Source organism: Anopheles gambiae, chromosome 2 (genome assembly GCF_943734735.2).
Source record: "Anopheles gambiae chromosome 2, idAnoGambNW_F1_1, whole genome shotgun sequence".
Lineage (NCBI taxonomy): Eukaryota > Metazoa > Arthropoda > Insecta > Diptera > Culicidae > Anopheles > Anopheles gambiae.
In genome coordinates, this window is record NC_064601.1 from 23,679,268 (window position 1) to 23,801,839 (window position 122,572).

At 49.2% G+C, this 122,572-nt stretch overlaps 1 protein-coding gene across 4 annotated transcripts; it reads left to right on the forward strand.

Moving 5' to 3' along the window:
* Positions 1 to 45,760: 45,760 nt before the first annotated feature.
* On the forward strand, positions 45,761 to 112,097 carry LOC1273357 (B-cell lymphoma/leukemia 11B). Of its 4 annotated transcripts, none has more exons than XM_061643034.1 (5): positions 45,761 to 47,616; positions 94,922 to 95,074; positions 95,297 to 95,533; positions 96,616 to 96,864; positions 107,249 to 112,097. In XM_061643034.1, exons 1-5 carry the CDS (start codon positions 47,580 to 47,582, stop codon positions 110,296 to 110,298), a joined length of 3,726 nt encoding a protein of 1,241 aa, XP_061499018.1. In that variant the 5' UTR covers positions 45,761 to 47,579; the 3' UTR covers positions 110,299 to 112,097. The 4 variants fall into 4 exon arrangements, with proteins under 4 accessions (XP_061499018.1, XP_061499020.1, XP_061499019.1 ...); XM_061643033.1 differs by lacking the exon at positions 45,761 to 47,616 and adding an exon at positions 85,233 to 86,099; XM_061643036.1 differs by lacking the exons at positions 94,922 to 95,074; positions 95,297 to 95,533 and having other exon boundaries at positions 45,762 to 47,616.
* Positions 112,098 to 122,572: the final 10,475 nt, after the last annotated feature.

The following is a 122,572-nucleotide window of genomic DNA, read 5'->3' on the forward strand; positions in this document are numbered from 1 at the left end:
GAAACGAATCGGGAAAGTCGGAATGCAAATGCCCAACGTGACGCGAGGGCCTGAGCGGTAACCAGGGACGGTGTTTTGTGTCGCCGGTGGTCGATGCTCGCCACCCTTCCGGGACCATTCGACCGTTGAAATGGAAATCGATTGCAATTCGATGGCAATTTCGTTCGATCGGACGCGTGTCCGAGGGTGAGCTGGTCAGTGGCCTTTGCTGCTGCGGTGGTCTCTAGAGGGAAAAAGAGGTTTTTACGATATTAGTAACCTAAGCCAGAATATAAAAAAAATAAACGAAACATAAGTAAAATTGTTAAAATATTAATTAGATTTCTAGGCTCATCAAGCAAACATCCCAACGAATTCCAAAAAAAAATTGCTAAAAATATTACACTGACACACAAAAAGAATGGATTTTTGGCCATGAAAATGACAAGCGATCATGTACTGATCGCACGCAAAGCCTGGCACAGGCAAAAAGGTCCATTTCGCAAGCTCTGTACACGCTGAAAAATAAACAAAAGTAAACAAAAGAGCTTAGCATTATCCCTTGATCGTTTTTATTCACTGCTTGTTTTTTTACCCTGCTCTGTATTCTTTCTCATTTCTTTCTCAAGACAACGTTCCAGTGATGATTTTTTTCTTCTCCTGTGTCATTGTAAAATGGGTCACCCTCAGGGTGCGGAATACAGAAGCGATCAGGGATGACAGACGCGGGATTTAAAATAAAAAAGGAGTTTATAAAAAAACACACATATACGCAAGCACACCGGTTTTTTTTTTTGTGGACAATGCTTAGACGCAGATAGAAGAAAGAAAATAAATTGCCCAACTCCAACCCCTTAGGCCGTTGAGAAGGGCGATCGTACGGCCTTGCGCTGTCCAGAGCTTTGCTCACGATCCTGGACCTACGCTGGATGCACCCCGAGGCGCTGTGCATCTGCAACAACTTGAGCCTCCGTTCATGCATGGAATGAAAATGGTTCAATGGCTGCACTCATGGGTGGAGTTTGAAGAACGTCCCTTAAAAAAATAGCGTTCGATTGAAAGGACAGCGAAGGACATTCACTTGAATTGAATGTCCTGAGAAATAAACTTTTTACAAGAAGATATGCAATATAGGTCTAGCATCTAGTTTAATGGCCTTTTTTCTCTTAGATTACAATCATCGTTCTTGGTGGATGCTTTACATTCCAATCATTTTAATTCTTCTACCAGAGAAAAGCACGCAAGTCCTTCCCGTTCGCGATGATCAGCGATCAAGGATCTAATTAAAAGCAGAGCCTTTTGTGTTGAAGTGAATTTGAGCGCGCTTTGTTGAATGAAATCTCGGGCTGCTGGCTTTGTGCGGCAATAATGGAGACACTCGAGAGCCTTTCCCGAGAGTGGTTCTTGCGGCCACCGAGCGGATACTCGCCTCATTCAAACAATCTCATCGCGTCTGCTAACCTACATTGGAAACCACATGTTTTAACGCACACACAAAGCAAAAAGCACGCACAGCGCATCAACCCACAACCCGAAAAAATGGTCCGTTATTAGAAAGAAGAAGGTCGAAATGCACACACACACACACCAAAATAGAGGGAAAAAATAAAACACATTTATACCGTTGTACCATGTAGTGCTGGATGGACGCCGTAGCGTGGGACACAGAACGGAAGATCCTTTTTCGCTTGCTTTGTTTTGGTGGAAGCTACCTGATAGCTGCTTCGGAGGAGGCATTGGATCGCCGACATTTCGGGAGCAAATTCCGTGCCCCGGGAGCTAAAACGCGTATAAACTTCATTCGCCGTCCGCCCCCGGGGAATGACCCAAAGGGGGAGGACCCGAAGGGAGGGCCCGGAGATCCTTTGCCAGCAGGTTCATCCTGTTGATGGACGCGCTTTGCCCCTCAGGTTTTTTCTGTCTTTCTCTCTCTCTCTCTGTCTCTTTTCTTTCGTTCCAGATTTCAATCCAGATGGGTTCGCCAGGTTTTGATGATGATTTCTGGACCGTCGATCCAACCCACAACAGTTTTCATTCGTGTTTGTGTGGTTTTTTCTCCTCTCCTTTGGCTAGCAAGCGCACTGATGGGAAAACGCAAACGGATGCGCGAAGGATTCGCTACGGTGCGTCGGAATGAGGTTTTGGTCCGTATTTTTTTTTCGTTGGTGTTGCTGTTGTTGATCGAACCGCACCGGTTGTACCGTTAGTTTTGGGGCGAGATTGGGATTGAATTTCATGACGAATGAAATGTGTGCATTCGCTCAGGTGTTTTTTGTTTGATATTATTTTGGAATCGAACGAAACGGAAAAAAAACGGACGGACAATTTGTTCGATTTTGGAAAAGGAAATGCAGTGGAGAGAGGATGAGCAGTAAATGATTGCAATAAAAGGTGGGCAGTGCACGGTCCGGGTAAAGCCGGCATGAGGGCTTAGCTACGGAACGGATGCAGAAGGTGAGAGAGCGAAATTAAAACCTCTTTTCCGATTAAACCGAACCAGCGCCGCTCCAGATGGTATTCGATTAGAAGGAGGTAGGCGAGAACGTGAGCTCAGGGCCCACAGCTTCCGTGTGAGTGAGCGTTGGGAGTTGATAATTATCCTTTAGGGATGTCGGAGCAGCGCTTCTGAAACGGCTCTTCCTACTGCTGTATTAGATAGATTGTTTTAAAATCCCATGCCAGGCGCTTCCCGTACCAGCTGCTTCGGAAGTGTCCAAAGATGTGATTTGTTCCGGCCTTCATGGACAGCGCGGTACGCAATGTTGCGTGAGATTTTATTTGTCGTTTCCCTCCGACAAGACACGTATGGGTATCATCATCACGGCCTTTTTTTGCTGGCTGGCTGGCTGTCACTCCCGGTAGTGTGTGTCCTATTGCTGCGTTGCTCTCATTTTGGTCTAGGCTTTAGGGTCATGTCATAGGCACTCAAAACCCATCGGGAAGATGCATCGCTATGCGTAATCGAAATTCCCTTGGAGCGAGATAAAAAAACGCACACACCGGACCCCTCCCGTTTTTGCGCTTTCGGTAAAGAAGATCCGTGGTGGAAATCTTCGTGCCGAGGAAAGCAAACGGTGTGTGTGTGTGTGTGTGTGTGTGTTTGAAAAACGATTTTTTCACCGTTTCTCACGCGACTCAGTGGAGTGATTTTTTTGATAGGGGAATAAAGCATCACCAACAAAAAAAGAAAGGAAGAACTAGTTTGTACTGATTTTTTTCCCAACTTCTTTCGCGAGGGACTCTTACGCAACCCAAGGAGGGGTACGCTTTTTTGTACGCTGCTCGTCCTTTGCACCGCGTGCTGCCCGCAAAAGGAACGGTTCCGTTTCCGTTCCCGTCCATCCGGGAGCGCATCTTTTGCAGCCGGTCCGTGCAGCGTCCCATGCACGAACGCATCTGATGGGATGGTAATTTTTTTTGTTCCTTCTTTTTGTTCATTTGTCCCCTTCTGTTGGACTGCAGTTTTCCTTGCAGCAGCGAAAGGTGTTGGGATTGGGCTGGGTGAAGAAAATTGATGACAAAAAACGAGCGGGCACAAGGGAGGGTTTTTTTATTCTACGGGAAGATACCGGACAAAGGCAAGAAGGTTTGATTTGCAAATCAGTTCGGTGGTGCTGCGTAAGGATGCACTGGGGAGGAGGGCATCTTTTGGGTTCGAAGAAATGGCGTGTTTTGTCGATTGAAAATTAGCAAAGAAATCATCTCACCCGGATAAACGACTCACCTTTTGCAGCTGGATGCTCCCGGACTGGCCGGGATGGGTTGTGTGCGTAATGCCACTGGACCGTGGGAACGGACAAATCGGGTGGGTCGTTGCTAATGCTGCAAATATTTTGTACAGTGCAGTAAAACGCTTGATATGGATTTTTTTAGGATTTTTTAAATACGTTTTTTTGATAGTTTTGAGTATTTGTGATTGATAATTTTCACAGTCAATAACATCGTCAAATGATTTTTTTAAGATTTTAAATTAATTTTACTCTACTCAACATAAAGTTCTTAAATTATTTAATAATTCGTTTTAAGCTGCCTTCTTAGGAGTTATATAAATTATAGAAATAAATTTGCGGTTTTCAATAAGCAATCACTTTAAAACGTAAATATCTACTGTTTAAGTATGTTCAGCTTCTTCGGGATGTAGTTGAACCGTGATTTATAGAATAGCTCTCCTTTCTGAAATATTACTTTTATTTTCATTCCTTAACCAAACCTTTTTTGTTTCGTTCGTGTCCGAGTTAAATGGAAATAAATAGCATTCTTCCGCTCAAAAGGAGCATCAAACCTGACAACGTACACCACAACCACTCCGAAACGACTATCCCATTTTTTTTCAAGCCACCGTTAATTGATTAGTGTAAAAAAACCCGTCTCATAAAAGTGCATCTTGTTGGGGTAGGCAAAGGAGTTATACAATCTCTGAAAGCAAAAAAAACCTCCCTACATGCACATGCACCCTTCCGAAAAGAAAAAAAAGCCTAATCTCAGCACATTAACGGTCTTCCCGTGCTGCCCGTGGGCTGATGGGTTCATGGGTGTTCATTTCATTGGGCCGTGCAGCTCGTTTGTTTCCCAAAACGTTTTAATTTTCCAACGAGATGGGGGCTCCGCTTTCCCAAATGGGCGTACCGGGGCGATGGAAATGCATGTTTCGTATCTAGTTGTTTGCTTGGCTCGCGTTGTTGGTCACCAGGATTGGAATGGGTTTCCTTGTGCGTTGTAATGCCGATAGAAGAGTTTCCATTTTTCCCTCCCCTGTGCGTGGCAGTGACATTGGGAAGGGTATCTTTCAATCATCGCTGATGAAGGGACCGCAGAGTGGAGGGCAAGGTACAATGCCGTGCAGCGCATCTTCGCACTTTGTTGTAATAGAATAGCGAGAAGAAGGAATAAAAAAAAACCGTCCCAACAGCCAGCATAAAAAAGCTGGGCAATCTGAGCGCGAGGATATTAATATGTTTAGAGGAAGTTACGCACTAACACACACACACAAGCACACAGCGCTCGTAAGGGTCACACACTTTATGGAAAAAACACGAAGACAAAGGAAAAAACGCCACTAAGACCCATCACTAACCACCGGGTGAGTTTTTTTTTCCCTTCGGAGCTCGTAATCATTTTTCACAGATTGAACGTTTTTATTTTATTTTTCGGAAGCTTTAAAACGGCCTCACTTATTCCCTCCACTAACGTGTGTGTTGTCTTTCCCTGTTTTTTTTTTTTTGGTTACCCCGTTTTTTATCCTCACTCACGGGCTGTCAGGGGTCCCGGGATACGCACATTACCCACAGCTTCCAGGCGGCCATCGGAGGACACACCCGGGACACACATTCGCCGGATACATCTACATCTGCTTTACATAATGAATCATTCGGAAATCACGGATCATTTTCGCTCGCTAATGCCGGTGCCCTGCCCAGCACCATCCGGTGCCATGGTCACGGTGCGTGACAGTCTGTAGTTGCGATGTTTCCTTTTTTTTGTAAATTAAATTTCCATCCCAAAGCTTCTGATAGGGCAACGGACCAAAACCTAAAAAACGAAGGGGTAAGACCGATGGTCCGTATGCATACATACGGTTACATTTCGCTATTCGTTATGGAAAATCAATAATTCTTGTCGGACGGGTCGATTGGTTTGGTGCGGATGCTGGAAACGGGTTGTTTTATTTTCGGGCAGAGAGCCATCGGTGTGACCTCGGGAAATGTGAGGAGTCTACGTGTGGTCCCTGCTAATGGAAAGGGTCTTTGCATAAAGCAACGCATAGTGCTTATGCAAACGTTGAACTCTGTTGTAGCTTCTGTTTGAAAAGGGTTTAGCAAGGGATTTTTATATGTGTATGTGTTAAAATATCAATTTGATAACGTTTATGGATTAATATTCTCCAGGAAAGAGATGAAGGATGATATTAACGGTTTAAGATCATCCAACTTGCCAGACAGCACAGCATCTACAGCATTTTACTAAGAATGCTTTTCTTACAAATACTTTTGTAACTTTGCTATTACTTGATTACCAGCTTTTTTTAAATTATTGTTACATCCAACTCATCTAGACATCTTCTAGGACGTCATCCAATGCCTTTTAACAATTCCAAATGTCAACCTTTATGTTGATGATTTGCCCTTTATGATCAACCACGTGTCTTTAAAGCGTATGTGAAAGTAACTTAACCACACGCGTCATTATCAGTAACCACCCGTAAACACAAACAATAGTTGCTTTTAATTATATTTAAATATAAACATGCTGCAAACTTGAAACTTTTGTCCACCGCGTCGCACTGTAAACTTTGACATTGGTCGTGCGGTAACACTCGCTGCCAGCGTTTTGTCGCCTTCTGCTAGAAGCACAACCCAGAAGCTGATTTGAAATCGACGGCCAAAATGCTGCGGGTCGGACAGTACGTGGCGCGTGAACGCGCGTTTTTTTTTTCCATAGCGCCATTCCAGCCTCCACCCCCTTGCCTTTCCCGCGAAACGATCGCCATGATCAACTCGCAGGGCCCGTCTCACAGGCATTGATCCAATTGCATACAAATTAACCTACCATCATAAATTATCGCCAAACGCTGTACCGAACGAAGAAGGGTATGACACGGTTTTTTTATAACATTTTTAAAACCAACCCCCATGCCACACAGCCATCGAAACCGTTGGCCAAACGCCGCCCGAAGGCCTCGGCCAAGAACCCGGGGCCGCCTCGTCAGCTCACCGTATTCCGGACGTCGTTTTCGCAAGCCCCGACTGGCGACTGATTCATCCCTTTCGGTGATCGTTAGCAGCCGTGTCGTTTGGTAATTTGCAGCTCGAAGGGATTTGCTACACCGTCCCCTTCGATTGGGTCGGAAAGGGGGACACACACACAAAGCAAAGCAGTCTGTGTCTGAGGTGTGGCCAAATTGTCACCCCAGCATCGCTCATAAGCTACGCGCGACGGCGACGACGACGACGAGATGAATGAATAATTTATCCTCCACGATCGATGTACGTTACCACAGCGCGCGTTACCACCGGGCAACCGGACGAGGGATCGTCCTCCGTGCGAACAGGGGTGCGAACCCGATCGGCCACAAGTTTCGCGGGCGTCACGCACGCCTTCGCAGAAAGACGAAAACGAGGAGAAAAAAAAAACTACACGACGCTTTGTGTGCAATTGTTTTGTGTGCAACGAGCGCCCGCCTGGTACGAACCGGATGGGAGTGTTCCGAAACGATCGGAACGTCCCTCCCGGGCGAAAGCGCACCACTTTCCCTTTTTCGTCAGCCCTAGCCCACCCTTCTGCGAGCCCTCGAGAATGAAGGGAGCATCAGTGGAGATCCATTGTGCAAAAAAAAGAACAACAACACGCTCGCAGACTAACGATGATCGTCGATCATTTATCCTGCAGTGCGCGAGGGTTGACGATTAATTAAGTTCCGTCGTCCACACTGGTGCATCTTCTGACCCCGGTACGATCGGTTGCCCCATGGGTGTGCTCACCCCCGCACTGTGCTGTCGGAATTGAGTCCTTACCGGGCCTGCCCTTTCGCAGTACGCTCTACGCGAAGGGTACGGAGGCGAAACATCGGAGGACGGAAGAAACAATTATTACAGTTAATCACATCACCACGCCGGGCCACGGATTGGAGCGTCGTTGTTGGCGAAGCTGTAATTAAGGATTTGATAAAGCGTCTGAAATGTAAAGCGAGCGGACGGTGTGTACGGTCGAGACAATGGGGCGTGTAGCAGCACATAGACATCGTCCGATCCACCCAGAGCGCCACCACACGCGGTGGTTAGTTCTGGAGCGTACCTTAGACCCTGGACCTGGAGCTGCATTGCCTCGCAGGCTTTAAACTGATATTTTCCCCATTTTGTGCACCATTGCAGCGACACTCCACAGCAATCGTTAAGAAAAACGGCTTCAGCATGACTGCACCATAACGCTTAAGTGCAGCATCATTTTCCATATCCTCGGCGTGGCTCGTGTGGGAGTGCAGCCCCGTCGACCGGGCGACGTTAATAAGGACGGAAAGCTTTTTCTCTGGACTTATTACTGGACGAGATGGATTGAGTTGTCCCAGCGCTTGTCCGGCGATCGTTAGCGGAACCGGCGGGAAGGAAAGGGAACATGAACATGACTTCCAGCGGGCCTTCAGTTTCAAGCCCAACCTCCCCGGTCGACAAACGAGCTGTGTGTGTAGTCGAGACGAGACATGAATCATAAACAAGCGAGTAACTTCAATGTTATTGAAGGAAGGAACGAAAACAAAAAACCAACATGAAGCAACACACACTGGTGGAGGGGGCTGTGCCTCTATTTAGCCCACGAAAGAACATGGGCCCAAAATAGTGCATTACATAATTAGTGAACGGGTGGACATCGGGTTTTCCAGTTCGTTGATCGGCCCACCCATTTCTCCGGGTAAGAGCATCCAAAGAGCTTCTGTGCGGCGTGGATCTAAAATTGGAGCGAAACGTTCGCCTAGCGACATGAGCCGAACATGTCAAATTGGCTGTGTGCGCCGTGGACACGACTTGTTTCGGCGAACAACTGACACCCGCTCCCAGTGGGTCTTAATGACATGTTTTCGGGCTGTTTAGAACCTTCAGCAGCATCCGGAGTTGCCATGCATCGTAACTGTCTATGGCGTGTTCCAGGTGTGTTACAGCGCGTTGCACTTCTGGAAGCATAGACCGTCCGGGAGACGGTAAACTCCCAGCGGCTTCAGGTCCGACCGTTCGCTGTCCAGCACACCAGACAGACAGCGACAGACCCTTGGAGAGAGAGAGAGAAAGAGGGCTAGGGCAGTGCACGACCGTTTGCACCGTTGCGAGATGCTCTTTTGTTCCAGTGGCGGGAACCACCGGTGGCAGCGCAAGTTCACGCAAGGTTCCGGTGTGCAGGTTTGCTGACCTTTTGACTGGAAACACGCTCGGGCTGTGTGTTGGCAGCTTTACAATGTTGCAGCACTCACGGAAGCAAACACACACACACCTCTGGGAAGTGAAATTCTAACCTTAATTCCAATGCAACGGTATGTTGCATGCCAGCATTCGTGTGGAAGTGCATGTGGAACACATCGGACGACTGAGTTATGGTTCCGTTTACTTTAGCGCTTAACATCGTTATTACGGCCGTCGCCACTTGCCCTTCCTCCACGCAGTCAATCGTCTCGGTTAAATCAAACCAGCTAATGAGAATTGGACCAGCAAATCCTTTCCCTTCTGGGTGTTCTTGGGCGGCGAGCGGCAACGACAGGTGCGGTGCCGATGGGGCTGGTAAGTTGCAGAACCGAAAGTCAAATGTAAGTGCATTGTCGTGACGCGTGATTAGTGTCCGTCTGCGGCGGTAATTAGTGTTTGCCTTCACTTTCGCATCGCAATCCTGGCTGCGGAACGTGGCTTACTTGGCCCACCAAAGCCTGTTAGTGGTTGTAATGGGTGAACGTCGAATATCTCAATTGGGCGTCTTTATGGTTCCAATGTTGTGCTTAAGAATGGTTCTGTAGCTTTAAAAATGCTGTAAAAAAGCATCTTTGAATCCTCATCAACACAAGCTGAACCAGAAATGATGCTTCCTGGACCGATCCGCTTGTCCTCTCAGCGCGGGAGTGGCCACCCTTTAACGTGTGCCATCTTCAGATGGCCGCCACCCCCAAACCCTGTGGTCGCCGGTCGGAAAAAGGGCAGAGAATTTAAATCAAATCACGAAGTTAATGTTTTTCGCTGCACCGAGGGCAGCCGGGATGGTGCAATCCAGCCAGCCAGCTAAGCTCCCTGCTCCGTACAGACGAGATGAGTTGCCTCAAACAAACGAACGAACGTATGCGAAATGCCTGGGAAAACGGCACTTCCAAAAGGCGAGCTGCTGCTCCAAATTCAAACCTAGATCGGTTGGCCCCGTCCCTTGGTGCCGTCCCGATCGAGTGTGCCAGGTCGAGAGGAAGGGCAACGCGAAGCGAATGGACCAATTCTGCAATACCCGGCTGCAATAGCCCCGTACGAAGGTCTCGTGATCTTTCCATTCTGTGAAGTGGAGGCTTGAAAGCGAAGGCGTTCAATAGAGTTTCGCCCTCAGTCGCCTTGAAGTCGTTACGATCACGTTCAACGCCGAAATGGTTTGAGAAGATCCTTTTGCTTTTAATTGATGTTCGAGAAAAGATCCTCCAAAGAATGGTTTTATGAACAATGAATATGAAATTAGAGTAATACTAGAAGAAATTAGCTCTAATTGCAGTTTAAGATCCCTTTAACCTCACTAGCCTTTTTTGGTATACTTTAGACACCCCTTAAAACCTGGGCCTCTTCGTATCAAACGATCGATTTGCTCCGGCAGAAGACAAATGTCTAATATATAATTGCCCTTCCACCCACGATTGTATTGTATTTCCTTTCCCGTGCGCTCCAACAGCTCCTACCCCGCCATCCCATAAGATGATCTCAATCATTCCGTAAAACAAACCGACGGGACGACCTCCATCATCTCATCCGTTCCCATCACACAGCCGCTCAAACGTGCAAAAAGGGCGGAAAAGGGTGAAATTGCAGAAGCGCTGCAAAGACACAGAACACGATTTAGTTTTTATTTTATTTTAACAAGTTTGCACCCGTTTTGGAATCGAGCCTCTGTGTGTGTTTGTGTGGCGAGGAAAGCTGTCAGCGGGGCGTTCGGCAACGGTGAAAACGGTAACAACATAATAAAATTGTTTTACCATTTCGGAAAGCAGCGACACGAGAATTCATCTTCGCCAAGCGTCGGGGGCGTAACTCCCCAGTGCTGGGTGCGGGAAACGGCTCCAACAACAGTGCCACAACATAAAGGCCGTACACAACTCCTCGTCTCCGGCAAAACGGTTCGCAAAGAACAAAAGCATAAGCACGCGCAGTGCAAAAGCGCGGACGAGATCGGTGTTTAATTTGCATAAACACCGTTTCCCAGTGCCGGCCGATATAGGTGGTAGCGGTTTGTGCGGATTTTTGTGTTACTGCTATGCTGCTGCACCGTTGTGTTGGTGAACGCTCACATGTTTCCGGCCATGGTGGTGGTGGGAAAGCAGCGACTCCACGCGGTAAAGCCCTGGATGTGGCAGGGCGATCCAGGGATCCGGCGGAACACGTGCATGGACATCGCTCCTTACATGTCGCGCGCAGGATCGATGACTCTTCCGTCGCCACCGTTCACATCGGCTCGACGAAAATGTTAACAGATCGTGTACGGCTGGAAAATGTTAACAGATTAGAAAGATGCCACCGAATTGTGGCGTTGAGGTGAGCAGGAGAAAACAGCACGTAGGTGGTCGGTACCAGCATTGTTGACCAGCGGGTTCGAGATCGTCTCCGGTGCCTTAATTGGGTTATGCTAGACTATTTGCTGTTTGTTGTTTGTTCAATTACAACAATTGCTGCGGAAAAGATGTAGATACACACCAAAAAGAGTGAAGGTTGTTCAATTCTTTCTAGGAAATGGTGTTGCTTTGCTTACTTTGTCAAGGTTCACTAAGAGAGATTCATTACATTGACCAGCTATTTACTTGTCAACGATATAGTACAGTAAATAAAACATATTTTTCCATTTATTGAATAAACCCGTTCAAGCAAACCCAAACAATCGAGGACCAATCAAAAGCGCTATTCACTTATTAACCAATTTCCCGCCATGATTAATTTCATTTCAACATCGAAAACACTTAACACAACAATACATCTCGCGATCACAATCGAAACATCCATTTCCCATTCCCGATCGATCTACGGGCGGGCTTCATCTCAGCGGCAGCAGCAGCAGCCGTAAAACTGTATTGATCGGCACGATTATCACCATAAGCTACCGCAAAATCCCTATCCCTCTCACCATCCCTTCCTCCCTTCCAACCCTTTTTGATTTCCAATGCCCAGCAGGATGCCACACAAATGGGACAGCAATTGTCGTTGAATATTTATTGCCCACCTTCCGATCGATCGCGCAGCAGCGAGCAACCGATCGCGCGAGAGCTTTTTCGCGTGAACGCAAGAAATAACAAATCGTTTAACACCTTGCCTTACGCTGATCGCTATGGATCAGGGGGTCGGTGGCACGGTGAGCCCAGGGACGCGCGATGTTTCGTACAGCGTCCCACGAATCATTCAACCGTTTGACCCTTGGCCGCGCACGGCTGGTCGGCTCGTTACGTTTCGCGTGTTGCGTGCCGTCGTTGGTTGTCGAAGCGATGTTGAGTGTTTTTTCGCTTCTTCTCCCTCTGTTGTCTTGTATGCGCCCTTTCTGCCCGACGTACAGGCGGAACGATTTCATTCAAGAATCGCTTGTACTTACCATTTATGTGTACACCCATTTTTCGCGAACGAAGAGGTGTCCAGAGCATGAGAACACGACAGCCTCCGTTGGCCCGTTCCGGCGTGACGCTTTTTTTTTTCGCACACGACATTTACTACGCGTTATAGTGCTTCGTGGGGCGATGATAGCTAGATGGCGGCACGCAGGGAGAGACGCATTCAAAAAAGGTTCGATTTTTTTTCAGTGTGCTTCTTCTGCCAACCGCGTGATGCTCCCATCCCTAACAAGGGCGCAACGCGAGTTTCGGGGGTGCGCGCGCGCGCGTAACTCGTGAATAACTCAATTTTCCAAAGAGCCCGAGGAATGTGTGGCTCTGCGAAAGCTTCCCATCGCTCCCATTTGCCCCCCCGAAAAGCTCGCACAAGGGATTGGTTCGAGGACGGAGCATAGCGGCCGGAATGTCGGACCCATCCTTGTCTCAGCCGCGAAGAGGTGCGGGTGTCACACGGTGACATTCTCCGAGCCGTGCCTTTCGGTACAGTTCCCCGCCGAAGAATGCATCCATCACGGCACTTCGTTCGGGCACATCGTTTTGGGGGGGGTGTGAAGACGTTTTGCGGCATACCCTTTGCATCGGTGACCGGACCGGTGAAGCGATCTCTTTCCAAACCGTTCCTGTGGGGCGGACATGATTAATTGTCCCGTACCCCCCCGGTTGGTGCTGAAAAGTCGCTTCAATTGTGAGTGATTGCACACGGACCCGGCACGGCACGTCATTAGCGCTTGGTCGCGTGGGGGAGGGGAGAGAGATGGAAATTTATTTGTCAATGCGACGGGTTGCATCTGCCTCGCGTGGACAAATCACCGACCCCGGGATGGGGATGGGGTTGAAGCAAATGCACAGTCACCGAAGACGTTCGTTCTTTCACCGTTTCGTCCGGCGAAGCCCACCTAATGGGCAGTTCGTGCCATCGCCGGACTCGTGCAGATTTCAATTAATTTGACACCGCCAGCGCAAAAACTTACAAACAGAGCTCGCACACAGATACACTCTCACACGCAGACACGTGCAGCATCATGACCAAGAGACCCAGATTCATGCATGTTTAGTCCAAATTATCATAACAAATTCAGTCCCAATCCCACGAGCTCAATCCTTGCGGCTCTTCTTCTGACGCCCGGGAAAGCCAACCTGGCAGCGGGTGCGGGTGTGTTTGGGTGGATCTGGCTGGCAGAGGCCCACGCCGTGGTCCAACGACGAGGTGATTGTGACGTGAGAATGAAAAAAAAACCCTCAGCTCGGCAGAAGCGGTGAACAAACAGTTAGATAGCGGTGGTGTCGGAATAGTGCCCTATTAGAATTGGATGCACTGTCACTATGGGATGTGGCTGTACACTTATCATTGTTTGTATATTTAAGTTCCCTAATAAGGTGAGCTCAAGTTTCTGAGAGCTTTTAGGAATCTCGTAGAGCTTCTTTTAAGATCTTTTCTCACAGAGCTAGAATTTTTGTGTAAAACTTAAGAAGTTGATGGCAACAGCTTCAAAAAAATACAACAATTTGGCCACCACCTGTAGACACTCCACTCCCATAGTGTGGCCGGTCGGTGCCTTACCGTTACTCGCTGATTTCTGCACGAATTTCATGACTCGAGCTTTGCCGGTACCGAAGATCTGTCACACTCCGTCCGTCCCAACAGCCAACCTGGCACTGGAAAGTGAAAAGGAAGCGTCTTCTTGCATCAGCAGCAGCCACGTTTCGCGTGGACCTCCTGAAGTCAGCCCTAGCTGCTTGGACGAGCGCTCGCACGAGCGCCAACGTAAAGAAGGTGTGCATCTTCCGCTCGTGGTCGGTTGAAAATCGTGCCAATTCAATATTTATACCGTATGTGTGTATGTGGGGAGGTATATATGATCATCACCGTTCGTAGCAATAATAATGAACGAATTTTCCACCCCACATGTGTATACACACACACACACATACACACTCACATGTCTCATTTGAGTTACGTGGGCGTTTGAGGATGATTGTTTGGGAATGGGAAACCATCGATTAGATACCATCATGACCGGAGTGCGTTCTGCCGTTGCAGCGAACGGGGCGAACATAACGAAACGATACAAAAGACTTCAACGAGCGATCGTACGGGGAAAGGTTGCAAAATAACAGAGTCGTAGAGAGGATCGGATCCATTCCACCTACTCGAACGAGATGCAACGCGTGCGCGTGCGAGCCCAAAGAACGATGATCAATGCAATCGAGTATTCCTTGTGCTTGTGCGATATCTTCTGCGGAATGGGGAACTTCCACGAGGAAGTGTAGTCAAAGCAAGCGCATTCACCGAAAAGGGAGGATGCTCGTACCAGCTGTTAATTGAGGTCAAATAATAAGAGATGGGGTTGAGTAGGATATTAAAGTAATTTACATGGCCCAATAAGGTTTTCAGTTGACTAAAATGTTGTCCACTGTTCTTAACATTTTCCTCAAGACCAAATATACTTTCAAATGTGTCTTTCATGAGCAATTTCTATGAAGCACATAAGGGTCAAACTTGGACAGAGTAAACTTCTTACTTCGCTCTACTGAACTTTAATTAAATTCATCACAAAGAATGATGTGTGAGAGCGATACAGCGAAACTTCGTCTCTAATGTTTGACTCATTTCAACCAACCAACCATCTGGACGTGACAAAAACTGTCCCTCCAGTATCTTTCTAAGAAAGAATAAACAAATAAGAACCTCAAGAAGCTGCTTTCATAACTTTACGAGCCCACGAAACTCTTTCCAAAACTGCGGAGAGATCAAAAAGCCACCGTAGAATGTCCCTCCCTACCTGCTAGCACGGCTGGAACGTATCCTTATCAAAGAACCGATCGGCCAAACCTCAACTCTACCGTAAACCGCTTTTCCGTTTTTTAAATAACTACTAAGTACCCTCATGATTCGGCTGAATTGTCTTGAATTTGCACCTTATAGAGGGGGAGCGAAAAAAAAGGGTAGCAAAATTAGTGCCGTTCTTTTGCGGATGAGTTTTGCAGCGGCAGTTTGGTGTGGAATTGTTCAAGCAGCCGCGAGTCATTTTTCTTTTGAAACCACTCCACAAGACGGGTGGTCGATTCTCGCGCCAAAGTGCCGGGAGTGTACCTGAAGCGCCAGCCAACACCAACAGTCTAGCAGAATCGTTCAACTTTTGCTCCGTATCGCTGGAGCCAAATAAATTTCGGAACCTGTTCGCACACTGGTTCCAACCGGGTACCACTGGCGGGGGGCCACCGGGGTGCACGATAAGCGGCGATGCAAATGCACGATAACCATACGCGAACGCGCCCGCGCGCCGTTTGATGCGCCGTGCTTTGGTCTCGTTTTAACCCCCGGCTGTCGGCATTGCCTGCCCTTGCCGTACGGATCATTAATCTTGCGAGTGTTTTGCTGGGCGCAAGTGAAAGGAATCCCGTCGAACGGGCGGCACGGTGCAATACTCGCCAAAGTTTGCTGAACAAACACACAAACACACACACACACACACACACACACTCATCGGTGGCTGTGACCGTTCCCAGACCGTGTGTCTCGGTTGGTCTCGATGATGTGGCGGGCATCCGTCGTTGCACCAGTCAACACCCGACCCGTGACTCGCGGCCGGGTGGGTGTCGGTGATTGCGAGTGGGCAGCTGCATAACGTGACGCCGTGGGATGTGACACCCGCTCGGTGACACCCTTCGGTACGAGGAGGGATGCCGTATCAGCAGCCACTGAAGAAGACGTACCGTACACACGAAAGTGGCCCAAGTTCTGCAAACCGTTCATCCAACTGCGGTAGCTTTAATTGGAGAGCGAGTGTTGTGAGCTCTAAACCCTCAGCTAAACGAGGTGGTAGCGGAAGGGTGCCAGTTAATGGGGCAAAACGATATGGCGCGGAAGCTGGCGCAATAATTGCTGGCCCGATGATCGATGATAGAACCGGTGGAAATGCGACAGTGGAAATGGATAAATCGAAGATGATCCCGTGACGAGTGGGATCCGTTTCTGAAGTGCCGTAGAAAATTGTGACACTATTCGCTGATGATGATGATGCTATCGCTGAGTGTCATTGAAGAAGGGTTGATCCTAGGCAAGATGAGCATTGAGTCATAAAGATGAAAGGATTTTCGAAGTGGAATTAATGCAACAAGTTAAACTGCAATCGGATTTAAATGTTTTATAATGACTTCTTGCAACGATATTGCAGGTATCATAAGAGTGGTACAGTAAGAAGGTGAAAATTCCAAGTAGTCTTAGCAGCAGCTCTGTTCAATCAATATAAACCAACGACCATTATTAATACAAGAAATGTTTCTGTCTTTCACTCCTAATGTTTCAATCAGTCACTCCAATCAAACAATTAGATTCAAACCTCATTGTTAACTCCTTCTAGCCTCTGCTCAATCGTCATTAAGAGTCCCAGAGGAGCTCATTCACTCGTAGTGCCATTCTGTCGAACCATTTTTCTAGTATTCCTTCCGCCTTACAAATCCTAGCGAAAACAAAAAAAAAACTCTCCCACGCCTCCGTAAAGCCCAAAGTCATGACCTTTCATTCAGTTCGCCGTATCCGAGTCCACGGTCCCGCCATCTCATTATGTCCGGTCCAATTAAGAGCGGACAAACAAGACGGAAAAAAGCTCCAAACCACCACACGGGACACCCTAGACATCGCGCCAGGGACTCGGGAAAAACCTGAGACTCAATCGAAATGCCGAATGAATCATTCGCAAAAGGAAGGAGGAGTACGGTTCGAGTGACTTGAACCCGTGGAACCATTCCCCAAAATCACGGATTAGCCAAACCGAAACCCCAACCACCGTAGACGCCATCGATTGGCAATTGTTTCGACAGGCACCGGTGGCCACCACAAAGGGATTCTTCCACCCAATGGCCCACTTCTTGCGCTTCTGTACGGTACGGGCGGCTGGAACGGGGTTTGCTCTACTACAACTCAGGGAGCATTACTTTTGATTTCGAAAAAAAAACCCGCTTCCAAACTAACGCGAACTTACGGTGCCATTTGTGCGGTTCGAAGCTTTTATGCTCGTGAGTCTAATTCCAAACCTTCTCTGCTTCTTACCCAGTACCCGTAACAGCTTGGTTAAGTGTAAGTCGAGCTGACACATTGTTTAGGTACTGTGTGCTTATCAAAAGTCAATATCTTCCCCCAACTGCTGCTGCTGCTGCTGTTGCTCGGTAAATGAAAGCGAACGAAAACTCCCCCCTTCGACCCCATGAACGGGTGTATTCTCACCCGCAATGGGAGCGGAAAGCGATGCAAGCACCACGGAAAGCATTAGCCCGAGAGGTGAAAAAATCGTGACGCAGTATGAAATTTAAGCTAATAATAAAAGTAAACACAAAAATTCAATGCAGACCCATGCCCGGCGTGAGAAATTTGTTCACCCGCTGAAGACGACGATTGGGGAGGGCAAATTTCGCACGAGCGTCGCTGGACAGACGCTGCTGCAGTGACGGTGATGCCCTTTTGCCGTGGCGATCCCGAAGCAGAAGCAGCTGTCCAGTCCGGTGGTAATAATCAGGCGTCATTCGCATTCCCTGCCATGCCGTGGGTACCTTACCGGGGCAGTGAAGCCCCTGAAAGCGCACGCGAAAGTGTAGAGCTGCTTCCAGCTTTGGCCCGGGAAAAGTTCAACACGAGCACGAACTCCAGGCACTGTCCGGAAAAAGTGCATGAAGGTATGCCCACAACAAAAAACAGCGACATGTTGGGTGGTGTGATGGTGCATCGAACCGGTGCCCTGCTGCAGGTGATTACATATGCAGGGGCAGTATACATACACACTGTCGGCTGTATCTGTGGCTAATTTTATTTACTCTTTTGGAGCCACCAAATGGGCCCGGCACGATCCCGGTGTGTTGGTTTGCCTTAGGGCCGGTCTTTCGGAAACGTGGTGACGACTCTCGATGGCTTTTGAGTGACGGTTGTGTCCGACAGTAGGGTTGTAAGAACACAGAAGACGGCACGTGTTTTCTGTCAGGTTCACGTGTCATCAGCAGGGGTTATCTACCTTTGAAAGCACAGATTTTTGTGTAAAATTCCCTGTTTATCTATTAGGCAAGTGATCGCGACAAAATGTTGAAACGGTAGGTCGTTTTGCCAATCCTTGACTAGCAATAGCAACTATAATGGAATTACATCAGCAGATTGGCCAATATTGGCTTGGTGCTACGACATTTTTGTTAAGGAGTCCAGACAATCCCACTTTCGAAGGACCTTATAAAATTCTTACCTTTCGTAATTTATAGTTCCTTTTCCTACTTTGTTTAACATATCTTCCCTTTTTTCTTGCAGGAAAATAACTAGAAAGCATCCTCTCCGATATGGTAAGATTGTATTCCGATGACTGCACAACGTACTCTTAATGTTTTTAAAACCTCAATCTCTTCATCAGGAGAAAAGGTCTAAATTGAAACATGCGCTTCCGTACAGGGGCTCTAATATTGAACCAATAAATTCATCACCCCAAGAAGGCTTTCCCTATCAATTATCGACCAATGATTATCAATTTCATGCACTATTACACGCTTCAGTTTAACATTAACATCGCCAGAAGCAACGTATTTCACATAAAATTAATTTATGCTCATGCTCAAAGCAGTCTGGAGCTCACTGCACAATCAAGTTGTTACACATTTTCCTAGTGATTTATTACATTTTAAGCATTTTAAGCTTCTTACTGATTAAATTAAACCTCCTAATAATGCGCACTTTTTTCTGTTACTGCAACGCCACAGCAAAGAATGCCTCGATCATAACTGTTGTGTTCTCGATACCGTTGCTTCTAATTTTATGCCCAGCACCTTCCGCCCTGTGCTGCCGTCATCCGCTGACCAGCATAATCGTCGCACGGCATGCTCCTCCGGTCAGGTGCTTGGCGCAGGCCCCATTGTGCACCACACACTTTAGTGCAACAAAAACGATCAAGTAGCGAGTGGTGCCGAGACACCAACCGAACGCCCCCAAGCATTGGCGCTGCAAATTGATAAACTTCACCGATCTGGCCAGCCGGGCGGGAACAAAGTAGCGAACCGGTAACCGCCGGCTACAGTAATCCGGGCGCTTTGAATTCCGTCGCTCCCACAGTGCATGCTCTGGATGCATTTTCAATAACTCCAACACAGGTCCTGTGCTGTGGTTGCACGGGGGAGGAGGAGAGGAAGTGCCAGCTGAATTATGGTAGATTTTTATCGCAAGTGTTAAATATTGCACACCTTCACAGCTGGGCCCCGTCCCGGCAAGCCCATCATTATCACATTAAATTTATAGCTCACCTCGCACCTCGGTCTTTCGGTGCTTTCCCCGTGTCCCGTTTCGCTGCAAAAGCGCTCCATTCAGCCGAGGATCATACCGAACCATAATTGACGCCCGGATGGCTAGTACGAAACAACACGGGACAACACGGGGCACCAGAAGCGAGCTTCTTCTTACCAGCGCAACCCGGCAGCGTTCGTTCCGGACAACCACACCAATCCGATCGCTCGAAATAGCGTGACCGCAGCAGCGCGCCAGTGCAGCAAACGGTTGGTGGAAAGATAATCGAATTGATTGTCCCGACCTCTGGTCCCCCGTCCTTCTTCCTCCTCGCGGTCAGTGTCTGTGTGTGAAGTTGAAGCTGGGTGCATTCAACGTCAGTGTGCGATCCAACCGGGGGAAGCTTCGTCATCATCCCGTCGGTGCCAGTGCGTGTCGTCTGCGCGGCGGTCGATCAAATCCTCGATCCCGCTTAGCGCTTAAAGTGTTCGCCCGCGTACTTTAGGCACGAGCAGCACCATCTTGAGCTGCCATTTTGAGAAGCGCTCTCGTTACTATTATTATTATTATTATTATTATTATTCGCGATATAGGCTAACGGTTTCACTAATTTTAACGGTCGTGGTGTGCACCTTGAATGAAGGTGATTTACTGGACGCTCATTCCGTTCTGTGAGCGGCCCCCTGAGCTGCCTTTTCGGATCGAGCGTTTTGCTTCATTCTAATGGCAGGTGGACTTTTCCTGGGATGGAGCTAGAAGTGAATAAGGTGAAGAATGGGATGCAGATAAGGGAGCTGATCAAAATCGTAGTTATTGATAGAAAGTGCACGGAAGTCGACATCTGAAAAATGCTTGAAGAATTAAGTAAAATAATGCAAGTCAGTTATAAATGTTTAGAATATTATCTTTCTTCCTGTATAGAATTTGATTCTAAAGAACATGAGGAACGCGATAAAGAAAACAGTTTCAGGACACTAACCTCTCATGTTAACGAGCTTATTTGTTGTAACAGAGTATCCCTTTTTCCAAACAGTTAACAATGTTTTCGACACTTTGTGACATGCTGATGCAGTACGTCGTCACCAAAATCAGGTCATAGACAAGTAGAAAACACCGTAGAGGTCAAAAAAATTGAACAGCTTTATTGGATACAGTGAAGGCCGTGGCGAGTATCCGAAGATTGGTACAACTTCATACAATTTCTTGACATAATATGTCCTCATTTAGTTGTCTCCAAAAACAGCCATTTTTTCCGCACAACAACATCCATCAGCGGCAAATCGGACCAAACCCTCTCAGGCACTGCACGATCCCAAAACGCGAAACAAGCAATTGCGTGTTGTAAAACACACGGTCGAGCAAAACGAGCAAAAGACGCGCCGTGGCCGCAGTACCAGCGATGGGAAACGGGTTGGATGAAAGTGGCAATCATTGTTTGACGCGTGGCCTCGTCGCACTGGTCGCAGGCTCGGAGGGATGAAGAAAGAGAAAGAGAGAGAGAGAGAGGAGTACGGTCCATCCAATTTCATTCATATCCATCCATAGCCGGTTCCACACCTCCACCCAGTATTTTCTCGACAAAAGAGCGAAAAAAAAACTACAATTCCAACGCAACGCTGCCAGCAAACCGGGGAGAGAGCTCCAGCGAACAGCAACTAAAAAAAAATCAAAGACAACATGTACGCATACATGAAAGGTAATAATAACAAGTCCCGGTTGCGACCCGCGGGACCAACCAGCGGAAAGAGCTGCAATGGACGAGTGGCGAGAAAAATAGACGCTTTTATAGGAAATGACACAATGAAGTCAGATGTCCATTGTATGTAAAATAATGTGATTAAAGAGCTGGGCAAACCAGGGGTCCCAAAGGGATGATGGTGGGCGGATGGAAAGACGGCTGAGGAAGTGTTGGAGGCTGTCGCGCTGTTGAGTCCGCTCCGCTTTTGACAACGTCTACGGCAACGACGCCGATGATGATGGTGAAGATGATGAGGACGGTGATCGGTCCCCTGAGTGTGTGTGTATGTGTGTGTATGTGTGTGTGTATGTGCGTCCCAACCAGCGATTGAAAGGAGTGGACCGACGGTCGTGCTGCAACTCCACCTTGTTGCAGAACATTGTCTTGGGGTCGGGTCCGGAGCCAATCCATATCGTACACCGATCGTCATCCAATGGTCCGCCGTCCGTTCGGGAAAGGCAGCCGGAACACAACATAATCGACGACGGCGACGAGCCAGGCCCAACCCCGTTCCTCTTTACGGTGGGTGGGCATAGCAAACGCGGCGGAGGTCAGAGGGCACCGAGTGGAAACAAAAGCATCGATCGGTTAGAACTTTCGTAAGCGCGTAGGCGTTCAATGGGCTTTGGAGATCGTTTGGAAGAAGAGCATGAGTGGGGGGAGGTTGGGGGAGGCAGCGTCCCAGAATAATGTACCACCGGTTGGGGCAGACAAAATGGAAAGGAAGAGACGTCCGAGGTCCAACAGGATCGAGAACAAGACATCGGAACATCGTGTCCGTCCCAGTAGGGTAGACAACCCAAGATGAATGGGGCACTTCACTTGACTTCAATGGGTGTGTTCGACGCCATTTGGATACACTTTGTTTGGCTTTCTTTCGTGCAGTAAGGTTTTTTTTGTCGAATGTCGCCTCGGAAGATGCACAGGAAGTTGAGTGCTGCAATTGGATCTTCATGAATGAAGGATGCTCGCGCAGGAACCTTATCTCCTACTCTTATTGCCCTAAACACTGCCGAGCTAATGACATCTCACGTTTCTCACGTGGACTACGCGTTGATAGTGATCGGAACTGTCTGTGAAGGCTCCCGACCCGGCAGGATTAGATTATTCTGCCAAACAATGGTCAAAATGGGTCCCTTCTATCAGCTCATCTCTGTCACAGATCACCGAACGGTTGTTTGCAAACATTGGGAACCGAGTTGGATCACAACACAGTCTCCAAGTAGAGCAAACTCATCCCCTTATCAGCTTGGGAACGATCGAAGCGATGTTGCAATGCCAAACGTTCGCCTGCACGGGCTTGCACCGGGATAAAAAGACCCGATCGAGTGGTCCCGTCCGAGGCTTTCCAGAAACGCAATCCTGCGATCCATCATCACCATCATCGACTGTCACTAAACTCATTGAACTGTTTCTGTCCATCTTCATCCATCCGTCAGATGCTGGTTGAAGAGGAGTTTCCGCCTTTTTGCAACGTTCACATTTACATTTTCCGCCCATTGCACTCGATGCAGTCCGTGCCCGTCCGTCCCGTGCACTGTCCCCGGGTGTGCACAATGGCACAGGTAAGCGCTGCACCGCACCGCACGGTGTTCCATTGTAGGAGGTTTGTGTTGCAATAGAAAAGCGAGAGATTTTTGTTGTTGTTGTTGTTGTTCTTGTTGTTCTTGTTGCCGTCGTTGTTGTCGCTCCTTCTCCGGCCACATTCCTTTGTTGGGTTGCGTTCGGCGGCCACGTCGAGTGCCACTTTTCTCAACTAATAAGCGTAATTTTGCTTCTTCAGTCCCCGGTGCTGCGTCCTCTGCCCGTCTGACCCGCACCGCCGGCCGTTGCAAACGCGCTGGAGGACCTTTTCGGTAAGGACCTCTCGCAACTGATGCTTATCGATCTTCGGGCACGCTGTGTGCGTTTGCGTGTGTGGGAGATGTAGTTTTTTTTTCTCGCATGGCATTAGTGGATTATTTCCCGCCTTGCCTCAGAATAACCCTCCACGTACCTCTCCGGGTCTTTGGACAATTGAGGCGACAAAGGAACGCATTTCTTTTCTCCGATTTCACATTCAGCATGCTAAGGCTAAGGCAAAAAAAGCCGGGGACAATTATTTACTCCTTAGATGGATATGTACAGCGAGCAATCCCATCATCGACATACACACACGTAGAGGATCACACGAGCTGCAAGCGAACGTTTGTTTTCACAGCAGAGTGTCATTATGCCGGCTAATAAGGACAACGATAATAAGGATTATCCTCTCCCGGGGTAAGACGATACGGCGATACAACGTGACAAGGTGAAAGCATTTTGGGCAACGTTGCGCAGGACCTTCAAAAATAATGAAGCGTTTTGTGTGTGTGTGTGGGTTGATGACTGGCCGGTGGTCTGGCCAAGCACACCAGCGTGACATATTCCGATGGACGGTGGACGATGATTGAGCAGTTGAATTGCACGTTTCAGTGTTTAAACGCGTTATGCTTTTTCCGATTCCACACTCTACCCAAGGTATCATCAATCATGGGAATTATTGTTTCATTCGTACCATCGCTCGACAGTGGTACACGCTGACCAGGGGATGCTCTGCCAAACGCAATTGTCGTTCGGACAACAAAGGCAAAGTCGTACCAAACACCGGGCCAAAACGGGCCCTCACTCCGGTGCGCTGTGCTCCAACAAATCTCGCCACGATGACGTGGTGAAATTTCTGTTCAATTCTTTTCACCCACCGTTTCCTCTAACCGACTGGAACTAACGGAAATTAATGGAAAAAAAAGTCCGCTCTCACCTTGCCGAATGAGTTCGAAAGGCCACGGAACGATCAGGCGATTGCCGACCGGCGGGATTTACCAGTATCCTTAACGAGCGAATTTCGGCAAGACATGCAAGGATATGCCAAGGAGGTCCTTTGGCCGGCCAGTTATTCGATCGGCCCGATGACTTGCTACAATTTCTCCGTTCAGGATCCAATTTCACCCGGCGTTCCTTTGCCTTCCCGTGCTCGGCTCGAACTAGCCGATCTTGATCATCAAGCCGGAGGTCAGAAAGGTTGGAAAATAGAATCTGTATCTGTGATACCGGTAGAAAAAAGCGAATGCGATACACATCCGCATCGGTTGAGTGAAAATATTTATTCAACCAACCGGCTTTGACGCAATCGCCGCCAAACCCCGAACCAACCACTTTCATTAATCAAAAGCGCCCGAAACGGACGGGCAAAACACAAACCCCTGACCACCGTCCTCATCCAGGCCCTGGCTGGGATCGATTTCCCGTGTCCCGGCACGGTACACACGCGGGAGTTGCTGCGGGAAACATTGATCGCCGGCCGCTGGTTTGCCGCTTACCATCGCAACCCAGCGCACGGATCAATTGCCTATCATCAACCACCGTCCGCGCGGTATGGAAACGGCTTTATCGCTTTCGGTAAGCGTTTGGTGCTTGCGGCTGCTTCACGCTTCACTAGCCATCAACCGGAGCTGGCTTGAGGATGCGTTGCTTCTGTGGCTTTCCGATGCTCGGCATCCGCTTTTGCTTTGCCGTGCCGGACTCGCGGGCAGCCCAGTAATGAGTTATTATGCTAAATTGAACACCACCGGTGGTTTCTGCTGTTCGACACCCCAGGTGCTTCGGGGTGCTTACCATAATTCTGCCGGTGTAAATCGTCGTCCCCCCAGTCGGACTCGGTCGGATGGTGAAAGAATCGATGCTGCCGTTTTGGCATCCATTTGGCCCGGTTTGGCCGCACGGTGATGATGGTTCCAGGAGAAATGGTAAATAAATCAACCAAACTATAAACTATCGATGTTATGGAAGGCCGGTGGCAGTTTGTGGCCTGCCATTTGCGAGCTGTTCCGTGCGACTGTTGTCTGCGACTGACCGCGTTTAAGCGAAAAGCTGGGATAATAGATTTACTGCCACCTCTTACCGCACCGGTTCAATTGGCGGAGTGGAGCATCATAAAAGAGTGAGGAGGATGAGCTGGTTGGAGTGCGGCATGATTTAAATATGATTGTGCAAAATAGCATGTCCGTTGGGTGGGATGTTGGAATGAATGAATACTTGAAGCAATTTGTGGCTGTGGTCACTTGAGACAGCTGAATTGGTTGAATTGGTTAAATGTTTTATAAAAGTATACAGAGGGACATGCTGTGGTTTTGTCAAATAATTATGAGTACTGAGTATTTCATTGAGGAACAATTCCTTCTTCAAGATATCGCTCAGCAAAAAGAATCATAATTTAAAAAAGTGGATCAATGGCAGATGTTCTTAACACCTTCCAGCAGTTCAACAGCTACCGAACTATTGTGCAAGACTGCGTTTATTGATCCAATTTGTCACGTTCTGTCAAAGCGTTCAGCCCAGACAAAGGTGTCTATGCATCGGCACAGTTACCAGCAACGGCAAGACGTATTATCATTATCTGCAACCGTCCGATCTGTGCAACGCGACCTGTCAAAACTGTCCCGCCAATGTATGCTGTCCCGGACAGCAGCATGTATCGAATAACGAAGATCAATCGTAACCTTGGCCGTTCGATTTTATCAACATTCTACTCTACACTCAGCTACCTTACGAGCGATCTCCTTTCAAATCGTAACCCCTCGGAACTAGCAACGCAAACTCATCTTCCAGACCTCGTGTTGAGTGACAGCAATGCCGCACAAAAGAGCAACCCTGCAGTTCTACTGCTGTTGCAGTTGTACCGTCTGCCAGTCTGTGTGTGTGTATGCCATCAGGGTGGAATGTCGACGACGGTGTGACTGCATACCGTTGCAAATTCCTCACCCAAAACGCACAATGCCTTTCACGCGAGCGAACACAGACAAGAAAGAAAAAAAAACACGGCTGCATATGCGTGGTCGTGCATTTGAATGCATCAAACGACGCATGTTCTTGCGCACGAGTTGACACGCGATTATCACGACCGATCGGCTGGCCTAACAAAAACACACACACACACATCGTGAACGAAATCCACCTCTCGGTCAAAAACTTTGCCAGCCCTTCTGTCACCTTCACTCGCTCGTGCGCGATCGATGCGCGCCTTGAAGTCATGCTCGTGAAGATGCGCGCACCTTCGACGAAAGGCGACCTTTTGTGCCAAAACGCGACCGAGAGGGAGAGGGCAAATGAACCGCAGGAAAATCGCAACACGTAACGCAGCATCGCGGGTTTGGTTTTGTTTCAGACCGCACGATCGTTCACGCCGTACGCGATCAGCGTCAATTTGTAGTCGCGAAAGTATCCCACTCCCCGCGGCACGCCGTTTGTCGAAATATGCGGTGCAAGGGGGAACGGTGAGCTTTTTGCTCGAAAATCGTCGATGTTCGCGCCTGATGGCACCAACTCGCGTGTCGCTGTCAGCGTCGTGGTGCGATCGGTTGAAACGATGACGTTCACGATGACAACGCGGTGGCACTAGCTCTGATGATGTAACGGATGGGACGGGTGATGTGCTGTAGGTCGAAGTCGAGAACTTTCGTCTAGCTTGAAAGCTGGAGAAAAAAAGGGGAAACCGGGAGAAGGATTGACCCTCCTTGACACCACGTCGCGAAGAGACCTCGCTGGTTGTGATACACGTATCGCAAGCAGATGGCTAGGAGAAGGTTTGAAATGGCCCACAGGGTTTGCACCTTGCACTGATTGCCATTTCTACATTTGGGCTTGTTCGAGATCCTCCATTCCGTCCGTTCCAGGCGCCCTGCACGTTCCTCCCGTACTCCTCCTAGTACCGCTCGGAAAGGGCATAGTTCCCTCTGCAGCTACCCTTTCTAATCTCCAGCACATCCCTCGCAGCAGACCCAGAGGTGACACATCGGCTATCAGCGGTTTCCCTTTTACACATGATCTCGCAGACAAGAAATAGATTGTTTGCAGAGCAGAGTTTGCGTTGCATCCCGAGGACACAGAACGCAAACGCAATGTCATAACCAATTGTATTGCGATACCGATGGCACTGCTTCGTTGGTTCGCGTCTGCTGTTTGCGACACGTCGATTTCAATTCCTATATAAATGTCGCGGCGTTTGGGACGAGCTGCTCGTGGGCTTGTTCGGAATGTCGTGCCCATTTGCCCGTTCGCCATCATTCGGCGCGGGCTGGAACGATCCCAGCCACGCTCCGGCCCTTCCAAAAGTCAAAGGGAAAAGGTCACTCTCGAAAGCAAAGGTAGAGTAGGGGACTCAATTTCAGGCTTCAGTACACAGGGTCGTGGTTTTGGGCTGGAGATCTTCTTCCTTCCCGCAGGTTCAATTATCTGCACTACTTTAGGCCCGTGCGCACGCTAGCTGCTGAGCTTTATTTGTTTCAGATTTGCCTACTTTGTCCGCTTGGGATGTTGAATGTCTCATCAGCGGACGATCAATGTTGGGGGGGAAGGGGGAAGTCGACAAGCGGGAAGACGGTAGCGCACCGGAACGCGATCCGTATTGTCATCATAATTATGTCCGTCACCGCAAAGACTCTTTTTTGCTTGCGCTTTTGTGGTGCGCCTGTTCGCGCTTCAGATAAAACCACTCACTATGAACGGGGCCCGGATGGAACAAGAAATAGAAAACTATGTCTATGTGTCCACGGCTCTGTAAGTCGCCAAGTTTAGCGGTAGAAAAACGCTATCGTCCCTCCACATCGCCCGGAGACGCACTCCCGGGGGCCTCTGGACTCCCGGACTCCGATGACAATCGGTCGTCGGCGTGTCGGTAAAGCGTGCTCATACACACACACACACACACACACACACACACACACACACACACACATACACAGACACACCCTCTGCGGTGCGCTATGGTCGGGCACACTTAGCGTGACCACAAGCCCGGAACACGGAGCCCGATTATGATGAGGAACGGAAAGCTGGAAAGACCCCGGCGCTCTCTGTAAGACGCCCGGATGGGGTCTGGCTTCGGCCCTGGCTGGACTGGACAAATTGCACTTGTCTCAATGGGACGATGGTGCTTTGTAAACGATGGTGTCCAGCTAGATGGGTCGAAGCACCATCTGCCGTGGACAGTGGAAGCACATCTCCATCAGGAACGGACAAGATTGACAGAATACTAATATCAAGGCTTTAAAGGGACAGCTATGGCGTCAAAGCAACAAGCAAAGAGTCATCCAACCGATCGAACAGTTGATGCGTAAAATAGTAGCAGCTAAAAACAACAGTTAGGATCTTGTTTACCTTACCTGCGTCTTCCGCGCGGGATGCTTCCCATTCGTCGTAATTCTGGCCATCGTTCCCATCCCATAGCGGGTACATCGCGCGTTCATGGCCTATAGTTCCGTTGCTTTTCCGTCGGCACTTTGGGAAATTAAGTGGAAAATAACCGCACGACAACTGTCACTTTGTCCCACACGGCCAGGTTCCATCTGGTTTTCCCTGTCTGAGGCGAGTACGGCAATCTTGAACCGTGCGCTTGCTTGCCGGGCCGAGGTCAGTCAGGTGCGAACGGGTTGAACCATCGCCTGGCCGCTGGTGCAAGAGCGCGGGAAATGAGCCGTCAGCCGTTGCGGACCCCAAACAAACCCTTAGAAACAAGAAATAACAGAATGTCATATCGGTGTGCGTGTGTGTGTGTATGTGCAAGTGTGCGCGCGTGCTCGCGCAGCGCAACCAAACACCTTGGCGAGGAAAAGGCGCGAGCACCTGAGCAATTCAATCGCTGTAATTACCAATGATTGGAGTTTGCTGTCCTCGCCGGGCTTTGCGCGGGCATCTATCTTTGGACTCTCTCGTTCTCGCTCTCTCCCTTCTTCGCATGATGATACGATGATGACGGCTTCTGCTTGGCTCCTCCAGGGGTGATGCACGATGATGATTGCCCGCGCACGAGATGCCGTTGGGTTTAAGCGATTTAGTTCCCTTCCCAAATGAAACCGCCTATCTGCTCCAGTCTTTACAGCCTAGAGCACACCCAAACTGACAGCTCGTTGACAGGTGACACAAGTAGGCGGCGCAGCATAGCAAAAAAAAACACCAAAATCTCCGAAAAACAAACAAACCGGCACATTGGCAGATTCATCGCTAACGCATTAGGCATTAGAGTTGGTTCAGTTGGAAAAACCACCCAAAAGGAACACGCCTAGACGCAAGCACTAATCGCACCTCATTTCTGGACGAACAGATTTTGAGGCCTCCGGGTGCAGCCAAGGTGAGCGCGCCAAGGGTCTTTGAGATTTGGGGTGAGTTTTTCGGAGCTTTCGGGGACCGATTTTCCGGTCAATTTCCCGACGGCACCTGGGGGCTTGGGGTTGGTTTTGCGGCAAAGGTCCCGCTAGCCCACGGTAGGTGCACTATGGAACCGTGCAGCAACTTGAGCAGCGACATCAGCAGCACACCATCATCATCAGCTCGCAGGCGTCGCAGCCCATGACGTGTCGGGTGAGTCATTGTCCCGGCGGCAGCCCACGGCTGCCGAACGGCTTTTAATTGACCACGCAAATTGTAGGCAGTTTGTGTGCCGGGTAATGATCTAGCACGTGAAATAGTGTACCCATCTCCACCAGTGGCTCAACGGTGGCTACGCTGTGGTATGCTTGCGGATTGGAGATGTGCGTTGCTCGTGCGTTCCTCCCGTCACGCTGCCCGCCATTTAACGGTAGGCTTGGCCGTGGACGAGTGCCCGTAAACCGTTGACAGCATTCTGCGAGGCGTACCTTGGTCGGAGGATAGAATCCCTCGATTGAGACCATCAATAATAACCTTTCCGTTTCCATACACACCAGGAAAATATCAAACGATCAGATACGGGATTGGGGCGGGAGTTTCGAAGGGCCCATCAAGACGGTGGGAAGCAGTCACGAGCAATTCTTCTTCGCCTGTGCCTGCCCTGTGTGTGTGTGTTCTGCAATCCTCCCGCGCAATCGATCGCGAAATACAGTGTCGCGTCTAGTTAGACTGAGGGTATCATCAGAAGGTTTGTTTTTTTTCTTAACATCATCGTTGCAATGTTTGTCTCTGCCTTTAATGCTGCTCGCCAACTCACCGATCACGACGTTCCGTCCATAAGCGGCCCCACGATCCCTGCCGTCGCAATGAGGCTCCTGGTGGGCTTCCTCTGGCGACACTTTCGAATGCTAACCCGAGGGGGGGAGGAATAGGGGAGGTCATCAATTGCGAGAATTGAAGCCATACCAGCCACGCAGCGCTACTCATAACGAGGGCAGTTCAACTATCCAGCTTAGGAGCATCACCGCTATGGTTAATCCGCGAGCGCGAACCCGAACTTCCAATTTTCTCCAGCTGTCATGGTAACGCTCACAACATTTAGCAAACGTTCTCTCGTTCGTTTGGCGCAGATTTTACCTCGTGGCCCATCTAATCGCACCACAAATCTTGAACGATGAAGTGATGATAAATGAATCGCACCCGCAATCGGTACCCAGAGGCGGGCGGTCGGGCGCACGGGATGGTTTTGTTTATCCAATTGCAACAATCGATTAATAGTGTGCGCGCCTTCCTTCCTTGCTGCTGCTGCTGCTGCTGGCGAAGCATTCCGATGGCGTAAGCACGCGCAAACTGTGGCTGCAAATGATGGTTTATGAAAGGAATTTGTGTCGATTGCTTAATTTGCTTCCCGAAATGGTTAGATGAAGGAGATCTATGGTGGCTCATCTTGGGAAGATATTGAAACAAACACTAGAAGCTTTTTTTCTGGCAAAGTGTAGTCGTGCTAGGGTTTTTTTAACTTTTTTAACAAACTAAGATAACAGTTATTTCGTACAGAGAAAATGTTAACAACGAATCACATTTAAGATGATCTCGGAGAGCATTTCCTCATGGAAAGTAACGCATTGTGATAATAAAATGAAAATTGTAACATCAACCACTTCCCATGATTCATTTAGGTACTACGATTACTTAAAAACGACAGCCTGGTTGTTTCGCACTGACTCAAGCATATCGTTGACACATCAAAATTCCAATTTCTGTAAACGTTTTTTGCCATTTCCTCAAATCAAAACCAAATCATCCTCTTCATTGATCCCTGTTGCGTTCATTCATACACCATCGATCGATATCAGCATATTTCATTCACTAAAGATAGACCTCCGAATGAGGCAGAAGGCAGTGGGCTGTTTGGCGCAGTGAAACCGCATCTGACCTAAGCAAACCATGGTCGGCTTGTAAACACATACACACAAAAAAAAAAGAAACAAAACACAAAAATCTCACAAATCGCCCTCGATTCCGGGACGGAGGGGGCGGCTGAGGCCGATTAATTTACGCCATCGTCATAAATTTCTAAATAATAACGATCATCAAGCCGATCCATGATCATAGCCGCCCGGTCTCGCCGCACTAAATGATCATTACCGGAACGGGACTCGTGCGTCGTGCGTCGTCTTGTTCGCCGTCCGTCCCATCCAGCCGTTTGGGCTAAGTGAATCCCATGTGTGCCCGTCCCATCCTCACTCCTTTCGATGCGCTTACATGCACATACTCACCCTACCCTCATCTTACTCAGCGCAGCGCAACTCCTTACTGTTACTGTTTCTTCAGTTTTTCAAACGTAATGCCGTGGTTTGGCACTGCAGAGGGTTTTTTTTAGTTATTTTGCTCCGTTAGCGAAACTCTCACACACCCCCAGCATACGGTGTTGGTGTGTGTGTGTTTGTGTGTGTGTGTGTGTGTGTGTGTGTGTGGTTGTGTGTTGGTGGTAATGATTATTGCTAATGGTATCCCCTTCAGAGACCGCAGGAGCGGCCGCTCATACGCGGAGGGGGTCTACACATACGCCCGGTGCCTGGCTGCGAGTTGCGAAACGGCTAAAGATTCTACTCCGCATGTTTGCTAGCCATATATCACTTCGCGCACGGTGAAGCTCCGGTCTGGGGCGTCAAATGTACCGCCGCACTCGCTGTACACTTCACTTCACACAGTCGCTGGCTGAGGTTGATCGTTGGATTTGCACGGTTTTTTTGTTTTCCCTTCTTGCCCAACTGCTGCCACAGTGCAATTGCACTCCACGGACAATCGAGTGAGGGAGAAAAAAAGAGAGAGAGGGTGTGGGGATCAAATTTTTAGATGGAAAAAAGACGAGACATCGCAAGATCATCCCACTGGATTGGGTTGGGACGACCCCTTACCGAGTCCGAACGGGGAGTGAAATGGAAATCGTACCTTATGAATTGGCGGTGGATCATTGCAACAAAAAAAAGAGCAAACAAAACCTAAACACAGCCAACGCAACTCATTACATGGGTCCCACAGTATCTTTCGTTGGAGTCCAAAGAAGGGCAACTTGGAAGTAGATTAAGTTAGTGGAGTTAAGCTTATTTTTGTAGCTCCTATGTTCATGCTTATTTGAATAAGTATTTCAATCCGATCCCGTTGTAGAGTCGTTAACTCACAAGACTTAACAATATGTCCGTCATGGGTTCAAGCCCCGTATGGATACCACCGATACGTGGAACTTGACTATCTTGCTACAGAACATCTATGAGAATCATTGATAGGCAAGCCTGTAATTGGTACAAGCAGGCCTTGACCAGCAACGGTTGTTGCGCTAAAGAAAAATAATAAGCATTTCAGTGTGACAATTCAGAATTACAAAGCTTTTAAACATTGGTTTATGATATTGAAAGGTTACTTAGTTGCTAAACAAATATGTCAGCTCTTTCTTTGCTTAATGAGTAAAAGATCTACTGCTAGTTCTGTGCGCTTTGTATCCTTTGGTTTATTGGGCAATGTTTCTGTAAAGATTCAACTATTGAAAATTCCAGTACTTCTTTACACTCTTGTGGCAACTTTTTGTATGAAAAAAGAGCTTTTGAAAAGAGACTGAAAAAAGGTAAAATGAATGCATATTTGTACCCTCTTTTAACATTCAATTTACATTAAAGTATTTTTATTACAATTCTTATAGACTTGTTTTTATAGTTTTATTTTATTGAATGTTTGAATGTTTGATTTTAACTATTTACTTTAAATAACAATTTTGAAGCATTCTGCGTTTCATTAAACCATCTATAATAATTATTTTAAAAAAAAAATGTTTTTGTTTATCAAAAGATTTATATGTCTTACTTTTTTGTATGTCAGCAATATTGTATCCAAACATTAGAATTTCATAGTTTTTAACACTACAAAATAGTACTTAACATATCTTGCATTAAATCAATCGCAATTCTACAAACTTTGTAATACAATACTTAGGCTTCTTTTTTCTTTCATACTTGTTTTGCTCTGTTCTGCTCTATCGAAAGCTTAAGCAACCCGTATCACGTACCTTCAACGCTACACCCAGCCCACGCTTAACGCACAACGCACACAGGCACTACGAAACGTGTCCGAGAAAAAAAGGGAGAAACTCCCCCATGCTCTCTAACTAAACGAAGAAGAAAAAGAAGGCAAAACTCCTTGCATCATTTAATCATGAGACGATATGGACCAAATGTGGACATCATTCAATGTTAATGTGCCTCCTCCTACACGCTGACAAGCCTATCGAGGGTGCACGAGCCGTCGTCCTGGCCGTTTGTGCATCCTCTTGCACAACCAGCAGCAGCAGCAACAGCAGCAGCTTCCTGTCCCGAGCTGAAGGACGAACAATTTTAAAGGACAGAAAAGAAAATGTAGAAAAGAGCGGAAAGTACAGCAGCCAGAAGGTGCTCTGGTTCAGGCTTTTCCATCACGGTTTCCCACTTTCCCATTCCACTGAAACACCGACCGCACTTGTACGCTGTCCAGTGGATGCATCCCGCAATGTGTGTGTGTGTGTATGTGTGCGAGAGTGCAGGCTGGGTGTGAGTGAGTGCATCGATGCACTTACTGCACCGGTGCATTACTCGTGCGTTGCTTGTGGCTTCTTGGCTGCCTGGGACGAGGGATAAGATGTAAAAATATCTATACCCACGGCGAAGGCCCCCCGACCAACCCGACAGCCCCGAACGGTACTGGGTTTTCTTTCATTTTCCTTCTGTTTCCACACACACACACACATTTGTACTAGAATGTCACTAGGGGTGGAGAGGGTGAAGTTGGTGCAAGGGTGGTGCATTTGGCCTGTTGGCCCCCGGCATTGCCCGCCGCAGTACGATGGGAGATGTGTTTTTGTTGATTTTCCCATTCGGTTGTTACCATTTTTAAACCATAATGAAGCTTGGTCCACACGGCCACGTCCGTTTAACATGCACACACAGACACACTCATACGCGCACACACACACACGCATACACATAAATACTGTCATCGAAAACAAAACAAATGCATGCTTGCGGGAGGAACCGGTGCCGGGACGCCGAAGGAAAAGTCCCTCCGACCGGGACCGGTGACGTTGTTGGTAGCGCAAGGTTTGGATGGAAAGGAGGAAAAGAAGAAGAAAAAAGTCAACCCCTCCTAAAGAACTCGTCTTCCCGTGTCTAGCGGGACGCAGCAGCGGCGACAGAGAGAGATGGGTAGTCTGAAGGAAAAATGCACCGACCGATGTGGACTACCTTGTTGGCTCGGGATGGCTTGCTCACTGTCGTCCATTCTCCGGTCTCGAAAGTCCTTCGAAGTCCCCAAACTGCGGTGGGCCACGGTGGGGCACGGGCGGGAGACGAGATACGCAAATGCAACCGTCGCACACGCGAACCATGCGGAGTGCACATGTGCATTTCATCGCTTCACTGGTCGCCAGCAGTAGCAGCAGCAGCCCTCGCCTCAAGCCGGACAAGACGGTTGCGATGGGAACGCACCGATCGACTGCATTGCACCCTCGAGATGGGCCCTGATGTGGGGGAGGGGTGGGGAGGGGGTGAAGAAGGTGCCAAAAGGAAGGAAGTGTCATCAGAACGGAAAAGATGCGATCCGGGAGCCGAGTTTTCCCGCCTGCGAGCACATTTCCCTGTTTCTAGTTGGCTATCGGTTACGGAGAGACGGACGGCAGTACCGTTCGAGAGAGAGAGTTTTCTTTTCGGGACCGGGTGTAATCGGAGACGTTCCCATTGTCCTTCTGCGTTCGTTTCGTGGCCGCATCCCCGACGTCGCTGCGTGTCGTTGTCTCCGTGTGTTTCGTGCGACTTGGAATGCAGGAGGAGAGCGTCTTCACGGGAGCGGATCTATTCTTGAACGTTTCGGCCGTGTGAATCACGGGCCTCCAATCGTTTCGTGACCGCTCCGTGAACGAACGGTGGAATGTGCACGACAATACCCGGTGAATGGAATGTTCGATCGCGGTCGTTGATTGTTCGGTTGAGTGAGTCACCGAAATTCCACTCCCGGTTGGTGCTGGATATTTTAATTAAATATGACAGCATACACGCACACTCGCACGTCAGGTGTTTTTGAATGTCAATACATGTATGAGGGAAATTAATTATTAAGAGTACAAAGAAAATTATTGAATGGGTAGATGTTATTGTTCGCACAAATTAGAATGATTAGAGATGAAAAAATCAGCAGTTGTTCGTACCACGACTAACAGTATCTGTTGTCAACTGATGCATTTTATCCATCTGTTGTTGCCGAGTCAGTGAAGTATCATTCGAGTTGTCCTTCATGTTGTTGGAACGTATTTTACGGATTTTGGTACATGAAATCAGTGTTGAACTGCTAGAGTACCTGTATATTTTTGAATAATTTTATTGAATAACAATAATAACTGCTAATTATGAAACGAGGTAATCTTATTCGCTTAACTATTGAACGTATATTAAACTGTCTGCCAAGGTTGGCAAGCACTGTCGCCTAGACTTGTAAAATGAGCTAGATGAAGAGTTTTAAATGAGCTATTGAAGCGATTATAATCAAACTACACGTAAGATAGCTCCATTTTTTCGTTAAACTTCTTATTTTTTCCATCAACCGTAACCTTTGACAGTTGACACTCCACCATCACAATGCGTTTATGTGCACTTTCGATGCACCGCCGGTTTTAGTGCAGCATTTGTTTCTTCCATAGCGCGCACACACACACATACCAAAGTCAAGGTGAAAAAAATCGCAAGAAAACCTCCAACAACGCACAACATGGCGGTCTATTTTGCCGTGACAATAAAATAACAACAAAAAACCCAACAGCCCATGCACCGAACGGGAAAAGGGGTCGCACACGATGGCTTTATAATGTGCTGATTCGCTTTGGCGGAAGATTGGCGTGTGTGCATGTGCGTGTGTGCTGGTACATTTCCGGCGGCTCTTACATCTGGACCCGGCGGTCGTCGAAATTGGCCGGCGACTTCAGACGCCCCTACTGCCTACTGCGGGGCTTGCGCGGTAAATCACTTCAAAAGCGGGATAATCCGTTGAAATCTTAGCGGGCTGTTTATGGTGCCGCCACATGTCGAACCGTGTGAGATGCCGTGCGGTGTTCCCCATATGCGAAAGGGGTCCAAACCGGTGCAGTGCGCGGCTGAGAGCGACAATTAACGAACGCCGAAAGTCGATCACTAAGCAACGCGAACGCAGCGCAACACGAGAAAAAGGGGTGTCCGATTCGTGGCGGCCGATGCTCTAAAATTAGGACCCCTTCGATCCTGCGATCGGTGCCGCTGTGCGTGGCTGCAAGCCGTCACACGTTTTTGGGTGCGCACACCCCTACGATCGTGCCCCTTCGTTCGCTTCTTCTGATCGCATGCTACGCGCTACGGCACTGTCGTCAAGGTTTTCGGTCCGCGGTTTTCAGGATGCACGCACGCCGTCGGCCCAAAAATAGAGTCAAATCCATAATTTCGAGTGCAAGGGCAATGCGTAACGAAAGCGAACACCCGAAGCGCGGGCGAAGAAGCAACGCAGCCGCTATCTAGGTCCCAGGTTGCAGGCACACCGACCCAGTGTAAGTTAGAAGCGTGGAAAACAGTGTCTGAGGCCAGTTTTTCGGGGTCGGTGTGTGTGTTGCGATGGTAACTGGACCGTTACGATCGTTGAAAAGTGTTCAAACGATTTGAATGAAATAAGTGATTTAAAGCAATATTTTGTAAAGTATTAGCAAACTGCTATCTACTGGTGCATCAGCCCAGCCTGCAACGCTTCAGTCAGCGAATCGGCTTAAAAACTGCATTTTTTTTCACACACCCCACACTCACACAACCATCTCATAATGCACCGATCGGATCCGTACGCAGCTGAGCGTTGCATCAGAGTGACAAAGGGATGGCGTGTTAATTGACAACGGATGAAGACTCCTTAAAAGCATTTCAAGTGATGGCATCCGTGATTATGACGGTTCGTTTGCTTCCCCCTCGTTGCGTTGGTTTGGTGCCCTGTCCCGGATTCTTAGGGGGGAGTGGACAAGCTTATCCCAAATAAAAAACGGGGAAATCTTGAAGCATAAAACGGTCTAGATCGGCTCAAAATGTAAGAGCGGAGAAGAAAGAAAAGACACCTTCCACAATGTACGCAGCCGTGGCTTAGCTTACCATGGTTGCGGTTAGTTTGGCAGGGGTTCTTTCATTCGGTTTACAATACTTTGCCTTATGAACGGGTATCTAAAGGCAAATTCAAAATTAAATTAAAAACTCACGTCTATGAACTCTTTTTTAATGTTCAAATTCCAAATGACACACTTTTCCAAACACTCTCACTTTCATACACATTCTCCGGCAAACCCTGCAAGATCGCTGCACCAACCGCCATCTGCATTCTGCACCGCCACTCCCGCCCACATTCTGACGACACAGCACGCATAAAAACAACGACAACGGGTCGCATCTTTTCATTCCGACTCCCTGAGGCTGTCCCTGGCATACACTCGGCCAGCCAGGATACACGCTTCCCTCAAGTGCAGCCAAGGGTACACCCGGTAGCGAAGAAGACGACGCTCCCGGAACGCACGGGTGCGGTGGAAAAAAAGTGACCGCTTGAATAATGGGAAACACATGTTGGGCTGCATGCACACACACCAGCCCGGGCGATAAATTATCTTCAGATCAACCACACCACCACCCCGGGCACCGCGGGCTACGAGTGACGATCAGCGATGGAAAACCATTCGGCAGAAGAAACTATCGAGATCGACCAGCGCTAGGCATCACCTTGCTCTGCGGTCTAGAGAGGTGGGATGGGGTGTCGTTGCTTCGCGTGGAAAACCCCTAGAATGGACGGATTTTCTGACTCCACAGTGTTGATGTCGGAGATTTACCAGAATCGGGTGCAACTGGGATCGCACTGTACCGCAGTGTGTGTGAGTGCTGGCAGTTGACATTGAATTCTTCGTTTTGGACTAATTTTGGTGACCGCGAAAGAGCAAGAGAGAGACACATAGCGAGACTCGTCGAGAGGCAATGAGAACACGAAAGAAACAGGAAAAAAGAAACATTGTATGAGTGAGACGCTGATGCTGTGGTTGCTGCTTTCGGTGCCAGATTGGATTTGGAATCTGGATCGGTCGTAAGACAGGCGAAAAAATTAACCACAAACATAAAACAAACCCCAGAACCAAGTGCCCGGAAGGGGAAGGTGCCCGGGTGACGTTCGCGTTTTTGTGTGACCTGTACTTAAGCCACACACATGTGGTCCATATGTGTCGTGTCTGGCACGGATGGGGGCATTCCTCGACAGCGTCGGCTCCAATGACGGCGTACGGAACGCAGACAAAAGAAATTGAGAATGTGTCCGTCGAACTGGACCACAGATGCGACGGTTGCGATCTGAGACTGGCGAAGTGCATTTTTTAGCTGTAAATAGATCGTGAAATACTTAAAAGCAACGTTCCACTGTAGCAAAATATCTCAAAACTACCACCGAAATATGGCAGACGCGTTAGGTCATCTCAGGCTTTTGCTTCAACATTCAGTTTCAAACGGGCTTGTATCTTCAAAAGAAGCAATTTCCCGAACAAAGATCCTAACAGCGTGTACCAAGCTGTATCCTCCCAGAAAACCTTGACCAACAAAACCCATCTCAAAGACCCACACCCGTCTACATCCTTTGCTACAATAACTGTTAAAGTTCATCCTCTACCTGTGTGTGTGTCCAGCTACATCCAATCCACCGTTCCTCGTATGGAAAAAAAAACCAATCCCCATTGTATTGCCAAGTCCCTCGTCAATCAAAACCCCCAAAAAGAATGTTTCTCATTTGACCCTTTTTTTCTAATCACTTTCAATGCTGACCTCCCGGTCTACGGGAGGCCTTACCCTTACGCGATTGAAGATTTCACAGTTGTCGGGGGTTTCGATACTCAATTTGGGATGGTCAGCTTGGTGGATGAGATTCGAGGCAGTAATCCGACGATCATCCTCCAGAGGACCTAGGAGGACGACCCCCGCGGTGCTGGCACGTTAATCGATTCCTAGCGATCGAAGGGGCTAAGCCTTTGGTGCTGGTGTTGTTTCGCAATATCCAATAACAAGAGCGGATACAGCCCAGCAGCAGAGCAAAGAAGAAAAAACGGAAACTTTATGCCTTATGGATGCACCCAAAAGCAATCAGATCTTGGCTCCAAAACGGGGTCCCTAGCCGATCGTAAGACAAGAAGCATATGGTTGAGTGCGCGATCGTAACGGAGCCTTCCTGGAAGATCTGGCTCACCCTTCGTCAACAGCATTTCCGGCCGCGTCCGGGCGAGTAAGAACAACGCCCCCAAGTGTGAGAGAAAAAGAGAGAGCAAAAAGGAGGAGAAAAGAAACCTCCCCAAAGAGTATGAAACGATCAATCAGATCAACGTCCCGCGAGATGTCCGGATCACCTTCGCCCGACTGCTGGGACATAATTGAATTAGTGGGCACTAGAGCCTCTCGTCCGCCCCTTCCACCCAGTGAAAGCCCAAACTTGGCGTCCACTCATCAGGCGCGTTATCAAATAATGTTTCAATTATATCTGACCGGGTCCGAAACACGAATGCAAAGAAGCACGAAGCATGAATGAAGCAAGCGCAACGATCGAGAAGCATGAATGAATGGAAAGCCCGTCCGACCGCCTCCTGCCGGGTGCGAGGGAGGCAAGAGCGTAAGCTCGTTTTATTTTCTAAAATCTCCAAACAACAACAACCAAAACCTGTCCTGTCTGAGGGCCGCTCCCAGTGCTGGGTGTGTTATGGTACACCGTCTCGGTGTCTTGCGTGTCTTGCGCGAAGGTGTTACCGCGCACGGCATCTCCCCGAGCGCGCGCGCGCGCACACACAAACGCAGCACAATGAATCATGGAGGCAATTAATCATCTCGTTATTGAATAATGATATTTCTGCAGGCGTGTAATAATGACAAACGAAAGAACAGGCGCGGATACGGGCGGAGGAAGCACTGGTAAGCCTGTCCGAACACGCGCTGTCCCGCTGCGGTCCGGACGCGAACGCGCGCGCGCGTTCGCGCTCGGAAGGTCGCCCATCTCCCGAGGGAGCATCGCGACGTCCCACTGACCGGTTCCGCTGTGTGCTGGCTTCACTCGAGCAAAAACAGGAGTGTCCCTGGCATTGGAAAATCATCGAAACGCTCCAATCAACGGCGATAAAGCCGCTTACCAGGGGGAGTGGGTACCGTGCGCAAGGCGGATCATGCTGGAAGGTTTACTCTTCGCTCCATCCCTCCCCAAAACGAAAGACCATCGAAAAATAATTACACATCTTTCATCTGTAACTCTCCATTCCAAAGCTACCACCGGGGGACGTATGCCAGGGCCACACACTGGCTGTGAAAGGGTGGAGAAGTTTGGACCATGTCCGATGAGTCTGGGGCAAGATTCGAATTAAGAGATTAAGACACAGTAGGGAGAGAGAGAGAGCCACGAAACTTCGCAAAGCCGGTATGGCACGGCGCAAAAACGAAGTAAAGGAGAAACAAGAACCAAGACTTGGCGGATATTGACGCTCGTCCAGATTTGACCAACTTCAACTTACCCCCGCGGGACATCTGGACGTACGGACAGATCGGAGCAAGGGAAGGGCAGTACTGGTAACGAACATAATTTGAATATCAGCCCACGAGGATCAGCGCACACTGCGGAGTGTCTCGGCGCAGCGTGTCTGGACGGTGGGTCGAGGTCTTTCGGGACGTCGACGTCCACTGATCAATCGGTCTCACTACACTCCCCCCCCCCCCCAATAGCGAGCACGCGTCTACGTCTGGGTTCGGTAGAGGGAGAGGCAGCAGTTGGAGCTGGGTGGTAGCCATCAGCAATCGATCAGCTGTAATTTGGACGTTTAATTCGCGGACGCGAGTCGTTGCAGGATCGGATTAAGGTCCAACGTCCGTATCGTGTTATTCCGTCTTACCTGGGCGAAGCAAACTGATCGAGATGCTTTCTGCACACACAGACCGTACCGGTCACGCGAGTGAAGTGTAAGAGAGACGAAGAGAAAGCGAGAGAGAGATGGACAGAGAGTTGGCTAGTTGGGAAAGGTCATTGGGAAATTTGATTTGGGACATCTTTGGAAGTGTGGAAGGGATTTCTTTTTATCGTTGTGCCGTGCCGTTGCTCAACTGATTGAGGCTGCCGGCTCCTCTCTTAGGAGTTTGGCCTAATTCTTCTTCGCTCCAAAACTGCCCATCTTGTACCCGCTACCTCGCGCTGTCCAGTTCGGAGTGCAATTTTATTGTTCTTCAACCTCAACCTCGGTGCAAAAATAAAAGCAAAAAGAGTCATACACCCGCAAAGCTCCACATGCCCGTCAACTTGGCGAAGATCGCCAACCCGTGATAAACCCTTCTGTGTGTATGTGTGGGGGTGGCGGATCGCAAACGTGAGCAAAAACGGCAAAGCTCGCGGGGCCACCGATTTCCTCTTCGCGCGGTAGTGGACCACATCCAAAGCGCACTCACGAACTGGCCGATCTAAACGCGCGATCGCAACCGGCGTGAAGATGTTCCCCCCGAAGCGTGATCGTGCGCGGCGACGCTGTTTGAGACATGCCTTTCTAATGCCCCTTCCCCCCCCCCCCCTCTCCCCAAAGCCTGTACCGTATGGCGCTTTTACTCTGTTTGCCACATCGCGGACCGAAACATGGAGCGACTAAGATTTGGCGGTATTTATGCGGGGCTTAGCGGAAAGGTTAGGCCCCGCACCAAAGTTCTGAATGTTGTAAAAGTAATTTCAGGGAAAAATTGCACATTTTCATGTATAAATATGGGGCAAAGTATTACCGGAAATATTTATCAGCTTCAACAAGTCCAAGCGCTTGTCTTCAACCCGGTTGCGAAACAAACGTACCCGAGTTTCTCATAACAATCACATAAAGCATGATTCTTCATTCTTCCCTAAAGCATCTTTCCCCCCCGTACGCTTGGCTGAGTCAGCAAGGCATTCAACAATACGTTCAAGACCCCCAACACACCCCCACAAGACCCAATCAACAAGCGAAAGCATTTTTAATATCACATCGCGTCGCTCTTTTGCAAACAAATCCTGTAAAACGTGATAAACGTGAAGTTTAGTGTTTTATTGCATCGCTCTATTACTCGGCTGCAAATGCATTCACATTCGCTGCTGCTGCTGCTGCTGCTGCCGTTTGATGATGATGCAAACAGCCAAGCATATGAGCCGCCCGTACCGAGGCTCGGTGTGGGTGCGTTTGTTCTTCGCGCGAAAGCTTTTCTTTCGGTTTGCCGTTGCAAAACAGAAAGTCGGGAGAAAATCCTTCCCCCCCTGTACGCATGAATGAGCAGCCGTGGAACGCTGCTGGAACGGTATCTCGCACACACTGTGGAGTGTATTACGTTTGCCTGTGTGATTGAAATTCTTCCCAGCGCGTACACGCGCGTTTATTGGCGCTCCTGGACGACGAATCATGAGTTCTAGAATTCGAAAAAAAAAATCCTTTTGACATAATTATATTGTACCAGTTGGCAGCAAAAGAATTAAGGCCAACATAAGCAAACTCATTTCCTGTGCCAAACCGTTGCCTTTCACGCTCACCAACCGCCCAAAACCATCAACGCTGCAAGCGCGGCGAGCGGGCTTTGGCAACACATCGGAATTGCATCGGCACGACTTTCCAATCAAGAGTGCAACCCACTCAAACACACTCTCTTTGCCGATTGCCTTTCGAAGGCAAGTGGGGTTTATGGGATCATGGATTGTTGTTGTTGTTGTGGATCTTTTCTGGGGGGACAATTGCGACGGAAAGGAAGTTGAGATGAGTTCAGTGCTAAGGTGTTTTAACCAATGATTTCATGCTATATTTTGAGTTACTTTACACACAATTAGTCGTTGAACTAACCTCGTGCTGATACAGCTGTTAAATGCGTGGTTTATCGTTCTGACCGTGTTTGTTTTCAAATTTGGTGCCCTAAATCATTGACGCATTATTTTAAGTATAATACTCCCATCACCATCAACTAACTCACCTTCAAATGATCCTCCAACGTTGTACTGCCGTTTGCTCATAAAAATTACGTTCACTGCCACCCACAAAATGTTTGCTCTCGGACGGAGAAAGAAATTAAAGCTCTCCCCTCGCCGACCGGGTACCGACCGTCGAGGAGGCTCACTGTAAATAAAAAGTTTCACCAATAAAACTGACCTTACTGAACGTCGGATTTGGTAGCGAAGGAAAGCGCTCGCCGAACCGGCTCCAGGAACGGGAAGTATAACAGTTCGGGGAAAGAAAAAGTCCTCACAAAAAAACAACACCAAGTAACCCGCGACCGACCGACCACGAACAAGACAGGCCAACACAAACTAACGAACGGGAGGAAAAAAAAAACGGTCCAAAAATGAATGCCGCTGGTGTAAAATGGCCCCCCCACAACAGTGTCAGAAGGAGTCCGTCGCGGTAGTGAAGTCGAAAAAAAAAACACGCAAAAAAAGATCGTTAAACGCTGTTAACGATTAAAAGAAATTACGAAAGAAAATCAAGAAGCCCGCGTGTCTGCGACGAACAGGCACGGCCCAGTCCCGCATGCTTTCTTTCCCCCCCCGCACGGCGAAGACAAAAAGGACGATAAGTCTGTGATAAACTCCTCGTCCCTCGCGTCTTCGCCTCGCGTGACGGCGCTTTTCCACCTCCCCCAAGCGATGAGCAAGTGTAGTACTACAGGCACGGTGACACAACCCAAGAGCGGGTAAAGGGTAGCGTGGTACGGTAAGCGCTGATATCAACAAAACTCCTCCGACGTTTCATTCAAACTTCGCGCCACGGTGGGTGAGATGGCAACGATTTTTCCCCTCCCGCAGGTAGCAACCATGCAAAGAGAGCTTTTCTGCAAGAGAACGAGAGAGCCTTTACGAAAAAAAGCCCCCATTCCAGCGCACCGGGTACGGTGGGTCCGCCTGCGCATGTGCGCACCCTCGAAAAGGGGTGAGTTCATCCCCTCCACACAGCAAACTGCCGCGGTGTACGCGGTGGGCTCCACTCTCCGGGTCCGGTGCGGGGTTTTCGCGCGGTGTTGAAGCTAGAGAGCCCTAACTCCCCTACCTTATGCTGACCACCACCACCGAAGGCTGGTCCGAGGAACCCTTTGCTGAGTTACCGCGGGCGCGCAACATCGCGTAGGCTGTGTTGCGTGGCGCTCTGTTATGTTGCGAACGGGACCTTCTGCGAAACGGAAGGGTGAAAATCAAAAACAAAAACAGGGATAAGCAAAACGGATTTTCATTCGATTGTATGAAGGGGTACAATACAAGCCGAAAATGGTTAATGGTAGGCACTGGATGGATGTGGTATGAAAGCTGAAATAGAGGGGTTGACGTCCACCACAGCGCGGTACGGCTCTAGGGTCCCTTTTTGGCTTTCGGATTTTAATGTGTTTGAAGGAAAAGGATAGCGGAAAAACGGCTGGACATTCGCGTACGGCAGCGTACACGCATGTGTGCTGTACACACTCATATTTCCTCCTCAGAAATGGTAGAAAAAAGGGGAAAAGAAAACACTGTGAAGCGTGTGTGAACGGGAAAGCCTTCGCAAGTAGAAGGAAGGAGGGAAAATCGGGGCCCGCCGTTTTCCACTCACTTTTCAACAGCAAGCGCAACACATTCGAACTCGGGATGCTGCGCTCGAGTCCCACACACATACAAACTCGCACCCGTGTTCGCTCTTTCTCTCTCTCTCTCTCTCTCTCTCTCTCTCTCTCTCTCTCTCTCTCTCTCTCTCTCTCTCGCTCTGTCGCGGGCACTCACTCTCATTTGCATCGCGGGCTGGCGGAGTTTCTCCTTCGCCGCCGCACTGTAGTAAAAACAACCAGCAGAGATGCTGGAAAGCCCACACGGGCAAAGAGACAACGGACGCACACACTAAACACACATCGCCACCACCCGCGTCTCCTTGGTCCACCGCGGCAACCCTCGCGCCCTTTGCGCAATGGGCGCGAGCGGGAACACAAGCAGTGCTCGCGCGCGCGAGAGAAAAAGACACTCGACACATACACATACAAACACAGCGAGCAAAACAGGACAGGCCTGGGGTTGAGTGTGGCCGGCCGTTGTTTTTCCGTCCCACCACCCTCGGCTGTATGTGTGTGTGTGTGTGTGCTTCGGCGTCTTCAGCGTTGTCGCGGTCGCCCTTGCGTCGCCGGCCCTCTTCCGCTGCTGCGCTCGCAACAACAACCCCCTCGCACAGGCAGGGCAGGGGTTGGCTTGGTCGGCTGGCCTGGTCGGTCGGTCGCAGTGCAGTGAGTCGGTGCGGCGGACGGTCTGTACTAAAAGGCAAGGGCGGTGATATAACGACCGTACGCTGCCAGACATTAGATGCAAACGGACTGTCGCGAAGTGAGGATGTCCAACCGTCGGTCGTCGATGCGTCTAAGCAGCACCGCAACCAGCAGCAGCAGCAGCAGCATTAGCAGCATTAGCAGCTACACCAGCACGGCACAATAAATTCTCGTCGCTTTACGGTCGCGGTGTGGTGTGTGGTGTGTATGCGCGCGCGCGTATATGTTACTTCTTCGCACGCCGTTTTGGGGGAAGCGCAACACACGCACAGCTCGCGCGTCGCGCTGCCCTTGTCGTAGGCTGGGCCGTAGAGAGTGGCCGGCCGGAGTGAGCAGTCAGTCTGTCAGCCAGTTTCCTGCGGGCCGGTTCGTTACGTGTACGCGCGCACGGTCGCGGGTGTTGTTGCATGAGCTTGCCTGACCAAAGAGTCCAGCGCAGCGCGAAAGGATACATACGCTCTGTGTTTGTGAAGTGAAGATGCAAAGGAAGAAGCTGCAAGAAGGCAAAGCAAACTGTTGAACAGTGAACACAAGAAAAAAAAGAAGAAAGTTGCAGAAAAGAGGAACAAGAAATACAAAACAAAAAACATGTAAACAATAATTGTGCAAGTGAAGCAAGTAAACAGTAGAGGAAAACACCTGACAAAGGAAGAACGAATAAATAGAGCGGAATAGCAGCGGTGAAACACAACAAATCAAAACACCACCCGGGAATGTTTGCAATAAACAACTAAATCAAAATTATTTAGAATCTTATTTTGTAAGAAGCTGTGTATCGTAAAAAAATTAAGTGCATAAAGTGTACAAGTGTTTAATAGACTGTCGAAAAAGATAAGAAAAAATTGTCTGATTTTAAATATTTTTTGTGTGAACTGTTTGAAATGTGTGACCGTGAGTGAAGTCAAAACAAACCAGCAGTACAGCAGTGTCGGTGTGCTGCTTCTTTAAACGACCGCGAAAACATTATGATAATGTTGTGAATCAGCCGGTGAAAGCACCGGGCCAAACAGAACGAGGATAACAAGGAAGCAGTTTTGGTGAATGGACCAGTCGTCAGCCACCGGTACGCGCCACCTCGTTTATTCTCGCGGGCGCGCGCTTTGTACTTTACAGGCGTATTTTACACTCGCGCCGTGCTTTCTGCCGCAAACCGCTGCGCCAGTGACAGCGAGACAGACACCGTTCAACAGGGAAGGCGACGATAAAAAGGAGGAGAAAAAAAGGATCCACAACAAACTCGCGCCCTTTCTTGTCCTTTCCTCCGTTGAAGGATCGGTGTTTGATGGTGTTTTCTAAAAAAAAAAGAAATTGGTGAATTACTTTGTTTGTCTTCCTGCGTGCAATTCGTTTGCGAAGGAAAAGGAGTATGCTAATTAATGAATGAGTGCGAACTGAGAATAATCCAATTCGTTCGTTCGTCAAAGACAAAAACAGGTGCAACAAGGAATCATTCGCTGTTGGAGTGTACGTTTTAAAACAACAGGAAACGTGTGGAAAAAAGCAAAAACAAAACAGTACTGAATGTGTGCAAGTGAGTGTACGTGTGCAAAGTGGAAAGCTACATGAAAGTTAAAAGGGCAATTTTTGAATTCCCTCCAAAAAAGCTCTGCTAGATGAGTGCAAAATAGTAATAATAATAAAGAAAAGTTTGTTCATGATTTACGGTGAAGAAACTGAGCGTACAAACAACAGCAGTGCATCTCGAAAGTGTATCAGTGTTTGGTGTAACACGATTAACAGTGCGTCAAAACGGGCCTGCCGGCCTTTGCTGGAATCGACCGCCCAACACCCGACATCACGATCTCCAAAATGAGAATCAAAATGCCAGCAGTTCGAATCGCACAAGGTATTTATCGATGGTTCACTCATGCTTAGTTCCACTCGGTTAAAGGGATTGTTGGGCTTGGGACAGGCCACGAGTGGGCGACGAATTTTTAAACAACTAACCGTACCGTCAGTGTGTTCCCTGTTCCTTGGGACTGGACGAACGTATCGAAGCCTCGGCCTGGGGATATTCGGTGGTGCTGCTGCTGCCTGGGCAGCACTAGCTGGGCATGTGTGAGATTACACGAGCCGGATTATAGTGCTGAAGTTTGAGTGATAGGGTAATTAATATGGCCCTGGGGCGGAAGTGGTTAGAAGGTTCGGGAAGGTTGAAAGGAGCACATAGTTGGAGAAGTTTCTCGCAGATATCGCTTCAAATGGGGTCGAGTGAGATGAGTTTGGTGAAGATGTGTCAATGCGTGATGTATGTGCGTGAGTGTAATGTGTAGGATTTTTCAGAAGCTTTCTCTTGCACATGTCATTTGAAGACATAAAATTTTATTTAAATCAGATAATATTGTAAAAAAATTGGAAGAAAAGTTGAAGCCCTTTCATCGTCCAATTCTGTTTTGTTGCGCACAACAGAAGAAATAAAACACAGGTTCAATCAACCAAATAAAGCCATTATTAGCTTTGTGCAGGCTCGATGATGCGTAACCCTAAGGGGTCACTTCTAGCCACAATATCCGTTAATTCGTGGCACGCGAGCAGAGCGAGTGCTTACACACACACACAAAAAAACCTGCCCGGATCAAACCCCGGAATAAAGGGTTTATGTACATTTTCTTACCCTTTCCAATCGCCTTCTTCATTGCTGCCCTTTCGCATACTTTGCAGTATCCGAAGGTATCCGACCGGAAATGACCGTCGGTCAGTCGGCACCCCATTCTGGTGAAACCCTACCCATGCTGTTGTAAGCTGCTTGTGCATAATGTTCTCAACTCAAGACACACTCTTCTGAAGACACTTCCCGTTTGTGGCGTTACGCTGCTGCACCTTGATAGGAGCAATTTATGAAAATTTGAATAGGCACACCTTGTTTATGATGGACATGCAGTGGCAACTGGGGCAATGGTTGTACAAAGTCAATCCCCTTTTGTAAGCGTAACCACAATGAAAGGTCCTGTCCAATGACCCATAACCCCTTTCGCTTTGAAAAGGGGATTTGTTCTTTTTGGCCAGATGGTTACCGGGTTTTGTGGTTCGCGGGATATCTTGACCATTCAAAGCAAATGTCTTCATACGCAGTGGTCAACACACTGTCAAGAGATGGCGTTTCTTTTGTATAATAAACACATCACACAGCATTTAAATCCCTTGTGCATAGCCTTGTGCAATAGTGTATTGTTTAGGTTCTTTACAAATTCTTAAAAAAGAGCTTTAATTTGGACCGTGTATGGCTGGTATAGTTCTGGAACGAACACAACGTTTCTGGAACCGAAACGAAGCCACAGTGTCAGTTCGATGCATCTGCGTAATGTGTTGTTGTTTTTGCAGTTGGAGCAGCAGCGGGATTTTTATCGCCCCCCCCCCCCCCCCCCCCCAGTGCGCACGTACATGTGAGTCTAGAATCCTTGATGCTGTATCAACAAGACCACTGTGTTTGGGCGTCATGTAGTTGGCAAACAGCTCCCAATTGACGTAAATCACAGTTTGTTCAGGCCCCAAAGCAGGAGACGACACGAGCCTTTCCCAAGCCACAGCCTACTGCAACACGTTTCTAAGCAAATAACGCATCATCTCGATGTTTTGTGTCTTCGATTATTCCTTCTTTTTTCCCCTCTTCTTCTGTTGCTGTTTGACGATGGAGATCCCCGTTCCCTAGCAGCGTCCAAGTTTTCGTGCCCATGGGATTGAAAGTTTTCCACGCGCGACTTTCTGTGAGTGTGTGTGTGCTGTTTGCACAAGTTGCGCTATCATTTGCGTACTGCGCGTTCTTAATATAACCGTGGAATTGCTACTGGACTGTCCAAACAGGGTACGGACTTTGTTTTCTGTGCGTCACCGTCCGGATCCGTAACCGACCCTGAAGGTGTTACACATTGGGCATCTTGGGCTTTGTTGGAGCGCGCGTGTTGGACACACAGCCACCGAATAGAGCTGTTGACACAAATGAACAATTCAATTCTTTCCGTTTGAAGGTTTTTGTTTCCAGTTTTTGGGACAGCTTCCAAATCGGAAGCTTCTGTTAACACGTTTTGTTACACGGCAAGCTGATAGTAACGGTCGAGATAACGCAGGCTTCCCCGAGGGACCACCCAGAAACGGTGTAAAAACTATCCTTGCAGATCGTTCACCTTTCTGTGGTTGGTTGGTTGGTTGCTTGACTCCTGATAAGAAGGTCCTGGAAGATGTTGGACCACCCGTGAAAGGTGCTTGAACCCAGTCGAAAACAGGTTCTAGCGCTCACAAAAGGCGCATTGTGTGGTCCCGAGAATCATTTTTGCTCACTCAGAACACAGTCTTTACACACGCATACACACACATACACTTTAAGCTTCAAAGTGCGCCGTTGCACGTGTACCGCGGTTTGCGTATGTGGTGCGCACAACTGTTTCCCATTTTTTTTTGTATCCCTTCATTGCACCCACCCCACCGAACTCTCTCCCGCTCTCGACGCGCCAAAAAGGCTCTGTTTTCTGCAGTCAGCCGTTTTCCCGGTTGTTTTACGATCGCCGCAGCGTCATTGGCGCCTGCGGAAAATGTTTGCTGCCCCCGCCAGAAAAGGAGTCGCTTCTGTCGTTGTCGTTGGCTGTTTTTTTTTATTGTTATTATTTGCTTCGATCGATTCCCAAGATTCGTGACCCGACCCGACGTGCAAAACCCGTGCTCAGGTCAATCGCTTGGGGCACACGCCATCTTCGGGTCGAAGCGTCCTTCTTTATTTTCTTGCTTCGTTCCCCAACCCAAACAACTCTGCCAACCGCACTGGCGTGTACGGGTTTTTGCAGTTGGACAGCGTGCAGGGAGCAAATTGGTCAGAACGAGTCAGTTTCTCACTCCCCACGCTGTAGCTCCTCTGCGCTGGGGCAAAGTTTGATCGATTCTTGTAATACAATTTATCCGATCAGGACACAACTGGGGAAGGGGGTGCTCGTCTCCTGACGAGCGGTGTGTTACGGTCACGTACCCGCTGCCCGTGTGGACATCGCCATGGCAGTAGCGCCCCCCACACCACCACGTCCCCCAATGTGTGAGCCAATTTGTGTGTCCGTCCAATCAAGGACTTTGGCACAACCAAGGGGTGCCACGCCACAGTCCAAACCACACAGAGGACATCGCCGGAGGGGGGGGGGGGGGGGGGGTCGGGAGGAGAGCATATACTGTGCCAACATGTACATGTATCGGGCAAAACTTTTCCGACCACCACACGGACGGCCTGATTGGACTTTGGATTGCCAAGATTACCCCCAACATACACACACATACATACGTTCACCTTTTGGCTGAAATGGCCGAACAGGAGAGACAGAAAGAAGGCTTGAGATGAAGATGAAAAAGAAGAAGTGTGTGTGTTCGTGTTAGTGTTGGTGTTTTTTTTTCTGATCCTTTACCGGTGCTCCATGTCCATGGCGGTGGCCATCCATTGAAGTGTGTGCGCGTCGTCCGAGTGCGCGCAGTTGTTTGCGTCCCGTCCCGTGTCGCTCTTCTGTCACGGACCTGCTGGTGATGGCCACCCGAGCGCACCTCCACAACCCTACACAAATTGGGGAGGGGTTGGGAGCACATGGAAGGACTTCGTCTACTGCAGACCCGGTCATCGTTCCCCTTTTTTTGTTGCTGGTTTCGGTCTCACTGGCTGTCCCACTCGCACTCCACCATCCCATAGCCCCGTCTGCTGTCCTGTTGGATGTGCTTCATGTGGTTTGATTGGCCGGAGGCGGGGACCTGCGGGTTGTTGGGGGGTTGGAGAACTGTGTTGTGTGTTGTTTGTTTGGTTGCTGGTATCGATTAAATAGAAAGAAAGCAAATGCGAGGGAGCAGGTCCAGCTGGATGCGAACCAAGCCCCAAACCAAGCAGGCAGCGATCAACAAACCAACGAACCATTGCGGGCGTCGCCGAGTGACGTGTCCTTCCGTGTCGTCGGCGTCGTCCACTAAAATGGTCCTAGCCGATTGTTTATTCCCTTCCGCTTGGCTTGGCAACCTGAAGAAGGAGGACAGTTTGTTGGTTGTTTTTACCCTCCCCTAACCCCCAATGATCCCAATGAAAATTCCCAACGAAAGAATCTTGTGCCTGGGTACTTCTAGCACACTAACTGATAACATCTCATCACATTCCGTGCCGATTCCGTGCCTGCCCGTGGAGTTGTGTTCGGAATTTGATTCCCACGCTTTGAGGGCAAACACTGCCGGAGTGCGCACACATTCCTCGCATTCCGCGCCGCACCGGAAGTCCCACATTCATTCAATCAATTTCTTCAAATCACACTCCAGCAAACAAGCAGCATGCTCGAGACACGCACTCCGCGGCGGTGCTTCGAGTTCCGGTGGTCAGCAGTGGTCGTCCTGCAACCGTGCGCTTAACCAACCAAATTGACCACTTGATGTGCCTTCCTCTTCTTTGCTCGAACCCCCTCCCGTGATCGGCAAGGAGCTGCGCTTGCATCTGCTCTGATTGTGTGGCAGCAGCGCTAAACAAAAGCCCCATACCCACACACTTCCTTTGTTGTTTGGCGATTCGTGTCCTTTTCTTCCTAGAACGAACGGGGGGAAATCCGCAAACGGCCAATCGTTCGTGGGAGCCTCAATTATTGTGGAAATGGCTCACGCTAATTGTGCTATTAAAATGGGGGAAATTATGCTGCGATGTTTGTTGTTTTTTTGTTCCCTCATCATCGTCATACAATTCATACGCAGGGAGGCATTCATACAAAGCGCAAAGTTTTAATCGCCATCGATCATCGGCCGTGCCGTGCCTTGCGTTGGTCCAGTTTGATCGTTAATCCTTCCTGCACAGCTCCCGCTGCCGCGGTACATTCATCATTGTTCCTTCGTTCCGTTTCGAGGCAGCGGGCCCAGCAGCACAAAGGCCCGAAGGATGGATCGGAGGGCCAGCAGAACGTTAAGCGCAACGATTAAGCACAGCACAGAACGCACGGCAATAAAACACCAAGTCAAGCTGACCAAAATCCCGTCAAACCGTTCCGCGCACGAAAGCGAACCAGCGCAACAAACCAAAAGGGAGGGATGATGAAATAATTATACATACACATGCCCCTTTCGAAGATCGAGACAATCGGGTCCTGAACCGGGCCGGCCCGGCCCGGCCAGCCCGACCGGAAGAGTGCATGTGAATATGAATGAAGTGATTTTTGTGTCAGCCCGAAAGGCGACCTTTGCTTAATTTGAGGTCAAGATTTACCTCGCCCGTGTCGTGTGTTTTCGTTGTTCGCATTGCTTTACATTGACTTTTTCCCCCTTTGTCCCCTTGTCCGCGTGTATGTCCCGGCGGGCCCGGCCGGTGAAGACGATGAGCGTCTTGTAGTGCGCGACCCTTCAGGAAAAAGGAAGGGCCGGTGCCGGTTTTTTTTTTCGTTTGTGGATTTTTCGATTCCCTTTTGATACCCGATTTTTCCACGTCCCGTCGCCCGTTGCATTGGACGCGGTCCGCAGGTCCAATGCGGTCCCTTTTGCTGCGCCGTGATATAATTCGCGGTGTAATTCAATCTGTTTGCGTACCGCGCGGACAATGGACAGAAACGGTCCAAACGGCACAACGGCGGGTTCGCGGATGTTTTGATCGCGCCAGATCGCTGTTTCGCGGGTTTTTGTTCATGCTCCCGGGATGTTTGTATTGCTGGGATGGTGGTGACTTTTTGACCGCACTGTCGACCCTCGTAGTTTCTGGGCGTTTTGGGGCGGATAATGATGAGCCGTACTGGACGCTCGCGAAGGATCAAACCCTCATCGTTCAAACGCTGCCAACTATAGCGCTCCAGCAAGTACGGTCGCCCTTCACCGACCGAAAAGATGCGTCATCCGCAAGCCGCACATGCATGCAAATTGCAGCACCGATGCAAGTGATACATTCTCATGCACCCGGTGCACCAGAAAACACCGTCAACGGCAGCATGAACTGCACTCATCGATTGATTCGCTGGTTGATTGATGAAATCATTCAGAGTAATTAAACGCACCGATCGGGGTTGGGTAAGCACCGCCAAAGGCTAATAACGATAATTAAGTCGCCGAGCATACGGAAGGGGGGGGAGGGGTCTTTGTCGGGCCGGCTGGGAAGTCGGGAGTTAGTCGGCCCAGAGCGCCCGCGGATACCACGCGTAAATCCCTTTCCCGAGCCCGGTCGGCCCAGGGTCAGGGTGCAAAAGGTAGCGTTCTGCAAGGGGTTCTAGCTGTATGACGCGCTGCAATGTTTGGGTGCAATTTTGGACCGAAATTATCTCCTCCGCGGGGCAGGGACAGTGATGACGGTGTTTGTGTACGTCCAAGCGCCAGCAAGGGGAAGGGCGATGATTACTCATTGATGAAGATACGGTTGAGAGTTAAGTGCCGGAGTTACTCATGACTTGTCGCAAACAATCGCGATCGCGCGCTTGATTGGAAGCTGGTTCCCTTTGCAGTGCGACTTGTTACTGTTTTGCGTTCCAGAGTACGTACACGTACAGACAAGAAGCGACGTTCTAACCAGTTGTGATTGACTCACAGTTTCTAGTTTTGTTGCTGACATCGCGCAAATCGAAGTCAATATGCTAGATGATAGCAAAAGTCCCTTTGCCCTCGTCAGTATCGCGCTGGGCGCGCTGACTCAGCCCCGGGGAGATTGGTTCCGATGTCACCGTAATCCAGTGTGTATGCGATTGTGTGTATGTGTGTGTGCGTTTGTTGAATGCTCACCCCTTCTGGGTAGGTCCTCCGGTATCTATCGGCACTGTGCAACACCATCAACAGTCGTGCAAAAATCGTTAGGCAAAAAAACAAGAATCTGTGACCTACTTTAGTTTGTACTTTAAGAGCGTGCGGGCGTCTATGTGTGTGTGTGTGTTTCCGTTTGTGTGCTCTGTACACGGGGCTTTGGAGTACAGGGCAACGTGAATGTGCTTTTGTCATAATCGTCTTCACCCGTCACCTGGCTGACCTCGTTGTTGTCAGCAATTGGTTGTGCTCGTTTGTTCCCCTTCCTCCAGGCTCGTAGTGTGCCTCTTGGTGTGCCGGAGTTTGTCACCGTTTTTCGGGACAACATTTTCGGTGAACCCTTCTGCACACTACTCCACAAACTAGCTCGATGCTGAAGTTGTGCTTACAAATGTTGCTACGATAAAGTCCGGTAATAATTTGACCAACTGCTTTGTGTCGCTCGGAGTGTACGCCACTTGCGTCATCGCCATCGTGCACGCGCATTAGCCAAGCTGTCAAAACACGTGGACCAGCAGAGGCTCACATCGAGAACTCGGAAGAGCTAGAACAAGCGCAGCGCAGTTGACGGACAACGCCGCCCGTTCTTGTTGCGGGTCAGGTTCTTTTTTTTGGGGGGCCTCGCGCAAGTCCAAGCCCGGGGCGCAGGTAATGAGCAAATATTGGTTTAATTACAAAACAAACGAAACACGCCGACGCGTTGACGTGGTGCGCCCTGTGTGTGTTGCGTGTTGTCCAAAACGAACGACCGACCGAAAAGAAAAATGGTCCAACGCACCACCACCACCACCACCACCAACAGCAAGGGAGAAAATAAGCACGAATTGGCCTCGTTCCCCGTCGTGCGAGGGATGGTTGGGTGCAACGAAAGGAAGAGGTTCTCCTCTCTTCCGGCCTCACTTTATGACCACTTGCCAACGGTGTTCGATGTCTTGGCGGCCTTGTTTTTTTCTTCTGTTCATGCTCCTTTCCTTCATGCGCGGTCCCTCAGGCCGTTGCGCTTATCGCTAAACTGTTGGCGCTCCCATATTGCCCCGGAACGGAACCCGCCCGGTATGCACGGTGTGTTCTCATTTTCTGAACCCTGCCCAGCCTGGTGTGCCAAACCGGTGGGGTCGATTCTTTGTTGCTTTTATTTTTGTGTTTTGTTTTATCGTACGCGGCTCTTGTCGCGCTTAGTCCGCGAGTTGTCGCGGTTTGTTTAATTTCATTCGCGCGCAATCGCGCAATACAACGGGCGGCATTCTTCAGCAACACGACGCTCACACACACAGTGGGGCCCGATTATTATTTCTCCCTCGCCACGGCCAGGCCGTTTATCGTTTTGTTTTGTTTTTTTTTTTCTCCGGTTGGGGAACGGTTCTTCAATTTCAAGCATTTTTGCTGAGCATTTTATATTTTTTTCCTTTTTCGGTACGGCACCCCCCCCGGCCCGAGGAGTGGTCTCGTCGTCGACCAGAAAGGGAAGATTGAAACGCCATTGGATGGGATCATCATTATTGGTATTGTTTGGGGTTTTGATGCGAAACGATCCAGCGCCCACACGACGCAACTCCAAACGATCACCTACGAGTGGGGCAATCTAATTGCACACCTTGGGTCAAACGGGACGCGGGGATGGGGGGAGGGGGAGGCTTCGGATGGGTCATAAATTTTTCACAAACAAAGCTGGGCCACAGATGGACCTCCAGCGGGGTAAAGGGCGCGTGCGTTTAAGCTTCAAATCTGCGCGATCGTAAACTGTCGGCGGGATTGACTAGCAAGACGATGCCCGATACTTCCGCCCGGTGTTGGTGGCACTCAAAACAATGGAAGGAAAGATGCGGGACGGAAAGTGTCAGCAGAAGCAGAAAACCAAGGGATCCAAAGGGGGAACGCACGGCACGGCTGAAGTAGTACACATCGTTCCATTCTTTGACGTGCTCTATTTATTCTACCGGTCATTCGCTTGGCCAGTGCCAAATCAAGCGTGAAGAGCGGAATTAAACAAAAAACTATAACCAAGAAGGGACTGCCCTGTTTTTGTTTTCCAATACGAATATTGAATCAACATAAGGTAGCACGCACTTAAGACAGAATAATGTTAAAGTTTTTAAATAACTTGAATTTTGCAAACAACCTTTTCATCACAATTTTGAAAGAAACACTCTCTTTCTCTCTCAACCGCCTTCCCAAAACACATTTGAAACCAAACCTGACCGAACCGGGTGGAACTTTAGCGCCTCACTTCTGCATCAGGTCTTGGTTGACAGGCCCAAGCGGTGTCCAAAAAAAAAAAGGGGGGCCAAAACGATATCGACCAAGCGGACCTCGGGTCCACTACCCGGTTACTTTGCCAACCTCTCCGCCAGCTGCCCACACCACTCCCCCCCTTACGGACCGTTTCGTATCCTTCACCTGCCTGCCCGTTCCTTTCCGCACTGTGGAACGATGGTTTGTTTTTCTCTGCTTTATTCACGTGACCGTGGCCGGAACGTTCGATTTACAGCGTCGCCGTGGCCGCCCCGTTGTCCCGTTGGCATGGTGCGCGACGCTGTTCACGCTTCGGCTACTTCCGGACGGTGCAGGCGGGCCCGCACTCACAGGCGCAAACCGCAGCCGGAGAAACGGCACTTCGGCGGCGGCGGTGGCCAGGTGCGACTTACGCTCGCGTCCCATAATAACTGTGAATATTTTCCGCTTCATTAGGAATATCGTCCGTTGCCGTTGTGTGTGTGTGTGTGTGTTTGTGTGATGTACTGGTGTACTGACCTCCAGAAAGGTTTCGATTCGCTGTGCTGCCAGTTTCCAAGGGAAGCTTGAGGCGAACACCACCGAGGTCGAGAGGTAGACACAATACAAGCATGAAGCATGGAAGTAGTGCCAACGATAGTGCTACCGAGTGGTTGAGAAAACAGGCAATATTTTAGTAGATTAATATTCCAATACTCTGCTTCTGAAGCTTGTGTTCGCTTCAGCATTTTAATCAAATCTAGCAATTATAAGAACACACCGATTCGATACCACTTCTTGCCTTCGCATCCGGACGTGAACCTCAATCACACGATACAACGCATCACAGTTTGCCAGCGCGTTGCACCGTTCTGGAGGAACGCAGCCCAACTCTCCCGACCACAGACAACTAGAAAGATGAAGACGCGCTTCCGCCGGCACGCAATTGCGACGCGTGGAAATGGGTTTAATTTTATGTAAATTCAGCTCAGCTTCTCTCGGTCACCGTCGAAGCACCTCTAAGGCACAAAATGGTACGGGCATCACCACGACGCAGTCTTTCGTTGTGCGCATTTTTGCGGGGCTTCCGATGCACCGTCGCAAGTTATTAGTTCAATCCGTGAACAGCGGTCGTACACAGCGCTCTCGGTCATTTCTCGGTCGCCAAGCGGCTGCAGGCCAACGCGTTGTTCTCGAACCCCTCCAAAAGGGAAGGTTACCGGAGTTCATCCCCGCTGCAGTTATGAGAAATTGGAACACATTGAAAGAAGGCAAGCCGGCGTGGATGCGTGGAAGGAGCATCGCTAACCTATAATCATAAACCTATGGGGAGAGAGCTGGGAAATTGCGCTCTACTCCAGTTACCTTCGAGTGAGTTTGGTCGACGTCAAATCCTTTCAAGTTTTCGCGGAAGAGGGAGATGCGATGGCAAATTTTCCCGAAACTGTCCCGGTTGTCTTTTTGATGTTGCTGCACAATATCCCGTGATGTGGTCGCGAATTTGACGGCATCATGTCCTTTTCTCCGCTGCTGGCGGGTAAGCGCCCGGAACTAATAATTGCCCGATCGGTTGCTAAAGATTTTCTAACCTCGGACGTGTACGCGAACGTTCTTTTGGCTTTTATGAGTCCTTTGCTGCGGGGTGAAGGAGTATAGAAGGACGTGATTTTGGTAGCAAAATATTTCAATAAAACGAGAACAACCCTTTCGAGCAGGAGGATATTCTAATATTGGACTTTTAATCGACCGAACAGCTCTCGCCTCCGGTACAGTTCTTATCATCTTACCGTCTCTATATGGCTTTTGTCCCCTTTACGGTGCAGTCGCTGATAAGTCCCACGGACGGACGGTGATATTGGACACCTTGCCTCTGATTGGATGTAATGGACTCATGTGTGTAATGTCGCACCGCATTGTAACGCGCGTACAAAATGTCCGATCAAAAGAGGGCAGCCCAATTAATTCCTCCGGGTCACACCTTCAAAACCGTTGCGACATGCGGGACCGTTTTTGCCCGTGGTTCGCCTCGTCCAACGTCTCGCCGGAGCTGTTTATTGTTTGACGCCTTGTTAGCGTTAGACTGGAGTCATGTATTTACATAAAATTGCACGAGCACACACACAGGCACACACATTTTCAAAGGCGCGAATTAAACTGTGTTCACCCCTTCTAATTTTGTGCCCGTGTGCCCGTCGTTGGACTTCGAGGTCCTTCAGTGCGGGTTTTTGCTCGGTTCTTCACACACACACACACACATGCCACCGGACACCGGGCGTTAACAATGGGCGTCTGGGAAGTCGGCGAGTTGACGACGAAGCGCGCAGTTTGCTGACTAATTTGAATACTCGCTTTATGATTTGGTGGGTTGTGGTGTTTGGTGGCCACGACTGCCCGCGAAGCAGAAGGAAATCAACGCCTGGATCTTAGGTCTCGCTTGGTGCTGCTGATGGTGGCTGTCTCTCTCTCTCTTTTTTGTTCTCTCTCTCTCTCTCTTCTTTGCACACCGTAAATGCGTGTAGATACGCGCAATGTGTCGCGCAAGGCTTTGCGCCACTGCGTCGATGTTCCACGGGTGGCCGAAAAAAAAGCGAAAGAAACAAACGCGCGCAACACCACCCCGCGAGCTAGTTCGGTCGGGGCCGACTGCGTGTGTACGTGTTTGTGTGTGCGTGTGTGTGTGTGCGAGTAAAACGTGCGCAAGCTTTTGATTGGCTCGCTGCGTAAAGAAATGGTGTACCGGTCGCGATTGGGTCCGGGGGCCGCTCTCTACACAGTGATTGATGGCTTGGGCCGCTCGATTCGGGCAGCCAAACCTCTGCGTCCCCGCACAGCTAGCCCAATACGAATATCTTACGTTTCTTATGGGGAAGGCGCTTACTATTTGATTATTCGCGGCGCCAAGTTTGGGCCTCACTTCATGCGAAAGCAGGTTTTGTCTGGTGGTGACCAGGAATCCACCGCGTAATGATCGACGCAAGGACTCCCGACGACCAGTAGTAATCGATATGGCACCTGCCGGGGGCACATGCGGCGACTATCTATGTGCGCGTGCCACTTTCGAGAAGGTTACGCAAAAGCCTCCATGTCCGTGGAAATTGGAGTAGCGCATCTTAGACCCGGTGGCCCGGCTCTGTGTGCGCAAAACCGCAGCAGAGTCCGCCTTGGTGACCCTGTTGCCGCTGGCCGGGACGGGGAGGCGCAAAAACAAACCACCACCGCACGGGCACCAGGTTGCGTAATGTTGCTAAGGGGCAGATCGTAGTAGCCGGTTTTTTTGTTTGCATCGAAACTCCGATCAATTACACCGCAATTGGCCAACTCGGCGGGTTGAGTTGCGTTACATTGCAAAAAGACGCTTATGCGGTAGCATTGGCTTGTTGAAACATTTCAATTTTTTAATTTTGTAATATTTCTAAAATGCTTTTCCGTTTTCTTTCCTCACAGGTAAGCCTCTAACTGCCAATCAATGCTGTAACAACGGAACGGCCTTTGTAAGTCTTATTAAAAAAATGTTAGCTTAATTAAAGGAAAAAAAACGTTTGCGAAAATCAGACCACTCAATTCATGATCCAGGCTGAAGGTTTCCACGAACCAAACACATGCTGCCATCGTTAAAACTCTACCAACATTCGCATTCGTGTCTGCCCATGAAATCAGTGAGCATATCGGTGCGTTTTTTTCTTTCGTCCCATTGCGGCACTGATGCTCATTTGCGCGACGTACTGCCGAGTTAAAACTTATTGGCAATCCAACAACAACAAACAAACAAAATAAACCCGTCGATGCGCGCCTATGCACATTTGCTAGCCCTCTGCGACTTCCCTCTTCCCCAACAATACCCTTTCGAACCGAACCGGAGTACGCCAAACCAACATTATCCCATTATCTCCGCAGAGTGAACCGAAAATTCGCGACAAACACAATGCAGCTGCTACCATGGCTACCGCGCGGAGCGGGAGGCGAGGGCAAGCGGATGTTCGGAATGATGATGCCGATTGATAAGCTGCTCGGAGTGTCCTTCCAATGCGAAACGCCAAAAATGTTAACCAACCGATGTGTACCAGCGCCGAAAAGCAGCTCGCCCGCTTTCCAATTGTCCTAGCGCGACACTGGTGAACTGGTGACTATTTTCCACGGGCTTTCCGTGCGCTCCCTGCCGTGCGGTCTCTGTCACATTGGTTTTGCGGTTGTATGAAAATTGACAAAAATAGAGCAGCGCTTCAGCGCGAATCGGTGCGGAACGCTTGTCAACCAACGGTGTGTGTGTGTGTGTGTGTCCAAACGAGCCCATCCAGCAAGGGGGTAGGTCAATGGAAGCAGCAACAGCACACACAAAAAAAAACTGCCCTTAATGAAAACTCTCGTCCTGCACACGGAACACGTTTTCACGGAAGGACACCGCGGTCGGTTTTGTCGCATTTGGCGTGGACTGCTTTTTTTGCGTGTGTGTGTGTGTGTGTGTGTGTGTGTGTGTGTGTGTGTGTGTGTGTGTGTGTGTGTGTGTAACTAACACAAAAAACTCATGATTGAACGACAAGTTTGAGGTCGAGCGGGATTCGCGTGTTCCGTACGGTGGGTTTTCGTTGTTGTTCACACACAAATAGACCATCACATCTGACCAGCGGGTTGATGCAGCGGGTGGTATGAGTCGTCACTCGTCAACTCTCAGTGAACCGTGTAAAACGCAACGATCTGCCCATCACTGCGGATAATCATCTCAACAACCTTGCCGCCCCAGAAGGGTTGCGGAAGCCACTCGAGAGGGTTTTTTTCGTGTGTGCCAATTGAGAAAGTGTGATCTGATCAATCCTTTGTCACTTGACCGGTCAATGTGATGGGGTTTTTGTGTGTGTGTGTGTGCGGTTACCACAACCGAGAACGATGCGTGCAAGGGCCTTTGCCGTTGCTTTTTGACCTGAGGGCACCCTCTCGGAACTTTGCTGCCAGAAAATTGCATCCGAGTCTAACCGCTGAACACCCAAAAAAAAAGGGACGCTTTCAACGTGAGTGCATCGTGCATGCACTTGAAAAAAGGGATTTTTAATTAAAAGTAAGCGCTTAGATGCTTCCCAAAGCGGTGTAATAGCGGTGTTTAGGGTGGTGGAAAATCTATTGGACAGGAAAAGCCGCAACAAAAAAAAATGGTGGCTCGTAAAGAGCGGTTTGAACAAAACAGGCATATAAGTAGCGTCCCACTGGAAGAAAGCTGTGCACTATCACTTGTCAGCTTGCGTTCGCTTACCTTCGCGTGAGCATAACTGTCAAAATTTCCATTACAAAAAAAAAGTGGCACCCATGCCACGATTCATAATCCAAAGCCCTCTAAGCCCTCCTCCCTGTTTTCCCACAACACACACACTGCGTGCACACGAACGTGCGAGCACAACCATTCGGTTTGAGCAACCTCACAATCGAACCCACTTGCAACAGATTCATCACAACTTTCAAGCCCGTCTCCCGTCTCCTCTACTGCATTTTGCAAACGCTGGCACATTGCTCACGAGCGCAGCGAAACCGAAAGAGATTAAGATAATTATTAAAAGTGCACTTCATCAATTCCCGATTTGGGCTCGAAAGAGAAAAGGAAACTGGAGCAACGAACCAGGGGGAGAATGCTTTCTGTTGCACAGGTGCGCTCGTAGGTGTGTGTGTCCTTAGGAAGAGGGAATGAGAGGGAAAGAGAGAGAGAGACACTCACATGCCATCATCCCCAGCAAGCGTCGCTTGTCGCTCGCTGCACACATGTGGGAAATAAACGAATTCCATCTCACGCATTTCTGCGCGAACCGCCCCCATCGGACCTAGGGACCTTGGTTCACAAGACATCGACCATGCAGACCATGCTTTCGCTTCCGTTAGGTGTGTGTGCACCGTTAGAATGCACTTTTCTCCACCCCCCCTTCCGTGCGCGAGCAATGTGCATAGATCGGTTTAATTAGATTAGACAGATGTTCCTCTTTTACGCATCCCCCGACCCCGACGTGAAAGGTTGTGGGAAGAAGGCCTTCCCCTCCCCTTCCGGCTCGGGGGCAGAATTGGCACGCAAGCGAAGAACAAGAAGAAGCGGCCAGGTTGCTGAGGTTAGCAATTAATAAGCTCCAAAGTCACGAAAGCATCGCACACACACACAAACATGCTGGATGGATGGATGGAAGAGTGATTTGCAAAGGTCATGCGTGGCCCCATGTACGCGGGGGTACGGGTGAACGGAAAATGGGCACGGTTGGGCAGTTGGGGGCTGCAGATGCGCTCACATGTGGCACATTGTTTGCATACGGAATGAGATGTCGTAATTTCGTTTCCCACACCCGTGTCTTGATACGGGTAAGATCCTGCACGTACGGGCTTTATGACTGCCGCCACGCTGGGAAAGCAGCAGCAGCCCACTGGCGACGAAGACGCTTGGTGATGGTGAGAGATCGTGCCTTCCACCCATCCACCCCAGCCAGTGCCACAGAGGGGCCTGCGCTGAAGCGCGCCTCCTGTCGCTCCATAAATTGACAATCGGGCAAGCCGAGATGCGGAGGAAATGAAGTCTTTTCGCGGGTTTCGGTTCCCACCAGAAGCGCCCATCGGCAGAATTCGAAACGCTGCCGCCCAAATGCGGTGGGCGCACTGACCAGGGCCAGGGGTGCGGCACGTTTTCATCGAGCCCTTCAATCGTCGTCGTCGTCGTTCTAGCCGTCGTACACAGTGGCCGGGATTATCATGTAAAATTGAGATGAATGTGACGTTCCGTGGTCAATTAGAGAAATAAACTGCCATTGCAAGTTCGTCCACACATGCCGCCCCGCCTTGGCTTGTCCGATACGGTCGCCCGTCGTCGCTGTCGTAGTCGCCGCCGGCGCCGCCCCGTTTGAAATGTAGATGAATGTGACAGTGCTTCAGAGCGGGGACGGAAAATTTATGTCTTACTTGCTGAGCTGCCACTGCAATCGGTGGGCATGCAATGTGCAGCAATTTTTCGCGCACTACTTACTACTACTACACGGCCGATTTGCCGCCGCCGGCAGCGGAAAGGGTCGCGAGTCACCCGAGGAGGCGACTTTTGGAGATGGATAAAGATAGATTAAGATAATTAAGTTCCAAAGCCTTCAGCGAGGCAGGCTGCCGCCGCTCGCGAAGGTCAAGATCATTGGCCTGCCAGTAGCGGGGAGGCCCGTCGCTCTACTCTCAACAGTCACCCGGGAGGGACCCGGTTTTGGTCCGAAAATATGAAAATTGATAGAAAAAGGAAGAGTTGTGCCAGTGGCCGGTGCCAGTGCAATGGTTGCTCGTTGCTGTTTGCATTGGCATTACTGCTCAATTTGCATCTCAGCACCGATCTTCAGCGCAAACAACCCTTTCCCGATCGAGCCAGTACATTTTTTTGTATTGCCTCGGATTTTTTGTGCTCGGATTTTTACTCCCGGTTGATATTTCTGCGTTCGCGTCCCTTAGAGGAGCGCAAGATGCTTATCATTCCCTCTGTGGACAGTGGATAGCGCGGTGAGGACAGCGCAACAGCAAAAAAAAACCCTTCGAGCAATGGAAGATAAATTCGCGATCCTTTAATGCTCGCTCTGCCAAACTGATCGTCCAATCGGGAGTGGGGCAAAAAGTGGCCTTAAAGGTCTTTAGCTTCCGAGATGGGATTGAGAGGGGGAAGCATTTTTCCTTCACCTAGCGATCTTGGGATGTATTTTTTTCTTTCTTGCTAGAGTCACTCTGCTGCGCTCGATTTGAATATTTTAAACTGCATAATTTCCACGGCTTCGTCTTCGCCGGCCAGTCACAATGCTTAATGCGCGTACCGCAACAGTGCAGTGGGCCCTGCTACAAATGCCTTGAGGCCGTTGCTACCGCTGCCGGCTAATCAAAACCGGCGCACCATCGGCCATCGGCACGGGATCAGGTGGAATCGATTTGGAGTTCAATTTTTTTCCTCCCCCCAGTCGTACTTTTCCAAGATGTCATGTTCTGGGGGGCTAAGGATTGCTGTTCGTTGGAAAGCGGTTCTGGGAAAAATGCCCCCAAGCGAAGGGATCTTTAGCACAAAAGGGCACACACACACACAAAAAACCATTGCACAAAACCATTCGGCCAATCGATTTGTGCGATTACGATCGATGGTAACGTGAAGTTAACATTCACCGCGCTTACATTTGGAACGGGAGGAGATCGGTTATCTTCGCTGCGGTTGCTGGTCTTCTGGTCAAGGTGCTCCGAGCGTTTGCGATGCATTTGCGTCCTCGAGCATTCAGAGCGAACGTTGACCCTTCTCCAGTAGTAGTTTCATGTTTTGTTTGAAAAATGGTATTTTTGCAATAATTCTATGTATTATTTTGAAGTTTTAATCCACCACATTGGGAAAGGATTCTTCTATCTTGCTCGCTAATGATAAGCCCCCACTGTTCTATTCCCACGAGCCATTCCCGCAAAGCGAAACATTCATCACCCGGTAATGTCCTCCCGGCTGCACTCAACCAAATGCCAAGATTTATGATCTCCCCAGTGAGTCTCTCTCTCTGTATGTCTGTGTGTCGCGGCCAATTCTCGGGTGCAATTTATGTTTGCTTTCCTTCAAAATCAAGCTCCTTTTGTGATCGACCCGATCCCGATCCGGTCCCGTCTCCATCTTCCTACTGATAACGGTGCGGTGCACAACAATCTTCCGCTGCGAATCGTCTGGGTGTACAGTACAAAAAAAAAAAAAACGGGCGAGTAGTAAATTGATTTTGTACCTTAGCCGGTGCAGAAGAATAGGAAAAAGCCACTATCCTTCCTTCGCAACAACTAGATCTAGATCTCTCCCTGTATGTGTGCGGAGTGAGGTACGGATACAGCGGAATGGATTGCAAAACTCCGATTGCGATTCGATACAACGGAGCTACTATAATTCGAATCCGATCCGGGCTGCTGCTACTGCTGCTGCTGCTGCCGCCATCATCGTCCATCTTTTTGCTCTAACCAGTCGAGCGCCGATCGTTATCGAACACCGTGGATCGGAAAACGTTCAAGGAGACAGTGGAGGGGAGAAGCAGACGGTTGAGAGCATCCGAGCTTCCGATGCGGTGCAATTGAATTTAATTTAAATTTATGTTCCTCCGCCTGTATTCGCCTGCGGTTCCGAGACCGCAAGGCTACGGCGGCGTATCGGGAAGGAAGCATCTTGCGCGGCACAGTACATCAGGGGATGCATCCCGCGCAGCGGCGGTGGGTTTTGCGAAGACGGGCGAAGATGGTGTAAGCGGAGAGGGAAAACGAATGGCGATCTGGTGAAATTAATCGTGAGAATGTTTGCCCACAAACGCACAGAGGAGCCCCGCACACATAGACCGCGGGTGGATCGAGCGTCGGTTCTTAATCGGTCTTCTAGCCGTACTCTATTTATTGCTCCGAATCGATAGAACCGAAACCAAACAAGTGAGCAGGATGTTTGGAACCCGTTTTGCCGTTGCCGTTGCGGATCAAACGCGCGCGTCTGTGCGGTTGTAAACAACGGTTGTTGCAAAATTAACTTCAAAAGAAAGTGCATTTCCGTACCTCGCTTGGGAAACTTGAAGCCGGATCGGGTGCAACAGTTGATGATGGGAAAGTGTTCTACACTTTCACTTTATTTCACCGCACTGACGCGCTCTGTTCCTGCCAGGACAAAGAAAAATATCAAACACACACTTACATACACACAAGAGAAGTCTAACTCAACTGGTGAAAAGCAAAAGTGAAGCGACGAACTTCAACGCCCGGGAACACTTTAAAACTGACGTCGGAAAAATTCCAAACGCATCGTTCCGACACCATCTGGCGGCTGGTGAAAAAGTGCATAAACGTGCTCACCGAGAGGCACCCCATTGCACGAGGCTGCCCCGAGGAGACGGGGTGCTAAAGAGGAGACAAAAATTAAATTTACAACATTTCGCGCGAAACTTGCCACGTGCGCGATCCGCCAAGGAAAGCAACACACAAGTTTAAAGAAGAAAAAAAAAGACGAGCACAAGACGAGCGCGCCAACCCGCGAATTCACTCGCGAGCGGAATACATAAACTGTTCGCCGCTTCTTTTCTTTTCCCCAAATGTTTACGTTTTTTTGTTGCCCTCTTTGAATAAGGAACAACGAACACAGCAAAAGGTACTCACAGTCACAGTGCCCACCGAAGGATACTCACCAGCGGAGGGGAGAGGGTTTTGGGACTTCAAAACGATTATTTTTATATTCTTCCCTGTTCGCGTGGAAAGTAAAACTTTGTGCCCCGCGACGCGACTGCCTGAAACATCATCATCATGATGATGATGATGATGATGATTCCGCGAACAGAAAAGTTCGCGCGCGCGGAAAAATTTGCACTCACGAAAAGCTGCCGCTTTGTTTCTGTGTGCGCGCGGTGGTGGTGTTGCGTTCCGCGTCACGCCGGCAACAACGCAACAGAGCGGTGGTGGTGCCTGTGAGTGAGCAATGCTAATGGGATGGGGCACGTCTTGTGTCTTCGCGCGTTGAGGCTGAAAAATCGATGATTTTAAAGCGCTTCATACTGAAAGGGGCTGTTTAAAGCTGTTTTTTTTTTTTTAGTTTAGTAACGCAAAACACAAAGCCAATTGCAAGCTAACGAAACAACAGTGCTGGCTTTGGCTTCGTTTGTTATTTCCATCCTTCAACCTGTGGTCTGCAGCAAAGGGGGAGTTGAACGATCTGCAAGCGGCGAACAAACTGGTCAAAACGATAACCTTACCTTACCGCGGGAGAAACGATGCGGGGTGTTCCGAGCGGTGTGTTCCCTTCCAACCGTCAACCGGAAACCTGTTTGCCTGTTAAGCGGGGCAACGATGTTAAACAATTTTATCGGCCACGGCGTCGAACCGTAAATGAACTGATAAACCTGCGCACCCTTATCGTGATGGTTTGTTGTACCGCGGGGTCGAATGGGGAAGGTGCTAAGGGAAGGTGCGGTCATACGTGCATGTAGGACAGCGTGTTCATATAGCTGATAGGCTGGCCAAGCATTGTTCTTCGGTCCATGCTCGTTCCCCCCGCCCTGAACGTTCGATTCCACTTTGCTGATGCTGAGATGCTAATGTTACGCTGATAACGCTCAAAACGAATCGTAGCGCGGCTGCATTTGCATTCCGATCGGTTGTTCGGACCGCTTTATCGAGCCATCACGTCGCGAGACAAGGGTGAAAGTGCTGCTGTGGAAGCACTTCGATTGCGTATCGCATTACAGATGCTTGCAATTGTTCAGATAGTGCTGATGCAGCAAAACAGACAAGACTGCAAGCTCCAATGTAAGTTAGTTAATTTGTTACAGCAGAGGGAATGTTCTCAAGGTCTGAAATGCGACTTAAATGATCACAAACTTGTTGTCACATTTGTCTTTTATTTTATTGGTTTATTCTTAATCGAAAGACTAAGCGTTATAAATAAGTTAAGTTCAAAAAAATTACACCTAAAATTCCATGTTCCTTGGAGTTGCACTTGATTGATATGTAATTTCACACTACATCAATTAAAGCGGCTCATCCGTGCAAGCTCACAACGCTGCTAATGGTATTGCACCGAAACGTGTCATCCGCTGCCTTTGCGTCTTCCCATACGCTCCGAGTTTGAATCAAGAAATCACTCCTTCTCTTCATTGTCCACTAGACGCGCCACTATAAATCAAAATACAACCAACAAACCCCGAAAGCTCCTAAAATTCCCATGCACCCAATAATGCACTGCAGGTTCGAAAGGATGTCCCTACAAACTGAAAACCGAAATAAATGAAGCCAACTGATGTTGGTCCCTTTTCGTTGTCCCGTACCATTCCACGGGTGGCCAGGCTGCTAAATCATCTCCACAAGCCGCTGCCGAAGGGGCAGCGAAAGGATAAAAATTTGTCACTCCCAATATTAACTCCTTCCTGCGTTCTCGTATGTGTGTGCCTTGCTTGCACCGCACCGGTCGTCATGACTTCTTAAGCGGCGGTCACGACTAGACTCCCTGTTCGTACAAAACAAACACACACACACACACTCAAAACGCCAAAAGAGTAAGTGCGGCTCGGTAGGCTTTCAATTTTGCCCACAATAAATCAACTTTTATAATAGTAAATATTATTTATCGTTTCACCCTCGCCGCGGTCAACCGTGACCGGGGAGTTGCTGGTCGGCGAAGAAGCGCTCCATTTAAACGCGGCCGAGTCGAGTCGTTGTCTCCGTTGAATGGGCCCGAGCGCGCGAGAACGTTCGTAGGGGTCCAGAGCCCAACATTCTCACCGTGCCCACCGTTCCAGCAGCTTCCCGTTCAGCTTCACCCCACCCGGTAATGGTCAAAACCCCCGGGCGAAAGGTGTAGAAAGAACGATCATCGTCTCCTTGCAAGTGACAAAAGCGAGACCCGGCAAAAGAACGAAAGCCGTCCAAAAACACCCCGTTCCGGCGAAGACAAAACACCACCCTTTCCATTCCAGTTTCTTTTCTTTGTCCAAATCGGGGTAAGGGTTGGGTTCCGGGGTGGGGTGCGCCTCACCGTATGCATAAAGCGCAAAGCGCTTACCTTTCGCGGGTGTTTCGCCCTGCGCGAGCGTCCCGAAAATCCTGGACAATTCGAAGCCAACAGCAACGAGAGAGAGAGACGGACAACACACACACACACACATACACACAAAAGGAGGAATGGGTATGGGCATGTCGGGCCACAAAGACACGGTGGAAGGAGTAGGAGACCAATCCGCCGTGTGCATATAATTTCTCACGCTCGATCGGCGAGCAACGGGCGATGGCCGTTTAGGTCGTTTCGCAGCATCCGAAAGGGAAGTGGCGGTGCTGCCGCTGCTGCTGTGTTGTGATCGAATTCAATAAACCCATTGAAAGACCATCTCTGTCGCCTGCTTCTCTGCTGCCACCTTCCGCCACAACGGCAGCAAAAGGGCGAACGAGCGAGTTACGACGATGACAAAAGATCCACCCTGGAGCAGGCAAGCAGGAGCAGCAATGCTCTAAAGCAAAAGAGAACGTTGCTTGGAAGCAGCCCTACCAACCCAAAGCAAAACAGAAAAAAAACAGAAACGCAAACGACACAACCTGCTCCCACCGAATGGAACACTTTTCCCGGTCCCGGTGTTGGGTTAGGTCACGGACAGAAACACCGGGTCGGGTTTTTGGATGCTGTGTTGCTACACTCGCGGCAACACGCGTAACTGTTGGCGACAAATATGAAATAACTTTGTCTTTCCGATGCCTTTCCTACATGCCAAATCGGAGCCTCGCGTACTGCGCGTCCACCTTCGCCTTCGCGGTCCGTTCAGGTCGGTGTTTGCGGCCGGAATGGCACAATGCGTCGTGCGCGACACGCGCGACCAGTTCCGCAAAGTGCATAGTTAATTAGGCATCGGGGACGGGTTTGTAGCTGAGGTTGCGTGCTTTTTGGGGGCATGAGAGCGGGCACGGGGGGTGCATTAATTGAATTCGCAAGCCCTTTTCGGGTGCGGGCGCGAGCACTGTGCTTAACTCACACACCACCGTACTGCTACACTGGCAGGGATCATCGATACAAACGCAGCGACGGAATGGAAATTAAGTTCAAATTAAAACCATACTCCGCTGTCCATACGGCCAGCGTACCTCTAGCTACCAACAAGGAAAGCTAGTTAGTGAAGGAATTTTGATTAAATGTCGACCTGGCGGTGGTGAAAGTATTTGTTTGGTGCAGTGTTGCAGCAAAACGGCAAAATCGATTTGCAATTGGAGTGTGTGTTTGAACGGCTAATTTAAATACTGACGTGTGGCAATTAGAAGCCACGGGTACATGATGTTTCTATGTTAAATATAGCGTCGTGTGTAAATATATAAACCGAAAGCTTCTACTGTCTCGTGGGATCAAAGGTTTATCCTACTTTTTATGGTTGTGTTTATGGTTGTGGCAGAAAAGTTTTGTAGCAACTTGTAACAACAAATGTGTCGAAGGAAGATTCGATCGCACGCCCTGTAGATCGTGTGTCAAGCGTTCTATCCCTTCGGCCATTAAGCTCAATCGAATGATACACACTGAATCTCAACTACTCTCATACACTCGATCATTGTACTTACAGTTTAAACATTTTCTTCCAAGCTTAATTAAATTCTCAACCTTTTCTGCAACATCATCATCGCAATATGATTTTCTTTTCCGTCCCATCATCCAGCTGACCGTGAAAAATCAAAACTTCTGCTAACAGTTTTCAATCTATCATACCTTCGCACCTGTGCATCTTCCTGTGCGAATGCATTTGCTCAAACACAAACAAACGTTACAACCACCAGTACCGCAACACCCAATAACCCTTCCTATATTTCCCCTCCGGTCGATCGACTGCGATCGCGTTCTATACGACTGCGAGCCCAACACAAAACGCCGTGGGAACTATTGGCGAACGCCGTCCACCGAAGCTCCGCTTGCTGACCGAATGCTCAGTCCTCTGTCCACGACCACGTAGGACCATCATAAATCATGCCCTTGTAGCGGGGTAAACGTTATGGCTTCCACACCCCGTGGATTGTACACGGCACAGCAAAAAAAGTTCTGTCCGGACATCGGCCGCTCGATTAGCAGGGGCACGGGATGAAAGGATTTAACAAGGCGACCATGTAAGACAACTGTTTTCTCCGACCGAGCCGGCCACGGTGCCAGCTCCGTGACTCCCACTGCAAGACGGCCAACTGCCTTCCCCTTTTTTCTTGTTTTGCTCTGCTCTACCGCTTTCTTCTTCGCTCCTTTCCTCCCCCCCTCGCAGATGCAGTCTTCGGGGTTGGTTCGTGGCGGTTTTGGTTTTGCGGTGATTAGAAGCGGTCACGGAAGCGACCATATATTCCCATACATACTTCCGACCCTGGCGCGCCGCTCTGCGGCACAACACGACACGAGCGCTGAGCGGAGTGAACGGATCGTGGGAGCTGTTTGGGTAACCACCGCCGCCACGGCCGTTGGCGGAAGTTGCGCGGAAGTTCATTAGTCTCGGGGCCCCGAAGATGCACCCGGGTTGGCCGATCTTATCAGTTAGACTGTGTTTGCCCCGACCGTGTTCCCTTCCCGTTCGCTTGTGCCGTGGGTGTAAAGATGCGTGCCAGGTGTGTCAGGGCGGTGGGTGGTGATGGTCGCATCATGCATCATTGCCACGTACCATCGGGCGGGTCGGTACTTTTAACGGGAAAACCGGGCAAGGTTTTCCCGAGCGCACCTTTAGATCCCGTTCCCGGGGTGTTGAAACGATGTCACGAAAGTGACTTTGCCCTTTATTTTCGCACTGTGCATGCTGGGAGGGGGTGTGCTGAAATGCTGCAAACAGCTGCACCCATTCCGTGTGCAACGGGACCAACCACTGTCCCGGACGTTCGCCACCGCGCACACAATTGTGAGCGCCTAACGCTAATTTTTAATTGCCGACGACCACCACCTACCCACACTGGGACTGTGATTTGACCCTTTAGGGGGAGGGAGAGGGCTTAAGTAGACAATCGCGCAAGACAAAGGGAAGGCGATTTGGTGGCGTGTTTGGCTGGAGAAGCTGGAGGAACATGGTCTGCATGATTAGTACGCGGGCGTGTGAGTCGCTGCTCAAAATCATAACCATCATAAAGCAGCCAGCTGTCATGGGAGGTACGGTTCCCCGAGATTCTCCCCCAGCTCCCGCGTCTCTTGTGTGGGTGAAAGTGCAATCGGCGTGCATTGCAGCACGCACCATTCACCCACACGGGCACCAACACACGTAAACGAACCAAGCGATTCGTTCCACGGTTCGCGTTGGACCGCGCGGTTTCTACGCATTCAAGTGTCAACACAGACGCACCAAAAGCACGCTCTCGCTCGCGTCCTCATCAGCTGTTGTTGTCACCCACAGAGGTCACCGCTTGTTAGGACACTTTCGTACTCTTGTTCGCTCCCTCCTTGCTCCACGAGCGACCGAAATGCGTACGGGAGGCAAACAAACACAGCAAGAAAAGTGAGCAAAATTCGGACCTACCTTAAAGTTGTAGCGCACAGGCGCTCGGAAACGAAGATTAATCACCACCAACCAACCAACCGAACGTCTCATCTCAGTTCGAGGCTCAGTACTCACCGGCCGCACACTTCGCGCTTTGTTTTGCGTTTCGCGAGCTTTTCATCGCCTCGGCGTCGCGGCAGAGGATTATCCGCGTTTGTTGCCCTTTTGCAGCTGATGCTGCTGCTGCTGCCGCCAACGCGGCCGGCACACGCGGGTCGGTGCAATTTCGCGTAGCATAATTTTTGCCACCCTTCTCTCCCGACCCTCCCCGGTTCAACCATCCGCGGGTTCTGGTTGACTTGTCTCGTTAATTTTTCCAAACCCAGCCCCAGCCCACCGCGTACGCGAACTGTGGCAAACGTGGCGACGTGTGGCGACGAGAGGGGAAAGTCGCGCGGTCGAAAAGCTCACGACGAAGCGTGGGAGTTTTCCCTTCCCCGAGGGCATCCTGAGGGTTGTGTTTTTTTTGGTTTCGCATTTTTTGTACGTTGCTCTCATCTCTCTTGGACTGCCGCGTGCCGCAGCTGAGGCAAATTGCACGCGGGTTTTATTTGCGTTTTTATTTCTCGCTCTTTTGCGTTCGCCTTCGCGTGCACGGCGCGTCTAAGAAGTGTGCATTTGTAGATGAAAGGGATTGGGGGTGACAGCAAGAAAAAGAGAAAAAGAGAAGGTTGCTTGTGTTAGTGTGTGTGAGTGTGTGTGGTGGCTGTTTGGCGCGTGATTTTCGCGCGCACTTTCTCGCGCTTTCATTGATAAACAGAATTGTGTTTTGGGTGGAAAACGTAACTTCAGTACCATATGGTTTGAAGAAGGCAAGATATTTGAGCTGAATGGATAAGAATTTCATTAGATTATCAAAGTAAATGAGAGTTTTTAAGTTCCTTCTTTTTTGATTAGGATTATTTTTTCCCATATATTTCTATTCATTAATTACACAACGCATCAGGACTAATGGAAATCATGTTTTTGTAATAAAACCAACTTTTAGACAATTTTAAAGCCTTTCACAAGTTAAGATACACGCAGAAGCATACACTCGACCTGTTACGCTTCTCACACCCCGAAACCGATTATGCTCATCGGCAATTACATGGTGACTGTGCTGATACTAAGCGACAAATCGCTTACAATCACATGATAGCCCTGCCCCCATCGGTCTGTCATCAAAGGGAAAACCCCGGCGCAACGATTGCTGCTAATGATAATTTCTTCTTTTTCGCAACAAAGTGCCCCGGCACACACACACACACACACACACACACAAACACACACCTGACCATGACCGCATCACACAGCCACAAATGACCAGCCCAGATGTGTCGGTGGATGTGAGCGTTAGACACCAAAATGATGCCTTAAATTACTACCAAACTGCCCTTTCATCTGTACACGCGATTTAACTCCCATTTTCCGCACCCGACCACGGCCGCACCGTTAGGCATAAATTACATGTTTCACTTATGATCTTTTAGCACACCGACATCGAGCATCGCGCCTAGTGATCGCCAGGGCACTCGAGCCCCGGCACAGACAGGTTGTGGTCGTCGTTTGCTTCCTTCCTGGTTAACCTTTTGCGCGCAATCTTTCACCGGTTTCGTTGTGTGCTCGGGTTTTTTTTTGTTTCTTTAGTTACTTCTTCGTTTCGCTCTCCCGCTTGCTGCTGCGCCGGTGCACCGCCGATGCCCTTCTGGGCGAGAGAGAGATTTCCGCCGAACGATTACAGTGCACACGGGGTGTATGCAAGCGCAGGCACGGTAAATTATGAAAATGGACACTTCAAATTGAATACAATCGTGTGAATCTTCTCATTACAATTAATTTACCGTCCATGGCTTAGGGAGGGGGGGGGGGGGAGAACGGTTTTTGGCGGGGAGGCGTTGATGGAATGGAGGCCACACATCTGGCGGCGCTACTGTGGCAATGAGTATGGGGAAGTGGCAGCGTTTTGAAGCGCAAGAAAGTGCATTCCGACACATATGATGCTACCCCCGATTGTGGTGGTATAGGTCAGGAATGGTCTGCACTGGAAACCGAATCGCAACAAACAAACGGGATCCACCGTTTCGCCTACGTGGGAGACACTTGCGCTTGCATGTGTGTGTGTGTTTGTGTGTGAATGGGTATTGGCTTGAGAAATTCAAACGGGACCTCCTCAACGGTGGGTCAGCCCTTGGGTAGCACAAAGGGAAGAATGAAGTGGAAATACTAATATTTATTTGAAGCATTCAAAACCAAACCGCTGCTGCTTTCTCTAATCGCCGCTTCCGCAAAACAGTCCGCTATTGTCCCGTCTCCCCGTGCACGTTCAACATTCGGAGACACATCTAGAGCTCGGACCAGCGCCGTTTGGCTCGTGATCGCAGGGCCCTGTGACCACCGCCTTTGACCTTCCAATTTCCGATTGGCGAACTGTGATTGCGCTAACCGTGCCGACCGCCACAAAGCGATTCGAAATCGTGAATTTCTGACTGACCTCCTGGAGGGGGCGGTCGACCTACGTCTTACCCACCGACTATGTGTGTGTGTCTGTTTGTCAAATTGTGTCCACTGTGCAGTTGCCGGCGGGCTGTTACTATTTATAATCGCTTTTCTACAACCGGAGGATGGTTCGCTCCATCCTGACCCCCTGAACGAGCGGGTCCAGGCTCCAGCCCACCGTACACGGAACTCTTGTTAGAGCGCTTCCATCCAGCGCTGCGTGATGAAATTGTTGCATTTAATGGCGACCCATGTGCGCATAAATCACCGCGGATATGAGTAGCGCCAACCGGTTGTGGATGTGGCAAATGTGTCGTCGCTCCCAACAAAGCCCCCACGGTTCGGACGACGCTGCTGGGGGGGTTTTTGGAGGCGACTGTGCCTAGCTGCAGCACGGTTCGAGAACCGCTTGTTGTCTCCAACTGTCTCCCCCACACCAAGCGGGACACAGACAACAGCAGTGCAGAAAAAACGGAGGTCGACACAGTCGCGATCTGCCCGCGACGACTTTTGTCGGTGTGCTTGAGGTTCTATGATTTATTGACCTCCTACACGGTGCAGGGTGCACGACCGATGGTGGTGGGAATGTTTCATTTCTTTCTGGTTTTGTGTCGAGAATAGAACACTGAACAGTGGTGTGTGGTGTAAGGCGAACTGAGTAGTAGAATCTGTGGATCTCTGGAGCTGTATAAACCAAAATAACCCTAATAAACAACTTGAGGTCTTTCTTCAGCAGTGGTCAAATCCTTTGGATCTGCATCGACTTCGTTGCGAATTAATTATGACAAAACGTCCAGATGTTGCGCTGCGACCAGGCCAACCGCAAACCACATGCTGACCATTCCAACAGTCGCTCTCATTGATCCCATGCGCACTCTCCTGGGACCTGTTCACCAAAGACGATAAGTCTCACTCGTCACCCGAGATTCTTCGTGAGAAAAGATGCAAGAACAGAATACAACACACACACAAAACACGCAACCATATGTAGGTCCTACAGCACCCTTAAACCATGACACCACAAGACACCCTTAAACCTTCCAACACCAACCGAAAAGCAAACCCAAAAAAATAAGAAGCGTCATTAAATTGTTCGCTTCTTTCCTTTCTGGTCCAGCTTCTCAACTGACCAACTGATCAGCGAAAGAGATTTAGACCCAAAGTGAAAAGGAATCAGTTTGCGGCCAAAACTGTTCGCAACAACGTTCCCGTTAGTTATTGGACCTTTTCTCTATCACTTTCTCACACACACACACAATCCTCGAGAGCACCACAACTTGACACCACCGATCTCCTGGGAAGGATTGTTCCCCGAAGTCTAGCTCGCGTGAACGATAAGGCCGTGGCCGATGATGAACATGACAAACTTAATTTGTTATGTGGTCGAAGGAGACATTCTTGGGATTTTTTTTTTTGCCTCCCTGCTACTAGGGACCTCTTCGAGGAAGCTTCCAATTTCAGTGCTGTGTGTCCTTTGCCTTTGACGCGTCGCCCAAACTACTTGACTTGCTGGTGGGACGCGTCGGGTTCGGTTACCGGAGGGGTATTTGCATCTTGAGCACATATTTCATAACGTCGTCGTCGAACCTGTTTGCATTTAGATCCCACGTTTTTAGGTCCAGCCTGGTCCAGCTCAAATGCCACCGAGGCGTCTGTGACAGGGAGCAGAACAAAAAAAACAAAAAACGAGGAAAGCCAACGATGAATTGAGCATGTTAGATGGAAAACGGTCGATGTTGTCTTTTTTTTTTTTTTGCTGCTTCGGTCTGTATGTTTTTTCAAGTGGTCAGCTATCGGTTTTGCCTGCTACTCCTACAGTAACAGGCAGCACCAGAAGTATGATCGTGACTTTGTACACTCTTCCACCATGCGCTCCACTGCAACCAGCAACCCCGCCGCCCATCTGCGAAAAGCGATCTGATTCCATGCTCTTTTTCCCCCCTCCCGCTTATCCCAACCATGGGATGCCGACCTTAACGGCATCGGCACACGGATTATGTCATTATGGTTCTGCGGTGGTTCTGCTGCATCCATTCCATCAACGCACGGGATACGGATGGGATGGGGACTACCGCGCCCTGCCTGGTCTTGTCCATATTGTTTGTTCTTTCCCGGTCACTGCCGTTAGTGAAGCAAACGAAAGTGACATGCCGCCTCAATGTCCAGCTCGTTTTTTGGCTTCGGTCGGGGCTCGCTCGTCGCAACAGATGGTGCCAGATTTTCTCGGCAAATCGCTAAATAAAGAAACGCGGTAGGCAAATCGATTTTTTCTTTGTTTAGGATTTTTTTTTTTCAAATGTTGTTTTGATATCAAATTAAGCAAAATATAGCGACGTATGTTGGGTAAACAATGAGCTGTTTTTATGTTCATTTTTTATCATAACATGAAGCCTTAGGTGTGTGTGGTTACCGTTAGGGTTTAGAATGTGTAGCTTGTTTCAGTGTCACAAGGAAAATAGCTTACCTCCCAGCGATGATCCTAGCAGCCGTTTTCGACCTGTACCTTGCTCTGATTGCTGTTAAGAATTGCTCCATGAGGTACAAAAAAAAGACAAGTTCTTTAATAGTTTAGCAGAATGAGAGTTTACCATCAATTGCAACCGATTGGCTCATGCGTCCTGGCAGCACCATATAAACACATCGCAGGCAAACAAACAAACACATTACAACAATCCCATCTTGCCTCATCCCGCACAAAACAGACAATCAAGACACGGCAACAAAGGACAAAAAAAGGGAACACAAAACACATCCACAAAACAAAGGCAGTGTTACAAAAACCCACTTACCGATTAAATTTACGAGCTGTTTACAACATTTCCAAACTGAATGCACGGGCCAACCAAATAATAAAAAATACAAACGCAAACGGACCACAGCACTGTCCAGCTCCATCCACGATACCACATTCACATAAACTTTTTCTCTGCTTTTTGTCGAACCGGCGAGAAAGACACAGCAAACGAACTGTTAATCATTCCGGCAGCGGTCAGAGGCAAGAGAGCAGAGGAGAAAAAATACAGACCAACCATCTTTACATTCTACAAACATTGGTAACTCGTGAAAAAACAATGCTCAATGCATTGAGCAAGAGAGAGAGAGAAAGACCTTTCACCGCTTGGCAAGGCTCGCGACAGAGGACACGAGAACACTTTTATCGCTTTATTGAACCCTGCATTGAAAGAAAGCTACACCAAAAAATGGGAAAAAAGGGACACCTTCTACCGAGCCGGTTGCTTGTTGTTAACCAATTCTGGGCAGCACTTGTTGACCCTGTGCTACCGGCAGATCAATAGCCCGAACATGCAGCAAAGGACCAACACAACTGGAGGTGTTTACCTGCAAACGGTCACGGGACGATACGGGTGCCATTTCTTTGTTTCAATAATTAGCCTACATTCAAAACAAACCATAAAACGATAAAGCACGCCCACTGGCCCACTTGCCAGGATGGGTGAAAAAGAAGCAGCAGCAGCAGATCCTGCCAACGCCCCGGCGACACTTTATGGGTTTATGGGTGTTGAGCTGTGTTGCCGGATTTTTTTTTTTTTGGTTCTTTACTTTAATTGTACTTTTTTGCTTCGATTTATAGGTGGGCACCCACGATTAAGAAGGGGCGTGCGGACGTGGATAGCAGTTTAGAGACGGGGTAGAATGTTTAAGCAAGATTCGGATTCACATTTTTTTACCTTCGCCAATTGTTGGCGAAGGGCGTTGCTCTACACCGGACCGGAGCGGCCAAGGGGGAGGATTGTTTATGCTAGAAATAATATGTAAATCATATCTGGACACAACCAAACGCTTTCGCTTTTCTCCGCCAATCTGATAACCGAAGGCCACCAGGGGTAGGTAGTGCAAATCTTTGCCTTACCAAGAGGGTAAAAAAAGCTTCTTACTGAAACGGTTCAATGTTCCAAAAACTGAAATGATTGACAATATTCCTCTCTGTAGCGTTGGTTCGGAAAAATATATCCCACCCATAACACTACAGTTGGAAAGAACAGCCAAAAAATAATAATTGGAATAATCACACGCATCGAAATTCCCTTCGATCATCGTTTCGAGAAGGAAAGCCACCTGCCTTTTCGCCCCTCGACCGATCGGACAACACTTTCCCACGCACGAATCAATCAAAACGGGCTACGGACATCGAATAAATGTTTTCTACCCAATTTTGTGCCCTTTCCCGTCCCATTCCAATCGGATGGTCATCATCGCTTTGCTTCTATTCGTGCGTGTTTTTTGTGTGTTTGTGTGCTTTCCCTTTCCCAGAGAAAGTTTATCCTTTAATCGGTCAAACGGTTCATACGGAGGACTTCCAATAATTCGGCTTCACCCCCGCTCAAAGCTGGACACAAAGACCACAATGCGATAATTGTAGCTTGCAAAAGGCTGAATAGAGAGGCAGGCTCAGCCGGAATCTGTGCAAACCCTCCATCAACACGGAATGTACGGGAACGACCGAGGAGAGCGAGGGGAAGAATGGAGTGTTTGATGTTTGATTTTGGTCGATTTCTTTCCATTCTATTCCCTTGTTTCTTCTGCGATCCTTCAGTAGCTAATCCCTGAGCTGTGGTTTGGATCGATTCCTTTTACAGGACAGTCCGTTACAAGTGATTTCTTATATGAGTTATGTTTGACGTTCGTTTATCGGACTAGAAAAGACTAGAGCAGTAGGGACCAGTCGGTGGGAATGGAATCGCTCGCTTTCCTCTTCTTCAACTGTTTATACCGATCAGAACCGATCGTTGCAAAATCATCGATTAGCATGCATGGGTTCGTGGAAATGCATACATCCCCACAAGCCCTCAAATACCACATTATCATTTGCAAATCTCGCACACACCAACACGGCTCCCCCAGCTCCAGCAGCTCCACCAAGTCCACTGCCTGCCTCTGGCGCATGATACTGCCCTCTCAAACTCATTCGACATTATTCCCGCCGACGTCCCCTCAACCGCAACCGTAGGCTCACGGGGTTACTCACGTTTTCCACCTTCGCGACCACACCACATTGGCAACCGCGGGCGCACCAAACCGGGGTGTGCCAATGGTTGCTGCCAGCGATCGCCAGCCTTACACACCGGGATGATGCAATACATGATGCCCTGCGCGGGGCACGCAGAGAAAGGGAGCTGGAGAAAATAGGAGCAAAAGATCGAACCGAGCAGGCCTTTGTACGGCGAGAGCGTGTGCATTATGATGTGCAGGCCTGTCTTGCCCAGCCACCTGACCCCTTGGCGATGACCTCTTGAGCAAAAGACGTGACAGTGGATTAGTCGCAAGCTCGGGGAAATCAAATGTTGCCCACGGTGGTATGGGGAGCGATTTCAATAACTTTGCAACGAACTGTCAACCGTCGGCGGTTGGGTCGATTCGTTTGCTCTTTCCATTCGTTTAAATGTCCATACTAATTGAATGTCTTTTTTTGTTTGTTTGTCTCTCATTCACAGGTAAGCCACTCCACCATCACCATTTTGCCACACCGTCTTTACATTCAACCCACAAAACTCACAGTAGGTACCATCTCTGTAAGTAGATTCTTTAGGCTTTGTTTTTTGTTGTGTGTCGTTGATTTGATGTTCAAAAACGAATTAGAGAGAGCGAGCGAGAGTCCGCTTTCCAGGTTTCGAAAAAATGGCACGATTCTTTCACTCAGTAAATTGTTCGTTTGCTTTTCCCTCCTGCTGCAATGCTTTCGGGGAGGGAGTCTCATTTTTAGTTTGCTTTGCATGACAGTGAGAGATCGAAAATTATGTTTCCTTTAAGTTGCATTAATTACGATATAAGATCTGCCCAATACATGTCCTCAATTTCAAGTCCTTTCCCATATCCATTCCTTCTTCCGATCAGTTTAGTCCTCCCAATATAGCTTTAGTTCGTTTCCAGCCGTTAGACAAAATTAAAGAACAAATTGATTGCAAATATTCCCTCACTTGTAACATCTGCTCCGTCTCGGTGTCTTAGCTACTACCCCATTTGAGGAGAGAAAAAAAACCGACAGCCCAATGCTTCCGATTCTCACGGTCCACATCAACGTCCACAGTCAGCGTCAGAGTCTCACGCATCACGTCACGCTATCCGCTTCTTCGCACTGAGACAAGACAATCAACTCCTGCCGCACTGTCCAAATCGGGCAGGAATGGGTGCATCCTTTTTTTTAAAACACCCCTCTCTTGCCGAATGTCCTTTGCTGTGGATGCACCATAGCTAAAGAATGGGAAAAGTTTTCGCCAATAATCAACCCTGGCGTCTGTGTCTGCTTTTTTTTATTAATATACCCAAACGTATCTAATAGTACAGGCGAATATTGCATACGCTCACTCAGGGCATTGGGTATTGATTTGAGGGACACACAGAAAGGACCCAAGAATTAGAAACAAAATCTCAGCCCCTCATGACGATGCAGGGACACGCATTTGCAGTGCGCAGTACCTTCTCGGGCCGGCCAGCGACAGCGGCGTTGGAAAGCGCGAAGACATTTACGCACTTTTTCGTCCCTTTTCTTACTCCGGGAAGAGAAGAAAAAGAAGGGAGAGGGACCAAAAAAAACTCCTCAGGGGTAAGACCGTCCGTACGGCGTAAAGCGATCGTTTGGCAGTGATCGGAGTCCGCAGATCGGAAAGGGACGGTGTGTGCCGTAGCGTGCGCATAAATTGTTTTTTAACGCTTACCCCTCCGAGACCGCATCGCTTTTTAAGACGAAGGTACGGTCTCGGTGGCTCCTGTATGGGTCTTACCCCCGGGAGAATGTGTGTTTTTTTTTCTTCACCGTCATCGCACAGGGAAAGCAAATCCGTGGAATTGAGTTTTTGATGCATGATCATCTTACGCGACGGGGTTTGATAATCAAAGGTAGAAAAAACGGTCCGTTCCTTGGCGTTACTTTGCTCTTACACTCTCTCACACACACACACACATGTGTATGGGCTCGTACGCAATATTCTAATGCCCGCCGAGAGTGGCCAAGGGAGTGAAGGTCCTTTCATTCTTAGAGACCTCTGTTTTAGTCTTGTTTTTCGAACGCATACGCATAAACTACAACTAAAGAAAAAGCCAACAAAAACTCAAACAAGGATTCATGCGTGCTTTATCGTTGTGGCGTCCTGTTTTTACACGGGGATGAGGAATACAGAAAAAACCCACTACCCCTCGGTAAGTAACGGTATTTCTTGCCGAGGGCCAAATCGAAGAAGACTCGGCGTTTTTTTTCCTGTTTGGGAATGAGTTTTTTTTCTTTCTTTTTTTTTCATTCCTTCAAACGCTATGTTTCTAACGCTTTTTTTGCCCTTGCGGTTCTCATTTTCCGTTGTTTTTTTCTTCACTCCTCTTTCCTCTTTTCACCCGACATGGTCGTCGTCTTCGTCGTCACGGAAATGGTTTTGTTATTAATATAAATCAAAGATATAATTAAGCATTCATTCGCCGTTCGCCGTCGTTCGATTGTTCGTGAGGGGGAAAGGAAAAGGTGAAAACCCCGGGGCCGAGTGCCGACTGCGATGGACGGAAGTCGAAATCGACGACGGCCAAAAGGACGACGGATGTGTGGTGAATTTGATCCTGTCCTGTGAAGGAACGCTAACCTGCGCTAAACCAACACAAAAAAACGGCGCATTTTCTTCACAGAGGTTCCGCGCGCTTCCTCTCCCCAGAGGTCCGTTAGATGCGTGTCGGGAGTGGGTTTTTTTGTGTCTGTTTGGTTCCCTTTAAGAAAAAAAGAGCACGGGAAACTCCGTGCGCTCGTATGTCATTTGTAGTTCCGAAGCAGCCTGCTGGAGAGGATCACTTCCTTTCGTTTGCGTGTTTTTTTATTTAAAACAAAATAAAAGCCAAAAAAACTTCAAAACCTCGCTTTCACTATCTCTCGCACGCATCCTTGTGTAATGCCACGAAAAGAGCGTGCGTGAATGCTTCCGAGCATTCTTGTTACCACTTTTGTGGTGTCTCACAAGTGAACAGTGAATCACAGTGAATCGTGGTCATGTGAAATGAAAAAAAAAGTAAATACTTTTGATTAATTTTCAAACGTCTTCCCAGCTCTACCTAACGGAAGCTCTGCACCGGAAAGCGCTTTTCTTGGGCGAATTGAATCGTTTGCACCGCGCACAATACAATACCGGCCCACCGGATATAAGCCAATCGAGGTCCGCTCGGGAAGCCGCGAAGGAAGCGGGATTTGTGTCGAAAGGATGCGTCGATGCACGCCCCGCCGGGAAGCGATGACGAGTTTCTTTACACTCCCAACCCCGGACCTTTCGTTAATCGATTGCCAGCTGTGGTGTGCGGGATCGAGCAGAGCTGAGCCTGAACATCACGCCGAGCACTGATCGAACGTGTAGCGAAAGGATCATTTTGGACGGAAATGGATTTCTTGTAGAAGGTGTGCTGCTTTTGTTGCCAGAAGCATCCTTTATAATGGAATATCCTTTCTTATTGTGCAAGCGGGTGAGTTGAAAGCAGAGCAAAGGGCTAAGCTGTACTAGAAATCTATTCATAAACTCTGTGAGCTTCCGTTTTTTATGGTTTTACTGCGTATCAAATGCAGTTTTGCAGATGTAATCCAATGCAATCAAAGGCAGCAGAATAAAAACGGTAAGCAGCAGCATGGAGCACATGAAAATATTTTTTTATGCCAATATAATGTTATCATCCTTTCAAAAAAACAAAAAAAAACAAAATCCCTTCTCAGTGAAGTAAAACAACGGGACCGTTTAGCGCATGTGAAGGACACCGGACACGGACACTAATCGCACCAGTGTGTGTGTGTGTGTGTGTTTGAGTATGTTTGCCGAACCGAAACCCACTCCCCCCCAGTAGCATAGAGGCCCTCCACAACATCCCGGGGAGATTGCTTATCACACACGCGCATCGATAGCATTAGATATGTCCTTACCACATATCGTACTGCCATCCATCAGGTCATCCTGCTCACTCACGCTGCACGCTTGGCGCCCCCACTCCCCACACCGCATGAGCTGTCCACCGCTATCCTTTGGTCACCCGTAAGCCACCCTCGGGCTACTCGGGATGGACGAAGGCTACTTGCCAATGGCCAATCGTCGAGGCCGAGGAAAATGCGCTCACCCTTTTCCCAGGGAACCTTTTCCACACACCCACACACGCTCGATGGCGATATATGTTCGGCTGTGGTATGTGCTTGTTTCGCTTCGACACAGCCAAAAAGGTCGGTGCTCGGTGTCTAGCGTTTCAAAATTGTGGTGAATTCGGGCTTTTCCATCCACTAACCTCTGCACGCATCTTTTCACCACCCTTCCCATTTGTGTGTATAAAAAAAACGACCGGCAAGCGAGCTTTCGAACGCTCTATCCCGCTCTCTCTCTCTCTCATCAGCACTCCTTCTCTCGCGCGCTGTCGCTGAGATCCTGCCGTTAGGGGTGAGTGAGCGCACCATGAGAGTAGCACGTTGGGAGAGTTACCGGGTGTGTTTTTTTGTATATTTCTCGTTTCTTCTCCTTTTCTTGCTTCATATATACGCACACACACAAAGACAGTCGAGTCCAGGAGTTGTTTTTTTGTTCGCTACGACCGTTGTTTAGGGTCACCCAGAGGGATATACACAGTGCGCCCTTGCTCTACCGTAAGCACTCACCTCGAAGGAGCGAACGAAACGGAGCACACACAAGCGAGAGCGAGCGCCGTGCTGTGTGTGTATTATGAGGGTTGAGGTTTTTTTCCTCGCACCGTAGTCACACTCGCTCTCTCTCTCTCTCTCTCGCTCACTCGTTCTTTCACTCTGAAGTTCAGGCAGGGGAACCGAAAAAAACGTGAGCACTCACTCACACAAGGGTGCTCTCCGTCCGTTGGTCCTTTTTTTGTTGTTGTGTGCTGCGTAGGGATGCGAGAAGGGAGCCGGGCTAGCGATGGGCTGACCCACACCCCTGGATTGTGAGTGTGTGTGTGTGTGTGTGTGTGTCTGTGTGTGAGTAGTACGCATGCTTTCCACACTGCGCGAGCGAGCGAGAGAGCATACGGTGCGGTGCGTGGTGGTCCGTTCGGTGGACAAAACGTCTTCCACAGCACACAGCTCACCCCACCCCGTTTCTTGCGCGACGGTACGGGCTCGAGCGCGCCTGCGTCTGTGTTGGTGTGCCGTGTCGGCGACCGTGGCGAGGACAAACCGAGCGCAGAACACCATCCACCGCACACGCCGGAACATCGTCGCCGCGAACGGACCGATTCCGTCCGGAGCTTCAAACCAGAAAAATCGTAACCGCCGTCGCCGCGTGACGAAGATCAGTGGGGGGAGGACAGTCAGTGACCAGAAGAGCGACCCGTGCTTCTTGAAGAAAGGGGGGAGGGTGCTGTGTGTTCTCCAAATTAACAGTTCTGCGTGGGTCAGTGGTTGGAGCAAAAGTGTACGACCAAAAAGCCAAGAAAGAACATGACGAACCGCGCCAAAAGTGTCGCTCGGTGACAAACGGAGCGCTCTCGATGTGTGTGGAAAAGTGTATTGTTCTGGTGAAGAAAGGCCGCTGTGCATATAACCGTTTCCGACCAATGTTAAAGCCAACATTCAGGGGTTCGCACTTTAAGAACAAATTGGCCCCATTCCCTTCGTTTTGGTTTTTCGTTTCGGTTTTGGTTACGTTTGTGTTCTTCCCTTTGTGAATGAATGGTTTCGATGCGTCGTTTTGTTGATAGCAAAGCTTCTCCAGTGTAGGCTGGAAAAACAGCAGTGATAACACATAACAGAAGGCAGAAGCGTGAAGAGTGAAAATACGCGCGACTTGTTGAGGAAGCATAAAAAGTGGCAAGAATACGTAAAAAGGGTTGTGATTTTCGCCCCAGAACAACTGTGCTTGTGATACAAAGCTGTGCTGCTGTGCCGAGTGTGTTGTTGTTGTTTAGCCGTTCGTCGCTATTGTTTGCGCGACGTACACCACCCGCCCCACCAAGATGCTGTCCACCAGCGAAGATGCCGGATTCTACTCGCACAACCGTGATCGTGAGTTTCGTCCTTTGGCAGAACCTAACCCAAAACTCCCCTTTTCCCAACCATTTCCCATACTTCCTCCTCGAAGGCCTCGACGTAAGGAGGCAGTGCCAGTGCCTCCGCAGGATTTTCTGACTGACTGGACTATAATTAACGGGGCTTATGGCTTACAGCTGGGACACAAGGGTGAAGGAACTTGCCCCTACACGCCTTCCGGCAGGCGTCACATTACAGTCCTGCTCAAAGGTTGCAGCTAAACGAGCTGTGCGGTGTATAATTTTCAATCCTGCTAACGCCTTGCCCTTCTGCGCGCTTTTTAAAAGGACGTTTCGCTGGAAACTGTTGAAACACTCTTGTTTAAATCCCAACGGTCGCAATTTCCATCCCCGTTTCGGACGGCGGAAGACTGGGGCCAAGGAGTTCAATCTCCCGATAGCTGATAAGGGTTGCGCGCAGGCCACGGGAAAGCCAGCCAACGTTCATCATTTATCGATCGCGAATAAAGCTGCTCCCGCAACCACACCTTCCTGCTTCACCCCAATTCATGCAGGACAGATGCAGCTGCAACCCCTGCTGCTCTGCCCCCTCCCCCCACTTGTGTTTGCCACTTGATAAGGGCCAACGGTTGTCGAACGCGCGTCGCATGTTGATTTGATATCTTTCAGGCCGGGGGGAGGAGGGCGGAACAAACCCCTTCATTCCCCCTTCCCTATCAGTGGTGCGTGGGTGTTTCAACCCTCCTCTGGTGGGCACCCTGGTGCTTTTTTTTTAGATGGACAGCTTTAACCTGCCATCACACGGGTGCTCAGGGTGACAACGCCCCAGCGGATGACGGATACGCAGCGTTATCTGGGAGTGGTTTGCATCCCCAACAGCCAACGAACTTGCGGTGTGGAGCCAGTGGACTCCAACCAAACACTTTCTAGTTAACTCAGACGTGTGGAACAGGTGGGTTAATTTGGGGGGAGGTTATAACAAGGAAAGAGGCTGAAGGTGCAATAAAAATTTAGAAATAAGACGGTTATTTTATAAAATAGGTGGACATGTAGGGGCTCATTTCTTTGTGTTTAAAAATAGAGAAAGAGAGTGAGATAGTTAGAGAAAGGGAGAGATAAAAGGTGAAAGAATAAGGGAGAAAGATCAGCAAATAAAACACACGCGGGGCAACAATGTGTCGGTTTGTCTGTTGCCCCGGAAGTCACCCACTATGAGCGCGTCCACCTTCGCACACCGCAAACAACTGATAAGACCAGTGCATGTGCGTGTGTGTGTGTGTGGGTGAGGTACGTTGGTCCGGTTTTTCTTACGAACCGGGTGTCGGATGTCTGTGATCCTCCTGTGGGTTGCGGGGTACGGCGTTTTTTTTTTGGGCAAATATTGAACGTTTCTGCCTTTGCCTCCCGCCGATAAGCGTCACGGACACCTACCACGATCGTGTAGGGCGAGGTGGGGTTTAGGCGGGCTCGTCAACCTCAAACCCGCAACAAAGCGGGTTGTGATAAGGCGCGCACACACACACACACAACTATATGGGCTTCGGTCTGGTTCTGGTGGCCTCAACCGATTATTGCTCCAATGACCAGAAGGTTGTACACCGCGCGACCGTCCCGGTAAGCTGCGGGTCCCCTATCATCTGCCCTCCCTACTTCCCTGCCGGAGTGCAACCAGTAAACCACCACCCACGCGACAATGCAAATATGTTTGTACAAGGTTTGCTTTTCGTATTTTTTTCTCTTCTCCTTCTCTTCCCTTACCGCTCGCCCCGTTCTTTCGTGTCGTTACACTTCAGTAACTTCACTATCACCTTGTGGCGTTCGGTACACGCGCTTAGGCCCGCTGCCACTATCTCGGTGGTGTGTGGAGGTGTTGGTGTGTGTTTTTATTTTAGTTTTTTTTTTAGCCTTTGGAACGACCGTTACTCATCCCGGTCCTGGCGTGGACAACCATTGACCGGAGCGGGTGTGGAATCTTTCCCATTCCGCCTGCACCGGAGAGCCGTCCAATAAAACGGGCAACGTTTGTACAATGATTATTAAAATCCAACCCTCCCCCACGGTCTGGACGCACGGTAAAGAAAGACTTGGCTCTTAAAGACAAGCTCCGTTTATCTCCTGGAATGTCTTAAAGCCACTTTCTCCCGCGCGTTACCGATGTCGCACATGTGAGAGCCGGTCGGCTTTAATCGCGTTACGTTCCCGAGGAGCCTCCGCGCGTAATCGCGAATCAAACAATCAACCCCTAGACATTCACCGGCAACTTCATGCCCGCAGGTCACGTGCGTGTGTGTCTATGTGTGGTGTCCCAGATCGCACCCAATCCGACTGTGGTCTACTTTGCTTGTACAGGTTTTTTTTTTCGTTGTGCCATTGCTGTCTCTCCCGGCTCTTTTGTTTTCGTACGCCTAACCACGGTGACATCGAATCAATAATTTGACATTCACCCCAAAGCGGTACGCCAAATTGGACATATTTTCATGCAAAAAAAAAGAAAAACGAGTACGGTCGCGGTTTCCCTGTCCGTCTGCCCGTAATCATCGGAAATAGCCCCGAGGCGTGTTTTGTTTTTCGGGAGCAACCGCTCGTCCTATATCCTTCGGTGGCCTCACAACAATAGAACAGGGAAGGAAGGAAGCATTGGAAAAAAACATCCCCTCTGTGGGTGAGATCTTGCCACCTCCACCACCTCCGAAACGCTGCAATATCATTTACAACTTCCTAATCGAATTTGTGTCCGTCTCGCGCCGATTCGGCTGGCCTGGTGCGTCCGGTACGCATTTTCCGTGGTTTCGCATACAGAGGCAGGACGCACGGACACACACACACACACACACAAACACCCTCCAAAATACCGGGTTCGGTTTCAATCAAAATCGATATGAATAAATAAATAAAAATATTGCTCCTGCCCTTTTTTTTGGGCAATTTTGTCATCAGGGTCGCACAGTTTTTCCGGACAATTCTTCTCCTGGCCCAAAAACCGGGCGCCGATGGTCGCCAATAATTTATGCATCGAAAGTCAATCAAATAGTCGATCGAACTTCTGTCACCCTCCCACCGTCGCCCTTCCTCCTCACATGGCCGACAGCATATTGGTTGAGATTGTTTTTTCCCCCCTGCTTGCCCCTGCACCAACTGCTGATGGTGCACAATCGCTTGCCGGGGCGAACGCTCATTCATTTCGGCGATACCTATCAGCTCATTTAGCGGAAATATTGCTAGTGTTGGCGGGAAAAACACGCTCACACGCGTCTTCTCCCACTCCCCACAGCATGGTTTTTGGTGGACAATAACTCGTCTTGATTGGGTTTTTATTGGGCAGCCCGGTTCGGCTCCAACGGCGACAGAAGCTTTGCGCAAGCATCTGATAAGAAGAAAGCTCACTATCGAGGGGGGAAAAAAGCCAACACAACTACTTTTCCACTCGCAGAAGGGAATGATTTATCAACTGTGGACCCCGTTTTTGCGCCTTTGTGCGGTACAGACACACTTTGGCCATCTCCAAACACGATGCCGTGGTCCCGCTCAGGGTTGAAGGACATTTGGGACCGGTTTGGACGAGCAAAAGGGTAAAAAGATTGCTTCTGGAAATTATTGCGCCGATGGACCCAAGGAAAACAGACGTCCCGGCAGCAATCGTGATGTCCTTCAGGATGCTGTAGAGGAATGTAAAAGAAGAAACACACACGCACACGTTCATTCCCCAATTTACATAAAAGGTGTCCGCTTGCACTTCTTTTGTACAGGCCCGTTTATTAGTTTTCGCCTTCTGGTCGAGGTCCAAAGGGTTGTGTTCACGCTACGCACATGTCTGGACGGATTTTGCTTAAGAAAATTATCCAAACTTATGCTAAGAAACAGGGGGCCACAACTCGTTACGCAGCACAACTTATAACATCAAATAAATCGCCGCTTTTGCACACAAAATCGTTTCAATATTCCTGCAGTACAAGGCAGATTGGCAAAATTGGCGACAATTGTCGATTCGAGTAGCGTGTGTGTGCGTGTGTGTGTGTACGCCATGCAGCATCAAACGCCAAGTAGCCGCGGACCCCTCGAGAGCCTTTTGCGACGAAACCTTACTGCAGAGCCGTGTGCAGCTGCAGCAATCTCCGATCCGGATGCAGTTGCACATTCGGGAGTGCAGTGCCAAGCAAGCCATGCCATGCCTTGTATGGGTGTGTGTGTGTGTGTGTGTGTGTGTGTGTGTGTTTTTATAGATGAAAAGAGTGAGCTCGGGGGATCAAAATAGTACCCGTGCATGGAGGGGGCGGGCAAGGAAATTATGATGGTTGACAATGATTGACCGATTTTTCGAGCTACCCCTCGGTCCGTGATCGAGATTCGATCGCACAGGCACACCACGGTACGGTGCCCCATTAAATCGAATTGAAATGTAAAACCAAAGGTCTAATCGTTGTCGGCTGTCATTACAATTTCTGTTTTGCCTTCCGATTCCGGCCAACCCTGTGAGCTACAGCGGACCCATGCACAACAATGGCGCGTTTAGTTTTATTCCGGTAGCTGAAAAGCAAAGAGGTGCAGAGGAGCTGTATGACTGTTTGGCACGCATTTTAGCAGCCAAAAAAAAAAAAAGACACCCGTCAAACCTCCTGGATGACATTGAAAGGTGTCAACGGTGGTGCGATGGGTTTCCTGTCAACGCACCATTCGGATGTTTAATCCTTCTACACAGCCTTCTTCACAGCTGTTTGTCTCCCACTATTCAGCACTACCCTGCATCACATCCTTCATTCGCCCTCATACGCTCATTATCGCTCTCGCTCTCTCCTGTGCGCAACCGGCTGCAGTGGAAGTGGTCTCCATTGGTCACTGAGCGGAAGCACACGCATCGCATCGCAAAACCCCTTTCTTTACAACCCCGTGTCCATTGGTCAGCCACGTGTGTGTGTGGCTCGGTTGCGTTGTGGCATCGAAGAAGTGGACGCCCATTTTTCCTCACTCGCGCCATGGTGTGTCTCGCTCTCGCCGCTTCAGAGCCGAGTAACCGCCGTACACTTTCGTATCTCTTTCGCGGCTGTGTCTCTCGCTCCGGTTGCTTGACCTGTTTCTCTTTTGTGCTCTGTGCGTGCGTGTGCGTTTGTCTGTGTGTGTGTGTGTGTATGTGTGTAGTGCGGAGGAGCAACAACATTCAATCGCTCTGCCAAACATCGATGGCCATCGGTCAATAGAAAGATCAAAGGCAATGAGAGCAAGAGAGTAAGCGCTCAAAGGGAAGCTAATAGGCGCTCTAACACCCTCGTAATCACATCCTCCAACACATTACACTGATTTGAGTGACCAGCAGTGACGGTCGTACAGGGGATTACGACCCTGCGCCATCCTCTGACCACTCTCTCAATAAGGGTAATTAAATAAGCCTGATTTACGGCAGCGTGGAGTGTACCCCCTGAGGAGTACCGTATCGACAAGTGTCGACGCGTTTGTGCGGGGGGAGGTGTCCGCGATAATCCCCTTCGTTAACTCCCCGGAGAGGAGGAGGGGACGGAGACGCACTCTAGCGCTTCCATTCAATTCCATTTCCATCGATCTGTTCTGGGTTCTCCATCGGTGGTGTGGATGGGTATTTGGTGTCGTTTTATTAATTTAATGACGCAATGACGGCCGGGTCGTGGCTTGGGGCATTATTTTTACGCACTTCCAGCGTCGTGACACTGTCCCCCCCCCCCCCCCCCCCCGCGGTTACCTCCACTGTTTGCACATCAATTCGCCCACGATTAGCAGCAGCCAGCAGGGGCTGATTTTGTCAGCTGGGTGGACCGCGGTCGTTCGCGAAAAACGGACCAACACAAAAGCCTGACGTCTGTCCATTGTTGTTTATTTCTCCAATGTTTGCTGTTTGGCTTATCGCACACGCACACACACACACATTGCACTCCTTTTGCTCCGCTTAGCCCGATTGATAAAGGCATGTGTCGGTGTCATTAGTCATTTCGGGGCTCGTTCTTACTCGAGCTTCTCCTGCCGGGAGTGGAAATGTTTTGTTTTTCCACGCCAACAGGAGTACCCACACACACACACACCCACACAGCACAATACGGTTTATGCTTTTTGCGGGACTTTTGGTTTGGTTTTGCGATATTGTTTTCGCGCTTGTCTAACTGGACCAAAATCGCATCGATAACCGGCAGTCGGAGGTTTTGTTTTTCTCCCTTTCGCTGAAGGGGAAAACATGGGCCCACCCGAACTAATGGTGCTTTGTGAACACGCAATTCATTTATCAAATTATCGATAGTCCGTGGCACACAAAAGGGACACAAAGCGACGAGAAATGGAAGGGCATTTAGGGAAAAGATGACGGCGAAGCAACTTAATTTAGTTCCTTCGTTGGATAGCTTATCCGATCGGAATTCTGCCTTCCCAACGGAAGGTCATTTTGGTGCAAAAACTTAATCATAAACCTTAACAATAAGACGAAAAGATCCATCAAAAACGGGCGCCAAATAGTTTTATATCGCGCGCAGTGCTGCAGAGTATTATACAATTACCCCTTTTTTCTTACTTCTGCTATGCATGACTCGATCTCCATTGCTCCGACTACTGTACCGAATGAGCAAATGTTGCAGATTTTTGTCGCAGATTATACTTTACGATCCAACAAAAAGACACACACACACACACACTCGCACGGTATGAACCGTCTATCATAATTTATCGACCGGCTATTCCGGCAGCAAAGGCCCGGGCGCATAAACGATTAATTAACCGTCTTGCGTGACTCATGTCGCGCAAAATGCCGATTGCGATACGATTGAATCGCTCGATAGATACGAAAATTATCATATTAATTGTTTTCCTAGCGCGCGTTTACGCGTCAACTGTACCGAAGGACAAGAGCCACCACTTTACTATCGATGCTGCGTTTAATGTGCTTCCTCTGTTCCTCTGGGTTCAAGTGGGTCAAAACACCAGCGTCGGTAGCATAAATTTCAGTGCCACAATCCGTCTGCCGCGTAGCCGTCACTGCTCTCGCCGTTCTTGTCCAAAGAGATTAGCTACCAAACGGCGAACCCAGCTTTATGGTGCGAATTGCAGCGAAGCCAGTGCCAACACACACACACACTACACGCCATTTAATGACCGTCCCTTTCTCTTCGACGTGCCGAGAGCGAATTCTGGGCTGAGATTTTTATTTCAATTTTATTTGCCACACTTTTCCTCTGCGCCACGACGCCAATCTTTGTGCTGCTCGATTGCGCCGCTACTGGGGAAACACACACATTAATTACACATCTTCTATCACACCCAGTACCATCTTCTTCAGAAGTCAGATGGGATAGTTCTGGGCATCTTCTGTTTTGTCCACGGTATAGGGGTGAAATTCATTTGCTCCTTTTCTACCCATTCCCACTGTCGAGAGATATAAAATCGAACGCCGAGCTTCCCGGTGGATTTGCCGGTCGAATTGGTTCAATATTTGAGACGTCAAAGGACTCTCTATCCTGCTCTCCCTTTCATCCGATCCAGCCCGATGTTTGCACTCGACCACGATGACGATGGCGCGGCCCGAAATTTATTATATTAATTCCGAAAAATGAAAATAGCACCATTTATAACACCACTCGATATAAATAAGCCAAACCTAAAGGTCTGGACGTGAAGCGGGAGGGGGGGATCACAGTGGCACAGCGACTGCGGGATATTGGTAGCGACTTTTATCACTCACTAAAACTGTGCTGTCTCCATCCTTTTTCTGCTCCTTGGCGGGCGCATTGTCTTGGTGCGAGGTGCGGGCGAGAAAGTGTTCGGGGGAGAGCAAAATGTACTTTATAAAAGTGTCAAGTGCTGGAATTCCAAGCGCCCAAGCCTTCTTCCGAAACTAGGCTCCAGTAGTAGAAGGTGGAGAGTGTGTGTCTCTGTGCCGGGGTGTGTGTGTGTGAGGAGCCCGGTGGTAAAGGTAGCTATTATTCTTGTAGCTCATAAAAATAAAACCAAACCTAGAAGTGTACTACGAACGACGGCACACGCTACTACGACGCTCTTGACGCTCAGTCCAGGCGTTGGATAACTGGTCAGATTTTCGGGGCTAGCCCACAAAAGCAGGCGACCGCCTCCTCCACCGACTCATCCTTTTGTGCTGCTTTAATTAAAATCGTAAAGAACAACACGCGCGACGCTGCTTTCGGTCTTCCGGTGCTGGAATGCGCGCCTTTGCCCGAGATGGACTTACCCGCAACTATGTGGACCGGCCGTCTCCGTGTCCCCCGTCCCTATCAGACAACTTCTGACGACTTCTGACGACTTCTGGTGAAAACTCTTTAAACTGCTCTTCCCGTGTCTCTGTCCCACTGTCCCACTGTCTTCAAGTCGGCATGTAGTCGGGGGTAGTAACATGTACATGCCGAAAAGGGTAGCCACCATCCCACTCCTCTCCTCCTCCCCTTAAACCGAACCACCGAACCAAAGAAATCTAATTAAATTCATTAAATTAGCTGTGATGAGATAATAATTTTTAATTCTTCGCCTATTTCTTCTTCCTCCTCCTCCTCCTAACTCCTGCTCCACCATCCCAACCCAACGCTGCGCCTTTCTTTTGCTCGTGCCGCTCCTGCTCCTCGTCCCCGTTTGTTGGCTCCATCTCTGTTCCTCGCTGCGCTAAATTATGTCTGTGTATCCTTATCGACTATCACCACCACCAAAATGCTCAACGCTGCTTGGACCCTCTCTCTTTCTCTCACACTCTGTGTCCTACTTTTACCCCCGTCAAATGCTTATGCCCGTTACTCAACCATCCTTTCATCACCACCCGTGTCACCGTCATCTACACACTCCTTCCTTCTCACACACCCACACACACGCACACACATCTACATCTAGATTCCGAAGCGGGAGAATCGGACGGCACCACGCAGGACATCCTTACATGCGGGTCGTGCCAGAAAACGTTCGCCCTCTCCGACATCGTGCGCTTCATCCAGCACAAAGTGTTCCAGTGCAACAAGGAAAACTATGGCCAGTGCTTCACGCAAGGTAAGCAGAGAGCGGGGAGACCCCCTGGTCGGACACACGTCCAGCCCGTGTGTCCATCAAAAAACCCCGTCCGGATTTTTCCCGCTGTTCTGTTTCGGCTAACGCGCAAACACACACGCACACTCTTCTCTTCACTTTTCGCCCTCGATTTGCTCGGTTGATCCACGGCGAACGGACTGTACCTTCCACTGCGGCATTGGCACCTTCCTTGGCCTTTACTAGCGGGCGGCGGTACCGATCGTGACTCGGACGACGGCCGGCGATTGCTGCTGACGGGCAACACGAGCAGCATCGCGACGAGACGTGCCTCCATGCCGAACGTGTCCTGCCGGGCGGGGAAGCAGACCATCACCACCGCCAGCGCGACGTACGACGACCGGGTCCACACACCGCCCCCGACCAGCCCGGCCGAGCTGCTGCGGGACGGTGCCTCCAGCACACCGAAACACCCAGGCGATGGTGAGTATACGCCCCCTCCCCCCTGTGTACTTGGTTCGATTTGTTTTCCTTTGTTTTTGTTAATGCTTTCGTTGCTCATTTAAAGTTAGAGTTTGTTTTTGTACTTCGGTTCTCGTTTTTTTTTTTTTTGTTGTTGCAAAACATGTGTTGCGCCCTTTTAGCCTTCCTTTTGCTGCTTGGTTTGGATTCAAGCTCTCTTTCTTTGCATTATTATTTCATGTGCACATCTTCAGTTTGTTGTGGCTCCCGTATCAAATAAAATTTCCTTCCTTAAAAACGTATTTCATTTTAGCGTTCAAGTAGCCCTGTCCTGCCCTGCCGTGCCTGCCTTCCCATTGACCTTCCCCCCCCACACACATTGCCTGCCTTGTGCCCGGGGCCTGTTTCTTTCCCCAAATTATTTCTGTACAGAAGTAAAAAGTTTAGGTTTTGAAAGACAGCAAATCAAACCGTTGATTCAATTGTGTTCGTGTGTGTGTGTTTTGTTTTTTTGTTTATCCAATTTGCGCTAACCGAGTTAACTAACCGCTCTTTCTTGGTTTTTCTAGCGAGCGCCACAGAGACACCGCGAGATGCTTTCTATTTCTTCTCTTTCTCTCTCTTTCTTCCTATATCTATTATTCTCTTTTTACCTTCTACTACATATAATCCCTTATTCCCTTATCTGCTCTTTTGATCCCTCTTTGTCACTTTAAAATGTGATTTGATTGTGCGAATGTGTGTGTGTATAAATTTGGAATTAAATAAATAATTACCTTAAGTGTTAAGTAGTTGTGGCCGTTGCTGGGCCGAATGATGAAGCGAGCGAAACCGAATCGTGCCCTCTTTCCGAATATACCATATTTTATCTGTTGAAATCAATTGTGGAAACAATTGCTACGTTTACGTGCTTTTTGTTCCCTCCTCTCGTTTTTGCTTAGTTTTTTCTCTCTCTCTGTTTGTGTGTGTGTTTTATTTTTGTTACTAGACTAGTTTTGTGGGTTGTTGTGCTTTGTTTTCACTATTTACGCTTGTAATGGTTTTACACTTGACGCTTCAAACAGATGTACTTATGATTGCTTTCGTATTGTTCCTCTCCTCAGAACCAGAGAACGCGTCCACCCATTGCCCGTCGCGGGGAGCGAGCCCGCTCGGCTGCACCCTCGACGACGACCACCGCGACCAGAAACCGTCCGTCCGTGCGATCGAAATCAAGCAGGAGCGCATGGACATCGATCCGGCGTCGTGCGGCGAGGAGGAGTTCGTCAGCGTCCGGAAGCAACAGCCCCAGACGGTCGCCACCGCCCACCGGAACGGCTCGCATGATGCGTCCGAGTCGCCGAACCATACCGGTAAGTGGCCGTCACACATTTTCAATTTCAAAGCTGGGCTGAACTGGGCTGCTGCATCATCAAATGTGCTGCAGCGCTTTCGAACGGGCTAGCTGCGACAACCAGGTGCAGTGGTCAGCCTGCCTGTATGGACATGTACATTCCCGGAGGGCGTCCGATGTGTTTGTGTTTTTTTATCTTGTCCACTTTGCGAAAAAAAGGGCTGGCTGGTCATGCTGGTATGCAAACGAGGTTGGATTTGACCACTCCAAACACAGACACACACACACACGGGAACGTAGAGGGAAAAGAGAGAGAGCGAAAAAATGCAACTGCCCACCCCATCCGGTCATATCAATTACGGTTGATTAATTATTCAACGCGCCCTGGCTTACACGAAGGGAGCCGCTTGATTTATATTTTTTTTTCGCAACGTCCTTAAGGGGTTACAGCAGGCTTACCTGCCTGTTAGATGACCTAACACAGTGGTTGTGTATGTGGGCAGATGTCCTTTACCTTTGCCCCTTGTACGAGGTGCACTGAACCGAATCACTGCAAAACACTTGATGCAGAATGCAGTATGCGAACGCTGTGGCAGCGGTAGTAAAGCGAGACATTAAGTGGCGTTAATGCGTTCTGGTCATCTGCACTGCGATTGGAAGGGTGATAAGAAGGTCCTCTCGTACCTACAGGGATGAATGAAGGGGGGAGCAAAAAATCGATTCCAACACACACACACACTCACACTCACACATAGAGCAGGGCGAGAACAATTCCAGCAGAACACCAACGTCGATGACCGTGGTGGTGGTTCATTGTGTGCCGGGGCTATTGAAAGTGTCACGATTCTGAGATCGTGTCCACTCCACGGTCCCGGACGTGCCCGGCCAGACCCGTCGAGAGGGCCCGTTGTTCGCCTTCGAGTGGGCCTACTTTTGCATGTTCAGCTTCCCATCCCTTCACGGTGCACGGTCGTACCGGTGTACAGGAAGTAATCCGACCGCTTGCCCCTAATGTCATGTCCGAGCTTCGGGCCCGTCGTAGGTGGGCATTACGGGAGCGTCCTTTATCGTGGACGAGTTTTTTATTTTTTTCGTCATTTCCTTTAATTCTTCACTCACCTTTTCGAGTTCTAGACCGCTTGCTAGACCTGTATGTACGTGTGTGTGTATTTACTGTTTGTTGTTCAGCTAAACCCTCACTGACTCGTATGTAAAACGTTGGGATAATAGCAACAGAAGGCCTAACCGGAAGGACAGTAAGTTCCGTTTTGCCGCCCGATGCACCCACTCACTACTCCGTTCAGGCTGGTGGCTTAGTCTTTGATGGGGTTTTTTTTGCTAGTAACAGAAAAATACAAGGGGTTAACTGGCCTCCGTCTCAATGACACTGGACGGAGGAGACTGTTGTGATGGGCCAGATTTCACTCCTCGCAAGGGTTGGTGCTGAGCCACGGAAGTTGACCACTGTGCTACTCGAGAATTTTTTTTGAGACAAACGGTCCAACAGTGTCTTGTTTCGTCGCAACTCTGGCCGCGCAGAAAAAGAGGAAGTATCGTTTCGTGTTCCTTGCTGCCCCCAGCATTTCCTTCGTGACTTCTTGGGGAATGCTGGCGGCAGCATTTTGTTTGTCCAGCAGCGTTCTTTATGGCGTTCTATTTTATTGCCCTTGCCGAAGCAATATCTTGTTGTTGTCTAGGCTGACCCCTCTCTCTCTCTCTCTATCACACACACACACGCTCTGAGATTCAGATGGCTTCCGGTCGTCATTTTCAACTTCACACAAACCCCCACCGCAGGGAGTCTGTCTCATTCACCACTGTTCACTTTCGTTGGAGCATTGTTTCCGGCTCCCTTGCCCACCCTAAAAAAGGGGTTTTTTAGTCCATTCGCTTGGCCAGCAGCACCGTATGCTACACGCTCCATCGTCCTCGGTTCCGGTTGCAGTGTGCTTGTGTGTGCTTGTCTGTGCCCGTTATTGCCCTGCGGTTTTTGTGGTTCCACTCCCTCTCTCTCTCTCTTTCTAGTGTCCACATCCTGCTGGCACCGTACCAAACCCAGACAGTGTTGGCAGTGTGTCGTGAGTGGAAGCGTTTGGACCGTTTTTTTTGTCATTCGCCTACTTTGATTTGCATGCTTGGAGCACGCGGTGGAAAGTCTTGGATGATTTGTTACTTTTGTGCTCAGTGTGCTGTGCTCCGGAGGAAGGCTGCACGAGCACATGCTGGACATTTAACACCACAGCATCCGCCGCAGTTCAGTGCGCTCGGTTCAATTTCCCCCCCTGCATCACTTGCTGCCTCCATTGCCAAGATGGATGTCTTGAAAGGAGGCCAGCTTCTCCGACCGACCAAGCGCACAATGTAATGCGTCCCACGGTGACGCATCTCCGCGTGAAATCCTATTCCGAGGACTGGCTCTATCCTCCAAACTCCCACTTCACCTTAATGGAAATGGCAATAAGAAGCTAGCAGCTCCGGCTAAGCCGAGCTCTTCACCCTTTTATTCAAAGATCTTTCAACGTCTTCAATTCCAAGCTCCATTTCCAGTCCTTTTTTTCTTCATCGCTGGAAGTGGACTATTCCCAAACCCAAAGGGTAGCTAAACGGGTTGGGTGGTAGCAGGTACACCGGAAGGGAAATTAAAATGTCAATATTAGCCTCCCCGCGCCGCGTCTGGTGAGGCCTGGCGTCCCGCCAGGTTATCGAATCGGATGGACAGACGGATGACGTCATGTGTCACGGGCAGCAGCAGCTCGGCGTTGTCGCCCGGCCGAAAGCGATGACGGGCGGGTTCCATCCTGGTCCAACCCGGATCCAAAGGACGGTCGCATGATAAGACGCACCAGCTCACCATCTGCGCTTGACAGACCCGGAGCGACTGCGGCCACCATATGGGCGGGCACTGCCGCGGTAATCCTTCGCCTCGGCAGCAGCAGATAATCCTTTCTTTCTTTGACGATATTTGTTTTCCTAACTCACTGGTGCTTCTGCAGACGGAATTGGTTATTGGTCCGAGGGGGGGGGGGGGAGGACCTGATTGACAAACTCCCAGCTCGCGCGTAATTGATACAGCTCGCTGGTGCGTCTTTCACTCGCGTGAAAAAGGATTACGTACGCCGGTGGCAAGCAGGTTCCATTTAACTCGACGGCGAACCATCCGATTGACACTCCAGGAAATCAATCCGATTGCCCGGCTCTAGGTGTGAGTTAGCGACGGCTCCTTACGCAACACCGACCTGCGGCCTTACTGTGCCACCGTGCGGTCACACATTACGTTCTCGTTTGCCACACACAAACACACACACGCTTTTCGTTGCTTGCTTGCTGTGCGCGGTACTGAAATAAGAAGAAAGATCGAACGACATCAACCGTTCCCGACCGGTGCAGCATGCGAACACACAAATGGAACAAAGGGCCACCACGCACTGCTGCTGCGAAAGGGGTAGTTTCGGGCAAATGACGCAGCATCTGGCTGCATAAATTTACCACCCCTTCGTCCCGTAACCGCTTCTCCTCCGCAACCGTTACGCGCGCGCTACCATCATCTTCCCCGAGATCATCATCACGTCACAGCAGAGACCCCGCCGCGTAGATCCGGGCGCATTCAAAAACTGCAACGAACTCCGGGGACTGTATGCAACAGCGACTGTGTTGATGGTTCAAAGGGGTTTAGTTTTTTTTGTTCTTCTTCTTCTTCTACTACATTCAACCGATTTGGTGGAGAGGAAAAATTTCACTTTCAAACAAAAGAACCCAGTCGTGCGTTCGTGCGCATTAGGATGCTCGTGAAAGTGTCCCGAGGCCGCACAAAACGCTCTAACCCATTTATTAACCTTCATTTGCCGTTGATCTCTGTCGCGTTTTTGTACGTGTGTGTGTGTGTGTTGCATCCTCCACTGGTGCTATGAAAACGGGGTTACCGTTCCTGGAGGTCCTTTTTCCGGTAGCACAGATGATCACACCGGGTGGTTGTTGGAGGCAGCGTGAAAGCGAGCCGAAATTAAAAAAAAAACAACCCGAACAGTTAATTGATTTATTAAACTCACATTTTAAACATAAAATAAAATATTTAAAACAAATACACCCAGCAATGCTGTTTATTTTCGAAAAAGGGTTAATTAAAACACACACACACACTTAACAGCGCCATTCATACCAGTGACTAATAAAACGGCGAGTTCACAGCGCTAAAGGTGCTTCGGTTTTTATTAAATTTCCTTTCCGTGCTTTTTTTGTGTGCTCTGCCTGTACCCTCTACGCGTGGCAGGAAGAACAGCCGCCAAACGAAAGTGAACGTGTGCCGCGAAGCAGGAAGCACACGGAGGAAGCACCTTCTAGGATACGAAATAAAAAGCTAGATGAAAAAATAAAGCCTATTCCCTTCAACAACAACAAAAAATACAACACAGATCGTCCGCCTAGCTTCACGGTTGACATAAATATTAAAGCCATGTAGCCGCGCGCACGGCGCACTTATGTTAATTATCCGCCGATGGTATAACTTTTCCCGTCACCGCTCGCCTCTCCGAAATCCTCAACCAAAACAATGGCCAGAGGGGGAGAGAGAGAGAGGGAGAGAGAGAGAGAAAAAGAAAAACCAAACGTTCGCTCGTGCCATCGTGCCCGTCACGGGCCCCGGCCCCGGATGTTCTCGCGCTGAAATTAGGCAGCAAGCGGGCAGCTCATCACGCCGTCCGTTCACGTCTTTGCGCCTTGATTTCCAATCCATCCTGTCGTTCTAGTGAGTGTTGTTTTTTTGTCTGTCCTTCTCGATTAAAAAGGGGATTTTTTTCTTCCGTATTCCCACTTTTTTCCCTTCCACGATCGCTTCCGTTTCGGACCAGGCCGCTCCTGTGGTACGTACGGATAAATGGGTTGACAATTAAACATCCGCCCGAGCGGCCCCCGCGGGCAGCCATCGTCGTTAAGATCGGGGCGGCCGCATCGGATGTGGTGTTGAAAATGAATCTCCACTTCCGCTCTGGACGATGGATTTGATCGCCCAGCCGGTGGGTTGGGTGGAGCATAAATCGACGCCCTTCCCGTTTTTTTTTTCTTTCTTTCCTTTGCTCGAAGCAACACCATAAGCAACCTTTCTAAGCTGATAATGGGTTTTTTTTCTTTCGTTTTCTGTTGCTACTGTTGTATTCCTCTCCCTTCACTCTCGACGGTGACGGAAAATGGTAGTAAAAATTCAACCCTCAACACCGTCACGGTGTCCATTTGAAAAAACGGGGACTCACTGGGGCGGGGGATGTTGACCATTGTAAACGACTCCTTCGCTCCTTCTTCTCCCTTTTGCTGAAATACTTAAACCCATCTACCCTTTGTCGAAGAAAGGAAGGGGGAGTGTTACCGGAAGTGATAACAATTTTTCGTCCTTCGGCTGAGATTAAAGGCTCACCTCCCGAACCACCCGAAGGACGACAGAAAAAGGGGTTCGAAATGGTCAGATTTTTTCCTGGCCGATTCCTTTTTTTTTTTGAAGGGTGCGTGTGTTAAACTCGGATATGTAAATCAAACCCCGCGCCAAAAAGGGACGTAAAAACGTGACTACTCAAGACAAAACCCCACCCGAAAGGGGGGATTGTTCCTTTCCCTACTCTATGTCCACCCGGGCTGAGCCTTTCCCTCCCGGGGTTTTCTTCCGGATCTGTGTGATTGGCAAAGTGACCGGATTGTGGTTACGATGTGTGATTTATGCGTTTAACCCATCAGGTAGCCACCCAAAAAAGGGACTAAGAAAAAAAGAAAGTAAGAAGCTTATCCCATTTGCTTCATGAGCTCCAAGCACAGGCTGCTTGGTGTGGGTATTCGGGAAATGTGAATAAAATATTACCCCTTTGGAAAAGTAATGGTAAAGTTTCATCAGCTGAGTCTATATATCTTTCCCAAAAAAAAAACACTTTCGCTTTCCACTCTCGCTCTTGTATCCTTTCGCTCGTGCATTCCTTTACATGGCTGGGGAATGAAAGCGAAACGAACGGAAGGACATATGTTGGGTGACGATCTGGCTATAAATATCACTTCAAAGAATCAGATGGTCTAACGATCCCGATAAAAAGGCTAACAAAAAGGATAAAGGATCTTACAGGGCTTGTTCTCCCGATCTTCACCTCCGATCTTGCTTTTTGATTAATGCGCGTAACTTCACGGAGGCGTTTCTCTTACATTCCTGAGAAGTAGGAAAAAAAAACAGATCATTATCGCCTCATCTTTCTTCTTGCTTGCCTTACTGACATCCTTAACCGACAACAGCTCGATCGTTAGCAGGAGGCCATTAAAAAAAGATCGATTTATTTATCAAATACACCCTACTGTTTACGGTGGGAGGTGTATCCTGATTTTTTGTACTCCCCCCTCCTCTTTCACCTTCATTATTCGCTCCCTTCTGCTGCTTATCAACCCCTTTTTAGCTGTGCTCCACTCCACTTCAGTTTGATCAGTTGCTTTCGATTTCGTTTCCCAGTTGCGCTGCAGGCGTTTTGTTGGTCCAGCTGGCACGCGGTGTTCGGTGTTCGGTATACTATCTGAACTGGCGGCCTGTGCTCAACCAACAAAAAAAAAAATAGGGACCTAACAGGGATCTCCATTTTTTTCTGTACCCTTTTGCCGAGGCTCGTGCGTAACACACGCACGAGACCCGGGCGCATCGCTTTCATTGCGCAAGCAAGCCGGCAAGCAGGCAAAGGGGTTTGGCTTCATTTGAATTCCGAAGAAGAACCGGATCACCTGGCCCGTTTCCGCCGCACGTGGCTTGCCGTTGCCGTGTTGGTGAGCCAGAGCGCGTGCGCGCGTGCTCGTTCAAGTGCACGCTTTCGTTAGGACCCGGGAGGATCGCTTTAGGATCAGTTTTTTTGTGTGTTCTTTTTTTCAGGAATAAGGGTGCTTCTTTGCCTTTGTCTTATCTGGTTGTTCTTGCCCGCCGAACGGAAGCGAAAGTAGATGAACCAAGCAAAACAAAAAACGGAAAGGATGAATTTGAATGAAAAACCCCTCCAGGAAGGTGTTGATGTGGTCGGCATTTAAACCCTTTCAGTTCTGTTTTTTTTTTTCTTTAACATAAAACACAAAAAACAACAGTGAAACAACACAAGGAGAGTGCCTAGAAGATGCGTCACAAAAAAGGGGGCCATGTTTGTAGCTACCGTAGACTGCATCAACACACCTCGTCTGGGATGCATTTTTCATCTCTCTGCTGGTGATGCGGTGGGTCGGGTGGGTTCCACAATCTGTCACCCGATTGTCACAGCTTGCCGTGCCGAGTGTGATTGGCCTTCTTTAGTTCGGTGTGTGTGTGTCTGTATACCCAGCTGTATTGACTGGCTGAGTGGGTAACGCATCCCAAATACCATCACATCGTCACCGTCCCGCCCAACTGCACGTTTCATCCCTTCGCCTGATCAATGCAATGATTCCGCGCCAAACACACACACTCTCCTCTGCGGGGTTGTTTGTGTGGCTGTGAGGCCGCCCGGTGCACGCGTGTGGGCGGCATGCCTAAAGGTCTCGCGTCTCGGCACCGTCGTCTCCACACGCGCGCCTTGTGTTTGTTCATTAATCTCGGCGCGGATGATTATCGGGTCGACGGTGCGACGTCGGGCACACCTTCAAAATCAAACTACGCGGTATGCAACAACAACAACAGCTCCAGACGCGATGCACCGCATGCGCCCGGAGAGTGCGGGAATTGCGGGTGTTTTGCACGCGATCGATCGAACCCGGGCAGGACGGTGTGATGCCGTCGACATTAGCGGCCAGCCCAATGGGAAAGGTACGATCCTGTGCGTGATGACAGCAGTGTGGACAACCGTCTGTGGGGGGGGGGCTGCGAAAAGAACCGGAAAAGAACAATGCCCAACGGAGGGGGAGAAAATTGCGCCCGAGAAGACGCCGTAATTGCAGGGTTTGCTGTTTCGGCTGTTGGGCAGACCGGGGCGTGTACGCGTGGATGTCTCACTTGCCGATGTCGATCCCGGGTGGGAAGAGGTGATTAATTGTCAATCGCGTTCGGTGTTCGTTTTGTTGGCCTACGATCACAGGATCGTGATCGGTACGGGAACGGTCATTCCCTGGTGCCGACGAACGATCTGCGTTGGCGAACAATGTCATCATTGTTTCATAATGTTATTCCACCTTTTATTTGTTTGGAATGCTTTTCTGCGCCCTTCCGGACACTGGAGACAGCACCCATCATCCTCTCCCGCCGGCCCAGTGACATTAGTAACGCGTCCTCCTTCCGAATGGCTATCCTTTCCCTCCACCGAATCAAACTAGAACAACTCCCCCTTTCCCTCGGCCCATACGATTAGCCATGATAAATGAAGTGAGAATCGTGTCGAATTTTGAAGCTTTAAAGCAATCATAAAACCTTGTCGAAATTGGAAAATTTCACTCCCAAAAAGAGGAACCAAAAAACCAATAACATGTGTGGCACACCTTTTCGCTTTGGGTGACTTTAAAAAAAAAACAAATGGGCTTAGGGGGAAAAAACACACATACAACAACCCTCCCGAAACGTGCGCTACGTGCCCGGAATGATGGCCGGTGTAAATGTGTCAAAAAGCGCACAAACCACTGAGCGCACTGATTAAGTCTCGCCGTCGTCAGGACAATGCAATAAATGTTTAGCACAAAAACCGTTTGCGGTACGATAAATTTATCATGTCTCGTAGCGAAAGTGATTATCGAACTTGGGCGTCGTTTCTGACGACCGGGGATCGTTCCGCGCTACGGTCAATTACGGTTACGGTTGTTTTGCTCAAATCACCGCAGAACCGAGCAGAATTCACTTACAAGGCTGACAACTGGCCATCGTTGCGTGTGTGTGTTTTTTATCCCCTTTTGAGATGTTCCCTCTGTCCACAAGTCCATCGAGGATGTGTACTTTGTCACTGTAAAATCGAAAAAAAAATACGGGGACGAAATGATTGCCTGCGTGGGTTGTGTGGCTTGCGATAATGCGTCTTGCTTGCGTGGCCCTTTTGTGGGTTGTTGTTTTTTTTTTAATAAAACACTATAAATTTCCATAAGGCAATGTAGCAACACAGAAAAAATTGAAAAATCTCCTGCCCCTTCGTCCAGCTTTCGGTGTCGGTTACACATCCCTCGAAGAAGCTGCTGGCCAGTTTGTAATCGTGTGGTAATGGAAGCAACCTTACCCAGTAACCTACCGGAGAGAGAGAGAGAGAGCGAGAGCTGGATCGGGGAAGCAAACTGAGGCAATAAAAATCGCTTCCCGAAAAACAGCCGTAGCCATCTGCTACACTGTCCTACTCCTTCCTTCGCTGTGTCCACATATGTATCCTGTCGAATGTGTTGAAAAACCACCAAAATTTTCGTTTTCCAAAAGGCTTCCCAGGGAAAAATCGGACCTTCAGCAGAGCACCGCCAAAAGCTGTACGCTAACAAATCCGTCCGCTCATTGGTATTCAAATGATGCCCCCAGCACACGTCCCACGTGCATTCGTGTGTGTGTGTGTGTGTGTGTGTGTTATGCTTAACTTTTAGCAGCGAGTAAACATTGAACCATGTGTGGATTATGGACAGTTGAAACGATGTTGAATTTGAAAGCACGGTTCGCAGGCCAGCACTAAAAAGAGCCCAAAGAATACAGAATACACTGTTAGAACTTTTTCAACCAGAAGTGATAAAACGCCATCACATCGAAATGGCACACAGCACAATGCCTACCGGTCACGAAATGGAATGTAACTTCGGGGGGAAAAACACGTTGAAATATCATAGCTATTTTTTAATTAAAACTCTACCACCGTCCAAGCAGTTCCCAGCGTCATTTTCCCCACGCTTGATGCACGCAAGCTGTGGACTCCTGTATTCCTGTTTTGCAGTAGCTCTCTCTCTCTATCTCTCCCTCGCTCTCTCTCTCATTGCCCTCCTTGCAATGCAATTTTATAAACAGGACATTGCAAACACACACACGCGCACACACACTGAACTGCATGTAAATATTATTCCGTCAACTGCAAATCCGGCTCGCTACCGCTTTTAATCCGGCCTCTGTGGCCTTTTTTGCATCGCTCAAAGTAGTAGGGCTGGAATTAATATGGGATTGCCTGGTTTTCACGGAGTGCATTCCACGGGCTCTTTTTTTTCTTTTTCTATCTCTCTCTCTCCCCTTCCCGTTTAACACATCGAAAATCAAGCTGCAGTTTCCGCTCTGTTGCTGCTTGCTCGGACGGTTCGGTGCGGTTTTGGCAAATATTTATATCATCTCGATCCGAATGCCCGCGATCCACGATTCTTTTGATCCACAACAGTGTACAGATGCATAGGCCGTGTTGTGATGTAGCTGTGGAAATGGGAACGTAATTTTATTTATTTTTAATCGTCTTTTCTCTCTCTCTCTCTATTTATTCCTTTTTCTTCCTCCACACGAACAGAACCAAGCAACTACGTCTGCTCCACGTGCAAAACGAAGTACCATTCGGCCTGGCGGTTGGTCCAGCACGTCCAGCACGCGCACGGTGTGAAGATTTACGTCGAATCGTTGGCGAGCACGGGCAGCCAGGACGGGGATGGCGCCGCACCGACCGAAGAATCGGACGCACCGGAATCGGCCGCCGCATCGGAGGCGGCTAACAATGGCCCATCGACCGGGGAAGCCGTTCCGGCGGCACAGAAGCGAACGGACGAGCAGCCGGCACGAGCCCGCACGCCACGGTCCCGCTCTGCCAGCCGCAGTCCGAAAGCCGTATCCATCGAGCGGGAGCAACCGATCCGTTCGCCGGCGCCGAAAGACCGGAGCAATGGGCTGGAGGTGGCCTCGAAAGCGGCCAGTGAAAATGGCAGATCCGGCGAGTCGGACGATGAGCTGGAGGTGCGCACGAAGCGACCGAAGCTGACCAGCAGCAGTTCGAACGGAAGCCACGCCACGGTCAACCACACCGAGGAGGTAGCGCTGGCCCTTACCAGCCCGCAGCCACTCACTCAGACCGCCGCGACGACCACGACCCAGCAGCGACAATCGAGCACACCGCAGCCGCTGACCGTCTCCTCGGTTCAGTCACCGTCCCGGCCGCAACATTCGCCTCCCGCGGGCAGCGAGACCATCGCAGCGCCCTCCCTAGCACCGGCACGCAGCGAATCCACCCAGAGCCTTCCGCCGCCGTCGCTGCGGCCGCACCATTCGCTGCTGCCGCCGCCCGAGCTGCACCAGAACCCGTTCGGGCTGCTGCGCATGCCACCGCACCACCCGCACAGCCCGCTGTTCGGCCGCACGCATCACGACTTCCGCATGGAGCACCTGATGTCGGAACAGTTCCGCAGCCACGGGCTCAACCTGGCGGCGGCTGCCGTTGCCGCCGCGAACCAGCTCAAATCGCACGGCCAGCAGTTCAATCCGGCGACCGGCGCGACCGCATCCGAGCGGCCGCCGTCCGCCGGTGCGGCCACCTCCGCCCTTACCCTGACACCCGGCGGAGGCGGAGCCGGTGTTGTTGGCGGGCTCGAGCCACACATGGACTACTACTCGCAGCGCTTGCGGCAGCTCGCCGGCACGACCAGCCCCGGGGCGAACCTAACGTCCGCCTCGTCCAACTCACCCAGCCCGCGCAAGCAGCCCCACTCGCCCTCACACTTTGCCAGCCCGTCGCCCTCCCATCAGCTGCCACCGACACCGCTGACGAACAATTCGCGCCCGCAAAGTCTCACCCCGCCCGAGAAGCACACCGAGCAGCTGCTGGGGCTGGACGCGGGCAGCATCAGCAATACGCCCCGCTCGGCCTCGACCCCGCCCAACAAGCAGTCGGGCCAGTCCGCCTCGGACAGTGCGCTGTACTCGTGCGAGTACTGCGGCAAGAAGTTCCGGTTCCAGAGCAATCTGCTGGTGCACCGGCGCACGCACACGGCCGAGCTGCCGTACAAGTGCGCCAGCTGTGAGTTCGCCTGCGGCCAGGCGGCGAAGCTGAAGCAGCACATGAAGCTGGTGCACGGCCGGCGGCGGACGTCCGTGGCGGCCATGTCGGAACCGGACTCGGGCACCAGCAACGTCGACTCGATCGAGAGCGACCCGGACGATACGGACCACGAGCTGATGGATGCGGACGAGCTGGACGCGGACGGTGAGGCCGATCGGCGTACGGCGCACGGGGACGACGAGCACGCGGACGGTGAGGACGACGAGGAGGACGAGGACGAGGACGAGGACGAGGAGGACGACGAGGCGGAAGATTTGAGCATGAGCAGCACGCAGAGCCAGTCGAAGAAGGACGGGTCGGGCGGTTCGATGTCGATGTCGACCTCGCTCGTGGGGGAGCTGATGGACAAGTTCGGCCTGTCCAACATTGCGCAGTACTCGGAGGCGTACAAGCAGGCGCTGCAGGAGTCGGGCAATGCGCTGAAGCTGCAGCTGACGAGCAAGGACCGGGACAACAACAACAGCGCGATGGCCATCCCCGGGCTGGCGGAGAAGCTGAACGGGCTGCCGGCGGCACTGCGCATCAAGGAGGAGCTGGCGAAGAACATGCTGCAGCACCATAACGCGCAGCTGCCCCAGGTCCCGCTGTTCAACCCGTTCGAGAACCCGTTCGAGGCGTCCAAGCGCATGAAGCTCGAGGGCAGCGACAGCTGGTGGGGCCTGCCCGGGATGCACCGGGGCGACGCGCTGTTCGAGAACCTGAAGCCGGGCCGGGACGGGGGCCGCGGACCGGCCGCCGGCCTGCTGCAGCCGATGATGAAGAAGGAGAGCAAGCTGCGCAACGACACGTGCGAGTTCTGCGGCAAGGTGTTCAAGAACTGCTCCAACCTGACGGTGCACCGGCGCAGCCACACGGGCGAGAAGCCGTACAAGTGCGAGCTGTGCTCGTACGCGTGCGCCCAAAGCTCGAAGCTGACGCGCCACATGAAGACGCACGGCCGGCTCGGCAAGGACGTGTACCGGTGCCGGTTCTGCGAGATGCCGTTCAGCGTACCGTCCACGCTCGAGAAGCACATGCGCAAGTGCGTGGTCAACCAGGGCAAGCTGCAGCAGCAGCAGCAGCGCGAGCTGCAGCAACTGCAACAGCGCGAGCTGCAGCACCATCAGCAGCTGGCCGCCCAGCAGCAGCAGCAGCAGCAGCAACTAGCCGCCCAGCAGATGGCGCTCGCTGCCCATCGCGACCGGGGTGACCATCATCGGGAGCGGAGCCGGGAGCGGGACCATCACCACCACCACCACCACGCGGCCCAAACGCTGGCAGCCGCTGCAGCCGCTTCCCCCGTCCCCGGGGCGCCTCAGTTGCCGCCGGGGCTGCTTCTGCCGCCACTGCCAGCCGCCGTGGCGGCAGCGGCCGCTGCCGCAGCCGCCTCCTCCGGTGTGTCGCCCACGGACGACAGTGCATCCAGCTCACCGTCCGGTTCGTCGTCGTCGTCGTCGGCCGCCGCAGCTGCTGCAGCAGCCGCCGCAGCAGCCGCCGCCGCCGCACTGATGAAGGAGGAAGCGGCAACGGCATGACTTTACCCGCCCTGGAGTGGGTACGAGCTGCCGCCCAGTCGGATGATGTCCCGGATCTACTAGCCGCCGGTTCGCGGGCCGCCCGCCCGCACCCACGGAGACGAGCGGCGGGGACCGACCGGTCACGGCATGCCGCCGGCGGCCTACCTGCCCCGCATGCCCTGACCCGTTCGTCCCTCGGTGTAGGGACAAACACTGGCGACGTAGAATAAGCACAAGGTGATCGATTACACAGTAAGCGGTAAAACAAACAAACACAATTACTCCCTTGCAACCTGTCCCCACCCCCCTTTTGCATTCCCAATTTTTGTTTTTTTGTCTAGAGGCATTGAATACCAAAGTTACAGTACTTTTTTTAATATAGCGGAATAAAGGCCGCCCGATGATAGGTTTGGGGTGGGGAGGCGACCTCCTCCTCACAGCCCGTTCTCCTCTTTAAGTTTAAGAACACTTCCTTCTCCGATATATTGTACATATTAGCCGTAATTTCGCCGTGTTTATTCCGGATCGTAAAGAAAAGACACAATTATAAGCATAGTAACAGGCATTTAGAGGGCAATAGACGGGTGGAGGGGGGAGGGAGCGTCCCACCCCGTTTGCCTTCGTTTTTATCCACACCTTACGCTAGGCGAGACGCACGTGGTTTAAGTTTAAATTATTTTTTCCCTCGTTTGTGGTGGAAGTAGGCGACGAACCGGAGAGTCCCGGCCAGTGCTGCCAGACGCTTCCGCACAGTGTACAGTGTACTTTTAAGACGAAGCGTGTATGTATGTGCATGTGTGTGGCTGTGTGTGTGATGCGTGAAATCACAATTGTAATAAGTTGGCAACACACACGCACACACGCACGCACACACTATACCGTAATAAGGACAAATAAAGGCGAAACATCGTTTAAAACTAGCAAGAAAGGAAGTAGTCGTGGTTTAAGTAGTGTTAATTTAAAACATATGAATACAATCACACACACACACATACAACAACAACACACCCTCTCGTACACATATACTTACACACATCTTGGAGTGTCAGAGAGAAAATGGGAATGTTAGTTAATTTGATTGATTCCGAAGGTTTTTGATTTGTTCAGGTGTATGTGTGTGTACGAACAAGCATAGGCAATGGATGTTGGCCAGTAGTAACTTAGCATCTCTCTTTACTTGGCAAACTTTATTTTTATCGGCGGAGGAAAATGTTGTTTTGTTGCACGGTGTTTTAGGCTAATTGTATCGTTTCAACCCATGTGGTGTCATTCGTTTGCCTTAATTATCTCTCTCTCTCTCTCTCTCTCTAGCGTTGCCTTTTCTTTTTTTGTTTCGATGTTTCATGTTTTCTTATCCTTTGTTGATCTTCAATTTTTTGCCTTTTGAATGAAAGTGTTAGGAATGTGTAATTTGTTTTGATACCATCTCTAAGACACTCGTGTTTTACCTTCTTCTACTTGCCTTTTATTACCTTTTATCGTGTGGGTCGGGTGGTTTTTGGGTAGCAAATCCATTAATGCGAAAATTGTACCATATAGATTAAAAAAAAAACAAAGCCGACCAAACCCTGCCCACCCTCCATTACGTTCCAACGCACGCCAACACGATGCAACAACGCTGTTTTTTCCTATTGTTTCCTTCTTACAGTTACGTTAAGACTGATAAAAAAATGATAAAATACTGTTTTGGGAGAATTTGGTATATTGTTTCACGAGTGTATTCGTTTACTTTATTGTACTTATTTTTTGAGGTTATATTAAAGAAAACTAACAAACACTCACACACACACGCACGTGGTAGTATCTTCCAACAAAAACACACAATCACATTGCACTAATTTATTTCCGTTCAAAATGATAGGTAGAAGGTTTTAATCAAAATTCGTTCCGATAGGTGATGAGCAAATGGTTTAAACAATTCCTCCCAGCCTGCTCTCCAGCTTGGTAGGGGTGGTCGATGTAAGGGTCGTTCCCTTCCCTGCCCACCCCTGTTTGCTGTTGCGAGAGGATAGGTTGGAAAGAACTGTTTACACTGACAAGGTTTAGCAGCTCAGCCTTTGGCCTTGCGAGGGGCCAGCTAGTAAAGCAGTCATAGCCAGTGAAGCCAGTGTGTGTGTGTTTTTGTCTATGTCAGCAAGAAATGTATGTAAGCGGCCAGCAGGGCCAGAAGTGAATAAAGATGAATGTAATGATGGTAAACTCAACTTGTAGCGCAACAACCTTAGTTATTTTTTTTTTTTAATTTTGTTGGAGTCTCGTTTTCAAAATACATTTGCAATACATTCGTTTTTGTACATTCCTCACGTGATAAATGAAGACTTGTGCCGCTAATGAAGAAGTGAGGATGCAGCAGTCGGACGGTCGGTCGGTACTTGGGTAACGGGAAACCAAAAACCAAATTGCATTCACGTGTATCGTTTTTCACGTGTTTTTTAAACACCAGAAAGAGCATTTTGAACAGTATAATACAATAAGACAAACGCAAACACACACACACACTTACATTAAACAGCACCAGTACACCACCAAGGGACGAAGATTCGAACGGACAGTAGAACTTAAAGAAAGGAACACTCTTCAAATAACACAAGCAAAACAGAAAGATTCCTATTAAACTTTATGAATTTATATAAATGTACAAATTGCAGTGTAAGTGTTTGTGAGGCAATCGGGCAAGCAGCTCTACCAACACGGGACATTTTGAGTAAGTTTCAAATCGAACCGTACGTAAGCAGAGCTCATTTGTATGTAAGTAGAGATGGAAATCCCTTCACTGTAGAGGGGGAATTTTGTGGTAATAACATAAGCGATAGAGCACATAGGGAGCACCATAAAACCATCGGTACAGTATCGAAGCGTGAGTCCACGATGTGAAATGGGGAGAAAAAATGGCAATTAATAGAGATCTAGTGGCAGGGGAGCGAGAGAAAAACGCAAATCATATAAATCCCAATCGTACATCAACACTATACAACACCGATGGAAGAAAGCATATATAGAGCAAATTGTAAAAGACGAACACATATTGTACAGAAAACCATTGTGAGTGTAAGGAAAAAGAAGAAAAAGAAGAAGAAGAAGAAGAAGAAGAAGAAGAAGAAGAAGAAGCAAATAACCCATCCACAGCGACACAGCGCGACAAAACGTGCCGAGTGTGTTGTGGAAGGTAGAGAGAAATGAATAAAAAATAATATAAACAAATCACTTATATTGTATAACGATGATACAAAAACGTACTTACAAAAACAAAACAAACGGTAAATAAAAACCTATAAATGTTTACAAAAATTAAACGAAGCACACGTGTTGACATGATTTGGCGCTTGATGGGCTTATCCGAAACAAAGGCAAATTGGGGTGTTGGTAAGTAGATTTAACCCAAAACGCTAGGTAAATAATGAAATATCACAACGATTCTTACCGTATTCGTATAGGGTAAAACGCTACACGGCACACATCACCAAATGGCAAAGGTAGAGCAAATTTAGGGTCAAAACGTGCCGTGCGCTTTGCATACAATTAGGGGCTTAACTGTATGCTCACCTGTATGCTTACCTGTGAGCAAAGGTGTCAAACTCTACGCCCCTGTGTGTATGCAATCGGTATGTCACAAAGCGACCCTAACAATTCTGTACACAGTTGAAGCAGATTTGGGTTATGTTGATATTCTAATAAGAAATTATTTTTATACATTATAAAACAAGCAATACATTTGCAAGGTAGACGGAGGCCTATTAGATTATTTAAGATTTTTCCGACCCGAACTACACCAAAACGTGCTACTGTCATCTTCGGTCAGCAAACAGAGTACGCTTCTGTACGCGTGAAAAATTAAACTGGCTAAGATTGTAATAACCATCCAGCCCCCCTCCACACAGTTATACTCCTCCGCCGCTTCCATATAGGAAAAGGCATCGTGTCTATCAAGAAGTATGTATACAACGTACCTCAAACCCCGTTTTACATACCGGCCACCATAAACCATCTGACAGCGTGCTATTAATTACACCGTCCCGCAAATGACAAATACATCGCTAATGACAATGAGCATGTTCTGCCTAGCTTGTGGTGTCATTTGTCACTCACGTTCACGCATTAGCATACGCGCACTGCGTTACGCGTCCGCGATGGGGAGCGAACATACACGGCTGGACGTGCAAAACTGCCTTCGATTAACTGTCCACAAAACATCACATCATGGTTGGAGAGTGACTTGAGAATGGGAACGAAATGGCCGCTCGATACGATAACCATTGGGGCGGATTGGGCAAAGGATGACGCCACATGGAGCAGGATTGAAAAATCATCCAATTTAATTACACCACATACGATGCTTGTGTGTATTGTGAAATTGAAAATCTTAACAAAGATGCTCGAATGAATACTCGAGAATCGCGAATATTCCAATAAGAGCTATGAACATGAACCAAGGACTTTCGTCGGAAGCATCCACAGAGCAAAGGACATGCACAGCGGTATGTGTTTTTCTTATGTGCTGTTGCGAAAGAGTTCAAGCTAGAGTATATGAAAACGAAGTAGAAAACACACCTCGTTGAACGATATGATTTAAAGTCGCACAGAATGCTTTCCTCCGCAGCGGCTAGTGTCGTGCAACACAATCGGATTGCATGTCTCGCGAGCAGCGCCACTTTGCATATGGTGGCGAATACTGGTACTACCTACGTTCAGCAAACTCAATTGGAAAAACATATTATTTAACGTTGCTTTATTTTTTTATTTTAAATTCCTCCCTTTATTTCTAATTTCCCCAACGAAAATTGAACTATTCAAATCAAACTCCTTCTCGTTAAAATGTGACAATTGCCAGTCGCACCAGTTCCTACCAATTTGTTTCAAATCGTCATCCCCTTTCGCCACTAACGGACCCTGTCGGTCGGGGTCCTGTGATTGGACTTCCAGAAAATCATTCAAATTAATGCGTTCCATATTTCACCCACACGATGCCCATCACATCGCCGCGCACATCTTTTCGAGCGTTCGGGCAAAAGCGAAAATGATATTTCCACTTATTGAATTCGGACCGGGTCCGGGTGTACAGCACCTTCCCACCGTCTGGCAGGGCGACGCACCGCTGCCCAGCTTCTTTCCGAACCTTTTCCTACGGGGCGATCAATCTGTGCACCCTAGGTAGCATTTTCCACCGTTTTTCGATAGCGACCAGCGGCAACCAGCAACCGCTCGCGGTCCTACTCCGTTTTGCCCTTTAATCCTTTCGCCGGCTCCCAAACCGGGAGATGCCGTTTCCGTCGTTGACGGGCACCTTCGTCCATGTCATCGTTCATGCCGTCTTGAATCATTAGATGCCGTCCGTGGTGATGCCGTCCTTGGTCCTTGGCTGGGTTGGGTGAGTGTTCGAATTTGAGATGAGAACGTTTTCCCATCCCCGTAGTGGCGGAGAGGCAAAGAACGCAGGGGAACTTACTTGCCGTTTTTGCAGGTAAAAAGGATGAACGTGTAAGGCACATCATTTTTTTCTACATCCAGTATGTTCGTTCAGTTTCCGTAGTAGTTTGGCGGCGATTGCTCTGCGCACTCCTCCTCCGTTAGTTACACGTGTGCGTTGCGCAAGAGTAGCCCGTTGATGACCGAAAGTTAAAGTGTTATATCATACAGCATTAATTAATTAATTTATCTTCTTCTCATTTATGTCATCATCACCGGGACGGACGCCACACGAGTGATTCTGTTTGCCGTTCGGCTTAAAGTTTTGCCATTTTGAGCGCACACGGAAGGGGAAGGTGAGATTACTGTATGACAGCGTGAACAGGTTGCGTATATGTGTATGTGTCAAGTATATTTGAACGCAAACGGGATGAAGTGGTGTGATGGAAAAAGGAAAAAAACAACCGCCAAGCACTTTTCGCCTATCCGATTAATCCTTCCAATCAACTACAAACTATGGAGCGGCTACACGGGGCTGGAGTGAAGGTGTTTGTTTCCCTCCCATCCGCAGGCATTGAACGGGAAACGAGGAGAACACTGCACAGGCGGGGACAAATGTTTTGTTAGTGTTCTGCTGCTGCTGCGGCTGCTGCTGCTACCCGTGCGAACGGCTGCCGGCCCGAACCGGAACGAATCAACGCAAACAACGCTAAAAGGACATCATCCCTCGGTCGAACGTGTCTCGCCCTGGCGCTCCGTCCAGCGCAAATCGGACCCCTTGCGTGGCAGCAGAAGTGGCTACCGCACCCCGCACCCTACCCCCAAACCCCGGGTTGCGGGTTAACGTGGGCGAAGGATTGCCGGAGCGGAAACGTGAAACAACAGGAAGATTGATTGGTTCGGAAAAAGCAACTCAATATGGAAATGAAATGGATAAAGTGTTGCCCACCGATGGGCTAAAGGGAGTCCAGAGGGGGTCGAGTGGGGTTTGAGGTTTCGCCGTTCGGTACCGTTTGCCTTTCGGACGGTCGCAGCGGACGGAGTCCATTTGCTTCGCCTCGGGTTCGGGAGGTTTAACCACGCCGGGACATTATTTCGCCAAGATGGAGGAAGTTTGGGTATAGTGGTGGACGGAACGCGGCGGCGGCGGAGCATAAATTAGAGCGAAAATAAAGTGATCCTCGTCGGCTGCCCGTGCTCGGATGGACCAAACCGGTCGACTGCCAGTCACACGAAGATGAATTACGGGTGAAAAGCCGCATTTTAATTTAACTTACAACGGGATGACGGGAGCGCTACATCCCGAAATCTTGCTGCCGAACATCAGCGGGCAGGCTACTGTTACCGGGGCTGCTCGACTCGACCGGTTGGGACGACACTTTGCTCCCCGTTCCACCGGGCCACTGAGGCAGGGCAGTGAAAAGTATGTGTTAATTTTGACAGATAAATTGTCGTACGGTAACATGTCGGTGGTGTTGGCAATCACGCGCACGATCCTGGAAGTACACGGATTCAGTGTTCAAACAACGAGGGGCGAATGCAATACGAAACGGTAGTGTTTAACGATGCGCAAATTGAGATGAGCTTCTGTGACTGGTTTCCCGTTTCGTATGGAGTCCAGTTTTACAGCGGGAAACAAGTTTTTCCCTGTTTTGCTCGAAATACAGCATCCGGTTTTTTCGTAGTGCGCGTAAAGGTCAATTGAACTCGACGAGATGATAGTTGGATGGATTACGCCACTTATGGTCAGTGTTAGTGGTGTTGTTTTTGAAAAAAGGATCCACATCTGAACTTCGAGGTCCTGCAGGTGTCACCGGAGGTCACATGCGTAATGGTCAGTAGCCGAGGTCGGAAGCAGAGGAAAACGAGTTTTTGACCCATAATGATCAAAGGATGCTGCAAATGGAAAAGGGGAAAATTGTAGTTACGGTCATGAGAATTTACTGTCAACAAGTGATTCTTTACCATCCCAGTATGATTAGCCAATTACCGTACATTTAGACATACCGGGACAATTTGTTGAAACATATTTTTTTAGCAATGAACTTGGAATATTAGGGGAAGGTAGGTAAAGACGGACACCTTAAGGGAAATGGTAAAAATCTAGTGATATATAAATGCAACGACCATGAAAATGTGCATACATTATCCTACACTCATGTTTTATCAGAAAATGTGTTGAAACTTTTAAGTTTCCATCGATTATTGCGTTTTTTTTTCATGAATGAAAAACATGTTTTTTTTCGTGCGGTTTTGAAATGTTCGGGTAAGACGGACACCTGATATCGGAAAGATGGACACCATGAAGCGTAAGATGGACACCTGTAGAAAACGTTGGAAATTGAAGAGTCTTACAGTATTTTAATAAATTCTATCGCTTTCCACGTCCTGGTACGTTTATAAACCAATTCTTGGCCTATTGCAACGACGATTCATTCAGCCATGGTTTTAGGAATTGTAAGCGCCGCTTTTAAAATATCGTAGAATGCAGCATCTAAAGCATTATTGAAATATTGCACACTTACAGCTGATGTTGCTCCAGCTTACAGAACAACAGTCTAGAACTTCCTTTTACGAAAAGTCCACAACCCCAGTCTTTTTTTGAGGGGCTTGTTAATAGTTCAATCCATGTTCCACCATGTCACAATTCAACATTTGATATTTGTAATCCCATAGAATTTCTCATCTATACCTGAACAATGTCGTATCAATGCCTCTTCTTTTTATTGTTTAAAGTTGTCCAAGTCGTGACAAGGTATTGGATTTCGTGAAGCGCCTCATCAGCGTCGAGCGAGTAATAGCATAACGAATGACTACTGTTTTGCCCGGTGTTTCATTTCTCGCTTATTTCAATACTTTCTGTAGTTGCTGGTTGGTTTATAGATTCGGAATAGCCTTATTTAAGGTATTTGATGAAATTTATTCATAACCAATTGATATAAGAAGTAAAATAAATCAATAAATTTGGTGTCCATCTTTCCCTACAACAAAGTGTCCGTCTTTCCCGCTTTGGTGTCAGGATGTTTAAACCACCGGAAAATAATATTTTGTATTGCTTTCATTCTCGTTCTTTCGCCAGTTTTTTCATTAATGATCACGACAACTCATTCATGAAATATAACTTCCGGAAGTATAAACAATATAAGTTGTAGAGCTTAAGATCCGTAGTAGTCAAATTAGATCCACAAGGATGCTCATGATTGAAAATTTATTTTGTTCGTGGATTTAACCAATTTTGCATATATTATGCCAAAAATGTTCTCAAATGTGTTGTTTAACTTTAAGTTAAGATGCTGCATTGTTGATTTCTTCGAAAATTACCATTTTGATGCATTTATGAGAAGTGTCCATCTTACCCGCAGTGTCCGTCTTTACCTACCTTCCCCTATCACATGTCATCGGTTTGGACTTCACGGCGTGACGTTACTTTGCGATGTGTCTAAGCACACGGTTACCGTGGAAACAAACCGTTCTAGACCGTGTTGTATATAAAGCGCCTGAAGGTATGCATACATTTGCTTCACAATTTGCCTTTTACTCATAAGAGATGAGCGTTTTACAAAGTTGATATTTATCTATTTGTTGATATTGTCACAAATTATTTCGTCTGTTGGATAGTTAATTTATATTCATTTTTCTTCCTATCGTCTTACACTATTCAAGAACAGGATTAAAGGGTCATCTAATCCGGCCTAATAACTCATTCGTCCAAAACCAATTGCATTCCTTTAGGCGCTTTCATACGACATAAATATACTACGAAAATCACACTAAATTGAGTTTCAATGATTCTTATATGCATAATCACCAATCCGTAAAACAATATTTAGTCTTTAACACACTTTAAAACGACGCATACGACACTACAATCCATTCGCTTGCTCACTTGCCGAAAATCTTTCACATGCCAAACGATTCCCCGGTACCCATTTCCGGCACACCGAATAAGCACACCTTTGTTCTCAAATTTGATCCGCTTCCGGTGCAATCCGGTCATATAAAAATGGCCCCCGTTTTTGGCCCCCAACCCAACTGCTCGTATACACACGGATACCATCTTTTGCACGCTTACCACCGAAGCGAGCTCGAGAGCATTTCAACATCCTTTTTCTGGCATTGGTACAGTGCGGCGTACCATGTGCACAGCATGCAGCAGGCTCCCGGATAATGATGTCTGCTTGACGAGCGGGTCACGAATAATGAACACGGGACACCACACCCTGTACACACGCGCAAGACGAAACCCACTCGCACACACACACACACAGACACGCGTGCAAACAATTTTGCTTCGAATTTCTGCCCGATGCAAACGGAACGACAGGACAGGGCCAAAGAAAGCCACAGCCCGGATCGTTCCCGGAGGTCCTTTCGAAACCGGCCAACGCGTGGGACATTGTACACTGGGTTTGATCAAAGCTAACATTCGGGTCGGGAGCCGGTTGCCGTTGCTGCTACTTCTACCGCTTCTAGGAACGACTGCAGGAGAAAAAGAGACACGGCGAATTCAATTTGTTGGACGTCCCCATCTGTTCAATTATGATTGCACTCATGACGTGGGCCAACCGTATCGGGAAGCTTCCCGTTGCCCTGCCCAGTGCAGCTCCCTTGTGAATCGGCTGGCCATTGAGGTCGGCCACTAGGGGGCTAGCGCTGGTACGCTGCAAGGAAGGATGGAAAATAGAAGGATGCTTAACCATGCCAACAAGCGAGTCCAGCAAGACCAAACGAATGCAAGCGAATCGTTCGAAAGGACACGGAAGGACCACGGTTTTGCAGCAGTTTAAATTGCTTCCGAGAAGCCATGCATCGATGGTACTGGGTAAGTGTGTGTGTGTGTGTGTGTGTGTGTGTATGTGTATGTGTACACAGACATGGAGAAAGAAGTGGGAAGACTTGTCGACCCACATGATCACGCTCAGTGCATTGGACATGCAGGCAGGAATTTGTGGGGGTAAATTTTCTTAAAAGCATCTCGCAGCATGCGACGACCTCCTCCAGAAACCCTTTGCAGGGTTTGGAGCGTCGAAGCGGTACATCTCAAAACTGTTGGACAAGCGTTGGGACCGAGGTCACTGTAAAGAATTTTCTTTCGAAAGAATTCTTGTCAACTACTTTGTATTATTGCAAGAAACGATCTCACTGTATTGGTTGTTTTGACTTCTTTTACTAAACATTATATCTCTCGGTTTCGCTATATGCAAGGATTGAAGAACACAGTTCAGAACACGTCAGAGCACCACAGGAAGTGAGCATTTCCCAGAAAATGCGTCCAACCAACCGGCTTCAATTTCGTGCCATGGGCATCCAGCGGCCAGAAACGTTCTCCCCGGGCCCCATAAAACGACTAGCCACCCTTTTTTGCTCCAACAAACCACATTGTACACTGCTCAGCTTGGTGTGTGTGTAGGCTGACAGTGTATCCTTGCCCGAATGGACAGGCACATAATTTAACAGGCTTTCCCAGCCACCCTCACCCACTTTTTGCACGACGGTCCGACACACAAGGGTCCTTCACCAGCATATCATATCAAGTGTCGCCTGTCCTGCATACGGACCCTCTCTATCTCTCTCTCTTTCTGTCTCTATCTCACAAAAACCCACGGACCGAGTCCAAAAGCGGAACACACTTCTTGGATTTCTTCTTTTCTTTTTCCTGTGTCTCGCAACCCCCGCCACTGCAGAGCCACTGCCCACCCACAATCCACACGGTCGTCGACTCCACTTTTCTGTCGGGGCGCTGTCGAAACCGGGCACTCATCAACCGACCGGACGGTGTCTGCGGGTGGTTTTGACTCGTGCACGTATGTGTGTGTGTGTATGTGTCATGCTGTATGGGGCGGCAGGTGGTCGAGAGGCCTTTGAATTATGCATCCAAAAGGGGGAAGACGATCCTTTCGGGGTACCGAATGCACCCTTTGCTATTTGCATTTTGCATCGGGGGCTGCTTTTTTTTTATTTTACCCTTTCTTGAGCCAGAAACCCCCCCCCCCTCCTTCCTTTCCACACCACTCAGGGGACAGTTTTCATGGTGGACGCAAACGGATGCAGGGATTTTTCCCTCCCATTGCAAGCCCATTCTGGACGAATCCCGAAGCCATTTTGCATATGTGCTTGTGAGGCCAGTGCAATGTGCACTGGTACGGTCGTGCGTGTATGTGTTGTTCGATTACATTTTCTGTTGTGATTTACGAGCGACGAATGAAGGGTATGTAGAGAGTTGTTTTATTGCGCTTAAAGGTGTGTAAATGTATTTTATGTGGATTGTTTGCTCCTTCTAAAATGAAACTATCTGTATATCGCCTGTGTATGAGCGCCTAGAGGTATGCAAAGATGCGTATTTTCATTTGTTTGTAATTGTTTGAACGTTTGTAATATAATATTTGCCACGTGGATATTTGCCATATCCGTTTTATATAGGTTAACTGATGTTGTATGTTCCGCAGTTCCGTGGCGCAGTGGGATCAAGTCTACAATGGACCGTCCCCCGTATCAAGAACGGACCATCTGTTTTCCTGTGTGTAGCCATTTCATCTTTATACTGTGGCTCTGTAAATTGCTGGTAAACTCGACTTTTGCGCAGTTATTTGTTAATATGAAATATATGTGCCCAATATGAACATCAAATATTAGCGCTTTTCTATACACAAGCTCTACGAACGTCGAATCAAGGATTTAAAATGGAAGATTATTATGCTAGACAGTCACCCTTTTCGAACATATCCTTGAAGGCTAAGCCTTCTGCTAGATGGTTTAAGCATGCTACTTTCTCTTCCATTTTTGCAATTTTTCTGTGAAATACAAATGAAAAAAAGTTCACTCAACAATAAATCAATCAAGAACACTTTTAAAATAAATTAAACCTTACTAATCCAACGAATAAGCTAAC

Excerpts from the sequence above, each read along its gene's own strand:
- LOC1273357 (XM_061643033.1), top strand. The coding sequence starts at position 86,051 with ATGCTGTCCACCAGCGAAGATGCCGGATTCTACTCGCACAACCGTGAT. Across the intron at positions 95,534-96,615 it reads ACCGAAACACCCAGGCGATG|AACCAGAGAACGCGTCCACC; the intron begins GTGAGTATACGC and ends TCCTCTCCTCAG. Across the intron at positions 96,865-107,248 it reads CGAGTCGCCGAACCATACCG|AACCAAGCAACTACGTCTGC; the intron begins GTAAGTGGCCGT and ends CCACACGAACAG.